General features: G+C 37.2%; 17 protein-coding genes, 1 long non-coding RNA gene and 1 other non-coding gene across 21 annotated transcripts; 7 read left to right on the plus strand and 12 right to left on the minus strand.

Annotated features, from left to right (window-relative positions):
• Positions 1-1,146: 1,146 nt before the first annotated feature.
• Positions 1,147-3,837, minus strand: LOC137733994 (thylakoid lumenal 17.4 kDa protein, chloroplastic-like). The gene is made up of 4 exons (XM_068473221.1): positions 3,688-3,837; positions 2,963-3,090; positions 1,721-1,967; positions 1,147-1,631 (listed from the first exon to the last, which is right to left on the minus strand). The coding sequence occupies exons 1-4, from the start codon at positions 3,797-3,799 to the stop codon at positions 1,408-1,410; spliced, it is 711 nt and encodes a 236-aa protein (XP_068329322.1). The 5' UTR covers positions 3,800-3,837; the 3' UTR covers positions 1,147-1,407.
• Positions 3,838-7,773: 3,936 nt separating this feature from the next.
• Positions 7,774-12,523, minus strand: LOC137733977 (uncharacterized). Its single transcript, XM_068473202.1, has 8 exons — positions 12,237-12,523; positions 10,578-11,854; positions 10,388-10,478; positions 10,146-10,303; positions 9,997-10,048; positions 9,726-9,805; positions 9,486-9,579; positions 7,774-9,315 (listed from the first exon to the last, which is right to left on the minus strand). The coding sequence occupies exons 2-8, from the start codon at positions 11,736-11,738 to the stop codon at positions 8,795-8,797; spliced, it is 2,157 nt and encodes a 718-aa protein (XP_068329303.1). The 5' UTR covers positions 11,739-11,854; positions 12,237-12,523; the 3' UTR covers positions 7,774-8,794.
• Positions 12,524-21,315: 8,792 nt separating this feature from the next.
• On the minus strand, positions 21,316-21,387 carry TRNAW-CCA (transfer RNA tryptophan (anticodon CCA)). Its single transcript has one exon. It is a non-coding gene; the product is annotated as a tRNA-Trp (tRNA).
• A 2,975-nt stretch (positions 21,388-24,362) lies between these two features.
• On the plus strand, positions 24,363-27,638 carry LOC137734730 (uncharacterized). Its single transcript, XM_068474003.1, has 8 exons — positions 24,363-24,814; positions 24,984-25,115; positions 25,282-25,405; positions 25,514-25,956; positions 26,062-26,138; positions 26,243-26,378; positions 26,893-27,096; positions 27,252-27,638. Exons 1-8 carry the CDS (start codon positions 24,383-24,385, stop codon positions 27,309-27,311), a joined length of 1,608 nt encoding a protein of 535 aa, XP_068330104.1. The 5' UTR covers positions 24,363-24,382; the 3' UTR covers positions 27,312-27,638.
• A 4,923-nt stretch (positions 27,639-32,561) lies between these two features.
• On the plus strand, positions 32,562-34,351 carry LOC137733950 (dof zinc finger protein 1-like). The gene is made up of 2 exons (XM_068473169.1): positions 32,562-32,721; positions 33,181-34,351. The coding sequence occupies exons 1-2, from the start codon at positions 32,698-32,700 to the stop codon at positions 34,105-34,107; spliced, it is 951 nt and encodes a 316-aa protein (XP_068329270.1). The 5' UTR covers positions 32,562-32,697; the 3' UTR covers positions 34,108-34,351.
• Positions 34,352-38,588: 4,237 nt separating this feature from the next.
• On the minus strand, positions 38,589-41,109 carry LOC137735300 (uncharacterized). Its single transcript, XR_011068626.1, has 3 exons — positions 41,044-41,109; positions 39,047-40,681; positions 38,589-38,969 (listed from the first exon to the last, which is right to left on the minus strand). It is a non-coding gene; the product is annotated as an uncharacterized lncRNA (long non-coding RNA).
• Positions 41,110-41,725: 616 nt separating this feature from the next.
• On the minus strand, positions 41,726-44,005 carry LOC137735298 (protein yippee-like At4g27745). Of its 2 annotated transcripts, none has more exons than XM_068474712.1 (4): positions 43,862-44,005; positions 43,398-43,427; positions 43,151-43,277; positions 41,726-42,222 (listed from the first exon to the last, which is right to left on the minus strand). In XM_068474712.1, exons 3-4 carry the CDS (start codon positions 43,241-43,243, stop codon positions 41,995-41,997), a joined length of 321 nt encoding a protein of 106 aa, XP_068330813.1. In that variant the 5' UTR covers positions 43,244-43,277; positions 43,398-43,427; positions 43,862-44,005; the 3' UTR covers positions 41,726-41,994. The 2 variants fall into 2 exon arrangements, with proteins under 2 accessions (XP_068330813.1, XP_068330814.1); XM_068474713.1 differs by lacking the exon at positions 43,862-44,005 and adding an exon at positions 43,688-43,840.
• Positions 44,006-44,530: 525 nt separating this feature from the next.
• LOC137735557 (protein yippee-like At4g27740) lies at positions 44,531-45,349 on the minus strand. Its single transcript, XM_068474982.1, has 2 exons — positions 45,159-45,349; positions 44,531-44,942 (listed from the first exon to the last, which is right to left on the minus strand). Exons 1-2 carry the CDS (start codon positions 45,249-45,251, stop codon positions 44,718-44,720), a joined length of 318 nt encoding a protein of 105 aa, XP_068331083.1. The 5' UTR covers positions 45,252-45,349; the 3' UTR covers positions 44,531-44,717.
• Positions 45,350-47,512: 2,163 nt separating this feature from the next.
• Positions 47,513-51,391, plus strand: LOC137735551 (RNA-binding protein 2-like). Its single transcript, XM_068474976.1, has 7 exons — positions 47,513-47,758; positions 48,784-48,905; positions 48,992-49,229; positions 49,327-49,388; positions 49,464-49,545; positions 50,719-50,839; positions 50,950-51,391. The coding sequence occupies exons 1-6, from the start codon at positions 47,665-47,667 to the stop codon at positions 50,820-50,822; spliced, it is 702 nt and encodes a 233-aa protein (XP_068331077.1). The 5' UTR covers positions 47,513-47,664; the 3' UTR covers positions 50,823-50,839; positions 50,950-51,391.
• A 2,678-nt stretch (positions 51,392-54,069) lies between these two features.
• Positions 54,070-57,469, plus strand: LOC137735550 (oligopeptide transporter 6-like). The gene is made up of 6 exons (XM_068474975.1): positions 54,070-54,935; positions 55,219-55,316; positions 55,411-55,980; positions 56,089-56,335; positions 56,461-56,643; positions 56,727-57,469. Exons 1-6 carry the CDS (start codon positions 54,450-54,452, stop codon positions 57,339-57,341), a joined length of 2,199 nt encoding a protein of 732 aa, XP_068331076.1. The 5' UTR covers positions 54,070-54,449; the 3' UTR covers positions 57,342-57,469.
• Positions 57,470-57,580: 111 nt separating this feature from the next.
• LOC137735549 (U-box domain-containing protein 43-like) lies at positions 57,581-62,029 on the minus strand. Of its 2 annotated transcripts, XM_068474974.1 has the most exons (5): positions 61,879-62,029; positions 59,795-61,118; positions 59,373-59,676; positions 58,802-59,292; positions 57,581-58,709 (listed from the first exon to the last, which is right to left on the minus strand). In XM_068474974.1, exons 2-5 carry the CDS (start codon positions 61,007-61,009, stop codon positions 57,714-57,716), a joined length of 3,006 nt encoding a protein of 1,001 aa, XP_068331075.1. In that variant the 5' UTR covers positions 61,010-61,118; positions 61,879-62,029; the 3' UTR covers positions 57,581-57,713. The 2 variants fall into 2 exon arrangements, with proteins under 2 accessions (XP_068331075.1, XP_068331074.1); XM_068474973.1 differs by having other exon boundaries at positions 59,795-62,029.
• A 1,165-nt stretch (positions 62,030-63,194) lies between these two features.
• LOC137733523 (MAG2-interacting protein 2) lies at positions 63,195-72,859 on the plus strand. Its single transcript, XM_068472668.1, has 12 exons — positions 63,195-63,413; positions 63,533-63,581; positions 63,720-63,893; positions 64,542-64,743; positions 64,892-65,085; positions 65,593-66,580; positions 66,658-67,616; positions 67,716-67,804; positions 67,891-68,250; positions 68,386-69,625; positions 69,815-70,080; positions 70,171-72,859. Exons 1-12 carry the CDS (start codon positions 63,330-63,332, stop codon positions 72,739-72,741), a joined length of 7,176 nt encoding a protein of 2,391 aa, XP_068328769.1. The 5' UTR covers positions 63,195-63,329; the 3' UTR covers positions 72,742-72,859.
• A 19,459-nt stretch (positions 72,860-92,318) lies between these two features.
• Positions 92,319-95,885, minus strand: LOC137734074 (uncharacterized). Its single transcript, XM_068473344.1, has 8 exons — positions 95,662-95,885; positions 95,090-95,234; positions 94,843-95,011; positions 93,870-94,140; positions 93,425-93,690; positions 93,131-93,346; positions 92,852-92,954; positions 92,319-92,769 (listed from the first exon to the last, which is right to left on the minus strand). The coding sequence occupies exons 1-8, from the start codon at positions 95,810-95,812 to the stop codon at positions 92,708-92,710; spliced, it is 1,383 nt and encodes a 460-aa protein (XP_068329445.1). The 5' UTR covers positions 95,813-95,885; the 3' UTR covers positions 92,319-92,707.
• Positions 95,886-97,833: 1,948 nt separating this feature from the next.
• On the plus strand, positions 97,834-99,648 carry LOC137734777 (rhodanese-like domain-containing protein 14, chloroplastic). Its single transcript, XM_068474063.1, has 6 exons — positions 97,834-98,384; positions 98,521-98,567; positions 98,729-98,821; positions 98,942-99,080; positions 99,168-99,270; positions 99,346-99,648. The coding sequence occupies exons 1-6, from the start codon at positions 98,174-98,176 to the stop codon at positions 99,464-99,466; spliced, it is 714 nt and encodes a 237-aa protein (XP_068330164.1). The 5' UTR covers positions 97,834-98,173; the 3' UTR covers positions 99,467-99,648.
• Positions 99,569-103,569, minus strand: LOC137734776 (vacuolar protein sorting-associated protein 26A). Its single transcript, XM_068474062.1, has 12 exons — positions 103,308-103,569; positions 102,721-102,770; positions 102,537-102,611; positions 102,237-102,311; positions 102,024-102,096; positions 101,813-101,857; positions 101,458-101,569; positions 101,223-101,289; positions 100,986-101,030; positions 100,775-100,830; positions 100,358-100,533; positions 99,569-100,127 (listed from the first exon to the last, which is right to left on the minus strand). Exons 2-12 carry the CDS (start codon positions 102,721-102,723, stop codon positions 99,949-99,951), a joined length of 906 nt encoding a protein of 301 aa, XP_068330163.1. The 5' UTR covers positions 102,724-102,770; positions 103,308-103,569; the 3' UTR covers positions 99,569-99,948.
• Positions 103,570-104,483: 914 nt separating this feature from the next.
• Positions 104,484-106,494, minus strand: LOC137734887 (AAA-ATPase At2g46620-like). Its single transcript, XM_068474202.1, has one exon. The coding sequence runs from the start codon at positions 106,079-106,081 to the stop codon at positions 104,609-104,611; it is 1,473 nt and encodes a 490-aa protein (XP_068330303.1). The 5' UTR covers positions 106,082-106,494; the 3' UTR covers positions 104,484-104,608.
• A 2,983-nt stretch (positions 106,495-109,477) lies between these two features.
• On the minus strand, positions 109,478-112,647 carry LOC137733841 (uncharacterized). Its single transcript, XM_068473034.1, has 5 exons — positions 112,298-112,647; positions 111,582-111,882; positions 110,660-110,818; positions 110,267-110,562; positions 109,478-110,158 (listed from the first exon to the last, which is right to left on the minus strand). Exons 1-5 carry the CDS (start codon positions 112,499-112,501, stop codon positions 109,934-109,936), a joined length of 1,185 nt encoding a protein of 394 aa, XP_068329135.1. The 5' UTR covers positions 112,502-112,647; the 3' UTR covers positions 109,478-109,933.
• Positions 112,648-123,365: 10,718 nt separating this feature from the next.
• Positions 123,366-124,326, plus strand: LOC137734575 (metal-nicotianamine transporter YSL3-like). The gene is made up of 3 exons (XM_068473812.1): positions 123,366-123,749; positions 123,856-124,028; positions 124,225-124,326. The coding sequence occupies exons 1-3, from the start codon at positions 123,374-123,376 to the stop codon at positions 124,324-124,326; spliced, it is 651 nt and encodes a 216-aa protein (XP_068329913.1). The 5' UTR covers positions 123,366-123,373.
• Positions 124,327-130,112: 5,786 nt separating this feature from the next.
• LOC137733742 (uncharacterized) lies at positions 130,113-135,278 on the minus strand. Its single transcript, XM_068472913.1, has 9 exons — positions 134,990-135,278; positions 134,274-134,574; positions 133,352-133,510; positions 132,959-133,254; positions 132,638-132,850; positions 131,922-132,222; positions 130,999-131,157; positions 130,610-130,902; positions 130,113-130,501 (listed from the first exon to the last, which is right to left on the minus strand). Exons 1-9 carry the CDS (start codon positions 135,125-135,127, stop codon positions 130,277-130,279), a joined length of 2,085 nt encoding a protein of 694 aa, XP_068329014.1. The 5' UTR covers positions 135,128-135,278; the 3' UTR covers positions 130,113-130,276.
• Between the last annotated feature and the right edge of the window lie 4,067 nt (positions 135,279-139,345).

Raw genomic sequence — 139,345 nt, forward strand, 5'->3', positions numbered from 1 at the left:
TTGCCCTCCTCTAACTTGACCTAATTCTTGCTGGGTCACTGTCACATTTTATTAAGTACTAGACGATCTGGCCGAGCAGCGAGTAGAGTCATTCTGCTTGATCCAAATCTTGCAGAGCTCAACGAAACCCGGCGGGCCTAAACTCAAAAGATTTTAGGCAATGATCAGGAAAAACAAAGGAATAATTGAGTTTGGGCTAAGTGGTGAGATATTAGGAAAAGGTTCCGAACACTCGTTTTTTAATTCTGCACTCTTATGTTTGTTTTCTTCCGTCTCTTAATTTGTCATTAATTTATTCAACCCAACAGTTAAAGAGACGAGCTTAAAAGAAGAAAAATATGCAGACCGAGAAAAATGGAGTGCAGACATCATAATTAGTAATTAGTACCTTTTTAATGAATGTCAAGCCTTCAAAGTCAAGGGGGAAGAAATGTAAAAGGAGTGCCGGCGGGAGCTGGGAAGTGAGGAGCACGATCCCCGGGTTTGATTAATATTTTAAAAAGCTGGTTGGTGAGTTGTGAATTTCAACTGAAGTACTGAGCAAGTGAGTAGCATCTGACTTTGGTATGTTGCACACGTGCATTGCGATCTAACTACCCATATCATAATCTGGTAGGAATATTTTTGCTCACATACCACCCTATATATCATCATTGTATGAGTTTAAATTTCGAGATCTGTGTAATTGATGGACACAAATATCAAAATTTGAACTTATCCAATAGTAATAAGGAAGATAGTGAGCACCACCACTCAAGTGTGTTGAGCGAAAAATGCACCCTAATACGCCTCTTCCTCACATTTTTCTTTTGAAAAATGATATCTGCACTCATTTTCTTCTTCTGCCTACCTTGCTTATTTATGTCCTTGATTTTCCTTTAATTTATGCAAACCTAAACAGTGTGTACATAAGAACAAAAAGAGTGTGCGGATATCATTTTTCATTGTTTTCTATCTTTGTTTTTTGTTTACTTAAATTGCAATATCATTTTTCATTGTTTTCTATCTTTGTTTTTTGTTTTCATTGTTTTCTATCTTTGTTTTTTGTTTACTTAAATTGCAATATCATTTTCCATTGTTTTCTATCTTTGTTTTTTGTTTACGTAAATTGCATAGGCCATCTGATGAGTAGTGTTTTTCACGTCATTTGACAGAAGAAAAGATGAATATTTCAAACTGAAAGCCATAACAAAGAAGCAAAGGAGAAAATCTCCCGTCTCCACCAAACAAATACCACAACAAAACTGTCTTCTGTTGATCGGTACTCATACACAGATGCAGGATACCATATATAGGGGCTATACAGTTAAAAGTGCCTAGAAATGAACTCGAAATACAGAAGGAAACCGCAGTTAGCACCGTGTGTGTGTGTGGCTGCTTCTTACATTGAAACAGACGAACCTTGAATTATCGACACCCTAGGGTAGCTCTTCCTTCCTCATTGATAGTTGTATTTCTACAAATTTTCTGAAGATCAATGTACCCTATAATGGTGTCCTCGAAAAACACACCGTCAAGGTTTGCTTCGTTGAAGGTGGAACCTGATAAGACAGTGTTAATAAACAAAGCTCCTTGCAGATTCGCTTTCTCAAAGTTAACCCGGTCTAGAACTGCGTTCGAGAAGTTTGTACCTGAAAAAGAGAGAAAATTTGATAATCACCTCTTTCATTCCATATTACGATCTTGCGCATTTGATAGCAAGGATGATACACAAGCTTACCCTTGAAGCTGGCTCCTGCAGCATAAGCTTTTGACATCACAACTTCTGTCATGTCTGCGCCATCAAATTTGGCTCCGGACATGAGTGCTGCTGCAAGACTCTTTCCCTTAAGATTGGACTTCTCATTTGTGTAATCACAGAAGCGGAGATCTATTGCCTTGTCGTAAACTCCATTTGCCTGGCCTATCGTATTTCCAACAAATGCAACCTCACATCGCTTTGGATCAGTAGACAATGGAGGCAACCTCTATTGGATACAGAAGAAGTCAGTTTAGCAACTTTTCACAGTCACAGCTATAAGAAGTTAGAACTAGTAACTTATAGTTTGGATGGTGACATTTTGGCTCCTGCTTATTTAATGGACATGGCGGCGTTTCACAAGAGTTGAAAGAAAACATAATAAGGGAAAACGGGGCATTCAGAAAGGATTCGGTAATAAGAGATCGATACTAGAAGTGGCAAAGTAACAAAAAAATCTTATAAAGTATCCTGAGACTCTGCTCATGCCATAAATGGATTTTCTTAAATTTTCTGATACTTAGAATGCTATTGGAGGCAAGCATTGTGCAAGCGGATTGGTACAGACTTGTCTGGTTCTCTACGGCGATTCTAAAACAGGGTTTATTTCTTGGCAGCTTATTCGTTCCAACTAAGGCTAGACAAATTTCCTGAGCCTAGACAGCCACCTCTCAACACAATCTTTGTCGTGACGAGTTTAACTGGATAAAATCGCTGTAAAGGAAAGAGTTTAAGATTTTCGATTACCACATTTGGTGTAAAGGAATCTCCCGATTCATGAATAAAGCTTTGTGTTCTGAAGCTATGTTTAGGACCTCAAGGATTATTAACAGAGAAATTCGTAACTTGTGGAATTTTGGCGTGAGTTTGTTACCGGTTAGCTAGTTGTATGTACTAGTTTTGCTTGGTTCTTGATTGTCCTTCAAGCTGATGTTGTGTTCCTCACTTTGTATAGATGATCTTGTTTTACAATACAAAACACTAGAAGGCATTCGGAAGTAAGAAAAGCGCGAGCACAGAATGAGATTGAGTTCAAGATGGGGAATTCAAATCTTCCATGAACATTCCATTAGTCCATTGTGTATAACATCTCAACTACTTATTTTGCATGATATCTATATGCTTCCATTTTAAACAGATGATGAAGATTACAATATCGTAAGGCAACGGCACCAAAAGCAAGCCAAGTGAAGAATAAATATACGGAATGAGAGGGTTTCAAACCTGACCAGCAGCAATTACAGGTGAGGCAGCGGTAGTCACTGCCCAAACAGCAAGAATCCCACAAGCTGCATTCTTAACTTGCTTCCACTGATTCAATTCCTCCTTTGTCTCATGACCATCCCTAGAAGCTGCACCCGCCCAATGAAACCAAAACATAAATCCACATCTTCCAATTTTGCAGTATAATGCAGGATACAAAACTAGGCAGAAAAGGGCGACCTCAAACCAATAAGGCACCCCGGAGGGTCGGAGGCAACGTCTATAGTACGCAGCCTTACAAAGAGGTTGTTTTTCCGACTCGAGTCCCAAAACTAGGCAGAAATTGCTTATAAATCTACTAAAATAGAAGTTTTCCAACTTTTTTACAAGACGATGTTCTAGAGAAGGGTATTCGAACTTTGGTGTAACCTTCCAAGGGGGCAACATTGGGCCTAGCCAACCTTCCTAACCTATATATGCAAAGTTTCTAAAGGCCATTTGAGACTGCATCTTTAAAAACACTTTTATTTATTAGAACTTTTACTACAATTGATTTTATTAGAAACGCGTTGAAATTTTTATTAAAAAGAACTTCCTAAGAAGCATTTAGAAGGCGTTTCTCCAAGTGCTTCTACGAAAGTACTTGTAAGTGAAGCAGAACATGAAATTGTTTTTCGTAACAAAAAAGTCAATCTTTATAAACATTCACCAAAACAACTGAGAAAAAATCAACGAGGAAGGCTTACCGGAGCAAAATACGCGCGGCGGCGAGTGGAGCTGCGGGCGTTTCGTCTGGGAGAATTGGAGAGAAACGCCGTTTCGAGACGGAAGAATCGATGAAGAAAGTGAAGCAGCCATTTTTCAGAAGAAAATGGCAGAACTGAGACGATGGTCTTCTCTTTCTCTTATCCTTGTTCTCCGTTACAGTTAGTTTTCCATGGATCAAGATGACGTGGCTTGACACGTGGGATCGTGTCTGACGCCAGTAAAAATCTTTTGCTCTTAGCCTTATCCCCGCGGGTCACCGCGGAATTGTCAATCTACGGTCACGGTTGCACCACCCACCGATGGAAGCGACATGTCGTAGGAGTTCAAAGTCGAACTTAGGAATGAATGAAGAGATATTTGTTAATGTGTTCGAAGAACAAAGCGGTATGACATGTATATAAGGTTTTTTTAGTTAAAATATTTTTTGGAATTTACATAATTTTTTATTTTGGTTTTTGAGATTTGAAGTCAATAGAAATGATCATTGAGTTTATCCATCATTGATCATTTTGATCATTCCTTGAAAAATCTTCATTAAATAAAGATAAAATTACAAAAACAACCTTAATTTTTGTTGAATCATTTTGGCCTATTGTTTATTAAATTGAGAGTATATTTTTATCATTTGGTCAGTAATTCTTCAAGGAATAACTAAAATAATTGATGATGGACAAATTCGAAGATTATTTCTATTGATTTCAAATCTCTGATACCAAAATGATGAGTTATGCAAATTTTAAAAACTATGTTGAGTAAAAAGCGTACGTATAGCGTCTCTCCACGACGAGACAATGTTAACTTAACTTGAGTCTAGTTAGTTGCCTACACGTACATAGTAAATTTTGGTAAAAGCGAGTTCCTAAGGTTAAGGAACAACAAACAACAAAAGGAAAAGGGCGGAAAAACGGTCGGAGGAATCGGCGTTTGACTTTCTTGGGATATTTGAGGAATCTGCCTCCTCTGTTTCTCTTTCTCTGACTGCGCACTGCCAAAAAACAAAGAATCTGTTCCGACAATGGAGAGCCAGAGCCAGAGCTCGTGCCTGTCGTACGAGAAGATCAACGGCGTCGCCAGTTGGCTTGGGACCCACGTGGCATCCGCCTTCTTCGCCTCCCTTGAGCGCTGCTCCTGCATCAACCTCTCCACCTCCGACGACCACGAAACCAACCCCGAGGAGGCCCACGACCGCCCCCTCATGCTCTTCGCCTCCCGCTCCGTCAACCTCAGCGACCACCGCCCTCACTACGTTTCTTCCACTTCCTCCGCCTCCTCCTCCTCCGCCCCTCCACCGAACGACGTCGTCAACCTCCCCGTCTGAATGGGTGAATCGGATAGGTTGGGGTCGTTTTGTTTCTTCTCTCTATGGGTTGTTCTCTGCATCTTGAATATTTGTGGGTTTCAATGTGTCCTTTTCAGGTTGTGAAGTTTGAGGTTGGATCGGGAAAATTGGGGTTGGATTTGTTGTTTGTGTGATTAAAAATTAAAATGCTTTTTTTTTTCTTTTCTTTTTTCTTTTTTTTTTTAATCTCTGTGTGTTGTTTGTTGCTTCTCTTCCAAGTGATATGCAATTGGTATCGATGTGAAGGAAAATAGAAAGTCTTTCTGAAATTTTATGGGTTTGATTTGATTTCTTATTGTGATCGTTCTATAAAGAATAATTTGTGTTTTGGAATGTGAAATTGTGAATGGATTACTGAAGAATATCTAGCAATTTGGTCAGTTGGTCATGACGTAATAGTGTGATCTCTTTTTTGTAGTCAAATTTCAATCTCTTATCTCAGAGAATAACAAAAGATGTGACGCGGTACGAAGCTAAAAGGATTACAAGCATAATTCCTCGAAGAACAAAACTGAAAGGTTGTCTGATGATTTTTAAATTTTATTGAAAGATGATTACAATGGAAACAGCCAATGGCTTAAATAATCGGATTACAATTCTTAGGACAACTCAAAGGTGTTAAGTAATTAAACGATATTAATCAAACAAGAATTGAAAGATCTGATTTTTATTACATAATTAAAATGGCAATTTTGGAAGCCTAAACAATCGTTTTTGGTATTAAAGACGGGCACATGGTACTATGATTTTTGTTCAACTCGCGGTTTTTTATAAAAACGATATATTATACACCTGATTCTGACACCAAAATATTTATTATCGTTCTTTATGTCACCGTATCGAATTAATTCAACATTTTTCAACTTTAATTCTTCTTTTTCAGAATTTGAAACATTTTATTTTATTTTATGTTTTTTGTTGGGCATGTCTCATATGTGTCCTACATCAAGATGACATATGTGGATAGATAGGCAAGTTGGTCATGGCATAGTAGTTTGTTGGCCTCTTTTTCTCCAGGGTTTGAATCCCTATCTCGTAAAATGACGAAAGATGATATGTGGTGTGTTAAGCTAATTAGCCACGGCATGGTAGTGTACCTGCCCCTCATCTCTTTTTTTCTAGGGTTTGAATCCCTATCTCGTAGACTGACGAAAGATGATATGTGGTGAGTTAAGTCAATTAGCCACGACATGGTAGTGAACCCGCCCCTCACAACTCTAGTTCGAATCTCCCATATCGTAAAATATCAAAAAATTACATGTTTAGAACAGTTTGCTAGGGCATTGTTGATGTAGCTCTTTGATAAGTTCGAATCTTCCATATCCAAGGATGAGGAATGTTCTAGATTTAGCAATTGGATCACTCATTTTGGGCCTACGGATAGGCCTTGTTGCGGGCTTAGGGCAACTCTAACCCTAAAAGTCTATTGGGTTATAAACAACTTAATTCCCTTTAGTGAACAGTAACTACCTTTAGTGAACAATAACTGTCCTATTGCATTTTCATCCCTAAATTGAATAGCTCAGGCTATTGGTATTATTTTTTTTTAATTTTTTATAAAATAAAAGATAATTTTATTTTTGAATTCAGATAATAATAAAAGATTGGTTCAAAGTATTGAAATGTGGTGTAAGGTGGAAGAACATGATTAAGTATTTATAGAAAAAGAAATTTTTTATTTTTTATTGTAACTGACGCCACCATAACATCAACCTAATGTCACACCTCTCAAGCATTGAGCCAAGCGATTTGGGCCTGGTGAGGATGTCGGGCTCCCCCGAACCCCAATGGATTGCCTATCCCTTAGGATATTTGAATGGGCTGGAGTTGCTCTTATGTTTCATGGGTTGGATACATGGGCTACTTATCTCCCAATATTTGCAACAAAAGAACAAACATCCATGAACATGCTAATCCGGCTTCCCCTTTTCTTAAAAAGGTTGTTTTCCTTTCTTAAACTCCAAACAAAATAAACTTTAGAGGTTACAAAACCAATTAATCTAACTTCTAATCTTAATTATAATGTTCTGTCATACCCAAAAGAAGATGGAGGAGTGACAATTATCGTATGTCGGTTTGTCGGAGATTCGGATTTAGACCCGATAAAGTAAGTTTTGTCAAGCTAATCACGCTCATAATTCATCATGTGACCTCCCAACTTTTCTCAATTTTTTTTTATGGGTTCGTTGAATGTTGTCACCTTGTACAATTGTCCTTGAATAATGCAAGCTTGTTGGCCAAAAGTAGAAGATAAACAGTTCAATAATTGATGTTAATTTGTTTTGTGCTCCTTCCTTTTCACTTTATAATTCCCACTAATACATGTCTCATGTCCCCCTCTTCATAATTAGTCATATGCTTTTTTCTCCTTGTCTCCTAATTGAATCTTTGATACTTTGATTATCTCCACTAAACTGAAAATCACTTTAACGACATAAACTTACCTATAGCATGTCACTGTGAAGGTATTCCAGACTAATAATGCACTTGGACGATAGTTGGAGTCGACGGCTCTCCTAGGATTCCCTCATCTAAGAGGATCAATTTCGCCCTTGCGACATCATAGGTGAGTCATGTCAAAAGTTAAAACACTTGACAATACATTTTAGGTTTGGGAAACAGAAGAGCGATAAAATGACGTCCCGATGCAAACAAGTAATGTTGAGTCCATTTTACTTTTAGGAAGACACATCAGTTGTGTAATTGTATACTTTTTCTACTGTGGTATTGCCATTTCATTTAGAGCAAGAACATGCAGGAAAAAACTACATGAATATTTCATTTACATATCAGAAAGAAAAATTGCATTTGACATTACAAAAAAATCTCAAAAGGACTTCCTGTTAAGTTAACAAAATCGCTAACGATGCGAGGCTAGACTAAGCTGATGTTAGACTAAATTGACAGTGTAAATATACAAAGGTCTACGTCGACGAAAACCCGGTTAGGAGTGCTCATCCTTGGACACATGAGCTCCCGCAAATCATATTCCCGTTAGACATGTCTTCTCCGAAAGACTGGATGGTCTTTGAGTTTCCAGCCCCTGGCTGAGGCAGTGAGCAACTTCGGACGAAATGGATTCCTGCACATTCCCACTGCCAACCAAAGCTCGCCGACCCTACCATGAGATGGACCAGACATGGCAGACAACAATTCAATCATTCTAACCGGCGAGCACGATGGAATGGTGGAGTTCCCCACCATCTTTTCCCCAAACGAATTCCAGCCACCCCCTTGAATCCCTATCCATTATCTTGGAGAACAAAGATGTTCTACAAGGCCCACAGGCACCTGAATTATATAGATATAATATCTCATTGGCTCTCTCTTAACAAATGACTTCACATCTAAAATTTGAGAACCGGCAGACCAAAAACATCCCACATTGGCTATAATTATACCATCTGGACAAGCTAACCTCGGCCACTGGCTGATTCCGAATTGGATTACATCACAACCATGGAATTTCAGCCACCTGTCAAGACATAAAATGGTCACCGTCACCTCTGAAATCTGACAAGGGGCCCATCGGAGAACCAAATTCTCAAGGTCATCGATCGTGCACATGCCTGCTAGAGTTGTCAACCTGACCCTGCTGTGGCCATTGATGCTGCCAAAGGTAATGTCACTCATCAATCCATTAGATTTGCATCTGGTAATGAACCAAAGCAGGCACTACGCGATAAGTTTACTGCAGAGGGGATAGCTACAACTCTACGAAAACCATGCCAAAGACCACAAAAGTATCAAACGGTTACTGGTAAACCATAATTGTGGAATGATCTGATCCGTCCATCCCATCCTGCAGTAACAATAACCATACCCCATGCATGTGAACTGGATGTGTTCTGGCAAGAAGTTTTAAGAAACTTGTACTCGGATTTGTGCATAGTAGATTGCTTTGCCAGTGGGCTCGAAGTTGGAAGCTTCTCCTCTGGCCAAGTCGCAGATCCCTTGGGAATAGACTGAAGGAAAGAATCTTGGCTGAGAGAAAAACATGCAGGTGAGGAAAAAGGCAATCTCTCTGGTAAATTCTCATCGACAGCCTGAAATTGCCTCTCATTTTCTACGGTCCCACATTTAAATCCAGACCAAGGTATTGCCACAGAAACATTCGTGGAAAAGCGCTCACAAGATCTTATCTTTTTTGCTTGAGAGAGCACTCGTTCTTCATGATTATTGCAGTTCCATACATATACACTAGAATCCTCATTAACCGAGACTATATGTTTCCCATCTGAAGTGAAAGTAGCAGATGTCTGGTTTCCTGCATTTCGTTGACGAGAGACGAGGTTTAGAAAAGAGAAACGTATAAAATTCATAAGCCAGATGCTAAAACAGTGATATGCACAATGAACTGCCTCTAGAAAATCAGAGTGGTGGAAACCAATAAAATAAGAAACAATTACAACTAAAAGTACCAAGTTATGCAACTACCTGCATACTTGCCGACCACAGATAGACCATGAAGAATTCTGACCTTTGAATCGGCACAAGTGACCATCACTTTGCTAGAGTCTTGTGGGAAAAACTGTATAAAATAACAAAAATTACTGAACTTCAGATCCCCTATTGAATAGGTAAAGTGATGTGTAAAAGAAAACAAAACAGAAAACACAGCAGTCAGGAAGTTAAAAGAAAACAAAACAGAAAACACAGCAGTCAGGAAGTAACTACCTGGAAGCCTGTAATCTTTCTGCACGGGGACTTCTTTTTACTTTGCAAGCATAATTGAGCATCCAATTGCAAATGATTATCTGTTCCAAGATACAAATAACTACTTCATCAGTACAAACTCAAAATTGAAACGTCGCATTAGTTATGATAGAATTAATAAACCAGCATCATAAACTCCAAGTGAGCAGGGGCATCTACTCAGTTTCTAGGCAAAGGACGTGAATAATTCGGAGGAGGGTGAGGAATGCAGGTCTAGAATGTCGAAGCATACCTGATATATTATAAAAGCGGCAACTGCCTGTCATTGAGCCAACAATTCCTCCCTGCACAAGAAATCAACGGTGTTTGAATAAGCATTACTTAATATGTGAGGATACATATACATTTCTACATAATTGAAGGGCAAGAAAATCACCAAACCTGCCCATCAGGGCGATAGCACACCGCAGTAACTATATCTCTTATATCACTCCAATCAACAACTTGGCAGCAAGAAATTCCCCAAATACGTACTTTGCCATCTATTGAACCACTGATGAAGTAATTCTCATCCACTGGATTAAATTGAACACTGGTCACTGCATGATCAATAATAAACGAAAAATGGTAAGAGGTCAAGCCAAGCCAATATATATAATCATAGACAATAGACAGCAGCTCACCATAATTACTATGGGAAAAGACTTTGAGGCAACTACCGCATCCCACTTGCCAAAGACGAACAGTTTTGTCAACCGAAGATGACAGAAGATACTGCATTCAGAACAAATTAAACATTCTGCCATGTATCAGTAAATGATAAAAAAATTCCAGATTACTAGAAACTTAACTGCAATAAAAATAATCACTTACATTACTCCTTGACCAAGAGAGATCCAAGATATCACCACCATGCCCGTGAAATTCATGCAACGGTTTCTCCAATATCCGGAAGACTTTTGGGGGAAAAATAACACAAGCTGAATCTGATGTTTTCCTAAGGCTACTTGATTTGCCTATTGTATCCTTTTCCGAAAATAGTGGATTTAGTTCAGAGAGATGATTCACTGTGAAGTAAATGCAGGATGGATCTATTTCCGGAATGTCATGTTCATTAGATCTCTCATCCTCCACCACTTGCCAGACACGCAGAATCCCATCTTCACCAGCACTTGCCAAGTATTGTCCATCGGGACTGAATTTCATTGCCAAAATTGCGCCCTCATGTGCCTGGATATCTTGTCCCATGTAAAGTGCTGAAAGTTCCTTCAACCGCTTCCCGCACTGGCGAACCTTAACTCTTTGTGCCCTGAACCCCATGATTGCAGCATTGTCATCGTGTGCCAATTCATCATCCTCCCCTTGCCTATCAACAAGGCATGCGATGGACCGCAACCTACTCAACCACCCCTTCTTAGCTCTCTTCAGTATCCCAGCTCTATTGTTCGCCTCCTCCATTCGATTCTCCGTCAATTGTAGAGACAATGAAGATGAAGAACAAGAAGTGCGCTCGGACTCTTTGGTCACTTCTTGACCTTCACGTACCTTCCCATCCAGCCTCACTTCCTCTGCATTACACTCCAATGGCTTCCCTAAATTCCCATCTCTACATGCAGAATCATCCTTCCAATCCAACTCAATTGAGGAATAAATGGAGTAGTCATTACGCCGACATGACACAAATGACCGACTCAAACAATACTCATCCTCAACACATGAGGTGGTTCTCAACACAGCCCCGCTACTCTCTCTAACTCTCTCAACCTCCCCTGCTACATCACTTGCTATTTCCACTGAAGTCTCTCGATCCGCGCTCAGTCCCATCCACTCCCGAAACTTAACCCGCCGCTCCTTCACACTTCTCGGGGTTCTATTCCACACATCATACGGAAAACCAGCTGGAACCCAATTGGTGAAGGAAGAATTGGAATCAAATATCTCAATGGTTTCAGACCCTGCATCGGATGTTGATGCAATTTCCTCTTGTGCATCAAAGAATCCACAATCTTCTTCCTCTTCACTAAAGCTACCCATTATTCTTTGAGTTCAACCCATCAGATTCCACATCAAGAAACCAGCATTATAAACCCCAGGCAAAGTGCCAAAATCCAATCCCCCTCCACACAAGCAACCCAATGGAGTAAGGGTAACTACACAAAATTCAAATAAAAAAACACAATTAACACAGAAACCAAGAGCAGTTCAACACAAAATACTTGTTAAATTAAACAAAAATGGTAATTAAAGCAATAAAACAAAAACCAAGAGATCCAACATGGATCCCAATCCACACCCATTGAACCTGGTCTTCCACTACAATATATAAAAAAATCACAATAAAATATGCACAAAAACCCCAAATAAAAAATTAAAAACAACCCAAATTCTAAAAAAAAAAAAAGCACTTTTGAGCACAGAGAAAACCCATTTGCAGAATTTGATGTTCATATGATTACAAATTTACAATCCAATAAACGAGCCAGAAAAAGGAAATTAAATACTGGATTAAGCAAAAGCGTGAAATTTGATTACATGGGTTTGGTTCTATGAGATTGGTATGCAACTGGGGAGGGCATAGATCGAAGCAGCCATGTGTAAATTTTGGAGCTTCCGGGGACTCTCGCTCGCTCGCTCGCTCGCTCGCTCGCTCTCTCGAGGAAGCAAGGAAGCACTCTCTCTGCACAAAAATGAAACAAAAAATAATAAGGAAATAAAGTATTTATTTTAGCAAATTAAAAAGAAAAAAAAAAGGTAGAGAAATAGGCAGGGGCAAAACAGGAAAACGGAGGATTATTCTTGATTTTCGCGATCGATGTCCCGAGAAGCGAGATTTCGAGAGTGCTTCTGCCTTCTGCTTGTGTTTTGTCTCTCTCTCTCTCTCTCTCTCTCTCTAGACTCTGTTGTCTCTCTAGAAAATAAATGGTAATTTCACCTTTTTCCCTTTTTTTTTTCACTCCAATCAAATTAATGTTTCAATTACTTTTTTCTTTGTGTGTTAAACTGCCAAAAAGAGAACCAACAAACTTGGTATGAAAAATAATTATAACCAAAATAAGAGTGGAGCTTTTGCGATGCTTCTAGGCTTCTAGCTAGGGAGAGCAAAACAAAATGGATTAAGTATAAATAGTTTGTTTACGTAAGTAAATATATCAGCTAATCAAATCAGCATGCTTGTAACAATATGTCACGTTACCAAAACTTTAATAAAACTTTTTCTTGATTAAATCAAAAAGTAGTGTGATCGCGACATTATAAGTTTTAATTTGAATTTCTTTTGTTGATAAGAATATAACGTCATGCTATCAAAACTCAAACAAATTTTTATTTCTTAATTAAACAAATGAAATATGAAACATGACATTTTTCGTAGAAAAATAAATGCTCTTGCTATTAATATTACAATCATACGCTGACACTACATGGCTCGAACACCAGGTTAAAATAGTCCATCAAACCCCCTTATGGCAATGAAATATATATTTTTTAATTTATTAACATGCGCAACCTTAACATTTATTTTTTATTTGCACCTATATGATCTTTTTATATGTTGAATTTTAAACGTTGAAACTCAAATACAAATGAACAAATATTTATTATAATTATTCGGATATGTGCATTTGTGATTAATTTTTCAACATAACTTGTTTCTTTTCTTTTTTTTCGCAGCAAAGCATGATTCTTTTAAGCCTGCCTTTTTATTTTCTATGGTTTAATTTAATCTTACAAAATATTTGCCGAATAATCAAACGACTCTCAACCCTTTTTATGAGCATTGATATTGATACGATTTTATATAGAACTTTTGCCATAAATCGTGGAGGAACCAAATATTGTCGCCTTCAACCCTCTTTACCCCGAAATATTTTTCTTTTGATTCTCTTTTATAAAATAAAAATCCGATTAGATTGACTTGATTTTAATGGGTTTTTTTGTTGGGGAAAAGAAAGGGGGGGGGGGGGGGGACGAGTGGTTTTTTTAGTAATTATATAATTGTAGCATACATAATAATATTAGGTAGTGGCATGAATTTGGTAGGTCACTTTCCACTCCAAGTGGTGGTCAATGCCAAAATTTGTTGACTTGGAATTCCAATTTAGAATAATTGGATGACTTTACTTTATAAAAAAGCAAAATATATAAAAATGTGAAATATTAAATATCAAATTGGGAAAATTTGACCATCTAATGAAAGATTGCATGTTATGTTATAGTTTTTAGTAAAATCATTCCTAAATAGAGCCATATATAAAATTTTGGGTTAGGGTTTAGACCTAAATCGAGATTATATACTAATGCTAGATTTTTGTTTTGTTTTAAAATGCTAGTTGAAAGTCAAATCATGTTTAACAACAAAAGCATGGGAAAAAATGTAAATCTAAATCTAAATTGTAAATTATACATATACTAGAACTTAGTTCAAAAGAACTATTCATTAACAGTAAAATGGCTAAAATGCCCTTGGTTTCTTCCATGTTCTTGTTCTCTCGCCTCGTTTTCCCTAATTGTTAGGTTAGATGGTAAGGTAATGAATATGCCCTCTTTGTAAGAAACTGGCTACAATACTTAATTTAACTAATTCATGTGAATATAAATATTTAATACATGCAAGTGTAGTAACTAAATCTATCTTTGTAATGAAATCCGTCAATAAAAATTAGAGTACAGGATACCACCTTGTCAAAAGAAAAAACAATCAAGCTTTCCCATAGAGCCATATATAATTTAGTGGCAGATCAATGTCACACAACATTGATATTTGTTACCCACTCATTTGCTAACTCAAATTTACTTTATTTTTTAGCCTATATTTCAAGGTGAAATTACCATTTCACCATAGCAGGGCATGGGCAATGCTTATGATGCCCTCCAGCCATATAGCCAAACCCGCCCAGGCCGACAGTTCAAACTGGGATATCCTGGAGGATGTCACCTGCGAGAATAGGGCATGGGTTATGCATGGGTTCCATGCAATGCGTCCAACGAATTCAATGATTTTGTCTCTGCGGATTTTCATCGATTTCATGTGATTACAACAGTAATTATTCGGATTTAATCACGAAGTAGGATTCTCTCGTCTCCAAATAGAAAAAGGCAAATAAACAAGTAAGCAAGAGAAGAGAGAGAAGGGGAAGAGATTTGGAGATAAGGGAATTCTCCAATAATTACTGCATAAAAAAATTAATTGAAAACATGCACATTTAGGAAAATGATTTATTCTTTATTGCATGCACGTTCTGAGATTATGTAAATTGGTTCCAATTGATTACTGCAGATTTGCAGTGTGCAGCATGATCATTTAAAAAGAAAGAAATAGGATTAGTACTAATTAGGTGGCTTTGCGTTAGGTTTATGTCACCATTAAGGCCAAACAAACTCTTAAAAGTCAAAAAAGTAAAAGTCGGTTTGTTTCCGCTAAACCGGGCAGTTTACTTAAAAAACGATTTCGTGTGTTTCAGTTTCTGGTTAAACAAACCCTGGTAGTAGTCGGCAGGTAGCACAGCTTTTTGTTTTCTTTCTTAAACTCCTTGATCATGTCCTAATTAATGTGCAAGAGAAGAGGCTTGTTTTATAAATTAACCTGCAAAGTAAACGAGTAGAATTGACGGATTGAGATTCACTCTGGTTCTCTGTATTTAGAGCAGCGAGTGGAAAATTTCAGATCATTTATTTTCAATTTTACGGCTCTTATTAGCTTATTTTATTAGCCTACTTGACAAAATAAAAAAACTTGAATAATCCCGAATCTTTTTTTCTTTCTTTTGAACAGTTCAGATCTCTCTAACAGCGAGCTCCAAATAAATAGAAACATACGGGACTAAATTAGTTGTTCTTAATCATATGTAACCATTAATAAAATAAAGAATACTTGAGCCTTGACTAGTTATAAATTAACAAAACCTGAGGTCTCAATTTCAATTTTTTCGAAAGACGAATTTAAATTAAATTATTATAACTACTTCATTGTGAAATTGACACTTCCTCACTTTTTAGTATAGATAAAATTGAATGTATTAAAAATATATATATAAATGTTCATTCTTGTGTTTTTCTTTGATGGTGATTTGTAAAAGTCACACTAGACACTCTTGTTTTTATGCATAATAAAGTGAAACATTTACACTTATGATTTACCTTTAGCTTCCACGACTTTAATTGGTGCCAATTGAGCAACATCCCCTTTCATCTTTTTGGATTAAAGTTTAGGGTATAAAATTTCCATTGTATCATACTGGTGATTTGTATTGGGAAATAATTTTCACACATCATTTTTAACGTCTCACACACTCATCATTCTTTTTATTTATTAAATAAAATGAAATTTACAACCGCAATTAAACAAAGATATGTAAGAGGCTAAAAACGACATGTGTTTGCATTTATATATAGACACACACATCTTATCAACATTGATCATGCAATTGGGGACTTGTTAATTATATAGTTTAATCTTTCTTGATGCGAGGATCAAGAAAAGGGTACTTAAACTATCATGAATTAGAGTTGATCATACCAAGCAATATGCATCATGCATGAGCAAATACTTGCCTCGACATGACGCTATACATCAAATTCACCAAATCAATCAATCCGGGCTTTTGAAATTTAATCTAATAGTTACAAATAAGAGGCCCTTTAAAAGTTATAACAATTTTAGCCGTTAAATCAAATTTGAAGGACGTAGATTAGGTGATTAGATGGATTTGGTGGAAAAGATCTGGCGAGGATCCCTTTACATATATAATATGTATTATCCTAAACTATGATTGAGAATAAGCATAAATTCATCAAATAAAAGTGTTTAATTTATATTCCAAAACATTCCTCCTCGCATATATGCAGGGCATATGCATACGGCAAATTTGCTGTTCATGCCTTGGTATGTGACAATATGTGTCTGTCCTCACATGCATGGAACCAAACAAAGTGTCATGTGGCATGCAATGCACGTATCAAAAGTTGGTGCACCAACAAATAATACACACAATCGAAATACTTAGGGTTTGATTATTGGGTAGCCAACATTACAACTCCAATTGGTTAGCTAGCCTGCAATTTTATGAGTTGTAACGTGTAAACTTGTAAATGCAAGAGCCATAGAAGAGGTACATTACTTGTACGGAGCCAATCGATACACTCTACTCTTTAGGGAGCGGGACACATATATAGCGTAGCATTATCGTAGTGTTCGTATACTGACCAAGTATGGACCACGTTATCAATAGTTTCATGTTTTTGCCCCTTTTTTGGCTCTATATGATATAAGGGCTGCATGGCGGTTTGTTCTTATGATTCTCTTAACGGTTGACCCATACCTTGATTTTTTTATTTTATTTTGGTAAACTGTGTTTAATTACAACTCTAGCATTGCATGCATGGATCAATATTTGGACGCAACTTGTCAATCTCTCCTGATGGGTGCGTGGCGAGGTGCGTGTACGTACTTAACAAGAGATTTTTCAATGTGCCGATAACACAGTTTGGTACACGAAATATAAAAATACACTTAATTAAAAACTTAAGATTTTTTTTTTCCAATTTATTGTAAACTTCGACGTATTAATCGTGTTTCTGACACATTAAAAATTTTCGTAGTTATCAATGGAAAGTCCTCCTCTTTCCTCTTCTAGCTAGCTAGCCTAGCTTGCCACGTGCATGGTGCCTTGCATTACTCCCGGAATTGGCTGCCGACATTGATCTAAATATAATATAATTGTGTATTTGGTTTGTTGGTAGAGAAAATTAGGTATGTAATGATTATCTGTACAAGTGTACATGTATAGTTTTATGTTTCTTCTCTCCTTGCATCGATGCGTCCGGGGCGACAATTGATAAACTAACCTTTAAGTAATGGCTTCATACTACGTACAATCACCATTAAAATTATAGATGAGGCGGTTGGGTATGTTAGCCATGACGACATATTTTTTTAACACTCAAGTTTGAATCAGTCATTTTATAAAATTGTAGAATAATGCATGTAAAATGGTATAATGATGTACATATTTAGTTTTAGCTAAATTAGTTAGAATAGCGTGCTTCGTCCTTTGAGTTTGTATCTTTATTCCTATAATTTAAATAATATTAGTATTATCAGATCATTTGTTTGAAAAATGGTATAATAAGATAAATTAAGATCAATTAAAGGTTTAGTCTCCTCTAATGTAATAAAATAAAGAAGCGCTAATGTGGGAACTTAAAGTATTTTGACTAATAGACGTCACATGTATAACTTATCAAATATGACTACTCTGACTTTGACTAAATGCACATTTCGTTTAGTCAAATCCTAATGAGCTGAAGGACCACATTCTCTACGAAGGCCTTAGAAGCACACAACTAATAACTCTCGCCACACTCTTATTACTTCCTACAATCTTTCTGAATTAGGCATCGAAGGCCTTTGGCTAACACCACACCGGTGTTAGTCTAACCCCATAGCTAAAATTATGTATTATATCTACAAACTTAAGTTTCTATTGATTAATCTACCTAGATCTAGAGAGATACGTCAACAATCCCCTACTAAATCCATCAATTTTATCTTCAACTAACCACATGCTCAATTTAAGAGGTGTGATATTTTATCACAAAAGCTCGTATAATAAGGTTATAAATTAGGGGTTTTTTTTGTTTTTCTGGACATGAATCCTCTTCGGATTCAATGGCCCTAATCCACCAAGTCCAATCACCCGGGCCGTTGAAATGTAATCAAAGAGCTAAAGTTATTATAACTTTTAAAATGGATCTCTGTTTGTAGCCGTTAGATCAAATTTCAACGGTCCGGATGATTGGACTTGGTGGATTAGGACCACTGGATCCGGAGAGGATCCATGTCCTTTTCTTTTTTTTTACTATCAAGGTTAATGCTTCATGCATCATGGATGACCTACACATGCACTAACAAAGGCAGATGCATGGATTACAACTGAACGTGATGAAAAAAGGTTGGCATTGGTACAGTGTTAGATCAAACAGTTGACTTTTTGACATAAAGACACAAAAAATCTAACAATATCTATATCGAGAGAAGTATCTCGTAAAACCCTAGTAATCTATGATTAAACACTTTAGCACGAGAGGCAAATTAGAGATGCACGAACCAAATTATAAGCCTTTCAAATCTTATGACTCTTATCTTTCAAGAAATGAGAAAAAGCACGGGAAAAGTGAAGTGAAAACTACAAGTCCTGCAACAAGTCACAAGTGGGATATTGTAAGATTATGATGATAAGGTATTTGATATGTTTGGAGTTGGGGGTGATGACCCTGACCAGCTGTCATATAGTTCCATGGCTATTGGTCCTTCCTTTGATATATTTGAGTAGCTAAAACTTGAGAGTTCCGAGGTTTGGCAACGGATCGTGCTCAGGTTTAATTCGTAAATCAAATTTGATCAACTCGCAAAATAAGAGAAAAGTTGTTAGTGTTAGATATGTTTTTTTGTAAAACAATATTCTACAATAGTCAAATTTACGAAGATAACTCAAATTCGGAAATTCAGATATATGAGAGAGAGAGAGAGAGAGAGAGAGAGAGAGAGAGAGAGAGAGAGCAATTTAGTATTATTAACAAAAGGTTAAGAGTTCGATATTAGTATAATCAATTAAGAGATTGAGAATTTTGAATTTGAGTCGCATGAGAACACTATGCTCACTAAAATATTAGACCACATGTGTACTAATCGTTTACACATCGAGTGTTATGTTTAAGAACTTTTTGAATCGAGTAGTGTCCGAAGTTGTAACCCTTATCTTTGTAGACAGAAGAAGAAGCATGGTCGTGGCCTGTGGTGGGGATTAAGTGTTAGACAGTTTCCACCAAACAGGCTGATTGGATTGTACGATTGGGTCCATTTCTTTGCGATATTGTATTGTATTGTTAATTTAGTAGAATGGATACCCCACTGCCCATTTTGTCTTTAGGCAAGGAAATTCTCAACGGAATTGATGTTTTATTGTAAAATTGATTGACATTAACAGTAATTTAACTCTTTGTAAGCACGCGTAATGTTTCTTGATTTTTCAATTCGAGTTTATACTCTCAACTTTCATATTGTTAGTAAAGTAATCCAATAATAGACTTACTTGAAAATGCTTTTCTATAAACATTAGAAGCACTTCGCGAAATTTAAAAACCGTTTTTGACAATTTTGACATGAATAATTTAAAGTGTTTCTATATTAGAAAACTATTTTTGTAGTGCTTTATGGAAAAAAAAAAAACATATGTAATAAATTACTTTCAAGTTTTTTTTTTAAGAAAACACAAATTTTTGTTCATTAATATTTTGAAGTATAAAAGGTTTAAACCCTTTATTTTAGACGAGCGTTCTAATTGTGTTATCATAATGGACTATTGCTCTATATTGTGATGCGTTTAAGGACCAATACTCACTGAATTTTCTAAACCCGTACGTAATACTGTTGTAACTTCCATCTAATACAAAAGGGTTTAAATAGGTAAATACGTGGTGCAAATTTTAACAAAGTTACCCAAAATGAGACTTGATCCACACTGGGGGCAAACGACATTTATTCCATTAATCAAGCCTTCATTGGGATTGGAGATCTGGTGAAAAATCTGTGGTAACAGATATTACCTGTTGGCTTTAGCTTCCAAGCACCAAATACAAGTACACAAAATCCAGTTCATATTTTCTGAAACAGGACCACAGTTACATGCAGTCACAACTAATTATTTGGGTAGCAAGAATTTAGTGTGGTTGTTGGGACCACAATTGTGGGGGAGCGTCTGATCAAGATCTGACGGCAACAGATGCTTTTGCCAGCTGATCAGCTACTACTGCGGTTATGGTAGCTTCTGGTTTTGGACCACTCTGAGCTTAGGTATGGCTACAACTGTTTTTTCCTGGACACATAAAGACTAAAGTGGTCCTGAACTTGATGATAATTTACAAGTACGCCAGAGAAGTGTGCTGGATATTTGAACTGAGTTAGATCTTGAATTTCTTCACTCTCAAACTCAACCACCGTAATCATGAGTACATTGGTGGTGCCAAAAAGCCATTTCGACTTTTCAGATCTCGTACGAATTGACCGTTATGACGAGATAGCATCGCTCAGTCCTTTTTAACATACAATAATAATGTACGACTTATAATTTATAACAACGATATAATTTAGCTTGATGATGACATGTCAAGAAACTCTTATTGAAGAACTTTTTCAGGCATTTCGATCAATTATGTTACCCCTTATTTTAAACAAGGCTTAAATATTAGCGTTGAAAAAATGTATGATAATTCAAGCTTACTGAAATATATTACAAGTTATTGAGGTTTTCCGATTACAATGACCTCATTGTGGTCTCGCCACTTTATGTATCATTCTATATCTTAGGAGATAAAACTCAAATGGTTCAAATCTTTTGATTAATGTATAGCCAAGTTTTTGTAAATGTGCTTTCGAGATTTGTATTATAAAAAAAGTTTCGCTAATCGACAAGCGCATTTCATTCCCCGCAAGCAAGCACGTCTTATTGTATCGGATCAAAACCTCGCGAATTGATCTATATCTAGAGATGCACATTGATGGAATCTTCACAAAATAAAGAAAAGAAGGAAAAAAAATCCAAATGTTGGTAAAAAGTGAACCTGACGTGAATCGAACACGCAACCTTCTGATCTGGAGTCAGACGCGCTACCATTGCGCCACAGATCCGTTGATAGGATTGTCAAGGGACAGTAATATAGGTCTACGAAATGGATTTTATGGTATTTCAAACAACTAGTGGGCTTGCGCTCGGCTTTTAGATATGGGCTGCAGTTGTACATCAGGAGGGGCCTAGGCCTAAACTACCCAAGCCCAAACTCCAGCTTTTCCCAAGTTCATTTTCGTAGAGAAGTCGTCGAAAATAAAATCTCAAATACAAAAGTAAATGCTCTTAATCACACAAACTACAACTTTGACCATTTTAAATGGAGAAACTCAAATTTTCATTCCCAGTTTCTTCAATTCACAACTCTGAATTGAAACAATCAAATCATTGTGGTTGAATGCAATTAAGGATTCGGCTAGTTGGCCAAGACGGTGTTTCTGTCTTTTTTTAGCCGAGTTTGAGCCTCACCCCCGTAGAATAGTTTAGAATACAAGATCATATTGTTAAAAAAAAAATTGTGGTCTAACAGAAACAGTCATGAGTATACAATTAGCCTGTTAGGGCATATTAGCTTCATTGAGCTCCATTTAGCTCTTGATCAGTGACATAAACAAAGGCTACACAAAATGCTCAGTTGGGTATTCATTCTCATATCCATTGTAATCATAATACAATCTCTCCCCCTTTGTTATATCTCGATTCGAAATCCATAAAACCCGAGACTCGCCATTGTATCGAATCTTACACACTTCAACTTCTGCTTCTTCCTCCCGTCCCTGCACCAATTCACAGTAACTTCGGTCGTCGCATAGGCATCATCCAATTAGTAAAAAACTAATCAAATCGTTATGCAGGCAACTAATTTACACATGAAGGCAGAATCCAGTTTTGGAGCGGGGGATAGCTTACGGTGTATGATTATCGATTCCGTTGATGCAGCGCGCAATGTTATCATGCTTGTAGGGACAAATGACGAGGCTTTTTGAAGGTGTACCTGCTGAAAGCAATGTCATTGTGCTGTCTCCATCGTCATTTTCGCGGTTCTTCAGATAATCGACATCTCCAGCATATTCTGTGATTAATGTCAAATCCCTTGTGTGTTTATCAGCCTCAACGGTGAACCTGTGAAATCAATCGTTAATACTGAATCAGGGAGTCCAGGTACAACAACTACAAGAGAGAATGTTTTGTTGTTTCCAGGATCGAAAACAACACGAGGGGAGGACATTCTCCTCTCTCCATCATGCTTTTGCATAAATTCTAGCTCGTTTGGTGTGCTTTTAAAATGATTAAAAACGTTTTTGATGAAATGTTTTTAGAACCAATCCTTGGTAAAAATGTAAATAAATTATGAAAAAAAACAATTAAAGTGCTTCCTGGAGGAAGCATGTAACTGATGTTTGTTGTAGAAAACACTTCAATGCTTTTGGAATCTAATTTTTTTTTTCTTCTAAAAACGTTTTCAGTCATTTTAAAAGCATATCCAAACAAGCTCGTTTCAATATCTTCTTTCGACATAACCTAGAAGGCAACAATATCAGAGATGTACAGTTTGGAAAATCGAATACGACATGCTAGAATTTCTCTACAAGAATAACGAGAACACATCTAGGAATTTAACATCATATGTGACAATGAGAGACAACAATCGAACATGCTTTTTTCGAGTGTCATACATTTGCAGAAACTCATAGACAAATGCTGCTAATGTACATTGTCCTCGACGATTTGAACGGGAGAGGGAGGCTTCGGGGCTTGCGTTCTTCTCCTCAACACAACCATTTTTATTCCCGGTTCGGGCGAGCGAGGGTGTTTGCGTTGTGCTATTTAACCAATGGGGAGATTTCGCGCGCTAATTTGGATTCGTTTGGAGCGAGCATGGGCTCGTTTCTTTATTATTCGGCGCCACTGTTTCCTATTGGACTGGGCTTGGGCTAAAATATTTGAGCCCATAAAGTTGCGTTTTGACCTTATTCCACCGTACCTCCTAATTTGGTCTTGAGCCTCTTTAAATTTTTAATTCAAGATAATATTTCTGATTATCAATTCTGTCACAATTTTCTGCTAATTATATCACGTGATTTTTATGACACATACGTTAATAAAATGCTAGATTCACAATGAAAATGAGCAACTATTTTGAATTTTGCTGAACAATTGATTGAATAAAAAATAAAGGAGTCATAACAAATTTGATAGTTTATTTTCGATGTAAAGTTTGTTTTTTTCCTCTAAATTTTCAACAAACCGTAAATGTTACAATGTCTATAACTTTCGGTTTTTAATTCTAAGTGCAAATCGACATAGTTAAGCTATTTGTATTACATTTACTCATCACTCTTCTAAGCTCATTTCTAGCCAAGGGCTGTAAGTCACATATAACCCTAAAATTGACAAAATGAATCTCTAACTAAAGGGCCGAAGGGAATCAGACTAAATGATTTAGGATAAGTTGGCCCTAGGGTATGCTAAGTTGGGTGATGTATTAAATACATATATATATATATACATGAATTATATCTAACTGCCTGCTGATGATTGTATCAAATACTTATTAATATTGTAGTCAGTACTAAAGGTGATAACTGGATCATTTAGGATATTAACATTAGTAAATTGTCGTTTGACCCCCTAAATTATAACCCCAATTGAATTGACGCTCTGAATTATTTTTTTCGTTAAATTAACCTTGTGAAATATTTAACCTTTGCTAATTAACCTCTCACTGTCTAATTAGATAAAATTTCATTGACTTTGGGTCAAATACTGGCACGTGACCAAAACATACTTCACTCTTGAGGGTAAAGTTTTGTCGTGACTAGTACGTGATTCACTCTTAAGAACAAAGCTGTGTCAGTATTTGACAGCATAGTGGATGAAATTTCATCCAATATGATAGTGAAAGGTTAACTGTTAAGTTTCAAATAGTTCAGGTTTTAATTTTTCAAAAGAATATTTTAGGAGACTTTCAATTGGGCTAATGATGAAAGGGTCAAACGCAATTTACCCTATTCAACATATTCGACCCATGAAAAAACCCAAAACCCTCATCGAATTATGAGGAATGAAACTAGTGTCACTTTTTCCATGGATCCACAACGGCCCCTCAATATCCAACTAGTTTCATCCACCGACTCGCCCGAGTTCACTAACTTAACTCGGTCTCTGACTCGCTGCAGAATCATTGCGCTCGATGCCGAGTGGAAGCCCATCCGCACCCGCACCCCACAGTCGTCTTTCCCGACCGTCCTCCTCCTCCAACTCGCCTGTCAACTAGGTTCCCGACTCGGCGGAGACTCGGACGAGTCGGACGACTCAGTCGTCTTCCTGCTCGACCTGTCAACCATTCATCTGCCGTCGGTCTGGGAGTTGTTGAGGGACGCATTCGTTTCCCCCGATATTCTGAAACTGGGTTTTCGATTTAAGCAGGATTTGATATACTTGTCCTCCACCTTCAGCTCCAATGGCTGCGAACCTGGGTTCGACAGGGTAAGAAAATTTCATGTTTTGCAGAAACTGTAGCGAAAGTTTAGATTTTGGGACTTGGGCTGTCTTAAATTTTGCAATCTAATCCAACCCTTTAGCGAAAAATCAAGAAACTTTTTTTTATCATCTTCCTCTGTTTTGATCATTGCTCGGTTGATATTTTGGTGAACAGGTGGAGCCGTTTATGGATATTACGAGCATGTACAATCACCTGCAGCACAAGCAACATGGAAGGAAGGCCTCCAAGCAAATCAAGAGTTTAGCAAGTATTTGCAAAGAAGTCCTTGGAATTTCTCTTACAAAGGTTTGGTTTTGGAAAGGTTTTCGATTTTCCGTAATTCAAAGTTTCTGTGTTACTCTGCATCGAAAGTTTTAGACTTTTAACCACATGATGGAATGTTGATGGAAAAAAGGGATGGGAATTTTTAGTTCCTATAAAAATGTGTTAATGTATAATATGTCTTGTTTAGGAACTCCAATGTAGTGATTGGTCATGTCGTCCTCTTACAGAAGAGCAGAAAACATATGCAGCAATGGATGCACACTGCTTGATTGAGATATTCAATGTCTTCCAAGCCAAAGTCATCAAGGAAGGTCAGTCATGCTAGATATATATTTTTATACTCGTGTTTATGCGTTCGTTGCACATTTTCTTACATTATATTGTGTTGATAAAGGAAAATGATTGGTTTCTCATTGCAGGGAAACTAGTTCGCCATCCCACTGAACCTCATCCCCCAACTGTGACTCTTGGGTTGAAAGTGGTTTTTGAGAAGCTTGATATATGTAGTAAAATTGTAAGGATGAAAGTTCATGAAGCTATAGATATAGCCCGAGCTACTGCTTCTTATGTATCTCCTAATATAGTTACGGAAGAGGGAATGACATTGAGGTTAGGGCATAGGAATACCCTTCCCATGGATGAATACCTCTTGAAGGTTGTAAACGAATATGGGGAGAAAATTTTGTTGAAAGAATCAGACAAAACGGCCAAAACTTCTAAAAGAAAAGCAAAAGGACGGTCATCCGAGGGTTTGATTTGTAATGAAAAGCAAGGACAGAGTTTTGAAGATTGGCAAGGTCCCCCACCATGGGATTTGGCCTTGGGGGGTGATGGACAACCGAAGTTTCTATGTGACGTGATGGTAACTTTTTATATCCACTTTCCTTGAAGATTGGCAAGGTCCCCTAACAAAGGGTTTCCGTGGCTGAAATGTACATGCTACTTGTTTGCTCATGCTTATTTTCAGGTCGAAGGCTTAGCTAAACATTTAAGATGTGTAGGGATCAATGCTGCAATCTCGTATTCAAAAAAGCCTGAACCCAGGTATTCTCATGATCATGCTCTTGTATGTTAAATGCATGTAGATTTTGAATATGTTTTAAACATTTTTTTTTAATGAATTATTAATTTGGTTTCAATTTGTGCAGGCAGCTAATAGATCAAGCAAATAAAGAGAAGAGAGTGCTGTTGACGCGGGATGCCAAGCTGCTGAGACATGATTATCTAATAAACAATCAGATCTATAGGGTGAAGAGTCTTCTCAAGAACGAACAGCTACTTGAGGTATGCCCGTCTTCATTTTGAAACTTCTGCGCCTTCAGTGAAAATCAGATGTGCATTTGTACATGCATTCTGCTTGGACAATTTTGCTGTATATATATATTGCAAGTGGTTCATGGTCTTTTAGGTTAGCTTATATAAAGTCTCACCACCTTGAGTCAGGCTTTGGATTTAATGCGGCTTTATTTGAAAAAAGAAAATAATAATAATCATGTCAACTTATTACAATCAATGTAAATTTGTTTATAATAGTTGAAATTTGTATTTGGTGCTTGAGATTTTTTCTTAAAAAGTTTAAATTATAAATGATAAAGAAACTTAAGAATTTTTGGATCACTTGGGTATTTGACGAAGTTGGGAAGGATATGTTGAGTCTACCAACCGAGACACTTGGTTCTCGTATAATTTTTGAAGTGCGTTGCTAATACAATGTTCCTAGATAATAACCTTCAAAGAAGCTCTTTGAAGGATTGAAGCGTTGTTACAGGATAAATCTGATTCTGAAGTATTCTTGCAGATAATCGAAACTTTCCAACTGAAAATTAGTGAGGATCAGCTAATGTCAAGATGCACCAAATGCAATGGTAGGTTTATTCAAAAGCCTTTGACAACTGAAGAGGCTGTTGAAGCTGCGAAAGGTTTCCAAAGAATTCCTAACTGCTTGTTTAACAAGAATCTAGAGTTTTGGCAGTGCATGGACTGCAACCAACTTTACTGGGAGGTATGTTTATCAAATCGTATGCTAAGCAACTTATACATGATTAAAGATGTCGTCGTGTATTATTGATACTACGAGGATTTTTGGTATAATATGATAATCCATCATCCGATATTGATGCTAAGCTGTCATTAATCCAACGTGCGTGGTGGTTACAGGGAACTCAATACCACAATGCAGTCCAGAAGTTCATTGATGTCTGCAAGTTGAATGAGTAAATTGAAGGTGATAAACGTTGTGCACTAGGGTTTCATTGGCCCCATATGTTGCCGCTCATACTATTTTTATGCCTTCTTTTAATATTTGTTTTATTTTTCGCTATAAAATATTCATGCTGAACTGTTTCAAGTAATGTATTTTGCCATCCACATCCCACTCTGTTTTGGTGATTGATGGTGATGCACACCCATAAGTTGTACCTTTGATTTTGTGGCCGAAACCCGTTCTGCCAAAAATGGAGAATATTCTGTCTACAACGATCATCACATGCAATGACATTATGGTGTCACCGGGGGTCCGGGGTACATGACCTCTTGTCTTTATGTCACTTATCGCGTGCCTTTCACGTTCAAATATGTTTGATTTTCGGAGCATATTCACTTTGTTGTTTTTGGCCTTCTCTTCCCTCGCTGTAGTATCAAGTTTTCACTTCCTGCCATGTATTTCCTGATGTCCCACAATACATAGAAGTCAGCTTGATCAAGAAATGTAGCTTTAATTTATGGTTTTGTTGGATGCTTAAGTGAAATTAGGGGACAAATTATGCGGAGTTAACGGCTTTTAACGCGCGAAATTCTGTTTCAATTTTCAAAAAGGGAATGTTACAAGCTTAACAAAATTTTCTAATTTCTTGTGATGTGTTATAAAATAGGTGTAATGTGAAAGAAACATTGGCCTTATAACTTATTAAGGTATGATATGTTAATTAATTATCTTGTTTAGGTCCTCAAGTAATCCTTTAAATAAGGATGAATGTAACTTTTGGGTTGGGCAAACCAAGGAAACAAGAGTTGTTATAAAAACAATAATGCTTTTCTTACCATATTTTTGTACCACAATTGTATACCATCTTATGTGACATCTGATGTGAACAGGCACATCATCTAAATTTAATTTCAAAATGTTAATCAATAATTAATAAAAAGATTGTTAATTAAATGATGATTGTGATATACGAGGAGTTTCTTTCTTCCACCTAAGATTATTTAAGTGTTTTAATTAATAAAAAGATTGAAATTAAATGATATAACTTGTCCAACTCATTTGCCACCTAAGATGGTAAAGAAATGTGGTATAAAATTATGGTAAGAATAACATTACTCTTATAAAAAACATAGGGGATTTTTTAGTGATCTAAAAACACTTTTAAACGCGTGCTTATTTTTTTATTAATATATCTCTAAAGAGAAATGTTAAGTAGGACTCTTTTAAAAGTGTACCCTCTCTTGCTTCTGGGATAGTATTTTATAATGTTGACGCGAGAGTTGACATTAAAATGTGAGGAAGCGGATAGTCCATGGAGAGTTTCACTTTTGAGTGAGTCCTTTTAGCATTTATGAGCTCCAAAATGAAATGTATAAATTACGTTTCTCACTTATATCATAACACGTGAAATAATACATTACGAAACAAGTATTCTAGAGACATAAAAATTCTTTAAAAGTAGGTGTTAGGAAGCAATCCAAAAGTAGGTGTTAGAAAGCAAAAGCATGATTTAGATGAACATGTGGAAAAATCTTACAAGAAGAAAAATAATGATTTTGGTCAAGAATCCAAAGGTGGGGAGGAAGCTTCATTTGCTCTTCATAGCTTAATGTATAGGCTCGTGGTTTGAATTTTTGAATGTTTATTGGGCCCCACGCGTTTGTTTTGGTTTTGTAAGTGGGTCCACCTAAGTTGGACCAGTCCAGAGAGAGTAAGGTTATTTCTTGTAAAGAGGGTTAGGTCCAAAAATGGAATGCTCTGTTTGGCATTTGGCTTCCACATTTTCTCTTCATTAGGAATGCCTTTTCTTTGATTGTCGCATGTGTAAGTAACCGTAGCCAATGTTGTTCACATACTTTTTTTTCATATATTTTTGATAATTTTTGTTTTTCAATTCTTTTGAATTCATACGATCGAAAATTGAGAAGTTATTTCTGAAGATACAAACAAGTGTGTGCATAGCACAACCATTGTTAAACTTGAAAGTTTTTAGTGTTCTGCTATTAAGATTATAAACAATTTTTGTTAATCCAAAACCACATAGAATCCGACCAGAAAAAGAACAATATCCAGTTCGAATTTGTGTTTTTATTTTATAAAAAAGGTGATATTAGGAGAGGTTGAAATCGAAAATAAGACTTCGAATGCAAAGCTTTTAACCACATGCACATGATCATATGGTTTGAGACATCGGTCTCTATTTAGTTTTGAGGAGATTTAAAGTTCGATTCATGATGATGCAAAAATGATATATATTTATAGTCATTAGTATTGTTCAACACTAATTTGTAACTGCATGTAGTTTAATATTCTAGTAAATTGGGTATTGAATTACTACCATGCGTCTAACAGGACGGTGCTCGAGAAATCGTTGTTTTATACTATATTTTATAGATTACAAAGATGTGAGAGGTTATGATTGTTTTTCTTTTTAAAATTAATTAAAAAAAATAGAACAATTACATCATTTTCCTTAATATTTTTTAAAAATAAACCATCATTTCGTGACTAACGAGACATGAAGGGAGAATGCCACAATGGAGGTATTAATATTGGACAAGGATTGTTTGCTCTTCCATTTTCGATGCCCTCCCGTGCCCTTCTATTTGTGTGGTCATGGTTAAGTCACATTAATATTTTATATTATTATTCATTTTTATCTTATTATCTCTATAAAAAATAATATAAAATGTTGACGTGATTTAACCGTGATCACATAAAATAAGAGAATACAGAAAGGCACCGAAAATAGAAAAGCAGACAATCCTTGTCCATTAATATTATGGTGAGATTAAAACACATGTTATGAAGAGAGGATTAATAATTAATTTGTACTCAAAAAGTTAAAATGCATGTCGATGTCTGTATTCGGTTTGATTAGGTACCGCTAGCTGCAGTAGAAACCCTAAATTTCTCTATTGACGTACGAAAGTTTGACTGAAGTCTTGTGCTGGTCAGATAATGGTACGACGGAAAGCAGAAGGAAAGACACCGCCACATGCGCGCGCGCCTTCCCCATTTGCTTTTCAGTTGCTGATTGTGTTTTTACTTATTCATTATTTAATTCAGTTAATTGATTCGATGGGATGGAGGTTTGGATAAAGTTGGAAGCATCAGCGCAAAACCCTAGATATTCTCTCTCCTTCTTCATCGTCGCCGAAACGTTTCGCCACCGTATGAGCTCTCCTCTGGTGGGATCGTCGGAGCTCGTACCGCGTGTCCACTGCCCCCACTCTCTTCTGCAGTCGCCTTGCCGCCGTTACCATATTTCAGAATCCCAGCGTCAGCTACCGCACCAGTTTCCTTGACATGTTTGGATTAGTATGCGATATGATTTCTAGCCTTAATTGACTAAATCATGTCGTGTCGGTAAGGGGCAAATTACATGCAACTAGAACGTAAAGTTGTGGTGTTCTAAGCTTATTTTCTAAGTGTTAAATTTTATCTAAGTTTTTCTCGTTGGTATTTTAGTTGGCATCTTTGATTTCATCAATTCTCACTATAGAAACACACTTACAAACATCTAATAGAATATAACGCTCTAAACTTATCACGTAATGTTATGTATGTTGGAATTCCAATTGTACGTAAATTTTTTGAGATTATCCTTTTTATTCTTTTTGTTTCATATTTTTTAAGCTTTATAATTTGCTAAACCTACTGGATCTTAATAGTACTAGCCATATTTATGTAACTAGAGTAGTATCAAAACTTAATATATGGCTTTGGAGTGAAACATTCGTGATTTCTTTAGTCACTATCTGCTTTGGATTTTTCTCCCAAATAGGACACAGGAATTAGACTAAAAATCTGTCCAAAATCAATATTCATCTTAGCAATGATTTTAGGAGTTCATAATCAGAGAATAAATAAATAATATATATATATATATATATATGAATCCAGATTCTCTTTTTGAGGATCTCGAAAATCTGTAAATCATATTTGCTCATCGTATATTATGCAGTCAGAAATCATTTTAAATATTTTTATTTAAAATTAAATACAAATAGAATCTGATAAAAATTGACTGAACAATATACGATAACGGACACGATTTACGAATTCTCATGATCCTCACCAAATGAATCCAAAGAGGATCTTGTTGGAATATATATATATATATATATATATATGGGGAAATGTTATTGACATTCTAAAAATCTCATTGTACACTCCTCACAAGTGTATTTTTCTTTCATAACATAGAAAGTTTGGAGTGTAGAATGAGATTTTTGGAGTGCTAATAACAATTCCTTATATATATATATATATATATATATATGTATATGATAAAACATGTACCAAGTTTACAAGATAAAACATGTACCAAGTTTACAAATATCTCCAATGTTGTTGTCCGTGTTAGCGTTGTCACTTTCCTTTGACAGGCAGTCTTGCAAAAAGTTATAAGTAGTTGCCTAGTTCATTTAGGCAAATAGAACCGATGCATCCTTCACGTTCAAGAAAGAGAAATGGAAAAGTGAAGAGAAGAAATGAATTTGGTAAACAGAGAGAGGTAATTATGCAGTGGAGGAAAATTCATCCCAGCAAAGTCTATAGTCAGGAAGAATCCACCAAAGTCTATAGTGCATACGCACATAGACGCCCACGAAGAATGAATGATGACATTGACCAAGGGAAAGAATTTATATATATTCTACTAAACATATGTGCATCAGTGCATGTACACCTTATTCCCAAATGCATGTGCATGAATAGTAATCTAAAAAATGATTTGTGTATGCTTTGTTTTTTTTCATACATGTTTATTTACTTTTGAGTAATCCTACTAAATATGTAGATAAAATTTTGTAAGCAAAATGACATAAAAATTAATGATTTGATTATTACCTAAATGTTAATTAACATGTTTATTTTTTTATTTGTGACATGTCATTAAATTTTCAAATTTATATAGTTTACCCTAGCCTTACTCTTTACTTTTGAATCTCGATTTTCTTTTGCTTTATGCAGTTAAAAATAATAAAAATTGTGTATGAGGGGAAATTTCTTCATGTGCTCAAAATACTGTTTGATAAATTACATGTCATAATACAAACGGTGAGAAAATATTATTTTATTTTTATTATAATGTGTGACATGCTAGCCATGATTCGAGTAGACAAATATTTCTTGTGCATGAAAAGCAAATGGGTGTGTGAATACCATGTGCATATAATACCATGATAGTGAAAGTTATAAAGACGAAACTACCCTTCTCTCTCTCACATATAGTTGGCCAACACATGGAACCACACCACATATACCATCATCTCTTTCAGCATAGTGCTTCATCTTTTGCCTTTAAGACCATCTGCGCTTGAAAAGTGGGTGGTTTTCCTCTCTCAAAAGACTCCACATTTCCTTTTCTCTCTTCCCTTTTCTCCTCGCTAATCCATGGACACAGCTCACTGGCCACAGGTAAAGCAAAACCCTTTTCTCTTTTTCCTTCATGAAATCATGAAATTATCTTCTAGGGTTGAGTTTTTCAAAGCAAATATTTAGAAGAAATATCTTAGCTTTGGGTTTAAAAAATTATCTTCCTTGATATGTTAGTTAGTTTTAAAGTTGTAATAATTTACTTTTCTTCTTTCCACTAATATTATCTGAATTTATATAGTTGCATCTCCCAAAGGTCTACCATTTTTTGTCATGAAAGTTAAAAAGTACTGCACTTTTCTTTTCTTTTTCTTCTTCCCATCATCTGATAAAGTAGCTTGTTTTCTTCCTTTTACTTTCTTGTTTCTTCTCTCCATCTTTGTCTCTTAAATTTTTTTGGAGTGACAACATATACTTCTGTTGGTTTTCGATCACCAAAGTTATGGCCTTTTCTTGTCGCTTTTTTTATTTTTTGGGTGTATTTTTATATTTTACTTTCAGGGTATTGGAGTGGTTAAATCCATGGAAGATTTTTCTTCTACAAGGCCAAACACAGAGAAAAGGGCAAGGCCACAAAAGGATCAAGCTTTGAATTGTCCAAGGTGTAATTCCACCACCACAAAATTCTGTTATTACAACAATTACAGCCTCTCTCAGCCAAGATACTTTTGCAAGACTTGTAAAAGGTATTGGACTGAAGGTGGATCTCTCAGAAATGTTCCTGTGGGTGGAGGCTCGCGGAAGAACAACAAGAGATCAAATAATTCCGATTCATCGTCACCGTCCACGTCTTCAGCGAAGAAGGTTGCTTATGATCGTGATCACCATCTGACCCCACATGGTAATTTTCCTCCTCAGTCTGCTTCTCAAAACCCTAATAAGATCCACTTCCAAGGCCAAGATCTCAACCTTGCATACCCAACAGCTGATCAGGACTATGATAACAACAATATTACCAAACTATCCTTTAGTATTGACAACAAAACCTACCACCCAAACCCTAGCTCTTCGGGCACTACTACTACATCTCATCATTTCTCATCGGCTATGGAACTGCTCACAAGTACCGGGATTGCATCAAGGGGGCTGACTTCTTTCGTACCGATGGCAGCAGCGGCCGTGCCGGACCATTCGAATAATATCACAATGTTTTCTGCTGGGTTTCCTATGCAAGAGTTCAAGCCAAGTGGGCTTAGTTTTTCTCTAGATGGGTTTGGGAGTGCTGGTTATGGTGGGTGCCTACAAGGTGTGCAAGAGAATACTACTAGTCATGCCAGGCTTTTGTTTCCTACTGATCAGGATTTTAAGCAGCAGATTCCGAGCTCCACTACTACTGCTGCCGAATTTGATCAGCACAATAATAAAGGAGGGGAAGGAGATTCTGGTGGTGGGTATTGGAATGGAATGTTAGGTGGAGGATCATGGTAATTCAATTCCCAGAAAAGAAAAGAAAGAAAAAAAGTAGTGATCTAGAAGAAGGATTGGTATTTTGGTTTTGTTTTGCTTCATGTGTCTTGGATGGCTTGTTTCGAATTGGAGTTGATAACAAGAACAAAGTAATAGGGTACATGAGCTTTTCTTCCTTCTTTTTTTCAACATCAGTGTTAATTGTACTTAATCTTCCTTGTTCTTTCTCTCTCTAAGTTTTCTAGTATACTTCGGAGTATCTGTACACCGGAGGAGCATAGTAAAATTTCTCATCACTCTCACCTTCTTTCTAATTAATTTTGCCTCTATGCATGTTTGAAATTTGTTTTTGGTTTTGCTTCAAAAGGGTATCTCATGACTCACGAGTAATTTTATACAAAGTTGCATGAAAAGGAGGTCAGGGAAGTCCCCTATTTTCCTATTAGGGTTTCATAAGATTACTCACATAGACTACCTCTTGATCATCTACACAGCAATGTATACGATGCCAGTTCCTTGGAATTTCCTGCTGGAATTCAATGTTTTATTTTCGTTATGTTTTCGGTTACCTTGGCTAGCTAGCAAGTGTCGGTGATTAATTTGTTAATTAGCTGTTCATACAGATTAATGACATATTCTGTGTGTTTACTTTAGTAGTTAAGTTGGATTTGTGCGTTGATTGTGTACGTATTTAGCAGTTGAGTTTGGATTATTTATTGGTTTGAAGTAATATTGAAGGTCGGTTGGAATGATGGCTGTCAATCCTTTAATAGCCAAAGTTTCTTTCTTTTTGCTTGGCAACAGGTCAGAAATGTCAGGTCATTTCAGCACCATCCGTGTCTTTGAGATTCTTCCACCCATTAACTCCACCATCCCCACCACCCGTTTTTGTTTTTCGATTATATATGATGTGTTTAAATTTGAAATTTATAACTTTTTTTTTTTTTTTTTTAATTTTAAATTTAAACTCATCAAAAAATAATAAATAGAATAATGAACAAGATGAGGTGAGAAAAAAATATTCGCTCATCATCCTCTTGCCCTTCATGAATCTTCATCATCACCAACACAAGTACTCTACAAATAGTAGATGATTTTTCAAGAACAATGAGTGGGTACGCATGACCCAAACAATATTCTGAATTAAATTATACAATGCCTAAGTTAATCTTGGTCTGCCGTCAACAATATAATTTAGAAAACTGTGTTAATTACATTCCCACCACAAAAACACACACATATATACGAACTCTGTTTAGCAGGAATTTTGAAAGAAAGCTCTCTCTCTCTAACTTGCACTGCATTTGTGAGTTTAAATATTTTACACTTATTTTGTATGATTTTTTATGACATTTATTATTGATTGATACATATTCATAAATTTTATCGTTTTAACTATGTTATCATAAACTTAATACATATTGATTAATAATAAATATCACAAATAAACTATATAAAAAAGATGATGAAGATTTGAACGCGAAGGTGGGGACATCACAAACATTCCCCTCGATATCCAAGCTAGGGAATAATCTTCACTCTACAAAATCTTCCAGATGTAGACCCTCCATTAATTAATATAATATGTAACTAGATTCATGCATAGAGATAGATATAAACTTTCTAACTTCCATATAGTTGTGCCATCTTTTTGTCTATGGTAAATTGATGAGCTCTAGCTAGGGTTATGGCTTCTGTTGCTTGCTAGTTACAGTGGTATATGTAGGTGGAGGTGCACCACCCACCATGAACATCTCTTTCTTGCCAAAACTTGGGAATGTACAATCTACTCCACCAATCTCTCTTGGCTTTTCACTTTATTCGTCCCTTTTTGCTCACAAAACTTGTTCAGATCATCCTTATGCCAGTAATTCATCACATGTTAATCATCTGTTGAACGGATAGTGCATTTTTAAACACATGAAAAATATTTAAATATGAGTTAGCAAGATAGCTAATTATACATCATATAAATTTATTTTAGTTTTTTATTCCTTTTACAACTCACGAGATCATCATAAATTCAATTATGTGTGATTATGTGTGTGACATGTGTGAAAGTAAGGGTTGGTTTGGTATTGATGTGCTTTGAAAAAAAGCTGCTTCTGTTGTGCTGTGAGAATAAGTAACCGTGAAATAAAGCAGTAGAGTGTTTGGTAAATTTTTTTGTAAAAGTGCGAAAAAAAAAACAGTATTATAGTGTTTGGTAAACTTTTATGTAAAACAGATGTGAAAAAAAGCCGGTTTTTCAAAGCTGGGTTTTGCAGCTTCTTGTTTTTGGTTTTTTTTCACCCAAAACTATGAAAAAAAGCTGAAGCAAAATGTTTACCAAACACAAAAACAGCTCACAGCTTTTTTTGATACCAGCTTTTTTCAGAATCACCTCAGTACCACACCAGGCCTAAATTAGTTTCTTGAGAGGGGTAAAATTACCACTCACATGACTCTCAGTTGCTAAATTCGTGAAAAAGTTGATGGAATCAAGTTGCAAATACATCCATTCCATAACAACAAATTAGGAGATTGATTTGTTACTAACAATAATTGGTTACCGCTTGAGCGCTATATCTAGCCAAAAAAAAAAAAAAATATCGTGAAGTTATATGTGTTGATCAAACTGCAAAAATACTGGTCTGGAGATTTAGACCAAAAGAACTGCTAAAATGAAAAGGAGCAAATATTAATCCAATGGGATCAAAATATTTCTGATTCTCTGTACGTTTTGATCAAAAGGTTACCCAATTGAAATTCTTTAGAGAGACAAGCCTTTGATTTCGTACACCCCACCAAAAACAGAGCAAGAACTGTTGTGGAAAATCTATTGAGCCCGTCATACCAGATTGTATGGCGTCGATAAATATACCAAAATCAAAGAGTTGCATTTGGGGGATTTATAGGGCATAGAGAATGAAGTGTGATATTTCTGAATTTGTTATTGTCTTAACAATCCGAAGTACCAAGTTCACACCCATTTTTCACTTCGACAAGTACATTACTAGCAATCTCTCTCTCTTTGAAAGAAAAAAAAAAGTACCAAAGAGCTTCAAATAGCTAAACATCCAACAAATTAATTAACTTAAATTAAATGAAACTCATGGAATGGAATACTAAAAAAGAACTTCACTAAAACTAAGTTTGAAACTTACGCGACTAGCAAAGATGAATAAAAAGAATACAAAAACACATTTATCCCATTGTCCTAACTTCTTAGAAAACTATCTTAATGAGAGGTCCTTTAATAAACTTCGCACATGAGCTCTGAAATCTCAAAGACGGCCCTGTGTCCTTGGCAAGCCCTCGATGTTCTTCCGCAGTTGGTGAATACGAAGAAGCCGTGGCACAAATTGGAGCACAAGAAGAAAGTTCAGAACATCCGCAGGGGCCTGGTTCCCCTCATTTCTGCAAAGATTATGAGAAAGACAACTGCACACTTACGATGCTTACAACCAGCAATTAATCTAATCATCGTGTGACAAATATTGAATCAGTTCGAATATAATTAACCTATCTTAATTTATGATTAATGTGTTGGAAAAATTGAGGTCTAATTGCTATATTAAATTACATAGAAAATCAAGAAATAATTCATGCAATTATATATCAAATTAATGCATGACATAGTAACCGATGTTAAATGAACATGACATAATGGATTAGAAAAACCTAAAAATTCGGTCGAGGCAAGTGTTAGACACTCTGTCATTAAGACAAGTTTAGACCCCACTATGGTGCTCATGGTTGATCATCGCTTGTCTCCCAAGACACAACGACCACGTCCTTGTAATAGTAACACTCCAAATCACAAGGCTTCATGAACCACGATTGTGTTGAAAAATCTCTCATATGGACTCGATGAGACTCTCTAATATTTAGTGCACTCTGTATGATTATGTAAAGAATGAGAGTGATCTTATGTTTATAGGGGGCTTTCCTATTTATAGAATTTGAGATACTTTTTTGGAAAGTATATGACAATTCATGAAGAGTCAAAAGTTGCAACTCTTCATTAGAATCGACACATATCTCCACCAAAAGGCATTACTTATAATTTCCATTCAATTAATAAATTTAATATAATAATATTATTATTAAATTTTCCAACATAATGTATACTTATTTAAAGCAACATCTTGGTTAAATGATATGCTCAGGAGTTAGGAATAACCTCCAAAGAGAGAGAGAGAGGCTTATCTTGTAGAACAGGAACAACTGCTAAAACATCAGTTGGTATGTATGACCGCCAAATCATCTCAGCAGTTTGTTTTAACTGATATATCTCTCCTTTCCCAAAGACCGAAGGGGGCCTCAACTTTCAGGTCCCACTGCGTAGTTTAAGAACTTGAAGAAGAATATAAAAGAGATGCATGATCGCTCTCAATCTAAGAGCTACTTTCATAAACATTTTGTACAATCTGATGCACTTCGTGACGCAGCACGAAGCCAACAAGGATTACAAGCGTAATTTCTTGAAGAACAAAGTTTTAGAGTCAACCAGTTTAGAGAGAAATCCCAAAGGTTGTATTTGATTAAAGATTGAGTTGATGATTACAACTCTCTGAGACAACGCGAAGCGCTAAACGAAAGCAAACGTTATTAATTAGACGACAAACGAAAAATCCAATTTCTATTACTGAACTTAAAACGTTGTTTTGGAAGCCTAAACGACCTCAAATGTCTAAAATCTATCATATATCACGACAAAGCAGTGTGTTTGAACCACGGTGCCGATCCTTTGACTTAAGTCTGTCCATGTCCTCTTCAATCCACTCGCCCATTTGTTCTACATCACTTCATATCCTCGTTGATCATGGCCTTGTTGCTAGCCACTCTTTACTTGGTTGGCAGAATTATCCTCCGTAGCCGCTGGATTCAAATCTGGACCGCTGGCTCGACAAAACACACAAGAACATAAATTTCCACTAATCAAAAGAAAAAAATATCAATGGATACACAGACATACATATAAATATTAAGATTAGGAAGATATCTCTTCCGCGTGGGACTTCATACTCGCTGAACTATTGACAGACCCGGAGGAGCTTGTTGAAGTATAAACTTAATGTTCCGATTGATATGGTTGTCTCCTTCAAGATGTTGAAGCTTACAAACATCAGTGATACCTCAATCCCTCGGATTCGGAAGCTTTCGAAGAGTGGAAATTTGCAACCAAGAATCCGCTTTTGAACAAAACAAGAGATGGAAGTTCATATGAAGTATTAAGTTGTTTCGGGGAAGTTGACGTTCATAAGTTGTTTAGGAAATATTAAGGATGCACAATTCATAAATTTGCATTGCTCATTGACATTGTACAGCTGAACATACTCGACAATCTCAAGGTCAAACCTTTTGGTTGTTTTTTTTGCACCTTGTTTGGTTGTGTTTGTTTTCATTCCCTGAGGCAAGAGCCAATAACTTGAACGGTTTTATCAACAAACTCCAACAAGAACATAATCTTTCGACACAAATGAAGCATTATGACCTCGAAAAAAATGACGCAAATGACGCCTTGTGCAAAAGATGAGAAGCAACTGGACTCATCCTTTCTCGGGGAGACAGTGAGAACATCTGAGCATACGGCAAGAAACAATGATAGATTGTCAAGGAATGCCAAGTTTCTGTACAAACACGAACACAACATATATAGGAACTGCATAATCACACCCGAATACGAAATGAAACAAAACATTCAGATTTTTAAGCAGATGCAATACATTCATCCTACAAGATCTGGCACAAAGAGAAAACTAAGTGTCCTATTCATGTAAAGATGGAAAGCTATCTTCTTATGTTCATTCGGTTCATATATTGATTACAGCCAAGAACCCTCATGATGAGCGAAAAAGAAATACAAAGAACAAAAAGCATAAGAACTTACAGAGACAGTTGACACCAAATTCAATTATTCTATGAAATGTACCCTCTTTGTGCAAAGGATAGCGATTTTCACACTCGTTTTCTCCTCCTACACTCTTCTCCCGAATCCTATTGTTGATTCTCCCTTACTTATTGAATCCAACAGCTAGAGGAAAATAAAAGAGGAGGGCGTGCAGAGGGAGAAGAGGGACAGCGGCAATGTGCAGCGTGAAGTTGTAATGTGCAGCATGTTCATAGAGAGCGTAATTTTGCAGCTGACGGGTTAGACAAATTGGGTTTAAATAGCGAGATGGAGTTTCAAGAACCTGTGGAACCTCCTCCCTGTGTAGTTCAAACTTTTCGGATGACTGCTTTGGAGTCACTACAGTTAGATTAGTTGTTTCTTTTTCTTCTTCCATGTTACCCAAAAAAAAAAGAAAGAGGGATTGCGGAAATCACATGAAACCCTACGAAAATCAGTTTAAAGTTCTACAAAAGTCAATGTTCAATTGGGAAGAACTAGTAAAAACCCCAAAGAAGCAAAAATTCAAACCTCATTTTCTCAAAAAATAAAAATCAAATAAAATTAAACAAATACAATTGTGGAAACCTCACATGAAAGTCCTTGGAAATCATATCATCATGAAGTGAAACATGGTTTCTGCAATTACGGCAGCTGTACAATCTAGGCTCTACCAAATCCGCCATTAACAAACAAATTCACAGCTCTAAACACCTCTCCCTGCTCGGCAACCAGAGAAAAAAAAAAAAGCAAAAGAGAGAAAATTTACACACAGGAGAGTAAATTTAATTACCTGCAATAAAATATAAGATTACCAACCGAGTTAGCGTGCGAGATTCCAAAAGTAAAACATTAAATTTTGAAAAATTGGGTTTTGAAAGAGACAGGATTTGCATTTAAGGGTAAGCAACAAGAACACTGAGAGGATAAAGATTAACAAACCCAGATTAAAAAATGATTAAATAGGTGATTAGGAAGGGGGAAGTTGGAGTCTTTGAAGTGAAATTCATGGGATATAATAAAATAAGATAAAAACCCATTAATTAATTGGGTATGAATATGGGAAGGGATAAGGATCTGACCTGTTTAACCAGTCACTAATTGTGATTAAAAAATGGTGAGAGAGTTGGGAAATTGCTTTGTTCTTTACATGTAGAATTGAATCAATTGATTAGTAGCTGCGCTGTAGGAATTTACGTTTTTAAGCAATCAATAACATGTAGTGTGCTGTCCCGTATTTCAAACACATTAAAAAGTTTCTTTTGGTACTTTGTTAGTGTAAACAAAGTAGCCCCTAGTTTCTCCCAAGTGTCAAGTGCTATACCAATAACATGTAGTGTATTGTTCCGTGTTTCAGACACAGTGAAAAATTTCTTCAGTGCTTTGCTAGTGTAAACAAAGTAGCGCCTAGTTTACTCCAAGTGTCAGCTGCCATATCAAGGGAGGGAGTACTAATATAAAACATAGATGTCAAGACGAGGATGTCTCAAATTACAAAAATTCTAAAGTGCTTAGAAATTTTTATCGTTAAATTATAGTTATTTGCTTTTGATCGAGGACTTAATGGAAAAAAAAATGGAGGAGTTTTTGATATTCAAAACAATATAATCTTGACATTCATGTTTACGTAATTTTATTTGTGTGTCAATAATTTCAAACAGTGTTTTAACTAGTCAACAGTATTAACAAGGTACATTTTGCTGGAAATGTTGAAAATATATGGAGAACATGACCTCATTGGTACATTTTGATGGTAACAACACATTATTAACGACAAATTGATATAAAGAACGACTGCTGTTTCATAGTCGGACTAATTTAAAGATGTTTCTTTGACCATTATATCTACAGATGAAGCCCCGGGAAGCAAAACACCGATAAGGAAAGTACGAAAGCAAAGAACCTTACCGCAAGAAACAATGATAGATTGTCAAGGAATGCCGAGTTTCTGTACAAACACGAACACTAAATATATAGGAACTGCATATTGGTACACTTAACACAGAAATCGGAACAAATGGCAGGACCCTTTGCTACCAATCTTCCTTCACAATTTTGGACTTCTCAAATATAAACTTCCCTTCTTTGTACTTCTGCAATGCCTCATAAGCTCGTTCGTACTTCCAGCCCAACACCTCACGGCAATCACCACAGTGGATATCAGCAACAGTATGCAGACCGGTTAAGAGACGTCTGTCTTCTTTTGCCCCAACAACAACATTCATTGCGTGGGAGAACAGAAATGCTCGGCCATGTTTTCCCTGTAAACAAATTGTTGGAAAACAACGTTGGACCAAAAATAATATACCCGCATCATATTATCACACCCGAATATGAAATAAAACAAAACATTCAGATTTTATAAGCAGACGCAATACATTCATCTTACAAGATCTGGCACAAAGAGCAAACTAAGTGTCCTGTTCATGTAAAGAATGAAAGTTATCTTCTTATGCTCATTCGGTTCATATATTGATTACAGCCAAGAACCCTCATGATTAGCAACAAAGAAATATGAAGAACAAGAAGCATAAGAACCAACAGAGACAGTTGACATACCAATCTCAATTATTCTATGAAATGTACCCTCTTTGTGCAAAGGATAGTGATTTTCACACTCGTTTTCTCCTCCTACACTCTTCTCCCGGATCCTATTATCGATTCTCCCTTACCTATTCAATCCAACAGCTAGAGGGAAAAAAAAGAGGAGGGTGTGCAGATGGAGAAGAGGTACTGCGGTAATGTGCAGCATGAAGTGAAACATGAAGTTGTAATGTGCGGCATGTTCATAGAGAGCGTAATTTTGCAATATGTTAATAAATAGCGCAATTTTGCAGCTGACGGGTTGGCCAAATTAGGTTCAAATAGCGAGATGAAGTTTCAAGAGCCTGCGGGCCTCTCCTTGTTTAGTTCAAACTTTTCGGATGACTGCTCTGGAGTTGCTAGATTAGTTGTTTCTTAGTGTTTCTTTTTCTTCTTCCATGTTACCCCAAAAAAAAATAAAGGAAAAAGTAGGAGGGATTGTGGAAATCACTTGAAACCCTACGCAATCAGTTTATAGTTCTACAACAGTCAATGATCAGTTGGGAAGAACTAGTAAAAACTCCAAAGAAGCAAAAATTCAAACCTCATTTTCTCAAAAAATAAAAATCAAAGAAAATTAAACAATTAAAATTGTGGAAACCTCACCTGAAAGGCCTTGGAAATGATATCATCATGAAGTGAAACATGGTTTCTGCAATTACAACAGCTGTACAATCTAGGCCCCACCAAATCCGCCATTAACAAACAAATTCACAGCTCTAAACACCTCTCCCTGCTCGGCAACCAGAGAAAAAAAAGCAAAAGAGAGAAAATTTACACACAGGAGAGTAAAAATCTGTAAAAATTAAAAAATGAAAATATGGATTAAGAGAAAGACTATAAATTTAATTACCTGCAACAAGATCAAAATTGACCTAGAAACCTGCAATCAAAGATAAGATTACCAACCGAGTTAGCGTGCAAGATTCCAAAAGTAAAATATATAATTTTAAAAAATTGAAAATTTGAGTTTTGAAAGAGACAGGATTTGCATTAACAAAACCAGATTTAAAAAATGATTAAATAAGTGATTAGGAAGGGGGAAGTTGGAGTCTTTGAAGCGAAATTCATGGGATATAATAAAATAAGATAAAAACCCATTAATTAATTGGGTATTAATTTGGGAAGGGATAAGGATCTGACCTGTTTAACCAGTCACTAATTGTGATTAAAAAATGATGAGAGAGTTGGGAAATTGCTTTGTTCTTGACTTTTAGAATTTAATCAATTGATTACTAGCTGTTTAGCACTACAAGCAAAGTCAGGAAATTGAAAGAGAAATTGCATTAAATTCAAAAGGAAAAGAAAAGCACTAACCTTTTAACGGAGGATGTCTGAGAGACTTGAGGGCTGAGGTTCATGGTTGCGTGCAAAGTCTATGAGAGAGAGAGAGAGAATCTTCTGCAAAATCTACGTTTTTCACATGTAGCGTACTGTTTCGTGTTTCTAAGTATACTGAAAGCTCTTTTGCTGTGCTAATGTAAACAAAATAGCCCCTAGTTTAATCCAAAGTGTCAACTGCTATACCAGGGGAGCCCCTAGTTTATTCCAAGTGTCAACTGCTATACCGGCGAGGGAGGACTGATATAAAATATAGTCGTCATTATGATAATGATGTCTCAAATTACAAAAATTTTACGGTGCTTCGAAATTTGTACCGTTAAATTATAGTTATTTGCTTTTGATCGCGGACTTAATGAAAAAAAAAAATGAAGGAGTTTTTTATGTTCAGAACAATATTATCTTGACATTCTCGTTTATGTAAATTTTATTTGTGTGTCGATAATTTCAACCGGTGTTTTAACTAGTCAACAATATTAACAAGGTACATTTTGCTGGAAATGTTGAAAATCTATGGATAACATGTCATTGGTACATTTTGAGGGTAACAACACAATATTAACGACAAATTGATATACAGAACAACCGTTGTTTCATAATACTTATAAGGAAAGTATGAAAGCAAATAACTTTGCCAATGGGGGATTTCATTAACCTTCAAGTCCATATATTACTAACATTAGTTTCTGCTGAACATATGCAGAAAACCAACAAGAAGAAGCACAAATTATCCCCAAACGATCGTAAACCTTCGAAAATCGAATTATTTTAGCGGAAGTTGTAGAGTAAAGGGATCACGACACCGATTCTTCTCATGCATTATGGGTGATTACTAGTCCTGCTTAGAAATCTTTGCTCTCTCGATTATAAATTTTCCTTGCTTGTACATCTGAGTCTGCTCGTAAGCTCGAATGTACTTCCAACCTAAGACCTCGCCGCAGTTGCTGCAATAGATGTCAGCAACTGAGAAAACACCAGTTATGAGCTTCCTGTCCTCCTTTTGTCCCACAATGACGTTCATTGCATGGGAGAACATGTATGCCGGCCCTGATTTTGCCTAAACAACGGAATCCGAACGATAAATTGTAAGTTCTTCCAGGTCATGAAAGTGTTTTATGTAGAAGCATTTCCAACTGCTTTTTCAAGAAGCACTAGAATTTTTAATAAATATTTTCATGTATTTCTATTAAAATCACCTCTAGCAAAAAGCTCTCAACCTAAATTGGAGTGAAAATAATAGACTAAAATACAATAACCATGTTTCAGTTTTCACCAGAAATTTCTTGGAGATGAGGTCGTCACGAAGAGCAAGAGGATTATGGCAACTTCTGCAGCTGAAGAAGGGACTGCCGCCGGATTCCGCCATTAAACTGAAAGATTTCGACACCACGTTAAAAACAATCAGATCTGATTCAAAACACAGCCTATATATATATATATATACACGGAGGATAAAAGTGGAAGAAAAATAAGGAGGGGGCAGATTTGTAGAGTTTGGAGAGTCGACTGGAAATAGTATTTCAGCTGGAAAAAGTGGATGAGGGGGATGAAAAAGATAAGGCTGGGTGATGAAAAGTACTAAAAATAATAATATAATTTTGTGGAATAATGGAAATAAAATAATCTATGTCGAGATCGAAAATAATATATACTCGACGACAAGTTGGTAAGAATTGTTAAGCGTTTGTTTGGAAGTGTTATTACTATAATTGAAAATGTTTTTTGTGAACAATTATAATCTCAACCAACGTAATGCAAAATTTGATACTTATTTGTAATCTTAACCGGTGTTTAAACTAGTCAACAATATTAATAAGTTATGTTTTGTAGGACGTGTTGAAAATGTATCAATGACATATCAAAACATTTTGGATTTGGATTGGAACAATTATATTATGGATGTAAATTTCCGCCTTCTTCTTAGACGAAAATGCACCTGCAAAACAATCAACATCTAAGATCAAGGTCAAGAGCCTTACGCACCCACGATGAATGGGGGGAGCTTTGGGCGAAGAATCTTTGATGCCAAAATTAGAATTTGAGGGAAAAATGTTTAGAGAATTTTTAGAAGATAATTGAACTTAGGTTTTGGAAGAGATGAGAGACTATATATAGGGGTGTAGCCGGTCCTATTAGGAGATTTAGGACCGGCCACATATGGTTGATTTGTGGGATTGATAGCAAGATATTATGTGAAACAATATCTTGCAATTGATTTGGTAATTAATCAATTAATCCCAATTTGAAAAAAATAATAATTGAGAGTTACCTTGTGGGTGAAGATTTGATGATGAGTGATTAGAGGATTTTAAGAGAATACAATTTTGATCACCTTTGACCTTGATTTGGCTGTTATTGCCCGTTGCATGTGCATGAGAATTCCTGTGTGCCTTAAGGATAATTTTGTTTTTTTTTTACTCAAAAATTCACGTGTCGCCTTTATATTTTTTTGATTATTTTTTGCTACACATATATGAGTGGGTGAAGCAAAACATCGATCAAAAAAGTAGAAAAGCAAAGAACTTTACCAATGAGTTTTCAGTTTTGTCAACACATATTGATACTGTAAGTATTGTATCAATTTACTATAAGGTTGATGCTATTAATAATTGTGTATCAATGTACTATTAACTTTAAAATGTATCAATATTTTGTCGATAGTGTATCGATATTCTGCCAATATAATTGATATTGTCTATATATAGAAGTCCATCTTATTTTCCAATACAATGTGTACAATCTACACATTGCTGCCCACACGTTTCCAAATTGATAGCTCCACCATTTTGAGCCATATCCCTTTCACTCTAATTAATTTAAAGAGAAAAGTGAGTAATACTTTTTTAACTTTAATATTATTAGAGCAATGATCTTTCAACTAAAAATTTGTGACTATTGGTCTCTTAACTTGTTAAAACATGTAGTTATTGTCATTTTGTTAATTTCGTCAAAATGAGTCACTTGCACGACATATGAGGCTGAATAAAGAGATAAATAAGGAAAACGAAATTATTTCATGAGGGAACGGGTGGCTTTGCATCAAAATGCAGCTTTGTGCGTCTGATGGTATATTTCCACTATGAAAGAGGATCTTGGGATCCTCCAATCACATCTGTTATCGTACATTGTGTGGCCAATTTTTGTCAAGTATTGTTTATATTTAATTTTAAATAAAAAAATTACAATAATTTTTAACCGCACGATGTTCGATGATTGAGAGTTTTCAAAATCCTCACAAAGAGGATCTAACGAGGATCCTCACTCTTCTAGTATGTTTAATAGCCTCCGGGCCTCCTTGTTGCATTTGATCCCATTCCCTCGTGAAATAATATTTTGTTTTCTTTATTTGCCTCCACATTTAACTTCACGTGTTATACAAGTGATTTATTTTGACGGAAAATTTGACGTAATTGCACGTTTTGATAAGTTAAAAGATTAATAATTATAAATTTTTAGTTCAGATATCAATACTCCAATTAAATTAAAATTGATGAACTATTACTACGACTTCCTTTGAATTTAAGTGACAAAAAACGCAATTTGACAATACAATTGGTTATTACAATTTTTAGGAATAAAAAAAAAAAAACCAAAATGACAAGTAAAGGGGAATCCAGGAGTAGAAGTAACTCCAACAGGTTTGCCAGCTCCTATTCTTCCTATCTCTCTTCTCTACTGGAAAAACCAGAATCTTTCAACTTCCTTTCTCTCCACTCTCCGTATCTCTCGCTGTGGAGCCCACAAAACAAGCTGGTAGTGACGGTTGGCAAGCCTCAAACATGGCGGACGCGTACTGGAGGTACAGCGACGGTCGACAACCGCCGCCCTCGGCGATGAATTCAGTCGTTGGAAAGCGTCCTCGCTCCGATTACGGTATGTTAAATTCCTCAAATTTCCCCTTTTTGGGGTTTCCTCTCTCCTTTTTGAGTGCGTTTGGGGGTTTATTAAATTAGGGTTCTTGGGGATTTTAGTATCTTCCTGGTTGCCCTGAGAGCAGAATTGTTGAAGTACAAATACAAAATGCAAAAGATGCGCTAATAAATGTGAACAAAAAAATGGAGATTTCAGCTGACTTTTAAGTAGTCGAACTAGGTTTTCAATGGGGAATTGAAATTTGGGATCTTTTGATCAATGTTGTATGTGGTTTAATCACTATTTGATGTTTATGTGGATAAGCTTATTAAGCCATCATATTCGGCTTTCAGATGGGGCTTCCATGGTTATTTTTAAGATATAATTGCTTAGATTACATGATAAATTTGCATTCTTGTTAGTTTTCTGTGCTCTATTTAGTGTTATCTACACACATTTTAGTATAAACATTGTTCATAGCATGCATATGAGAGATAAAATGAGTATTCCTAATCTCATTATGCACATTCGTGAAGATGTTTCGGTCTGTTGTACTGCATCCATGAGGAGGGTAGTCTATATATTTTGGACACCCATTTGTTGGTAATATGACCAGTGTCATATTTGAGCAAGCTGCGTGCTGGCTGGTCCCGGCTCCTAGATCATCTTCGTTATTAGTTTATTTTAAGTGTCAATATCCCTGGAGGCTGTTAATAATTATTCATCTTTAATAAATGCCAGGTTTGATTCAAGGATCAGCCTATGCAATATATTGAGATGAAAGGAAAATTCAAGTGGTTGTGTTAGCATATGCAATATATTGAGATGTTTGGGTACCTCATGGGCATGTAACAACTTAATTACCTGATTATGACTGATGCAGTAGTTAGTGATTATAGCAATTTGATTTTGTTAGGTCATCAGCAGTTTAACTTAATATTCTCTTGTTTATAGCTTTATGCCACCTTCTGCGTTTATAATTATTTCAAATATTGTTTTTTTTTCTTTCTCTTTTGGTATCCTGAAGTACATCCTTCATCTTTTAGATACCCAGGGTGGTCAAGACCTCCCTAACTATTATCCCCATGAAGATGATAGAGGTTCTATGCGAGGAATTAGAGATACCGACTCCATAAATGCGTCGTATGATCGCTACCTGCGCAATGCGGTACTTACTTTTCTTTTTCTAGAACTGTCACATTTTTCATCATATGTTTGAAGTTTCGGGGGCTAATGTTACAAGTTATGCTTCAGCAAATGTCATCATATAGCGGGGGACAATCTGCTAGAAACATGAGTGGAGGACCACCTGGTCGTGCTGTTGAGGATCCACACATGATGGGAATTGGGGGTGTTGACCCTGGGGCACCTGCAAAAGATAGGGTCTTAGGAATGGGAAGTGGACGGCCTGATGCTCCCCTTCCTCCTGGTGCTACCAGTACGCTATTTGTGGAGGGATTGCCTCCCAACTGTACAAGACGTGAAGTAGCTCGTATCCTTAAAATTTTCTGGGGGTTGCAGTTTTATAACCCTTTGTGTCATTACTTGCACTTTACCTTTGTCGAGTTTACCTTCACTTGGTTTTGAAGATATCTTTCGCCCTTTCGTTGGCTACAAGGAAGTGAGACTCGTGAGCAAGGAATCCAGACATGTAAGTTTTTCTTTCCCAAGGGATAAAATTGAATAGTTATTGACTGTTGGATTCTCAAATAATTTATCTGTGCAGCCTGGAGGAGATCCACTGGTACTTTGTTTTGTTGATTTTGTGAGTCCGGCCCATGCAGCAACTGCTATGGATGCATTGCAAGGTAAGTTTACATTTTTGTTAAATTTGTTGAAATCATAGCACCATAGTTTCTTTGACATTTCTTATGCCATTGTTGGAGAAGTTACATAAAAAAATTTCTTCACTTCGCAAGAAGATGGACTGCCAAAGGATTCATGAAAAAGGAAAGAAAAAAAAAACATTTGCATCAATAGTTTGGATTGTTGTTTGGCAGTTCTGTGTAATTAACCAAAAGAAAATAAAGGAAAGGCCACTACGTTATCAAATTTTACAATGCAGATAAGATTGTGTTGCTTCAATTCATATGGAAATTTTGTACACAGGATATGTGAATTTAAACCCCTTTTAACTTCCAAAGCTACCTGACATTTTCAACCACTTAAAAGATTGCCAAACCCATAGTTTTGTGGCTTTTTTTTTTTTTTTTTTTCCATTTAAAGTGAGATAACTTACTATTCAAGGCATGTGACTTCGTTTTTTAAGGAGGTGATTCATGGGGCCACTTTCTATTGGCTTTACGAGATGAACAGAGATTACCGCTGCCCATAGGTCTTGGTTTCACCCCTTACTTTAAACTAGAAGTTGCATGGTCAGCAAAGTCATCCAGTACCAGTATACCACAAACCAAACTTTGTAAATTGTTCCAAACAATGGAAGGGATTGCCTTCATGGTTCATTTTTTATCCTCCAAGATTCTGCGAATGCCTTGAAACTGGTTGGTTTCCTTGGGACTTGATTTTTCCCTTAATTAGTCAAGTAGGACAGCGAGACTGGTTAGAGAAGCCATATAATTTCAGTTTGGCCGTACTTGTAATTCAGTCTAAGAATGCTGCTTGGGACAATGGTGCTCTCGGGATAGTTGTCTCATGTTTTAGCCTACACTTCGTCTTTTGTTCCTGGAAGATGAAATCTCATTATGAGGAGGTTTATCTAGTGAAACTGTGTACTTTATGTCAACAGAGGAAGTGCGTGAACTTCATTTTTGGAATGAGGGAGACCCTTTTTACCCTTTCTGTCAATCTAGGACGTGTGGCGAACTCAGGTTTGCTACTTAGGTGTGTTGAAAAATGATAGGTGTTAAATATTTAAGATAAACGGTTTAACGTCTTTATATCATCTATCTGCTGATACCCTCATTCGGCGTTGAAAACGTACCCAGTTGTTACAGCGTAAATGGTCGAGCTCGATTTTGCAGGTTATAAATTCGATGAGCATGACCGTGACTCAGTCAATTTAAGGTTGCAATTCGCTCGCTATCCTGGTGCGAGGTCAGGTGGTGGGCACCGAGGGAAGCGTTGAATTATGCGGTTTTTCAGGTGATTAACACAATTTTCGATCCGTACAACCGTTTACATTCATGGCCATTAGGTGCCGAGTTGAAACTAAACAAAATCACGCTAAAACGTCAAACGACTCTTCTCTGTAGGACTTGCTTGATTTGGGAGGTTGTGATAATGAGGGGCGATACAACAAACTTGCAGTTTCGAGAATTAATGGTGCATAGTTAGGACCAACTCGCTTGGGTGGTTCCCGATAATTTTAGACTGCTTTTCTGTGTGTAGACAACATCAGACTTTATTTCCTTTATTTTGATTCGAACTGTTCGGTCTGGTTACCAGTACGATTACATACAGACTATTTCGCCATATGCGATTGCTAGAAAATGTAAACTTATTTGAAGTTAAACATGTTGAAGTCTCCTTGCATTTGCATATGCTCTGGGATTAGGGTCTAGATTTGATATTATACCTTGATGAAGTGTGGTAACTGTTGTAGGTTTCATTTTACTGTACTGAAAGTAACTGCCTTTTGTGGTAACTGTTGTAGGTCTCATTTTATATGGAAAATAACTGGCCTTTTCTGTGTCATTGCTCATTTCCTCTCAAAGATGTCATGAATTTTGTTCGTCATAGATACTAGTATGTGAACTAAAGTATTACTGTGTGGACGCATTCTTGCGTTTGATTTTCGAGTCTTCTGACTGGGTTTGTGTTGAGTTGTAGATGCATCTAATCCTAACATGATTTGATTGTGATCCACTAGAGTCTACCGTAGAATCGAAGAATTAACATGATATCGGAAGATCTGGCTTTGGATTTCACTGACTCTTGGGGAAACTGGCAGCTACTGTAAAGGGGCTGGCTAAGGTTCTTTACCTGTACTGAATTAGGAGCATATCGGGGCTTGGTTCTTTTACTAACTTCATACCCTCTTTTCACGGGGCGAGGTTCTAATCTAGGGGAGATGTTCTACGGCAGGGGGGGGTCGAAGTTGGGTGCATGTCGGTAGCACGCATTCATTTTAGACTAGGCGCACCATGCGGTTGGAAATTAATGGTTTCATATTCTCTGAGAGGTCACATTTTCCTGCATTTGGTCATTCACGTGAACCATAAATGTCATCGCCCTGCCCCCGCAAGGTCCTACCTTCTCGTTAGCTATGAATGTCGAAGACAAAGAAAAGAGCAACAACGGTGAACTTTTTCCACGGGTTGTTCAGCCAGCTTAACAAAACATTGAATGGGATGGTAGCCAGCTTAACAGAACATTGAATGGGATGGTTGCGGTGATGGTTATCTTTTTCTGCAGGAAGTGGACTGCGGCGACTGTTCAGGGGGGACTGTCGTGGTAATGGTGTCTTCATCAAGCTTGTCCGCCATGGATACTTTGATATTTTTCCCCACACCAACGTTACAAGTGATGGATTTTGTCCCGAAATCTGTGGGTTTCACACACCTACGAGAGTCCTCGGTCACTCAATATAAGTTGTTAGATCGGATCTAACGGTTAAACGTGTTAAGACAAACGTCCGTGGGCACTAGAGAAAAATTGCGTACTTAGTTGGGTCGCTGTCTTCTAGAAGTGGAACTGTGGAAGTGGGTCTTCAGTCAAACTTAATAGCCGGATGGCACCTTTTGAAGTTTGACTTCTTTGTTTGTTTCCAACTTTTGTTTTCCAATAAACCAATAATTGTTAATTGAAATGGAAGCAAGATGGTGACTTTTGAAGTTACGCAACTTTTGTAAAAACACACTTACAAAATATTACTTTGTTTGAACGTGTTTTATAATAAATCGAAAATTCCTTGAATTTTCAAAGTACTTTGTGATTTTTTTAGGAAGCACTGAAATGTTTTTTTAGAATTTATTTGCGTTTCTACTAAGATTGATCTCATAAAAATTTTCATAAAAAATGTTTTCAGTCATTTAAAAAAAAAAAGAATTTTCAAACGAGCTTTACGGGACTAATTAAAAGGGTAAAGTACTGTGTGGTTAATTTAAAAAATAAAATAAAAGTTTTATCTTCCCAGGCTTATACAGGGTTGATAAATTTTTTTATCAATTGGTAACAAATATTTAAAAACATTGAACGAAAGACTAAAAAGTTGACGCATAAGTGCTCGTGATGATTTATGATTAGATTATTACTTTATTTTTTATTAACATCTTTATATTTTTATTCGTGACCTATCTTGTTGCTTGCAATTTTAAAAAAAATTGGTCTTGATTTCCAATTTCCTACGAAAAGATGTGTGGGGTTGGTTAACTACTTGGCTTATTAGTTGACTTTGCTTTACGCAGATAAGTGTGCCGTTTTATTGACCATGCCAGTTGTACATAGTCCAAATGGAATATGAAATTAATAACCAATCAATTAATCTCATTCTATTAAAATTGAACTAAATTTAAATTAAAAAAATAATAATCCACAGAAAACTATTGCTTGTGAGATCAAATATAATTTAATCAAATTGTAATGTTTGTTTGTAGTTCAGTTGGTTGAAAATATTTTTCCTTACTGTCGAAACCGAAATTTGAATTACCCATCTTTGTATAAGAAAAAAAAGGAAGTGAATTAAAATAAATATCCTTGTCTCCATCTTACTATGTTCTTAAAGCCAACAGGATCCTCTTTGGATCTTTTGGTGAGGATCTATGAATCATGTCCGTTCATCGTACATCATGTAGTCAGTTTTTGTCAAGTACTGTTTGTGTTTAATTTTAAATAATTTTTGACCGCACGATGTACGATGAACGGATATGATTGACGGATCTCCGGAATTCTCACAAAGAGGATCCGGATTCTACTTAAAGCTAACGGGAGACTCGGTGCAAAATCGAGGAACAGCGATATTCTAGAATTTATACAATTGATCTTACTTAATAAGATAAAGTTTAATGTGTTTATATTTCTCAATCTCTTCTTTATCTTTGCATTTAGAATCAGAAGGTGACTTCTATTCCCAATTAACCAATAATTATTAAGCCATACCGGCAGTGATATGATGGAAACCCATAAAATTAAATTTTCTGAAAACAAATATTTCTTTTCTTTCTTGTTTTTCTTGTTTTTCCAAAATTCCTTTTACTTTGGCGGACTTAGGACTCTCACATGCAATTCGAATCTTTCTCTCTCTTAAACTCCTATGCCTACGAAAATTCCTCTTGTACCGTTGTATCTTATCCACCAGAATCTTTTTTTTATCGTTAGATTTTGATCATTTGACTTTTTGTAAAAGATTTAACGGTCATAATGCACCGTGTTTACAATATCCCGGGACTGCTAGAAGATCCTGTGGTATACAGAAAGGGTGCAATATACAGTGTAGTAATTGAATATGAATACTTGAAAGACTAGGATATCCTCCTCCGTTAGGATTCTAAGCATCCAAACCAACCCTAGCTACTCTCCTAGTCCTACTCAGCACTCTCTCTTCTTATATTATATATATATACACACACATCATAATATTCAATACTCCATATTCAACCTAGCCCTCTCTTCCTCTCTGCGTTGTGTGATTTTACACGCACTTCACGGAGCCGACTGTACAACTATCTATATCTATATACACATATATATATATTGAATATATATTTCACACATTTGCTTGTTTTTCCACTAGGAACGGCTGCAAGTTGTGTTCATGGCTGAGATCGACGCTGCAAAAGTTAATGCCTCTGCGGCGGAGGAGGAGGAAGTTAACGACTGCTCCATCAAGCAGGTTGACTTGACGGTGCCAAAAACCGATGACCCCACCATTCCGGTGCTCACATTCAGAATGTGGGTTCTTGGTTTGTCTTCATGCATCTTGCTCTCCTTTGTCAACCAGTTCTTCTGGTACAGGAAAAACCCTTTGTCCATCAGTTCGATTTGTGCCCAGATTGCTGTCGTGCCCATCGGGCATCTCATGGCAAGGACGCTGCCTACGTCCCCTTTTTTCAAGGGGACGTGGTTCGAGTTCACCATGAATCCGGGGCCTTTTAATATCAAGGAACATGTTTTGATCACCATATTTGCAAACTCGGGCGCTGGAAGCGTTTACGCTACTCATATCTTGTCTGCTGTGAAGCTCTTGTATAAGAGGAAGCTCACTTTTATTCCTGCCCTGCTTGTTATGTTCACCACTCAGGTTTTCTTATTTCTCCTTCTTCTTTGGATTTCGATTGCTTTTGTGTTAATGGAATTGCATTTGGTTTTATAGCAGATTATGACTATTTCGTAGCAATATTTGCATATGCTTTTCGTTTCTCTGACAAATATGTTTATAATGTTCAGTATTGTTTATATATCAAAACCTATCAAATCTGCCGAATTTTTGTAACAATAATAACACAATGAACTGTTTGTTTCATACCGAAATTACTAATCTGGTGTCTGACCCTGTAGTTTCTGTTGATCTTGTTTGAATTTAGGTGTTAGGGTTTGGCTGGGCTGGAATTTTCCGAAGAATTCTGGTTGATCCGGAACAAATGTGGTGGCCTTCTAATCTGGTTCAGGTTTCACTCTTCAGGTAAACATATCTTTGGTTCAGTAATAATCACTCGGTCATTGATTTCATAGCCTGTTTAGCAAGTACTCATAGTAGTAAGTCTTTACTGCTGCAGAGCTCTGCATGAGAAGGACAAAAGGCCGAAAGGTGGAATGACTCGTTCCCAATTCTTCCTCATAGTGATGATCTGCAGTTTCTGTTACTATGTCTTTCCTGGCTATCTGGTTTACATCATAACATCTTTCTCTTGGGTATGTTGGCTTGCTCCTAAGTCTATTCTTGTCCAACAACTGGGTTCTGGCTTGTCTGGCCTCGGTATTGGTTCTTTTGCGATTGACTGGGCAGCTATTTCATCATATCTTGGTACTCCGCTAGCTAGCCCATGGTTTGCCACTGCCAATATTGCCATTGGGTTTTTTCTTGTCATGTATGTGATGACACCCATCACGTACTTTTTTGATGTCTACAATGCCAAGAAGTTCCCAATATATTCTAGTGACCTTTTCACGTCTAATGGTACCACGTATGATGTTCTGAGCATCATTGATTCCAAGTTTGAACTTGACCGTCCTACGTATGCAAAGTCCGGACCTGTAAATTTGAGCACTTTCTTCGCTATGACTTATGGTCTCGGGTTTGCCACGCTTCCTGCTACGCTTGTGCATGTTCTGCTCTTTAATGCAAGGTAATTTACGTTTGAATCGTTGAACGTTTTCACAAAATATAAGCATAAGTTAAACAGAGATCTGCTGTTTGTGAATTGAAGCTGAATTTCATCATACCTTCATTGCAGGGACATTGGAAATGCATTTCGACGACAAAAGAAGTTGGATATCCATGCAAGGCTTATGAAAAAGTACAAATCAGTGCCAACATGGTGGTTTCTCGGCATCCTTGTGGTAAACATTGCTCTTATCCTCTTTGCTTGCCAGTATTACAATGAGTCTCTTCAATTGCCTTGGTGGGGTGTTCTGCTTGCTTGTGCCATTGCCATTTTGTACACAGTTCCAATTGGTATCATCACAGCCACAACAAACCAGGTAACGAAATTATAACTTTTGTTTATAAGCTAATGCTGTTTGCTGTAAGTTTACAACCACTTGTTCAAGTTCATGATAGATAAAGGTTTCTGAAACATTTTTCCGTTCTTTTTTCGTGGTAACAGCAACCGGGTTTGAATATTATCACGGAATATGTGATCGGGTACTTGTACCCGGAGCACCCTGTAGCGAATATGTGCTTCAAAGTGTATGGCTACATCAGTATGACTCAAGCTTTAACTTTCCTGGCTGATTTTAAGCTTGGTCACTACATGAAGATTCCACCAAGATCAATGTTCATAGCACAGGTCAGTTTCGTTTTTTCGGATTTATCAATCTGCATTACATTTTTGGTTTGAGATAGTCAGAAGCTAACCTCGTGGAATTACAGGTGGTAGGAACGACTGTAGCAGTGATTGTATACCTGGTAACAGCATGGTGGCTGATGGGTGACATTCCAAACCTTTGTGATACCTCCAAGCTGCCAAAGGATAGCCAGTGGACTTGTCCAATGGACCGCGTGTTCTTTGATGCATCAGTTATCTGGGGGCTCGTTGGCCCTCGAAGAATCTTTGGAAACCTCGGTGAATACATGAACGTCAATTGGTTTTTCTTTGGTGGGGCCATTGCCCCTGTGCTTGTCAAGCTTGCACACATGGCTTTCCCCCAACATAATTGGATTCGTCTCATCAACATGCCAGTCTTGCTGGGTGCCACATCCATGATGCCCCCGGCTAGTGCTGTAAACTTTATTAGTTGGATCATTGTTGCATTTCTTTTCGGGTATGTTGTCTACAGGTACAGGCCAGACGTGTGGTCGCGCTATAACTATGTCCTTTCTGGTGGTCTTGATGCCGGAACTGCCTTTGTTACCATATTGATGTTCATTACGCTGCAGAACCGGGGAATTGAACTTAAATGGTGGGGGAACAATGGTGAGGGCTGCCCGTTGGCTACTTGCCCTACTGCTAAAGGGATTGTAGTTGATGGCTGCCCAGTTCACTGACGTTAAACTTCATATTTTCAGAAGTAGCATCTTTATTTCTTTCGATGATCTGTAAATATTTTATCAGGGATTCGTTTCTAGTTTTTTTCGTTTTATTTCGATATGATATCCATGTTGAAGAACATTTCCATTCTGATTTCAATAGTTCAGATAACTATTTCTCTAGCGTTTGCAGATGACCTCTGTTTTGATTCCCTTTTATTTCTAACATAAGAATTGAAAACCGAAAACTAAAAACGAATAGTTAGCAAATGGGTCATAGATTTTGAGAAAAAAAAAAAAAAAAAAACACGAACAGACTTCCATATCCAATCTAAAAAATCAGAATCCGACGTTCTGCAGAATTCAATAAATATATGATACACAAATCAATCAAAAATAAGAAGATTGTTTGCCAAGCACACCCAATTGAGCAAGAACCTTGGCAGCCAGAGATTTCATCTCACTATTTTTATTCTGAGTAATATCCACTAATGCCATATGTGCTGAAGTTCCATACTTTAGATTCAACTCGTTCACCCGAAAGATCATTTCCAAAGCCTTGAGAGACTTTCCTTGCAAACTGGGCACTTGCGAACTCAGTAATTTTATAATCGGAGCGATGGCTTTCACTTCATCGAGCACTTTGCCACCATGCTCTATTCCTTGGTCATCAAGCAATGTCAAAAGTGCATCGAGAGAAGCTTCACAAGCTCCGAAATCTTCCTCACCAAGCAATTTCACAAGGGGTTCCACAGCATTGGCCTTTACTATGCAGAATGAAGATTCCACTGTACAGATACCTTGGTGTGCAGGGCAGCCAAGTGCCGGTGCAGAGAAGCAGCACAGGAAAACCGCGCGCTTCTTGATCGGCTTGCTCAAGCCTTTGGAGCTTTCTGATAGCTGTTTAAGTGAAATGGCGGCGTATTGTTTTGTCAAAGAAGTTCCAGAAGTTAGTAGCTGCACCAGCTCTGGTATAATACCAGCTTCAGCTATTTTTCTCTGCCATTCCTGATTTGTCGAAACTGTGAAATGACAAAGAGCTCCAACAGCACTCTCTGTCACCCGCCTTCTATACAAGGCATCTCTGTTCCCATCAATTAGACAATTGCAGATAATTTCAACTGCCTCAGCATCTACAAGCCACTGCGCCATCTGAGCGTCCTTAGGAAGATTAGCAATGATCCCCATTGCAGCAGCTATCTCCTCCACATCATTAGAAATTTTTATAATCCTTAGCAAGGTCTCGACACACCTTTGATTTACATGCTCCAAGAATGTGCTGTCATCACCGTCTTCTGTCAAGGAAAAGAACAGATTCAAGGCATTTGCCCTCACGGTAGGGCTATCAGCTTCGCATAATTGAACCAATACTTGGACAGCAGAGAGCTGTGAATCACATGAAACATCATAGTGGCTATTAGCATGTACAGAATCACATGCCAAAAGAACAAAAAATGCGCGAGAAGTAATTGTGTTACCTGTCTCAACTTTAGTCTGATGTCAAAACCAGAAGAAGATTGGCACAGTGCATGGAAGGTTTTGAGAATGTTTATTTGTATGTCAGGTCCGGTTAAAGATATTAGCGAAAAGAGCTTGAAGATTTCTTCTTCAGAGCCTAACAATGATACCTGCTCCTGTGCAGCTTCATGTGAGGTGGTCGATGTGGCAAGGTGCATAATTGTCTCGGCTACCTGCTCGCGCAAGGTTGGCGATAATAAGATGTGAGAATACAATAGTTCAAATAGCGGTCCAGCTGCACCTTCTCTAATCATCTGCAGGCCATTTTGTGGTAAGTTGGAGAGGTGAAGAAGAGCCTTGACGCCAAATTTCCTCTTTTCAATATCACCTTGCGAAAGCAGTTCAAGAAGCTGTCCTAGTGCCCCGTCTTTTACAATGGACAGTTTGTTGTGGTCTGTCAGTTCAATTTCCGACAAAGTTCTAGCCATAAGCATTTTAACATCTTCCACTCCTGCATCAAATTTAAGTCGTCACATTACCCAACTTTGTAACATTCTCCAAACCATCAGAAAACCCCACTCTTAAGCATACCTGAAGAAAGAAGCTTCAACAAAGGTTTAAAATAGTTTGCTTTCGCCATCTGTATAATGTTCTGATCAACGAAAGACAGATTTTCTAGGAGCTCGTTTACATCTCGGATGACTTGACTATCTTCACTGCTTAACATTGTTACTAGGAGAAGTATGCAGCCCTGAACATTTCCCATTAAATCGCGTGCAGCCCTAGTTGTAGATAGTACCAGTAACAACTGCAATGCCAACTTGCTTTCTTCATTTCGACGTGCAAGCGAGTGGACAATAGATTCGAGTGCATTATCCACTTTTATGATTCTCCCCTGTTAAAAACATAATGAACTGGATCATATATACGAAATTCGGGAATGCCAATTATTGCCTCTACCAAAAAACTATTACGCATGTATCATCAAATACAACATGACAATTAGAAGGTACCTTATTTTCTTCACCATCTTTTGCAAGGATCAATACGATGGCAAGAGCACGCTTTCTTATTTCTCGACTTTTCGAACCAAGAAGTCTAATGAGGACAGGAATATAGCCCTCAATTGTCACCCATTCACGGTGCAATTCCCTTTCCATGTATATGTTCTGCAGGTTGTCTAAGGATTGAAGCACTTCTTGCTCCTGCTCTTCATTTGACTGGAGTTTCTGTTTGATAGAGACGATTGTAAAGATGGTATTCCTTTCCTTCCATTCTTCAATTGATCGTTTTAGTGCTTTGTTGGGCTGTAGAACTGAAGTGTCCAAGGGAATATCGGTCACAGGACAGTTGGTGTTACCTTCTGCAAACCACTTCTCTATCTCGCTTCTCTCAAACGTGTGACGAGAGGAGGTTTCCACAGGATCCTCCATGATATCATGACTCAATGGACATTCAAATTTCTGAAGAGGTTCCAATGGTTGCTTACCTAAAGAATTTCTCTTTTCAAAATACTCCTTCTCTTTGTCACCAGCAGATGTAGTAGCATTAACCTTCTCAAGCAAAGCAATCATCTGTTCCATCGGCAAATCTTCTTCCAGGTCTTTTCTATTCGTATCATCCAATTCACGTTTGAACTCCCCGAGTTCATTTTCCAATGCAGACTGATCATCGGAGATCCCAAGAGCCTCAGCAATTTGAACAAGCAAGTTCTTCGCGCAGGACGGATCAGCATTCTGTTCTTGTATTCCTAGCTCAAGTTTGCCCACAATCTCTTCCTCAGCCACAGCCGCTCGATACTCAGCATCCAGCATATTCTTGCACAGCTTGCTAATCTGACTACTTATACCGGATGAAACATCCAACGACGCCAACGGGATTAGACCAAGCGCTCTACCAATCTCTTTTGTGCTTCTCTCTAGGGCCTTGACAATATTCCGGCAATTGATTAAGAGATACACCTTGTTTCTTTTGCTGCAATCTAGAGCTAGCTGCTTCGCAACTTCACCCTCTCGATTCAGAATCTTCAAAGCATTAGCCAAGCTTTCGGAACACTCAATGTTTTGCTTTGACAACTCTTTCAGAATAGAAGAGGCCAGCTCCAAGTACATTGACAATACTTTGAAATTTTCTTTCTGAACGAGGACCTCCTTTGCTACATGTACAGTATCAAAGAGTAATTCAGACACCTGAAAGAATGAGGCACTGATAACACTACCATTCGCCATTTCTTAGTGCTCGAAAAATCTTTGGATATAGACCCTCAGCTCTGTCTGAACCAAATTTCAACCGCGAAAGATAAGAAGCCGCCCTTTGCTGGAAAATGCAAGCCTGCAGCTGAAAAACAACATCGGGAAAATATCGGTTCTCTTTCCAACTGCAAATTGCATAGAGTTGACCGAAAGGAGCACTAGTGCAAAGCGAGTCCAATTTTGGAATTCAAGGACGAAAGCAGAAAGCTAAAAACTAAAAACGAAAGCTAAAAGTTAAAATAACCCTACCAAGAAAAGCAAAAGCTAAAAGTTAAAAACTAAAAACGAAATGGTAATCAACGGAAACAGATTCTCGTATTTTAGTTTCATCAATTTATCATCCTAAGTTGTTTCATGGAAAACATCTTATGAACTCCAATTAATCACATAATCACATTCAAGTTCAACAAACAAGTGAAATAAATATATAATGAATTTAAACTAAGTTAATTGATCATGCATGCTATATATTATGCTCTAATAATTACAAGGGAAAAATCCTACGCTTTATGCAGAATTCCATTTCTTTTCTGTTTCCCTCACTTTCTCAGCAACCAAACAGAAATATATAAAATTGGGTTCTTAATCAGAGAGAGAGAGAGAGAGAGAGAGAGAGAGAGAGTAGTTGACCCGACATTAGAAGTCAACAAATATCTTCACCAAGCATGCAAGTTTCAGCGAAAACCCAAAAACCACAATGCTTTCGAACTTGAGCTTCTTCTGTTCAGAAGCACTCTCTTTCACTTTCATGGAGTCATTTCTGTTTCCCTCACTTTCTCAGCAACCAAACAGAAATATATAACAATACGGGTTCTCAATCAGAGAGAGAGAGAGAGAGAGTTGACCTGACATTGGAAGTCAACAAATATCTTCACCAAGCATGCAAGCTCCAGTAAAAACCCAAAAACCACAAAGCTTTGAAACTAGAGCTTTTTCTCTTCAGAAGCACTCTCTTTCACTTTCATGGAGTCTTTCTCCGAGTCCAGAAAACGAAAGAATAACTTGTTTAATCGGGTAGCATTCTTTTATTTTTGTGTTTTTTCCAAGCAGCCTACGTCGAGCGGGACATGGTAACTGACGACCGAGTCAACGCTGTTCGCTGTTCATATGCTCTGCGGGGGACCATGCTGCGAGATAGCCATGCAGATTTTGCCACGTCATCGTAACTTCACCTTCCTGCCTACGTTGCGGATTTGGGTCTCGCTGGTGTAAGCAAACGCGGTTGGCTTGTAGTCCATTGGATTGCGCGTCTATACTATACTATCTTTTTTTGCCGGCTAGGCAAGTTTAAAAGCTATTTTTTAATGTTCAAATGCTTACGAGTTGATCGGAGTTGTGGCCAGCTGTTTTAGAGCTTAAGCGGAGCGGCATTAGACGGAAATTTTTAGAACTGGATGTGAAGACATGAGTGTATCTTGTGTTTGTTTTAAGTAAACTAAGGACGTGACATGAAAACCTACTAAAAAAATCTCTCATAAGAATCTAAGAATGGGTTAATCAGCAATACTATAACAATTTAGTGACATTTTTATTTTATTTATGAGTGAGATTTCTTGAGTTCGAAAATTTCTGAGTTCAATACTAAATTTATGAACAGCTCATAGTATGACTCACAAATGTCCACCCTAATATCTTTTTATCAAGAAAGAAAAAAAATGGGTCGATCCGATGTGTTCAAAACGGATCGAAGTAACGGCTCGATAAGTCTTGTACCCATCGAGGATGCCCAACCGGTCCAAAAATCCAAGCCCCATGGAATTGGGCTAGTTTAAAGTCTTTGCAGTAAGCCCAATTATATTTGGGCAGCCTTATATTGTAGCCCAGACCCGACATATTTGAGTCCGTAGCCGTTTCACAACCCAAAAACAAAAAAAAACAAAAATTTTGAATAATTTATTTTGTAAGTTTTGATTCATAAATTATTTTTACAAAATTCAATTTAATCTGAAACTATTTACCATTTTAATTATCAAGATAAAATTCTATTATTTTTTATATAACAAAGTATTCATTAATTTTTTTGAACTCAATTAAATATTTTAAATATTTTTAATTTAATTAATATTTTATAAAATTAACTTATAAAATACAACTTAAAAAATAAATTATTCGAATTTTAAAATTCGATGGACCTAGGACTAATCTCCATTTTTATATAAATAAAAAATGAGATCCCCTTCTTTAAAGATTTCCTCTCCTCCCTCTGTAAAAAGTGGATTTGAGATGTGGGTGTGGTTTTTGAGGTCTAGGGTTTGAGATCTTGGAGGGTGGAAAAGCGACACTGAATCATTAGGCCATGGAAGACGCAAGTCCCACGGTGTTTTACGAGACACGGCGTCACATTACGAGGCCCTACACTCCCAATTACCCGCCTCAACAGGTTCTTAATTCTCTTTTAATTTTCTTCAATTTCAGGTTAATCGACTCCATGGTTGCTTAATTACTCAATTAATCAAGTTCTTGATTTGTTTCCGTTTCCGATTGATTCACGGAGTTTAGGGAAATAATGGTAGCGGAGGGAGCTTTCGATCATTGCTTTCCCTTCCAGGTTCACTCTTTTAATTTTTATTTTTTTAATCTCAATATTTAATTTTTATTTGTTTTTTGGATGAATTATGGTGTTTGAAAGGTTGATTAATTTGCCGGAACGCGAATTGATTTTTGTGTTTCCTCTTGATCCATGAAGGTGTGAACCAGCTCAGAGAGAAATGGAGCGAATACAAGCAGCCAAGAAATTTGAGAAAACTGGCATCTTTGTTTATTTCTCCGAGAGGCGAGCGCGTGGCTGTGGCTTCTGGAAATCGGATAACTATTTTACAGAAGGAGGACGAATACTCGAAGCCTTGCGGCACTTTTACATGTAATATAAGTTGTATTTTGCTGATTTTGTTGACCTTACATTTTCGGAATCATCAGCTTATCAGTATTAGGCGGGCATTGAATTTTTAATATGATATGCTGTTTTTTGTTTTCAAAGAATATGATAGGCGGGCATTATAAATTTGATTCCCTGCAAAGTTGAGGACTTTACTCATAAACTTGATTCCCTGCATTATATTTGGTTGCTGTGCCCTTTTTCCAATGTACCCTGTAATGGTCAGCTGATATGTACGTTCATTGTGAATTAGCCATGTCGGTCACAGTGTAATTTCATTGTAGACCATGGGACCTCTAACCATAGTAGTCCACTGTATACAGTGATTCCGAATTAGGGCCAAAGACAATTAATTAGGAAACAGGTCTTTTCAGAAAATTGTGACAAGAGTTTGTAGAATCACCCATCTTAATAAGGGCCAATGAGATTTGAAGTTGGTATAATTTTGTGGATGCACATAATGTGTGGATTCCTATTGGTTCTTCATTGTGACGTATTGGATATGTATGCTTTAGAAATTTGGATTTTCCCTTTGGATTTTTTCTTTGTTAGATCCACGTTTGTATGTTACACTAGTTCTGTTTTTTTGTTAAGATAGTCTCTAATGAATCTAATCTCTGCTCTATCCATCAGGTGGAAGCCTTACTTCATTTACAATAGGAACTTGGTCTGAAAGTCATGATGTTATTGGTGTTGTTGACGACAATGATACACTATATTTTATCAAAGCAAATGGTGACGAGATAACAAGGATTGCAAGGAGGAATTTGAAAGTATCTTTACCAGTAATTAGCCTGATTGTGCGGGACGATTGTGATGTACAGAAATCTTGTCTGTGAGTACCTTTTTTTTCCTGCCCATAGCCCGTGCAAAAATGACGCATACAAGAACATGTCTTGATTTTCTGGTTTGAGGTTCACTTTTTTTGTTTTTTTTTGGAAAAGTTTGATGTTCACTTGTTGAAGTTAATGACATGTTTTCAGGTGTAGCTTTATCGTGGTTACATCTGATGGTTCTCTTCAGCATATTGAGATTAGTCAGGATCCAAGTTCCTCAATATATTCTGCCCGCACCTCACATAATGGGTTAACTGCAAAGGGGCGGCTCTCTTGCAATGTTATCTGTGTTGACTACCACCCGGAGCTTTCTTTGCTTGCCGGTGTCATACTAAACTCAGGTTGCAACTCTGTCATGATTCCTACTTCTACTTGCCATTTAGCATATACATGGTTATACATGAAGTATTCATTTATGCAGGCCCTTATGTGGTTAATATCATTCTTGCATATGTAGATGGGACGTTTTAGATTAGAATCTTAAACAAATATACTGCATTAGTTTTGCATGAATCTGGATGATCGGGTAACTTTTGTTGATGGCCTTATTGTTGATGGTAACTCTTTTGTTTTTTGAAGAATGGAAGAACATTTTAGATGTTGTTGGTTGAATATTTGCATATCATGCTTCTTCTTTCTTTTGCTATGACTTTCAGAGTTGGTTGCTAGCCACTGTGTTCATTGGCTATAAAGAACTTTTTTTGTTGCTTTGGGACTTCAATCTAAGTTTATTTCATATGCAAAAAAGATATTGACATTATGTTATCAATTAGTTTATAGAAAACAATCGAAAATGATGTAATATATGAGCTAGATTACTTATTAATTAAATATTTATGTTCTTCCAGGATCTTGTTATCTTTCTCTTTGGCGTAGAAGTAGGACGATTGATCTGGAGCAGCTTGTTACCATTCAATTTGAGGGTTTTTATTCGAAACCAAAAGGAAGTCAGCTAGTATATCCAAAGGTGCTAATCTCTCCACAAGCCAAATTTGTTGCTACTTTAGATGTCACAGGATGCTTGCACATATTTAAGCTGGATAAAGAATCCTTTTCACTTTCCAATTTTACATGCAGAGAGAGATGCGAGTCACAAGTGACTAATAATTTGTCAAGTGGAGAGGGGGAATATTTAAGTGACATTGTGGATTTTACTTGGTGGTCTGACCACATCCTTACTTTTGCAAAAAGGTGTGGCGTTGTTACCATGCTTGACATCCTTGGTGGCTTGAAAGTTCAGGAAAATGAAACTGTATATTCTAAGCCGGTTATAGACAGAATAAATCTGTTTCAAGGAAACCTGTTTCTTTTGGAGACGGTGTCATCTGAAGAGAGATCTGACTCTAAGGAACGTAATGATTCACATAGTATGGAGCATATTGTAGTGGACAGCCTTGACCATATTGACATTTCTTCGTTGAACTGGAGCCTTGTATCATTTTCTGAAAGATCTATCATGGAGATGTATACTATTTTGATTAGAAATGAAAAGTATCAAGCTGCCTTGGAATTTGCTGATTGTCATGGGTTGGATAAAGATGAAGTTGTAAAGTCACAGTGGTTGCAGTCAAGCCAAGGACCAAAGGAAATAAGTACCTATTTATCAAAAATTAAGGACAAAACTTTTGTACTCTTCGAATGTGTTGACAAAGTTGGACCTACAGAAGATGCTGTGAGGGCCTTACTTGCATATGGGCTGAACCTAACTAACCAGTATGGGTTTTCTGAATCAGAAAAGGATGAATGTAGCCAAATTTGGGATTTTCGTATGGCTAGACTTCAGTTATTACAATTCAGAGACCGGTTGGAGACCTTTCTTGGGATAAACATGGGCAGGTATCATAATCTTCCAAAGCTATATTTTCATGCTAGGAAAATATTAACTTACAGTTGAATGACATAGTTTTACGCAGGTTTTCAGTGCAGGAATATAGCAAATTTCGAGCTATGCCTATAAGTGAAGCTGCTGTTACGCTTGCTGAAAGTGGGAAGATTGGGGCCTTAAATCTCATGTTCAAGCTTCATCCTTATTCACTGGCTTCTTGCGTTTTAGAGATTTTAGCTGCTATCCCTGAAACGGTTCCTGTACAAACATATGGGCAGCTTCTTCCAGGGAGGTCTCCTCCGACAAATGTAGCTGTGAGGGAAGAAGATTGGGTTGAATGTGAGAAAATGATAAGTTTTATTAACAGATCACCCAAGGACCATGAGATTGGTATCCAAATCCAGACCGAACCTCTACTGAAGCAGTGCCTAGGATCAGTTTGGCCATCAACTAATGAACTTTCAATGTGGTACAAGAAGAGAGCTAGAGATATTGATAGTTGTAGTGGACAGCTAGATAATTGCGTTTGCTTGCTTGATTTTGCTAATCGCAAAGGTGTATACGAGTTGCAGAGGTTCCATGAGGATGTCTCATACTTGCACCAACTTATTTATTCTGATGACAGTAGTCCGGAAATAAATTCCAGCTTGAGACTTGTCACGTGGGAACAGTTCTCTGACTATGAGAAGTTCAGATTGATGCTTAAAGGAGTTAAAGAAGAAAATATGATTGCAAGACTACATAATATGGCAATTCCATTTATGCAAGATAGATCACAGGATCAGGTGGCAGATAACCATCAGACAACAGAGCATAACAAGGCTGAATCATTTCTGGTTAGATGGCTGAAGGAAACTGCTTCTGAGAATAAATTGGATATCTGCTTGCAGGTAATAGAGGAAGGGTGCAGTGATTTTCAGAGTAACAGCCTATTCAAGGATGAGGTTGAAGTCATAGACTGCGCTCTGCAGTGCATTTATTTGTGCACATCTACTGATAGGTGGAGTACAATGGCAGCCATTTTATCAAAGCTTCCACAAATGCAAGGTGTTTGCTTCTTTAGAATTATGGTTTGTGTGATAATCAATCAGATATGATTTTGTTTTTGCTTAAGAATGTTTACCGTTTATCTTTCTGACTGAACAGGTAGTGAAATATATATTGATGGACTTGACAGAAGATTGAAATTGGCAGAAGGCCACATTGAAGTAGGGAGGCTCCTGGCATTTTATCATGTCTGTATTCTTTCTTGAAAGGGAGTGTTTTTCTTGGTATTAGGGTATTGATGTTTTGCATTTAATCAATTTTCATGTGTTTTCAGGTGCCAAAGCCCCTGAACTTTTTTCTAGAGTCTCATGAAGATGGAAAAGGTGTAAAGCAAATTCTTCGTCTTATCCTTTCAAAGTTTATACGTCGACAGCCTGGTCGATCAGATACTGATTGGGCAAGCATGTGGCGTGATATGCAATGCATTAAGGAAAAGGCATTTCCTTTTCTGGATCTGGAGTATATGTTGATGGAATTTTGCCGAGGACTGCTGAAAGCGGGGAAGTTTTCTCTTGCTAGGAATAATCTAAAGGGTACAAGTTCAGTTGCTTTAGCAACAGAGAAGGCTGAAAATCTTGTCATACAATCAGCAAGGGAGTATTTCTTCTCAGCTTCAAGTCTTTCTTGTCCTGAAGTAAGTATAAAGATGCTAACGTTTGCTGATGATTTATGATATTCAAGCACGAAATGATACATTTTAAACATTTTGATGTGGTAGCACATCAATACTTACTATTGTAGTAATTAATCAGTGTTCAACTTTTTTCAGATCTGGAAGGCTAAGGAATGCCTCAATTTATTTCCAAGCAGTAGAAATGTCAGAGTAGAATCTGATATTATCGATGCACTTACAGTTAGACTTCCCAGTCTTGGAGTGACTCTCTTACCCATGCAATTCAGGCAAATAAAAGATCCAATGGAGATAATCAAAATGGCAATCACATGCCAAAGTGGTGCATATTTACATGTTGATGAACTCATTGAGATTGCTAAACTTCTTGGATTGAGCTCTCCAGACCACATATCTTCTGTTCAGGAAGCTATTGCCAGAGAAGCTGCGGTTGCTGGTGATCTCCAATTGGCCCTGGACCTATGTCTTGTTTTGGCTAAGAAAGGGCATGGTCACATTTGGGACTTATGTGCTGCAATAGCAAGGGGTCCTGCGCTTGAAAACATGGATATGAATTCTCGAAAGCAACTACTGGGTTTTGCTTTGAGCAATTGTGATGAGGAATCCGTGAGCGAGTTGCTCCATGCATGGAAGGACCTTGATTTGCAAGGTCAATGTGAGACATTAATGATGTTGTCAGGGACAAAATGTCCAGATTTCTCAATTCAAGGCTCCTCGGTTATTACAGGTCCAGTCCATGGTATTCAAGATATAATGAACCTAAAAGGTTGCTTAGAAATGGTTGAGGGAGCTAGTTGTGATGATCAAGAAGTTCATCTTGGTAACATAAAAAGTGTACTTTCTACTGTTGCTAAAAACTTGCCTGTTGGGAATGGAACCAATTGGGAATCTGTTTTGAGAGAAAATGGAAAAATTTTGACTTTTGCTGCTCTGCAACTTCCATGGCTGCTTGAACTAAGTAGGAATAGAGAACACAGTAAGAAGTCAATTGGTAACTTGATTCCTGGAAAGCAATATGTCAACGTAAGAACACAGGCTCTAGTGACAATTCTGTCCTGGTTGGCGAGAAATGGTTTTGCTCCTACAGACAATGTGGTTGCGTCTCTGGCAAAATCAATTATTGAGCCACCTGTTACCGAAGAGGAAGACATAGTGGGTTGCTCCTTTCTGTTGAATCTGTGGGATGCCGTTAATGGGGTTGAAGTGATAGAAGAGCAGCTTAGAACAAGGAAGGATTACCAAGAAATTTCTAGCATCATGAATGTGGGGATGACATATAGCTTGTTGTATAGTTCAGCAATTGAGTGTGAAGATCCTAAACAAAGGAGGGAGCTGCTACTAAGGAAATTTAAAGAAAAACACACTCCACCTACTACTGGTAATCTGCTATACTTATTTACAATTTGCAACGCAATCATCTTGAAGCTCCATAAATCACCAAAAGAAGGCCTAAATACATTTTTTTAATCATGTCTTTCACCTATGTCTTTCACCTTTTTGGTCAACATTTTTCCAATAATGAGGGGTTCATGGTTCATGGTTTCTTATGTTGTTTTATTTCTTTCAGAGGAAATAGACAAATTTGACAAGGTACAGTCAGCCTTTTGGAGAGAATGGAAATTGAAATTAGAAGACCAAAAGCGTGTTGCAGATCGTTGTAGAGCATTAGAGAAAATAATCCCTGGCGTTGACACAGCATGCTTTTTGTCTCGGGACTTCAATTATATTGAGAGTGTTGTTCTTCCCTTGATTGATTCTGTCAAGTTAGAGAAGAAGCACATTTTGAAGGATGTTTTGACATTAGCTGATGAATATGGCTTGAACCGTGCACAGGTAGGCAGCTTTATAGGCGTCTCTGAATACTTTAACATAGAGACAACTGTTTTTCCCATTGAGTGATAGCGATCTATTGTTTCCTTGCAGGTCTTTGTACGTTATCTAAGTTCTGTCCTTGTTTCTGAGATTTGGACCAATGATGATATTACTTCTGAAATTTCAGAATTTAAAGGAGAAATAGTTGGCTATGCTGTTGAAACCATCAAAGCTGTGTCATCTATTGTATACCCTGCAATTGATGGATGCCACAAGATGCGGCTTGCTTACATCTTTAGCCTGCTTTCTGACTGCTACTTGCAACTGGAAGAAACCGGAAAAGAGTTACCAATTATACACCCTGATCAAGTGCATTTATCTGGTTTTGGATTATCTCGTTTTTACAAGTTAATGGAACAAGGGTGCAGAAGAGTCTCCTTTGTTGCGAACCTTAACTTCAAAAATATTGCTGGTTTAGGTGGTTTAAACTTTAAGTGCTTGAGCCATGAAGTGTACATGCACGTAGATGATAATAGCTTGGAAGCCTTGGCAAAGATGGTAGAGACACTTGCCAGTATATATTCCAACCCATTGTCGGAGGGGCTGATAACATGGCAGGATGTCTACAAACATTATATTTTGAGTTTGTTGGCAACTTTGGAAACCAAAGCTGGAACTGATACGGTCGCCAAAAGCACTGAAAACCTTCAAATCTTAGTATGTCAACTTGAGCAGAGCTATGAATATTGCAGAAAGTATATTAGACTCTTGGCACGTCTAGATTCTTTGAACATTATGAAGCGGTATTTCACAATAATCATACCTCTTTTGGGTTCTTCTGGGACTCTACCAGACAACTCAGCATGGCAAGAATGTCTAATAATTCTCTTGAACTTTTGGATAAGATTGATTGAGGAGATGAAGGAAATTGCATCCCATGAGGACATTGGAGAAAATCTCAGGCTCAATCTAGATTGCTTAGCATGTTGTCTTAAGGCTTTCATGAGGTTGGTAATAGAAGACACTGTCTCACCGAGTCAAGGCTGGGCTACAATTGTCAGCTTTGTCAATCATGGTTTAATTGGCGACTCTGCTTCTGAACCTTACATGTTCTGTAGAGCCGTGATTTTTTCTGGTTGTGGGTTTGGAGCTGTGGCTGAAGTATTTTCCCAAGCAGTATTAGGGGGTCCAACTGGTTCCACTTTGGCCGGAGACACTGAAATCCAGGAACTTCCCCTTCTCTACTTAAATATTTTGGAACGCATTTTGCAGGATGTGGTTGCCCATGGATCCCAGGAATATGAGAATTTATATCAGCTGTTATCTTCCTTGAGTAAATTAGAAGGTGATTTAGAAGAATTAGATAGGGTCAGGCATTTAGTTTGGAAAAGAATGGCTAAGTTCTCTGAAAACCTGCAGCTGCCGGGGTCAGTTCGAGTTTATACTCTAGAGCTTATGCAATACCTCACAGGTAAAAGTATCAAGGGTTTGTCTGCTAGTATACAATCTAATGTTACGCCGTGGGAAGGATGGGACGACGTGCACTTTGCAAGTAAAAATAGTGAGACTGCTAATCAGGCGTCGGCAGACCATAATGATACATCTAACAGGTTTACAAGTACATTAGTTGCCCTCAAATCAACACAGATTGTGGCAACCATATCACCCACCATGGAAGTTACCCCTGACGATCTCTCGAATCAAGAAACAGCTGTTTCTTGCTTCCTGAAGCTGTGTGATGCTGCTCAAACATATTCCCATGTTGATTCTTTGCTAGCTATGTTGGGAGAGTGGGAAGAGTTTTTCTCGGTGAGGGAAGATAAGAAAGCCTCTGTTGAAGCTCCTGAGGCCGGAAACGACTGGGATGACAACTGGGACGAAGGCTGGGAAAGTTTCCAGGAAGAAGAACCGCCTGCTAAAGAAAAGGAGACTTCCCTGTCCATTCACCCTTTGCATGTATGTTGGTTGGAGATTTTCAAAAAGCTTGTAAACCTTTCCCAATTTAAAGATGTTCTAAGGCTGATTGATCAGTCCGTAACAAAATCTAATGGGATATTGCTCGATGAAGATGGCGCAAGGAGCTTGAGCCAGATTGTTCTTGAAAGAGATTGTTTCATGGCTTTAAAGCTGGTGCTGTTGCTGCCTTTTGAATCACTACAGTTACACTGTTTGGGGGTTGTTGACGACAAGTTGAAGCAAGAAGGCATCTCTGAATCGATTGGCGGTGACCATGAGTTATTAACGCTGGTACTATTCTCCGGGGTTTTGCACACTATCATCTCCAACTCATCGTACGGAAACATCTTCTCTTATATCTGCTATTTGGTCGGGAACATATCCCACAAGTTTCAAGCAGCCGAAGTGCAAAACGAGAGATGGCCGTTGCTTTTCAGAAGAGTACTCTTCCCCTGTTTCATATCAGAGCTTGTGAAGGCGGATCAGCAACTTCTAGCCGGACTTGTCGTCATGAAATTTATGCACACAAATGCATCGCTCGGTCTTGTTAATGTTGCGGACGCGAGTCTCAGTCGGTTTTTGGAGGTGGCGCTCCGTGTGCTACATGACCCGCTTGATGAGACGCATTCACCGGAAGCATTGAACAATACTGTTTATAGTTTGAGAGGGAAGTTGGAAAATCTGATCCGGAGTGCCATCTCATTGCTTCCAACTAAAGTCAGATGAAAAGGCATGAACTTTATGAGACAGTTGCAAGTGGTTTTACTATTTATTGAGTCACACGTATTTTAAATGGATATTTAAGCCGAAAATTGAAATACAAATGGACACAAATTGTACTTCGCTGAAACGTGACTTCATTTACAAGAATATTAACAAAAACTCTTACATGAATTTTCAAAACCTCACGGTATGGTAAAGGTGAAAGCAAATAGATTTTATTAAGATTTTTATGTGAATTTGCAAAATAGCTAGAATTTGATGGTTACACTGCATTTTTAAATTTTTTTTTATTTTTACGAAAGATTTTTCGTCATAGTTAAGAGTAATTTTATAAGTCACTTTAACATTTGTTGAGGCACAAATTTTTTTAATAGAATATTTAAGTTGAAAATTTAAAAATAAATGGATAAAAATTGTAGTGGGCCAAAAAAAAAAACATTGGTTAAACGGGACTCCTTTTATTTAGAATATAAACAAAAAGTTTTGCATGAATTTTCAAAACTTCACGTGCCACGAAAGTGAAAGTAAATAAATTTTATAATTATTTTTGTACAAATTTGGAATAATGTTGAGAAACCGTAACGCCTAGGTTGTTTTTTTGTTTTGTTTTTTTTTTTTTTTTTGAGGAAAATGCAATTTTTTTGTCTTTGTGAAATATTTTCTGTCATAATTAAGGGTAACTTTATAAGGCAATTGAATCAGTTTTACCATTTATTGAGCTACCTATTTTAATAGAATATTAAGCCCAAAACTAAAAAATAAATGGACAAAAGTTGTAGTCGGGCACAATACATCGTCGAAACGGGACATTATCTACAAGAATTTCAACAAAAGTCTTACATGAAATTTCAAAGCCTCCTAGTGCGATGAAGGTGAAGACAAATAAATTTGTGTACAAATTTGCAAAATCGATTAGAAATCGTGATGGATAGCCAATGTTTTTGTTGAGAAAATGAATTTTTTTTAATTTTTGCGAAATATTTTTTGCCATAATTAAGTAACTTTATAAGGCAATTAAAAATGGTTTTACCATTTATTTAGCCACAAATATTTTTTTAAAGAATATTTAAGCCAAAAACTTAAAAATAAATAGACAAAATTGTAATGTGGCTCAAAACATACCAAAAAGGGACTATCTACAAGAATATTAACAAAAGTCTTACATGAATTTCAAAACCTCATGGTGCGGAGAAGGTGAAAGCAAATAAACTTTATGCCGATTGCCGTACGAATTTGCAAAATGGTCTAGAAACCGTGATAGTTAGCCTGCATTCTATGAGCCACAAATGTATTTTTAATAGAATATTTAAGCTGAAACCTAAAAAATAAATGGACAAAAATTGTAGTGTAGCCCAAAACATTATTGAAATGGGACTCCGCCCTCAATAATACCAACGGAAAGTCTTATATTAAATTTCAAAACTTCACGGTGAGTAGAATTTGCAAAACCGATTAAAAACTGTGAGTTACCCATGTTTAAGTTTTGTCAAAAATGATTTTTTTTTTTATTTTCCTGGGCATTAAGTTAAACTTTTTAAGGAATGTATATTTAGTAGAATATTTAAGCCGAAAACTAAAAAAATAAGCGAAAAATATAATGGTGACGCACATAACATTGTCAAATAGGGTTCTACACTCAAGAATCTCAACGGAAAGTCTCACCTTAATTTTCAAAACTTCACAATGAGGCGAAGGCAAAAATAAATAGATTGAACGGTGATTTATGTACGAATTTGCAAAACCAACTAAAAACCATGATTGTTAATCCACGTTTTTTTGGTAAAAAAAATGCAAATTTTTTATTTTCAACGATGATTAAGGAAATCTTTACAATGTATTCAGAAGCTGATAGAAGCATATTTATGCGCCTTAGTTAGCTAGTTCTTATGCATTTATGTTGTGTTTTCTTACTTAATTTAGTGTTTAAAGTCATTTTCGTGTGTTTATAGGTTCATATGGCTAAGGATGCAAAAGGATGCCTTTCGGAGCCTTTTGGAGCAAATTAGAGATTGGAATGGATTGCATATGCTTAAAGCCAAGTAGATGGACGAAATTGAAGACCAAAGGAATGAAAATGAAGAACAAAGAGTTCACATTCATCACCAACACAACCATGCATCCACACATTCTTTCTCCATCATTGCCGTGCAAAACACCATCATTGCAGCCACATGCACATTCCACTTCATCATTTCAGATTTCCACCATCAACAAAGAACCATTCATTAATCACATGCACTTTAATCATTCAATCACACCAACACACATTCAATCTCCAACCTTTCACATGCATTCCATCTTTTAATTTAATCACATGCACATTCACCTTGCCTTTGCAGAAAATCCACTTCATAACACATGCATCTTGGCAGATTTCACATGCACTCATGCACATTCACCTTAATCATTCACATAGCTTTAATCCACATGCATTTCCACCTAGATTTCCACCTCACAACCACCAGAAATCAACCAAAACCGTGCATTCCCTTTCATTTCTGTCAAAGCACATGCATTTCCACCCTTTAATCACATGCACAAACAGCCACATGCATCTCCCATCACCATTTCAGCTTTCCACCTAATTCCTAGTCATCATGTTCCCCCCATTTCACCTATAAATAAGCATGCATTGCAGCCACAAACAACACACTCTTCCATTTCAGAAAACCATCTCTCATACACATTCATTCACGCCAGAAATTCCTCCCCTCTCTCTAGCACTACCATACTTCACCATTCTTCATATTTTCTGCCCAAAAACACTCCTTACCTTCCCCTACATCCATCCCTACCCTAAACACATCCTTCTACATCATCCATAACCCCCAAAACTCACCAAAACCCCTTGTGCCGCAGCAACTAGAGGAGAAGAGGCCTAAACGTTCATACAATTCAAGATTGAGTTGTTGGAATTTTTAGGTGTACTTCGATTCTTGTTTTCAATGTTTACTTTGTTATTACTCTCTAAGTTTGTTGTAATCATGAGTGGCTAAACCCCTAATTAGTTAGGGGAAAGTTTGAAGCCATGAACATGTTTGAAATATGAATTGATTTCTTCCAATTGTGATTTGTTAATTTGTGATTGCAATTCAATTATCATGTTTATTAAAGACTTGTTTTTGTATGTTGATTAGGGATGCATACTTAGTCTTCATGCATAAACTCGATGCTAGTTTATAAACGAGTTTCACCTAATCGTCACAAGTTTATAAACATGAGTAGTGAAGGTTGCTAGTCACAACCGCGTTAATTGAATTCTTGGCAAAAGTATCATGCATTCATAGTTACAATTGCCTCGTCAATACTTATAATTTTCATAGAGCATAATGATCTCTCATTGTATCTCTTCTATGCATTCATGTTGAGAACCATTGGAGAATGATTTGAATTGTCGCATGCATCATCCAATTCAATAACTTAAGGAAAATTTGAGAGTTAATTAGTGCATCACGGTTAACTTGGGGTGTTGAGCATCATAGTTAATGAAAAACAATTGGAGAATCGATTCATATATATAAATGTGTCATGTGTGGAGAATGGACGTCTAACTAATCCATCCATCATCTTGTTTCTCAAATCCGTTTATACAATCTGCCTAGTTTATTAACTTGTTTTATTTAATTTAATTTCGTCAAAACCTTAATCCCCCTTTACTTTAGTGTCCAACTTAGTTAGAAAGTGTCTTAGTTTGTGTTTTTAAGTGTTTTGATTCAATTTGTTACACAAATTCGTCCAAATTCACCAAAGTGCTCAAAACTGCCCAGAAAGTGTTTTTAAGGCAGTTTTGAGTGTTTTGGGTGATGTTTGAGTCTTTTGGTTTGTTTTAGTGTTTTAAAGTTTAGTTTTGCATTCTTTGAGTCTAGTAAGTGTTTTATATTGTGTTCTTACGTTTTTGAGTCAATTTCACATTGATTAGCATCCCTAGTTAATCCCCGGTCTAGAACGATCCCTATTTGCTCATTTACTACAATTGTCATCCATAGGGTTTAATTTGTGCGCGTATAAATCCCGCATCAAATTTTGGCGCCGTTGCCGGGGATTAGCAAAATTGCTAATCCCTTGTGTTTTTGCCGTATGTTTTTAGTGTAATTTACCTAGTTTTCTCATTTTGTTTTGTTTTCTTGGTTTAGGTACTAGTGCATGACGCGGAGTTCTCAAACTGTGCATGCACATATCTTAGACTTTAACGACGATTTTGAACGTGATTTGAGAAGAAAGAGGAGGCATCCCGAACCTAGTGAACCTAGTTCAAGTTCAGAGGCCGAATCTGAGTTTGAAAGTGTGGAAGAAGAAGTTATGGCAGCAGACAATCGGACCATTAAAGAGCTTTCGGCCTCGGGGTTGGCCAATGCCGCACCATTATGCATTCAATACCCCGCGGCTGCCCAAGGCAAGACCGATGAATTCGAGTTGAAGTCAAGCTTGTTGCACCACATTCCGAAATACCATGGGCTTTCCATGGAAGATCCCAACAAGCATCTCAAGGAGTTCGAGGTTGTTTGTTCGAGCATGACACCCATAAATGTCGATGGGAACATTCTAATGATGAAAGCTTTTCCATTCTCTCTTGTGGAAAAGGCTAAGGATTGGCTTTATGAATTGGCACCCGGGACCGTTACTTCTTGGGAGAGCATGAAGAGAGCGTTCTTGGAGAAGTTCTTCCCTACTTCAAGAGTCATTCTCTTGAGGAAGAAAATTAGCGGAATCCAACAAAGTCAAGGAGAAACTTTTCCGGCATACTACGAGCGTTTTAAAGCCCTTGTTGCATCATGTCCTCAACATCAAATGAAGGAGGAGCTTTTCCTTCAATATTTCTATGAGGGCCTTCTTCCCATTGAAAGGCAAATGCTCGATGCTTCGGCGGGAGGTGCATTGGTGGACAAAACTCCTATGGCAGCCAAGACCCTAATCGCAAACCGTGCTCTAAATGCACAACAATATGAAGGACTTGGGCAAAGGGACCCCCCACGGCAACAAGTGAATGAGGTAAGTTCTCAATCCGACCTTCAAACTCAATTAGCTAATCTTACTTCTATTGTGTCTCAGATGGCCGAAGGAATGAAGATACAAGGACCGATTGTATGTGGTGTATGTTCTATCCAAGGACACCCTTCGGAAAAATGCCCACAATTGATTGAGAATGGGGGATGGGAGAGTGCAAATGCTATTGGATTTCCGAGCCACAATCAACCAAGGAATGATCCATATTCCAACACATACAATCCGGGTTGGAGAGACCATCCAAACTTCAAGTGGAGGGAACCTCAACAACCTCAACAACAAGGAGGCTTTAGACAACAACCCCCGGGGTTCTACACCAAGCCATTCGGCCCCAATCCAAACCAAGCACAACCTGCCCAAAACAATCAAGGTACGTCGTTGGGAAATGAAACACTTCTTAAATTACTTACCAATTTCTCTCAGGGGCAAGAGGATCAAACCAAAGCCATGCAAAACCAAGACAAAAGGGTGGATCACTTGGAGAAACAAATTGGGCAGATTGCGGAATGTGTAGGACAATTCCGAGACAAAGGCAAGCTCCCTAGCTCAACCATTGTCAATCCAAGGGGAGGATTCGAATCTGCCAAGGCAATCATGTTGAGAAGTGGTAAGGAGGTCGGAACCACCCCAAGCACGTCCAAAACAAGTCAAGAAGAGGACGTGTTGCTGCAAGAAGAGGAGGAACAAGGAATAAAGGCCACGGCAAGGGTGAAAGAATCTTTGCCGCAGCCCCCTATTGTGCCAAAACCGTCCAACATGCCTAAGGTAAGTCCAAATTCGACCTTGTCAAGTTCTATTCCACTAAACGTGCCCTTTCCTAGCAGGTTTAGGCAATCAAAGAAGGAGGAGAGTGAAAAGGACATTTTGGAAACCTTTAGGAAAGTTCAAGTCAACATTCCGCTCCTTGATGCAATCAAGCAAGTCCCTAAGTATGCCAAGTTCTTAAAAGAGCTTTGCATCACTAGGAAGAGGATTTCGACCAAGGAAGTGGTGAAGGTAGGTGAGAATGTGTCCGCCATCTTGCAACGCAAACTACCTCCCAAATGCAAAGATCCGGGTAGTTTTACCATTCCTTGTGTCATTGGTAACACTAGATTTGAATCTGCCATGCTTGATTTAGGTGCTTCTATAAATGTTATGCCATATTCCATTTATGCATCTATGAACCTAGGAGTGTTGAAAAATGATGGTGTTATCATACAATTGGCCGATAGATCTAATGCTTATCCAAAAGGAGTTTTGGAAGATGTTTTAGTGCAGGTTAATCATTTGATCTTTCCGGCGGATTTCTATGTTCTTGAGATGGATGAATCGGATCATGCACCCTCGCTGCCCATTCTACTTGGAAGGCCATTCATGAAGACGGCCCGGACTAAGATTGACGTGTTTAATGGAACTTTGTCCATGGAATTTGATGGGGAAGTGGTTAATTTCAATCTTTCTGATTCCATTAAGTATCCTAGTGAAGATCATTCATGTTTCTCTATTGATATTGTTGACTCTTTGGCGCAGGGATATCTTGAAGATTTGAATGACGATGCACTTGAAAAGGTCATTACAAGAGGTGTAGAAGTCAAAACCAAGGAGGCAAGCTATATGCAAACCCACGGCACACTTGAACAAACCTATGCCGTGCCTCCTAGTGAGGAATTCCTTGAAGTAGTTGCTGCCCTTGAGTCATTACCTAAACATGAGGGAAAGTTTCCTAACCGTGAGTCCATTCCCATTTCGACTAACAAATTGCTTCCATCCATAATTCAGGGACCTATTCTTGAACTCAAACCTTTACCAAGTCATTTGAAGTACATTTTCTTGGGGGAAAACGAGACACTACCTGCCATCATCTCTTCCTCCCTCACGGCACAAGAGGAGGAGAAATTAGTTCGTGTATTGAAGGAGTACAAATCTGCCCTAGGTTGGACATTGGCCGATATTAAAGGTATAAGCCCTACAACTTGTATGCATCACATATTTCTTGAGGAGGGGGCCAAACCAACTAGAGAGGCTCAACGCCGTCTTAACCCTCCGATGATGGAAGTTGTGAAAAAGGAGATAATTAAACTTCTAGATTGTGGAGTTATTTATCCTATCTCCGATAGTCGTTGGGTTTCACCTATCCAATGTGTGCCTAAGAAATCTGGGGTAACGGTTGTGGAGAATTCCGAGAATGAGCTTGTGCCTATGAGAATTCAAACCGGTTGGCGGGTATGCATTGATTATAGGAAGATAAATTCCACCTCAAGGAAGGACCACTTCCCATTGCCGTTCCTAGATCAAATGTTGGAAAGGTTAGCAGGTCATTCCTTTTATTGTTTTCTTGATGGTTATTCCGGTTATAACCAAATTGTCATTGCTCCGGATGATCAAGAAAAGACCACTTTTACTTGTCCCTTTGGAACGTTTGCATATCGACGCATGCCATTTGGCTTGTGTAATGCTCCTGCCACGTTTCAAAGGTGTATGGTAAGCATATTTTCTGATTATGTTGAGAAGATTATTGAGATATTCATGGATGACTTTAGTGTTTTTGGTGATTCATTTGATCATTGTTTGGATAATCTCACTTTAATCTTGAAACGTTGTGTTGAAACAAATCTTGTTTTAAATTGGGAAAAATGTCACTTTATGGTTAAACAAGGTATTGTTTTGGGTCATATAATCTCTGAAAAAGGAATTGAAGTTGATAAGTCTAAAGTAGATCTTGTACGCTACTTACCCTCTCCTACTTCGGTTAGAGAGGTTCGTTCTTTTCTTGGTCATGCAGGATTCTATAGACGATTTATCAAGGACTTTTCCAAGATTGCACAACCCCTATGCCGCCTCCTCCAAAAAGATGTGTCTTTTGAGTTCAACGAGGCATGCGAGAAGTCATTCAAGCATCTCAAAGAGCTCCTAACCACGGCACCCATCATAACTCCCCCGGATTGGTCCATTCCATTTGAATTGATGTGTGATGCCTCGGATTATGCACTTGGGGCTGTTTTGGGTCAAAGGAAAAATAAACAGTCACATGTTATTTATTATGCTTCCCGCACTTTAAATGATGCTCAATTGAATTATTCTACAACCGAAAAAGAACTCTTGGCGGTTGTATTTGCTTTAGATAAGTTTAGATCATATCTTCTTGGTACTAAAGTAATTGTTTTCACTGACCATGCAGCCTTGAAGTATCTTCTCACCAAAAAGGAGGCTAAGCCAAGACTCATTCGTTGGATGCTCCTACTTCAAGAGTTCGATCTTGAAATCCGAGACAAGAAAGGGTGTGAAAACGTGGTGGCTGACCACCTAAGTAGAATGGTGCGTGAGGAAGAGTCCACCCCTATTTTAGAAACGTTTCCGGATGAGCAACTTCTGTCCATTGAGGTAAGAACCCCTTGGTATGCCGATTTGGTCAATTTCTTGGTGTCTAAGCAAGTTCCTAGTACCCTAAACAAGTTCCAACGTGATAAACTTGTTCATGATGCACGTTTTTATGTTTGGGATGATCCATATTTATGGAAATTCTGCCCAGATCAGATTGTGCGTAGATGTGTGCCCGAATCTGAATTTAATTCCATTCTTACATTCTGCCATACTTATGCATGTGGGGGACATTTTGGCACCCAAAGGACAGCCCTAAAGGTGTTACAATCTGGATTTTATTGGCCTAATCTCTTTAAAGATGCTAAAATGTTTTGTTTAACATGCGATAAGTGTCAAAGAACAGGTAACATAGGGCCTAAGGACCAAATGCCACAACAATCTCTCTCATTTGTGGAAATTTTTGATGTGTGGGGTATTGATTTCATGGGCCCCTTCCCTCCATCTTTTGGTTTCACTTATATCTTGCTAGCTGTCGATTATGTTTCCAAATGGGTGGAAGCCAAAGCCACCCGTACTAACGATTCTAAGGTTGTTGCAGATTTTGTGAAATCTAATATTTTTGCTAGGTTTGGGATGCCACGAGTTTTAATTAGTGATGGGGGTTCTCACTTTCGTAACCGCACCATTGAAGCTTTACTCAAGAAGTACAACGTTACTCATAAGGTTTCCACACCTTATCACCCTCAAACTAATGGGCAAGCGGAGGTTTCAAATAGGGAGATCAAACAAGTCCTAGAGAAAACCGTGGGACCCTCAAGAAGAGATTGGAGTTTGCGCTTGGACGATGCATTGTGGGCCTATCGTACGGCTTACAAAACTCCCCTTGGCATGTCACCTTTTCGGCTTATATATGGTAAGCCATGTCATTTGCCCGTTGAGTTAGAGCACAAGGCACATTGGGCTGTGAAAACCTTCAATTTGGACATAGACGCTGCTGGAGTTCATAGGAAGCTCCAATTAGATGAACTTGAGGAGATTAGGAACGAGGCTTACGAGAATGCTCGCATCTACAAGGACAAGACGAAGGCTTATCATGATAAGATGCTTCGTACCAAAACGTTCTCCAAGGGGCAGAAAGTGTTGCTTTTTGATTCAAGACTTCGGTTATTCCCTGGTAAGTTACGTTCTAAATGGATTGGACCTCTTGTTGTTACTAATGTTTTTCCTCATGGTGCAGTCCAAGTCCAAAGCTTAAAAAGTGGCCACGAGTTCAAGGTGAACGGACATAGATTGAAGCCATACTATGAGAACTTTGTGGAGCATGTCGTGGAGGAGATCCCACTCCATGCCGTGGGTTCCAATGGAGCATGAACGTGTCTTCGTCCGGCTGCAAGACGTTAAAGAAAGCGCTACTTGGGAGGCAACCCATGCAATTCAACAAAGGAAGCTCAAGGAATCACTCCAATTCCAGATTTGCGTTCCTAAACCCTTCACTTTGTTGTTTATTTCGAATCTGCCTATTTAGTTGTTTTACTTGCTGTTTGTGTGTTTCTTTGTGTTTTGTGTGATTTTATGCTTGAAACATTGAGGACAATGTTTGATTTAAGTGTGGGGGGGTAACTAAGTGTTTTTGATGCAAATTCATGGGATTTTATCACCCTTTACTTATAGACTTGTTCCTTGCTGTTTTTAAGTGTTTTTAAGCAGTTTTGGTGTGTTTTAGTGTGTTTTGAAGTAAAAATCCGAAAATCACATAAAAATTTGAAAAATTTGTTTTAAAAACCCAAAAAGAGTTGTTTTCAAAGTGTTTTTGTGTGTTTGTTTTTGTTTTAGGGTACCTTCCAACACAATGATGAGGATTCGGTTTGTAATTACATGGCTGTTAAAGAGAGTGATTAACATGGATGAAAGTTTGATTTACTCTTTGTGTATGCTTGGTTGTGGTTATAACTTATGACTTCACATGCAATCATAAAAAAAAAAATAAATAAATAAAAAATAAAAAATCAGTTTTTGTAACATGCTTGAAGGAAGGAACTCAAATTAACGCTACAACCTTGTGAGACTTGAGCCTAAACGTTTATTTGGAGAGTTAGAATCTGTGCATTTTTGTTTTCTAAGTCGTTGCATGATCTCATTATTCTTTTCTTGGTTACTACTTAGAGGCGTTTCATCATTTAGTTCCAAATGCTAGAACTCATGCCCATTTCATTCAAAGCATGTTATTGATTTGCATAACACAAATTCAAGATGAAGTTGTGTAGTGACCACCACCTTAGCCATATTGCCGTGTATCCCATGTCATTTTATGTTTAAGTTAACCCACATTATCCTCACCTAGCCTAGATTAGGACCATCCACACCCTTGTTCTTAAAGCTTAGTAAAGCATGATTCAAATTGAATTTCTTTCGATTTATGTTGGCAGAAAACAAGTGTGGGGGAAGTGTTCTTGTGTGAGAATTTGTGTGCCATAGGCACGGCATGAAAGAAAAGAAAAAGAAAGAAAAAAAGGCGTGAAAAGTATGAAAAAGAGTTGAAAAGTTGTGAAAAAGAATTCCAAAGTATTGTTTGTTGAAGTAAGGGTCCAAAACAATGAATTCGGCCCTAAGGAGTTGTCTAAGTCTTCCCCTTGTGTTTTAAAGTTAATTTCTGCAATCTAAATGAATTCTAAGTCTTAAGTACACTACTTTGCTTACTATTACTTGAAGAACGCTTGTTCTCCTTATCTTTTCTTTGTTAACCACTACCCCAAGCCCCGTTACAACCCTTGACTTCATTCTTGAGTGTTATGTGTTTCAATTTCAATTTGTGGAGTTTGAATTTGGTATGAGCATATGGTCATTGGTTCTCGCATCTAAGTAGTAGCATTCCATTCATGAGATCATTTCTAAACATGCTTATTAACTCCATAAATTGCGTTCTTTGTTATACGTATATGTGAGCATTCGTTTTCATATTTACATCAATCTTCTCACATATAACTAGTATAGGGTGTGTAGTTAGAAAATCTGAGTGAAAATTGAGTGCATATCTTGTAAGGATTGAGCAAATTCTCTAAGGCATGTTACTACATTCAAAACATTCTTTTAATCGATTAATTGTGAACTAGTAAGCGGTGACTATGATTAAGTATGTTCTCAATTGTAAAGATGACTCAAATCTGTGGGGATGATGATTTTTAACATGTCATGTACCATTGGAAATCCCTGAGGTGAACGTTGGAAGGGTTAGGTTATGTTTTGTTTCTTTGTTTTGCTCGAGGACTAGCAAAAGCTAAGTGTGGGGGAATTTGATAGAAGCATATTTATGCGCCTTAGTTAGCTAGTTCTTATGCATTTATGTTGTGTTTTCTTACTTAATTTAGTGTTTAAAGTCATTTTCGTGTGTTTATAGGTTCATATGGCTAAGGATGCAAAAGGATGCCTTTCGGAGCCTTTTGGAGCAAATTAGAGATTGGAATGGATTGCATATGCTTAAAGCCAAGTAGATGGACGAAATTGAAGACCAAAGGAATGAAAATGAAGAACAAAGAGTTCACATTCATCACCAACACAACCATGCATCCACACATTCTTTCTCCATCATTGCCGTGCAAAACACCATCATTGCAGCCACATGCACATTCCACTTCATCATTTCAGATTTCCACCATCAACAAAGAACCATTCATTAATCACATGCACTTTAATCATTCAATCACACCAACACACATTCAATCTCCAACCTTTCACATGCATTCCATCTTTTAATTTAATCACATGCACATTCACCTTGCCTTTGCAGAAAATCCACTTCATAACACATGCATCTTGGCAGATTTCACATGCACTCATGCACATTCACCTTAATCATTCACATAGCTTTAATCCACATGCATTTCCACCTAGATTTCCACCTCACAACCACCAGAAATCAACCAAAACCGTGCATTCCCTTTCATTTCTGTCAAAGCACATGCATTTCCACCCTTTAATCACATGCACAAACAGCCACATGCATCTCCCATCACCATTTCAGCTTTCCACCTAATTCCTAGTCATCATGTTCCCCCCATTTCACCTATAAATAAGCATGCATTGCAGCCACAAACAACACACTCTTCCATTTCAGAAAACCATCTCTCATACACATTCATTCACGCCAGAAATTCCTCCCCTCTCTCTAGCACTACCATACTTCACCATTCTTCATATTTTCTGCCCAAAAACACTCCTTACCTTCCCCTACATCCATCCCTACCCTAAACACATCCTTCTACATCATCCATAACCCCCAAAACTCACCAAAACCCCTTGTGCCGCAGCAACTAGAGGAGAAGAGGCCTAAACGTTCATACAATTCAAGATTGAGTTGTTGGAATTTTTAGGTGTACTTCGATTCTTGTTTTCAATGTTTACTTTGTTATTACTCTCTAAGTTTGTTGTAATCATGAGTGGCTAAACCCCTAATTAGTTAGGGGAAAGTTTGAAGCCATGAACATGTTTGAAATATGAATTGATTTCTTCCAATTGTGATTTGTTAATTTGTGATTGCAATTCAATTATCATGTTTATTAAAGACTTGTTTTTGTATGTTGATTAGGGATGCATACTTAGTCTTCATGCATAAACTCGATGCTAGTTTATAAACGAGTTTCACCTAATCGTCACAAGTTTATAAACATGAGTAGTGAAGGTTGCTAGTCACAACCGCGTTAATTGAATTCTTGGCAAAAGTATCATGCATTCATAGTTACAATTGCCTCGTCAATACTTATAATTTTCATAGAGCATAATGATCTCTCATTGTATCTCTTCTATGCATTCATGTTGAGAACCATTGGAGAATGATTTGAATTGTCGCATGCATCATCCAATTCAATAACTTAAGGAAAATTTGAGAGTTAATTAGTGCATCACGGTTAACTTGGGGTGTTGAGCATCATAGTTAATGAAAAACAATTGGAGAATCGATTCATATATATAAATGTGTCATGTGTGGAGAATGGACGTCTAACTAATCCATCCATCATCTTGTTTCTCAAATCCGTTTATACAATCTGCCTAGTTTATTAACTTGTTTTATTTAATTTAATTTCGTCAAAACCTTAATCCCCCTTTACTTTAGTGTCCAACTTAGTTAGAAAGTGTCTTAGTTTGTGTTTTTAAGTGTTTTGATTCAATTTGTTACACAAATTCGTCCAAATTCACCAAAGTGCTCAAAACTGCCCAGAAAGTGTTTTTAAGGCAGTTTTGAGTGTTTTGGGTGATGTTTGAGTCTTTTGGTTTGTTTTAGTGTTTTAAAGTTTAGTTTTGCATTCTTTGAGTCTAGTAAGTGTTTTATATTGTGTTCTTACGTTTTTGAGTCAATTTCACATTGATTAGCATCCCTAGTTAATCCCCGGTCTAGAACGATCCCTATTTGCTCATTTACTACAATTGTCATCCATAGGGTTTAATTTGTGTGTTTAACTATTTTCGCATCAGAAGCGGATTTACGATTTATTAAGCAACAGGTGTATATTTAGTAGAATATTTAAGCCAAGAAGTAAAAAAACAAGTGAAGAATATAGAGATGTTAAAATGTATATTTAGTGTATATATTTTAGTTTTTTTTTTTAATTCTAGATGTTAAAATCACCTGTAGGTGAGGTTTAAACAAAAAATAGCAAAATTTTGTTTTGTTAAATAGCATTTCACCCTCTTTTGGTTGACAAAGAGAGTTCTATTATTATGTATAGATAAAAGAAAAACTAACCAAAAAAAAAAAAACCAGGTTCAAATATCTTTAAATTTAGGTTTTAAATCGTTGATTACAAGTGTTTAAATACGAATTATAATAGATTTTGCACAAAAAAATATATTTTGATGAACATGAATGTGATGGTTTGTTGTAGTGCTAAGGGAAATAAAAGAAAAATGTTCCAAATTCTTGCAAGTGGCAGCCGGTACCTCGCTAGCGACAACTCTTGTGGACAATCAGAAGCGAAGTACTGACCATATCATTTTCTATTGAATTTTTTTACCTTCCCACCTTACTTTTTTTTTCCTTTTTTTTTTTTTTTTTTGTCAAACCTAGCTTACTTTGTTTAGATTCAAATACCTTTAGATTTATATCTATATCCTTATTTTGCTGCTCGCCTTTTGCAAGTGATGCGTGATTTACTTGACACTCAAATTAAACCCTCGTTTGACAATTGTAGTAGGATGGATAAGTGAGGGATCGTTCTAGACCGGGGATTAGGAGGGCTTGCTAAAACCTTCTAAATTGACTTAAAAACATAAAAACACAATATAAAACACTATTTAATGCTCGAAGAAAGCAAAACTAAAAATAAGAAAGATTAAGACTAAGACTTCAACGAAATAGGGGGGAATTGGATTTGGACGAATTTAAACTAAAATGAATACTTGGAAACAAAACAAATTGTAAATATGGATTTGACGGAAATGAATGGATGGGAAGCTAGCTAAGGGTTCTTTCTCTACACATGATATTTATGCATATGAATCAATTTCCAGTTATTCCTTCATTGAATTATGAATGACAATGCCCCAAATTAACCGTGACATCACTAGTTAACCCTCAGATTTTCCTTATATTATTGGATTGGATGGCATCATTCGACAACCCAAAACATTCTCAAAAGTTCCCTACATGTCATCATAATAGAGAAACAATCGAAGATCATTAAGAATAATGAAAACCATAAGCATTGACAAAGCATTTGCAACTATGACATCATGTTACTCATGCTAAGAATTAAACTTAACGCGATCATGACAAGCGACCTTCACTACTTTCAAGTATAAGTTAGTAACGATTATGTGAAACCTTCTTAAACTTTAGCCACATATTCATGCATGCTAATTAAGTGTCGACCCTCAATCAACAAACACAAATAAGTTAATCATCAAATAGTTAAGCCAATTGCATTCACGAATCAAGAGTTCATAACCGGAATTCATCAATTCATATCACATAAATAATCATGGTATTGAAATCACCCCTAGCCAAAAAGGGTTTAGTTCCTCATAACTTTGAAATCAAAGAAACACCTAAACATTCCAACAACTCAAACTTGAATTGTATGAACGTTTAGGCACTCTTCTCTTCCATTCCTCATATTACAAAACAAAGAGAATTGAATTTAAACATTGAAATCAAAGAAACGCGTAAACATTCCAACAACTCAAACGTGAATTGTATGAACGTTTAGGCCCTCTTCTCTTCGTCTTCGTTGTAGCACAAGGACTAAGGGATGTTGTTGGTGTGTTGAATGGATTGGGGGATTATGGAAATGGAAGAAATGGAGGAGAAAGGGAAGGGAATGGTGCAGAAAATGGAGAGACTCACGGCTAGGGAGAAGATGGAAGTGTTTTGTGGTGTGTTGTGTATGAAAATGAGATGATTCCTAAATGAATGAATGCAAGGGTATTTATAGGAGGAGTGGAGGTGTAAATGGCTGTTTGTTTAATGTGTTTGTGTGGAGGAATGATGAGAAAACAGCTAGGACACATGTGAAAATCTGGAAAGCAAATGGAGTGCACGGCATTGATGTTGGAATTGCATGTGTGTGCTGAAAATAGTGTGTGTATGCATGTGTTTGGGAAGCTTTCTTGCTCATTTTCTGGATGCAATGATGAAGATATTAATAATTAATGCATGTAGGTGGCTGAAATGATGAAGAATGAGTGATGGAAATGAAAGGGAAAGCTAGAAAAACATGTGAAGATGCTGGAATTTCAAAGGGAACTCACGGCATTGAAGGTTTTGGTGCATGTGTTGGCTGTTTTGTGTTGTGAATTATGATGAATGCATGTGAGTTAAAGAGGAAGAATGTGGTGAAATGATGAAGTAGGAAGGTGGAAATGCATGTGAGATGTTTGGAAAGGAAATGGGAACCCACGGCATTGAAGTTGTTTTGTTGATGTGTGAATGCACGTGACTTGTTTGTGGAATAAAGAATGAATGGTGGAAATGTGAGTGAATGATGTGCATGTGTGAGAATGCATGTGGAATTAAGAGGAGTATGGAAGTGAAATAAATGAATGATATGTTAAGTGATAAGTGAATGATATGTGGTGAGTGATAAGTGAATGGTTTGATAAGTGATAAATGAACTAGTTTAAAGGGCTAGGGTTTAAGTACATAGAATGGGCCTAAAATAGGTTGGTTTGTATGGCATAATGTGTTTGATTGGGCTAGAGGTTTTCCATGGCTCAAAGGATTTGTTTGATTGGGCTAGGCCCTTTGTTTGATGTCCCCAAAGAGCATACAAGGCTTCAATTTCGTCCATCCTCTTTGCTCCATGATTAAGCTATCCAATCCATGCCCAAAAATGCTCCAAATGGCCTCAAAATGCACTTTCTTGCTCCCTAGGCCCTTAGAACCTGAAAACACACAAAAGAAGCATAAAGGACTAAAATAACGAGAGAAACATAACGTAAATGCACGAGAACAAGCCATTTAAGTCGCATGAATATGCTCCTATCAGCAAGCAGAGCCCACCTCGTTTTGCTGGCACAAGGCCTGCCTCATTTTCTATGCACCGGGTGCATCTCGTTATGTATGAGCGGAGTCCGCCTCGTTTTGCCTGCGTTGAGCCCCCTAACGCCCATGTTTTTTTTGTTAGAAATACAATTTTTTTATTTTCACACAATATTTTCCTTGAGTATTAAGGAAAACTTTATAAGGCATTTGGAAGCGAATTTACTACTTATTGAGCAACAAATGTATATTTAGTAGAATATTTAAGCCGAAAACTAAAAAATAAGTAAAAATATGGTAGTGAGGTCCAAATCATTGTAAATTGTTCTGCCCTCAAGAATACCAACGAAAAGTGTTACCTTAATTTTCAAAACTTGACTGAGAGTGAATGTGAAAATAAATAGATTGAAAGATGATTTAGGGCGAGGATTGGTAGCGTAGTACTGATCTTTCCCTATTCTAATTTATTTCCTTTATTTGAGTAACCATTATTAAATTCAAATATCTTTAAATTTAGATTCTAAATCGTTGATTACAAGTGTTTAAATATGAATTATAATAGATTTTATACGAAATAATATATTTTGAAGAACATGAATATGATAGTTTGTTGTTAAGGTAATAGAAATACAAGAAAAATTAACAACAAAAAAAAAAGGAAAAAAAAATAGAAACATTTGAAAAGCCGGGATCGTTATGATACTAGCGACTTATTTGGAGTATCATCGCTACCCAGCTCGCGGCAACTCTACTGTATAATCGGTACCTAACTACCGATCGTAACATTTTCTATTTTATTTATTTATTTATTTTGTACTTTTTTCTATTTCCGTTGAATTATTTTTCTTCCTACCTTACTTTATTTAGATTCAAATTTCTTTAGATATATATCTATATCCTTGTTTTGCTGCCCATCTTTCGTGCGCGCAGCCACCCTCTCATTTTTTGTGCTCGGTGTGCCTCGTTCTGTGTGAGCGAAGTTTGCCTTGTTTTACTTGAGTCGAGCCCGCCTAACAAAAGTTTTTTTTGTTAAAAATGCTAACTTTTTTATTTCACGAAATATTTTTCGTGAGCATTAAGAAAAACTTTATAAGGCATTTGGAAGCAGTTTTATTGTCTATGAAGCAATAAATGTATATTTAGTAGAATATTTAAGTTAAAAATTAAAAACATAGTAGTGTGGCCTAAACATTGTTAAAATGGGGTTCTACCCTCAAGAATATCAATGGAAAGTCTTAATTTTATTTTTTTAAACTTCAAGATGAGGCAAATGTGAAAATAAATATATTGAACGATGATTTATGTACGAATTTGCAAAACCAACTAAAAACCGTGAGTGTAACCCACATTTTTTTATGAAAAATGCAAAATTTTTATTTTCTCGTAATATTTTTTGTCACATCCCGGCCCGGGGGGACCACTTCCTGGGTTCGCTCTACCACCGTAGCACGATATTGTCCGCTTTAAATAGATTGAACGATGATTTATGTACGAATTTGCAAAACCAACTAAAAACCATGAGTGTAACCCACGTTTTTTTTTTTATGAAAAATGCCAAATTTTTATTTTCTCGTAATATTTTTTGTCACATCTCGCCCCGAGGGGGACCACTTCCCGGGTCCGCTCCACCACCATAGCACGATATTGTCCGCTTTAGACCCCGACCACGCCCTCACGATTTTGTTTCTAGGAACTCACACGAGAACTTCCCAATGGGTCACCCATCATGGGAGTGCTCTTGCGCGCTACTTGCTTAACTTCGAAGTTCCAATAGAACCCGAAGCCAATGAGCTCCCAAAAAGCCTCGTGCTAGGTAGGGATGAGAATATACATATAAGGATCACTCCCCTAGGCGATGTGAGATGTCACATTTTTCGTCAGTATTATAGAAACACATTATAAGGCATTTGGAAACAATTTTACGGTTTATTGAGACACAAATGTTTTTTTAGTAGAATATTTAAAACGAAAACTTAAAAATAAATGGACAAAAATTGTAGTGTGACATAAAACATTGTTGAAACGAGGTCTCCATCTATTTAGAATATCAACAAAGTCTTATATGATTTTTCAAACCTCTATGTGCTACGAAGGTGAAAGAAAATAAATTTTACAACGATTTTTGTACAAATTTACAAAATCATTGAGAAACAATGATGATTAGCCCACGTTTTTACTGAAAAAAATGCTAAATTTTTTATTTCTACAAAATATTTCCCGGTATGAATAAAAGTACCTTATAGGGTAATTGAAAGTGGTTTTACCATTTATTGAGCTACAAATATATTTTTAATAGAATATGTAAGCCGAAAACTAAAAAAATAAAATGGACAAAAATTGTAGTCAGGCCCAACACATTGCCAAAACTAGACTTCATCTACAAGAATATCAACAAAAAGTCTTACATGAATTTTCAAAACCTTATGGTGCGATGGAGGTGAAAGCAAATAGATTTTTGTACAAATTTGCAAAATCGACAAAAAACCGTAATGATTAGCCAACGTTTTTTGTTGAGAAAAATGTAAATTTTTTATTTTTGAAAAATATTTTTCATCATGATTAAGAGTTAAATCTGTAAGGCAATTGACAGTGATTTTACTATTTAATTAGGTAAAAATGTATTTTTAATAGAGTATTTAAGCCGAAATTTTTTGTTGTATGCATTAAAGAATTTATTATTAGTGATTTGGAGACAGTCTTACCAAGTATTTTTCATTCAACTTTTAAACCGGAAAATGTGACTTTTGAGTCTGCATAAATCAGAAGCTGCACTCCAATTTTGTTGATGACAAAAACACAAAGATGATAAAACAAAATTGCATTAAGTAATCGTAGGTACACTTCAATGTCAATGAAGAAAAATGTGTGTGTGTGTGTGTGTGAGAGAGAGAGAGAGAGAGAGAGAGAGAGAGGCTATTGGATAATGTAAAAGAATAACGATGGCATTACAAGAAGAGATGATTTTCCTTCCCCGAAAACTTGGCAATAAACTAATTCACTGACGTTCAACCGGATCTTCTTCGGTTCGCATCTTTGCTGGGCAGACCACTGTTTTCCTCCCACATTTTCCATCCATACCGTTTCGAAATTGAACATACCCTTAGTTAACAGGAACTTTACTAGTATGTTGAACGGATGAGCTCGTTGTCTTCGACCTCTCAAAAGTCCGGTGGTCTGTCTGCTCAGCGTCGATTATATGTTTAACGGCTCTGCCTCGCTGTCCCTCTCCTTCATTGATACCCAATCTTCAGTCTCTGTTGACAGAATCAAACAGTTCCAACCATGAGCACCAAAAATATTAAGGATGCCAAAGGATATGGTTGGAGTGAGACTTACTGGGCTTGTCTGAAATCGCCATGAGGCGCCTCTGCAAGAGACATGCTACGAAGAGGAAGATCGAGCACATACCAAACATAACTGTCATTGGAAACGCATCAACCTGCAAAGACATACAAAACCAACTCGCTAGTTACAAAAGAGGTGGACTGAGCACACTTACGTGATAACATCATGTCCGTAAGACAAAACAAGATTGGTCCACCTAAAGGCCAATTTGCCTACTTCACCCACATCTACAGGTCTAATGTAATTGCAAGGTCAAGAACTGTAACATACATTATACAGCACAACGCAGACAAAAATGTTGAGAGGAATGCGGAAGAAGTTCATGATGGTGCTCCTGGCCTCCTCGGGGATGTACTGAGATCTCATCTTCATGATGGACGGCCAGAATAGTCCTACGCAAGCCTCAAAGGCACAGAATCCAAGAAGCTGGATACAACCAGCAAAAGAGATGCTCCCTCCTTTCACAGTGGAAGGTGCTACCAAGAACTGTTTGAAATTAGCAAAGTTAGGGAACGGCACAACATAGAATAATAAAGAAAACAATACACTGGAATCCTAACATACACTGGTCACAATGGGAAGCAGGAGAGAGGCAGCTGAGATGGCAAAGACAATCTGCATATAGCTCTCGACCCTAGGTGATTGTCGAGCCATCAACCGGGATGCAAGGGAGCTTCCAAGCATTGAAGACAACATGAAAGTGGCAAAAATAAAACCATGTGGAATGTCCTCGTCATTGGGGCTCAGAGCAGGAGTCCACAGGAACACAAATGTATACATAGAACCTTCAAACAGAGACTGTATGGCACCCAGTAACGCGATTTTCTCATCTGAACCACATAAAAAAAGGTAATAATAAATGAGGCAGAACATAACAGAAAAATAGACCATGAGGTTGGAAAGGGAATGACAAGAAATTGCAGGACGTATGTAGGCTTAAACACCAAAGCCAACGATTAAACATACACAATTTATCATCCAAAAATATTAGTTTAAGTTTATAGTATACCAGAAGCAATGGCAACAGCAGCACCCCGGAACTGGGTAAACAAGTCCTTGCTCTCCGAAGGATCTCCATAATTCTCTGTCCATGTGCACAAAATCACAAACATTCCAATTGTGAGAAAGCATGAAGCAGCATCGAAGGGTGCCACAGGCCCAAGAGCCAGTGCATCAACCAGCGTATTTCCAAGCAACCCAGCCAAGATAGCAACAACACCATTGCCAAGAAATATTGCCTTTGAGAATGTAATTGACAGCCACTGTTGTTCAAAACCTCTCTGCACAGTCAAGATGAGGATCACATATAAGATTTATTGATACAAAGGGTTAAAATTCCGAAATCAATCAAATTTTTCACAGTTCACGCCCCCAACCAAGCGAAACAGCGCCTAGTTGAACTCATTGCCTATGTGTAACAAATAATGACATCCAAACAATTTACAAAGGCAACAATTTTTGCACGCCCCCAACCAAGCGAAACAGCGCCTAGTTGAACTCATTGCCTATGTGTAACAAATAATGACATCCAAACAATTTACAAAGGCAACAATTTTTGCACGCCCCCAACCAAGCGAAACAGCGCCTAGTTGAACTCATTGCCTATGTGTAACAAATAATGACATCCAAACAATTTACAAAGGCAACAATTTTTGCACCCCAAGCAAGCGATTTTTTTCTGGTATAAGCCAGTGAGCACGATAATAGTACCCTTTGAAGACAAATTCACCCTGTTGAGTGAGGTGACCATCCACTAAAACTATACATCTAGAGTGGATCTGTGAGCAAACGATCTAAAAAAATAGGAACTTTAATGAAAAGCTTTCAGTACTATTCACTTTAACGAAAAATCACATTTTTACATTAAAAAATCAATCCTTGTACTATTCACTTTACCATTTATTTTGTATTTAAAACTCAAAGTTTTCAAGTTATTTTCTTTAGTTTCCTTAAAAAAGAAGGGCAGAGCAACAATCCCTTACCTTGTTGTGTTCTGCAACAAGCCATGATTCAAATGCTGAAAATAGAAGTGATGTGGCAATACCGCCCAAAATACGCCCCAACATCAAAACTTTGTACTGAGGAGAATGCTTGGTGATGCAGCTCAGTATGTAAGTTATACAATAAGTGATGCACGCCCTCTTTCGGCCCCTAAATTCATGACACCATCAGTGAAAAGTTATCGAATAATCATGGAACCATTTAGCATATGACAGCGCGAAAACTCACTGTTTATCTGCCAGAGATCCAACAATTGTTCCAAACAACATGGAGGACCCGAAACCAGCAATGAAAAGCTGTCCGATGTCGCCTTTTCCGTATCCGTACGTACTGTACAGGTAGTAGACATAAGGACCCTGCAACCAGTCCCCAGCTATCGCCATAAAACCATTAGTTTGTCAGTCATTTAAACCAATTCTTCATTCAATCAGAGAAGTTCAAACATAATTAGCAAAATCCCCTCAAATTAAACTGCAGCTCAGATCCAACTTCCTATTCACCAATTAAGAACAAATCAAAAGAAAATAGCTAGAATTAAAGCAATGCCAGCATCATTTTTCAACCAAGAAAACGATTAAAAATCCCAAAAATCTTATCAAAAACATGATAAAAAATATCGGAGACAAGCAGATCTCGCAAATGAGTACTTAAATTTCCACTTAAAACTCCATAAAACTCACTATTAGCATCAGATCGGATCAAAATTCATCAAATCAAGACACATGCATTTATACAAAAACGCAAACAAACACGTACGCATTGAGAGAAACGATAACTTGGGTTAGATCCAGTGGGCTTACCCATCATGAGAGAGTAAACGAAAAGGTAATTGTTCTTGAAGACGTTGAAAGTGGACGGGGTGTTGATTCGGTCTTTGTTGCTCTTGCTGAGCTCCGCCGCGGCCACCACCGCCGCTAGTATCCCGAACACCATGTAGTAGAAAACCTCCATTGTTACTCTCTGCACTCTAGAGAGACAAAGGGAGAGGAGAGAGAGAGAGAGAGAGAGAGAGAGAGAGAGTTTTAAGGTACGTGAAGAAAGAAATGGATTGTGTAAATATAGCACAAAGAGGGAAGACGATGGAGCTGCGATCCTCTGCATCAGCCCCTGTTTCTACAATTTGTAATGATTGGTCCTAAAGTTGTATGTTTGACTAAAGTGTGTTGACTTTGGAAACAGGTGGGGAGAAGAGTGCGAGTGCAGGAGAATCCCATGATAGAGATCGCGGGAGAGACCTACCAGGACGCGGTATGGTAATCTACCTATTTATTATGGCCCCTGTTGGGGTGATGTGACACGTGGCGACATCACGTTGCGTGATGTAGAGATTGTTTCTGTCGGTGGTACTTTTTTTTGTGGGACCAGGGATGTGGGAGTGGGTGATTTAACAGGAACAGATCTCAAATCAAAATCAGACGGTTAAGACTTGAAAGTAATGTCGGATGTTGTACTGCAAGTCTGGGTATGACGTAGACGATTTCCCTAACTTTTCAAATTTTTTTTTTTTTTAACAAAAGATATTATTTACAATAAAAAGAATGATTCAAATTCGTCTTTGGCAATAATCAAACCTTAACTTCTCACTTATTAGTGAAAAATAATATCACTAGACCATAGTATTAAGTGACACTAATTTGATAACTTTGGATTTTTGTTGGTTGGTTTGGGATTTAGTTACACCTTTCCTATTTATCATTTATTGCAAAAATAAAATGTAAAATATAAGTTATCTATTTTTTGTTTAAATGAGAGTCATGACCTAAGTAGGTCTGAGTGCTCTTTCTTATTTTTCAAATGCTTATGGATTAAATTAATCGTAACAGTAGTTAGCCACCTAACTACTAAGCGGCGCTAGATGGAAACTTGTATAACACTAGTTACAAGTGAGTTTCTCGTGTTATTCTTATAGTTTCTATCAAATTCCCTAAGTTGTGAGGTAATTCGCTATGCTTTTGTAAAAGGTGTCAGACGAATAATGTGTTATGTTACCATAACTTTTTCTTCCCTTCATAATATCAAATATTAATTAAGATGTTATGTAACTTATATCCTTATCATGTAATTTTATTTGATTCGTTGGTAGGCCAATTTGAAATTAAAAAAGGCTAGCAACTTAATTACAACAACTTTTTTGGTTTTCAAAATTAAAAGATGGACAATTTTGGATAAATAGGTGTAACAGTTAATGTATTCAAAATCTTAAAATGATCACATCTGAATCAACCATTTAATAATTAACGGTCCAGAATATCTTTGAATACCTTAGATCACAAGTCATGTCCTAATTAATGCCTACCATATTATCAGCAGATGGTTGATGCTGACTTATTACAATTAATAAGAAATGGGATTCCTTTAATTTAATAGCATATTCTCCCTTTACTCTCTATCCTGTGGGGGGATTTTTAAGTGTATCGAAGACACAGTCTAGTATCAAGTGTTATAAATTCATAATACAAATGATTGAATATTTATAAAAAAAATCAATTACTTGTATTACAATACTTAATATACCGAGTCGTATTTTTTACACCGAAAAATTTGTCCGTACCATGAAGCCATGGAGGAATGCTTACTGTGCAAATTATTAATGAATTATGCAGCTTTATGTAATTCAGGACCAACGGCAACGGAATCTCTCTAGTCCTCCACTATGGGGTGATCAGGGTATGTCTCAGCGTCCTTAATGATTGGACCCATTCATTTTTTATTCAATTATCAAATTTGTTTTAAATAAATAAACATGTCAATACGAGCAGAATTGATATGTAAAAGAAGAAAGATAAAGGTAAACGAAAGTCAAGTTGGAAGGGGCGTTAATCTTTTGTGAGTTGAAATTCTTTTCGAATTTTTGTATCTAGAGCAAGCGGATTCAGAAATTCAAACCAATCACTTTAAATCATGCGGTCCTCATTAGCTAGCCCATCCTAATGTCTTACTTCACAAACAAAAAAAAAAAAAAGTCTTTAAACGGTTTGGATTTCCGAGTCCGTCTGCTCCGGACATAGAGATCCTCTCAAGTCGATCCATGTTGGCCAATATGGATGGTCCTACAACAACTGAAACGGCAAAAGACCTCAGAAATATCCACCACAAACTCAGATTCTGGGAAGAGAAAGAGATAAACTCCCATAATATCCATGGCCCCTCATTTACTTCACTCAAAAAATAAGCACCAAAAAACATCCCAAAACACCAATTCCAATTGTTTCTCTATTGAATTATTGAAATTATTGATCCAGATTATTTAGATTATAAAGCTGCTGATTTCTTGGGGTTTTTGGAGGCCATAAATATATATATTAGGAATTAATGGCTTCTCTGACTTCGATCACACTGAACCAATCTTCTTCTTCCCCATTGGGATCATTGGCTTCAAAGCATTGTCACCATAACCAGAATTCCTGCTGGGTTACAGCCGTCGGATCAGTCAGATCATCATCATCAGCATCCACAAGGCAACGGTTTTCGTCACAGGGCCTCAGAATCCGTAGTGCAGCAACAAAACAAGCCAAAACGCCAGGTACAACTGTACAGCCTGTATTTACGTATATCAGAGTAGTTTAGAATATCGCTTTGTCAAAAAAAAAACGATGACAATTTTACTTTTAATCCACCCTCACATGTGTTTCTTGATTATCTTGTTTTGGAGAGGTTAGCTGAAGAGGACTGGAAGACTAAGAGGGAACTTCTCCTACAGAAAAAGGTACACTTGTTTTCATCTGAAACAGATAGAGTTCAATCAAAGAACATAACCCGTGAATATTCCGCTCTGATACCATGTTAGAACGTTAGCATTGAACTAAGAACAGAAGTAGCAGTTGATCTTCAACAATCGCCAACGCCGAAAATTTGAACAATGTGCAGGTGAGGAGTGTGGATGTGAAAGAAGCTCTGAGGCTTCAAAAAGAAAACAACTTTGTGATTCTTGACGTGCGCCCTGAAGCGGAATTCAGAGAGGTTTGGTTAATTTTTCTTCGTCGTGATTGCATTTGTCACCCTTAGCATCATGCCAATCTCTGCAGCAAGTTTGAGTTGGCTAACTAATTACCGGAAAATGAACGTCTGTGGTGAATGTAGGCTCATCCGGCAGGGGCGATCAACGTGCAAATATACAGGCTTATAAAGGAGTGGACAGCATGGGACATTGCCCGCCGTGCTGCTTTTGCATTTTTCGGCATCTTTGCCGGCACAGAAGAGAACCCAGAGTTCATATCAAGTATGTATAAGCTTTGCTTTGTCCGTAGACAACTTTTACAGCTACAGAAACACCAAATAATAACAATGTTGTGGTACATGGTAACAGGTGTGGAATCGCAGCTAGATAAGAAGGCAAAGATAATAGTGGCTTGTGCCGCCGGCGGTACGATGAAACCAACCCAAAATCTCCCAGAAGGTCAACAGTCAAGGTGATTCAGTTTAATTTGTTCCTCCTCGAGACTTCGATTCATAGCAGAGTTGATCATTCACACCGGTCTCTGCAGATCATTGATAGCAGCCTACTTGCTCGTCCTCAACGGTTACACGAATGTCTTCCACTTAGACGGCGGACTTTATGCGTGGTTTAAGGAGGAGCTGCCATCGGTCGCGGAAGAAGAAGAGTGAAGTGCCGGTGGTGGTAGCCGTATGAAAGAAAGATGCTTCAACGGAGCAAAGTTTTGTTCATAAATGAATGACTGCGTGCGTGTGTGCCAATGATTTCTCGGATGCAAATTGAATGTTCTTGTAATGAAAATACCAACAATGCATAGTTCAGACATAGCATGGAGAATTTGCCTCAAACCAAAGGGTTTATTTTCTCCAATGGTAATTCACAAAGGTAATTGGAGAAAACTCACAAAGTTAAGACACAGGATGATTGCTACAAGATGTATCGTCACAGCAACCGGAGATCGTGTCCTTTCCACCGCGCCCCATGTACACAACGCGTGACAAACCCGTATCAAAGTTGCAACTCATCTAGAATAGCAAGTCATTGAAGCACGAAAAGGTCGAATGTTTTTAAGCTTTACAAGGTGCCAAGAGAAAAGTTATCTTCTATTCCACATTAATGGATCAAATGGTGATAGCACGCGAGAGATGAGTGATCATGACGTCTCTTGAAGCCTGTATATAGTGATTTCTTGCTGCTTGAAATACCGTCGGTCCTCTTCATCAACCAGAACAAGATTCAAATAATACTTCACGCTGAATTTGTTATTGATGTTGCGATGTGTTGGTGTGAGTTCATAAGGGCTAAGAAACAATCTAATGGGAATTGATTCACCTGAAAAAGGCAAGCATGTGCATGTAAATCATTCATCTATGGACAGTTGAAGAATTGCAGCAAGCTTTAGACGTAAATCAATATTTCCGAAAAACTTCATTCACGTTTACCAGACCATCCCAGTTGAAAATACAAATGTGCTAAAAAGATATTTCAAATTACACAGCCATCACCCACCTGCATGAGCATAAACCGGATATATAAGAAAGCGGAAGAGTAAATGAAGATACCTCTTACTGGAGCACCATCCATCAACTCAAACTTAGCAAGTGTCTCTGTCTCAACATGGGTATTGGGCCCCGACCCTGTTGACTCTCGACGCCTGATCTCCAGATCCATATTCTTTATTTTGATTCTCACAAGAAGGAAATATATCTTGCCAATAATAACATCTTTTAGATGGTACCTGTATGTCAAGTATCAACACACCAATAATTAATGCCAAATTGTTCTCTTTTGTTTTAATAACAACTCTAGGCACGAAGTTCTTGTACAAGCCCGCTATATACAAATGCAATCAGGCTATGGTTGTAAAGGCAATGAAACGTAACATTTGAAAACAGCCATTGTTTCCGGATTTCATCTCATGCATATAAACCACTAATGATAAACACAAAACCCTGAACATGAAATGCATTTCGACTTACTTGCTCTTGTTGTACTCAAACTCAATGTGCAGACAATCTTCGATTCCGACTTCCATCTGCAAAGGCAATAAAATTAGAAGACGATCCATTGAGGGAGGACTAACAATGGGGTGGCTGTTGCATCACACTAGATAGATGCACCATAAAATGGAATTAGGTAATGGATGAATAGAAGCAAACTTTTTTATTGCATTCCTTATTTGGTACTCACCTTGATGCTATTGTTAATAGATGGAGGTGGGGAATAGTTGCGAACCTGAAGCACAGAATGACATCAATACAAACTATGAGAATGCTACATGACTAGTGAGTGTGAATGGTAGATGATCACTTATATGGAAACACCGTAAGTCGTAAATTGTGAGCAGGTTATGGAAGCATAGATAATAAAAAGTGACAATGCACAATGCTCAAAAGATCCTGGTATTCTGAGAGAGAGAGAGATTACCACAAAATCCTGATATTCCACTATGCTACTACCATAACCACGACTAATTGTGACTTTCAGAACATACCTGGGAAAAGAAAACTTACAATATGTCATAGCATGAGTTAATTATTATGAACATGATGTTTTCCATCTACACTAGTGTAGAAAAACGTAAAAGGTGCCAATAGATATTTACTTCAATAAACAAAATAAGAATGAAAATATAAGTAACTATCAGTGTCTTAAAACTTACCTAAGTCTCACATTCACCCCATTGTAAGTCTCATATGGCATCTCAACTGTAGAAAACTCGAAAGGATATGTTTTCCTTTCATATATCTCTCCAGGAACATCAAGTTCACGAACTGTTAACAATAGTAATGCACTTAGAGCTTTGAAGAATACGGTGGAAGGGATAAGCAACAAATTTAAAGCCAATTAAATGGAACACAGCACCTTTTTTTCTTCAGTAAAAAATTGGAACGCCAAAATTATAATAGGGTTCATTTCTAATGTAAAAGGTTGTAAACAAAGTACCAAAATCAGTAGTTTGAAAAACTGAGTAGAAACCGTACAAAGCTAATGAAATGAAGCATAAGCAAACTCACCAAGAGAAGTAAAGTCATAAAAGTTGCCTCTGTCAAAGTACATCTCTGCAACATAAAATAAAGTCTATTAGAGTGCTAGCAATTCGATTAGCATGCTGTCAACCAAAAACCAAACCTCATGCTATTATTTTCACATCAAACCTCCATCATCCCAATTCATCCAAAATATAACACAGGACACTAGCAAGACAATAAAAGAAAAAAACAATACCAATTTGACCGAGAAGCTCGACCTTAACTCCATTGTGTTCGACCTTCTTCCCTTGAATTGGTTCTATATTAATCTGACAATGACAACAAAGAAAGGAAATATCTTTAAGAGGTGATCTTTATAGTCTAAACTACTCAAAATCAATTTCCTCAAGATTCAACCTTTGTGTACTATAATGCTTATCATTTAAAACAATACAATCAAACAATTTACCTTCCCAGAAATGTTTTCTTGACTTTGAAAAAGTGGGACCAATACTGCTTGGCCACTTTCCTTCTTCAAAGGGACCTACAAAAACAGATCAGAAATGAGGGGAAGAAGTATGCGATTTTCCAATCCCATACAGTTGTATTTTGGATAATAGATTCGCAATTAATAAAGCCATGGATAAATAAACCACTAAATAAAATGATCTATTGGAACTAACAAGGAGCAAGAGCTACCATCTATAATATGTACGATAACAATCTTGAAAGGGAAAATATCTCAATGTACTGTTTGCATCTAGATTACCTGCTTCCGAGTTTTGGCATCAGAAAATGTGATTGAAATGTTGCAGGATGGTTTGAACGCTCCAATTAAGTAATTCTGCGACAAATTTGAAATGAGCCATATTAATACTACAAAGAATTCCTCGCGGTTTATAACCGGACTAAACAATAACTGCAGAAACCATTAGCTGTTCATGAAACTTTACCATGTTGATCAGGATAAAAACCCCAGTTCCTAATAGCTCACTCAAGAGACCTGCAAAATCCAATGTGGACAATTCATGCCTCAACACACATTATAAAGCATGCCTATCTCGCTAATCGTGTATACCAAACACTAAAATCATAGTTTCCCTTAAGACCCGAAAAGTTCACCTAAATAAACTTTAAAACTAATAGTAGTCAACTTAAGACACACATAGCTTGCACTTCCAAAGGTGCAAAATTTACCTGTTTATGCACAAAAAAAAGTTGTTCTAAGCTCGTAAACCACAATTTACTCATTAATCCTACAATTTAAAAAGCTAAAACCCCAATGCATGAATTGTAACCCAAAACAGCTAAAATGCACAATCACCCAGTATTTCCAAGCTCAAAATTTGTGCCCTAATTCTCATAGATAAAAAGGATTTCCCAATTTAACTGCATATATACCTAATTGGCTCTAAATAGGCATAAAATGGGGAACAATTGAGATCAAAATTCAACCGATCATCAGCCTAAATCAGAAGAAAAGTAGTAAATTTAAAGCGAAGATTGAAAACCGAGTTGAAGATTTATGAATTTCACGTACCTTATGACGACGAATAGAGAGATCGGCGAGCGCTGCGAATTGGGGTTTTAGGGCTGACGGAGAAGAAGAGCGAAACCACCCCTTGATTGACGGTTGGGAATGGGACTCAAAGTCTATTGCTTTCTTCTTCAAGCCATGATCGTTCTCACGTGCGAGCACGTGACCGAACCTTTGGTTTTCCCTTTGGTTTTTATTTGATTTAAAAAAATCTTACATTGTTTGTGAAAACTTCCAAGTTGCTTGAAAGATTGCAAATAACAAATGAAAAAAACTTGTCTTATTACCAGTTCCGTAAAATATATGTTTATTTATTTCATCATATTATTAGTTTCGTAATAGAAACTTTCGACACGATGGCGTAACCAATAAATACTCAATATAGTCAACTAACTCTTCTCAGATTAATAGATTACGTATTTGTATATATTCAAAGTATTTTGTATATATTATTTTCAAGGCATGACTCTTCTCACCGACGGAACCTTCTATAAAATAAAAGCTGGCATAAATTTCACAAATATGCAAATTCTGAGTAGTTGACCAGTATGTTTCTAGGACTCATAAGATTATAAAAATAATAATAACAATAATAATAATAAAGGAGAATATGGATGCTAAATATGATAATAGTTGTGGTTATTTATGAAATAAATTTTTATATTACTGAAATTTACTACCCTTGCATGAAGAGGCATTATTATAGCACCTCAGCCCGTAATGGGGTGAATCAATCAACTTGACAAAACTAAAGATTTTGTAGCTATTAGATGATTTTATTTTGTTTTGTTTTATTTTTTGTTGATGTGACGTTTTTAATAGAATTTCTGGCTACATCACAATTTCAACACATACCAAACTTAAGCCTCAACCCTTAAAAGAAAGCCTCACCTAACAAAAATCGATGGGTAATGCTAGGGAGATCGATTTTTTAAAATCAAATTTGCAAATCAAATGAGTAGATGATTGGATTATTAATTAAATGTCAATTAACATGCTTATTTTTTATTGAAAACACATTATTTGGTTTACAAAATTTGGTCTATGTAGCGTTACCCAAAATGAAAACTTTGACTTGTCAAAATAGTTAGGCGCCTCAAAAATATGGGTCATTGGCTTAACCAGGTCAAATCAAATTTTGCACGTATAATTCCTCATTGTCCATAGAAGTCATTTCCATTAAGCTTTTGAATTAACAAAATAACATTCTAGTAAAAAAAAGAAATTAAATCCTTCGTCAAGCGTTATTTTACAATGGGACTAGGTATTTTGAATTTAAAAAATAAAGAGAAATACTTGTAAAATTACGAATTCACCCTTTCATGCCGCGAACCATCCAATATTTCCGCAGAACTCGAATCCAACGGCGGTTCTTCCTTCCTCCGACTTCCCATTCTGAAAAGACCGTACAATTTCTTAAACTCCCTCACCGTGTGAACACTCTCCCGGCAAAAAACGCCGCCGGGTTCGCCCGACTCGTCGACCGACCGACCCGACGAGCTATTCGTCAACGCCTGCGCGGCTTTGTTCGCGTCCTTCTTACTATCCACATGCGTCTGCAACGCCGAGATAACCGACTTCAAAGCTCGACTCGGCGAGCTCCGATTCGAAATCATAATCTCGCCGATCTCCGCCGGGCTCAGACTCGCGCCGCCGTGTAAAATCTCCTCCACCTGCGGGAACAGCTTGTGTTCCTTGAGCCCGAGGTAAGTGCTGGCCAAGCTCTTGAAAGCGGAAAAATCGCAGAGCGGAAAATGGATGTGGACGTCGACCCGCCCCGGCCTCAGAACTAACTGGTCCACCTGATCCTTACAGTTCATTGTGAAAACCAACACGCGCTCCTCGCCGCACGATGATACGATCCCGTCCATGAAATTCAACAGACCGGACAAGCTCACAGCCGTCGATTTCTCCGTCAAGAAACGGTCCAGATCCTCCACCACGATCAGCGACTTCGGCGTCGTTTGGAGGAGAAGCATTTTCAGATCGGAGTCGTCGGCGACTTTGGACATGTCGACGTCGTACACGTCGTAGCTCAAGAACCTCGCCATGGCGGCGATGAAGCTGGTTTTTCCGGTGCCGGAGGGGCCGTAGAGCAAAAAGCTCCGCTTCCAAACGCGGCCTAGTCGGTGATAATACTGCTTCGATTTCGAGAAATTCTCGAGATCGGACCGGATTTTATTCTTCAGCTCAGCGTCCATCACGACGGTGTCGAAGGTGGCGGGGTGCATGAACGGAACCGATCGCCACCGTTCGTTTTCGCTGGAGAGGTTCATGAAGAGCTTGATCTCTCTGTTCCGCTGCTCGATTTCGTCGGCGACGGTGAGGATGTGCTGGAAGTACTGGCGGAACACACGGCGCTTGTCGGACCGGTTGATTTTCAAGACGAAGGAGCGGATTCCGTCGGACTGGGATTTCTGATTGGTCCAGGAGAGCTTGGCGCTGAGGAAGGTGTCGTGGACGGCGGAGTTGGCGGCGTCGTGCTGGAAGAAGATGTCGTTGGATTTGGCGCCGGTGAAGAGGTTGGTGAAGTCGGAGTCCTCGATGGAAGGGAGGGAGTCGAGGTAGACGGAGATCTTCCGGTAGAGCCGGTTCTCTTGGAAGTGCTCGTTGAATTGCGGGATTTTGTAGAATTGGTAGACTCTGAACCGGTCCGCCAAGGATTGCCATAATTTTGTGAATTTGTGAACCAGAGATGTTTTGGACACGAACCGGAGAACCAGAACCAAGGAAATTGCAAAGAGCAAGAAATAGAAAAATACCATGAATCCACCCATGATAAATGAACAGTTAGCCCAGCTAAGCCCACCGCAATAATAATTGTAGGCACAACCTGGTACTGGCCGAAGAACCTCCAACGCTTAAGTTAACTAATTACAAAGTGATTAAGCACATTAACGGAGTTGTATCTAGATTTTGAGCTTCTAAACAAAGGTGAAGGTATTCTGCCTTCACGGGCACTTTCAAGGCGAGGTTGATGATGCGTGGTACTAACCGAAGAGCCTCAGCTACTAAAGTCAGCTGAATTCGAAGCTAAATTTTGGGTTGCTAAAATATGCTCCTCGTGCTATTGGGTTGAACTTAATTTGATGAAATCAAAGGAAGATATGGGGAGAGAGGAGTGGAGGTGATGGGTGAAGATTGAAAATAATATTTGGAGGAGGAATGAGGGTTGGGGGAATAATATATGGAGACGGCTTGAGCCGGCCAATCAATGTTGGGTCAATCCAAAGAGCAACAATGGGCGTGTACGTAGGGAGAAATAGGGAAGAAATGTAGATTGTATTGTCCGTCTTTGGCTGTGAAACGAAGACCAACGACTAAGGACTCATTCTCCCTAATATTTGTATAACTATTTGGACGAGATTATTTAATAATATTGCATTTTAGAAGACTATTCACATGCGCCCCGGTTTTATTCAATTTTATTGACCAACCAAGCCCTTGGTTTAACTGTTACGGGAATGGTGAGTGGTTGGGAATGAATTTTGAACTCGTATTTCACACAATATTGTTTAAGTTTGATTATTAACGTTGGTGACGTAATTGGTTACTACTACATGACAGTACAAATTAGGTATAGGAAGTGACGAAATCTACTAGACTATGGGTTGAGGTGGTGATTTTGCTAATGACCAAAGATATGGTCAAAACACCACGTTTTAAGCATATAACAATGCGTGTTTGGTCTGAAATATATTGTTATATTGACATCCGTTTGTAAGTATACTCTGACACGGTTGTCCATTAGATATAGGAACTGTCTATTAAACTATCGGTCGTTAGCCAAAAACAAACAAAAAAAAACACTATTGATCCGGTTGGTGCTTCGAATAATTAAAATACATAATTTTTACATGATTAATTTGAAATATTGCTCTCCGATTGCAGATTAGGACCGGTGAAGAAATCTAATAAATTATTGGCTTCGTTGGTGGTGGTGGTGCCTAGCTAATAACCCAAGGCGCAGGGAGATCTGCTAGTAATAGTCGTGACTTTATCTTTTTTTTTATTTTTTATAGAGAAAGTTTTCAAAAATGCGTGTTCACGACTATTATAATATTTTAGTTTAAGAATATCTTGTCATTTGTAATAATACAATATCGAACTAAAACATCACAATAACGGTAAACCTGCTTCGTGTTAGTTTTTCTCCCTCTCATGCGTCGGCCGTCTTATATGTCCCACAGTGAGCTTGTAGTCAAAGAGTGGTTTTGCTCACCAACTGCGACCTGGTTTTTGTTTAATCTTCATTAATCTAGCTTCAAACAGGATGGTCATTTTCAACATGCAATATTAATTAATATTTCAGTTGTCAAACATATGGTGCTTGCTTGAGTGAGGGGAAATGACTAATGCAGTTACGCAATAATACAAGGGGTTTATTTGGATTAGTTGTGTCGAGATTTTAGAGTCGGATTAATGGTCTAGTCTTATTTACATTGATATTGTCTCAATTTAACCATTTATCACAAATATATCAGTACAATTAAGTATAAAATTATTTAATATAAATTGTAAGTTTGTTAAATTTCCGACGTGAGATTGCATTCTTCAACAAATTTATTTTGTCAAATTTCTGACGTGAAACTACGTTCTTCAACCAATTGTGCGTTGCAATAATTAAGAGAGCCAAGGGCACGTACTAATGTCCACAAAACTAGTATTACAAGTTAATTGGAATCCAAAGGAAATTAACGAATTGTTGATTCTGATAGATTGATATTGACTTTGGATTTTTTTGCTCGGAGTCCACGCACTCAGAGATTTTAGACCATTCAATTTCAGTCTTACGGTTTCATTTGTTTATCCTATTAGTCCACTTCACAAAAATTCAAAAACTTGAACGGCCTTGATCTTTTTCTCTCTTTTGAACGATCCAAATCTTTTAATTTGCAGGCTTCGACATAGAAATCCAAAGTGAATCTCATCCTAATTCGGACGTCTCACTTTGCTGAAATTTGTGGCCGCAGTAATGTATTTTATATGGGCTTACATTTGGTAGAATAACTTGATGGGAGCTCGATACCACACCAAACGTCCACTCTCGTGTTATACATGGTGCTTTTGTTTTCTGTCAATCAAGTAATATCTATGGTCGGAGTTTTTGTAAAGATAACTACCTTGTAACCGGATGTATTTTCTTTTCGAATGGAGAATCTCTCGTTTTGTTGCGATTTTCCGGGGATAATTTTTTTCAATTGTCACCTGCACTGCACAGGTTGGTTTCAAAATTTCAAGAACAAGTTGAACTTCAGCAGTAACCTTCGTCCATTCCCTGCAATAATTTTTCAGTATTTATAATGGACAGCTGTATAGTGCTGCCAATATTTGTTAACTAACTTGCAAATTGCAATGTTTCGTCTCTTTATGTCTTGTAAAGGGCTCGTTCGAGATTGTTTTTATGAAAAGCACTTCAGTTTATAAGCTCTTGTTACAAGTGCTTTTATTAAAACAATTCAGTTCATAACGCATATAAATACGTAACAATTAAAATTTTAAATGCCTTCGAAAATGTTTTAAATGAAATCAGAAATGCTTTTGGCTGTCAAAAATGACTAAAAGCACTTCCACGAGTTGCAGCTTTCTAGTGGAAAAAATGTGGTCCTGAGACCCTCAGGGTAATGATATGCCCCACTTAACTGAGTGGCCTTGACCCCATCACCTGAAGCTCCCACCCAAAAATGAAAGCAACTGCTCTACTTCCAGCTATGTCCTGGACGATGGTCCTAATCATTGTGCTACCTCATGCAACTTGCTCACCATGTGAATCATACATTGTTAATCACCACACACGCTCACTAACACGAGTTTAGTAGTATATTTAATCATTTGTAATAGGGTTTGTCTGTTATGTTACTTTGCCTATCGCACCGCTTTAGAATAATATATCATTGTCGTGATCATATGTACCCTTCATTTATCCCATAGTGAATAGGATGCCATATTGACCCGAGTAACTTGACATGCTCAAGTGACCCCACACATCAAATGATGTTGGACAAAGTAGTATTTATGAGTCCCATAAGCATGAATTGTCAGGATCCGCATCCGCCCTAGCACACAACTAAACCTAGCATTTCCCAACGATAGTTGGTTTAGGATTGAAGGTACCCTTGCCGAACTGTTTAGTCTTGCACATTTAACTTGAGAGAAATTGCAACAAGAGCAAATAAAAACTTGGAAGGCAAACGTTAAATGTCAAACAAAATCACCCGCTATAAACAAGGTTTACAGAGAAAGGTTTATAACAGCCAATGGTTTGATTCGGAACGACGAAAGTTTGACGATACAAAGCAGCTCCTTCATATCCAACAATCTGTCACTTGCTAAATCACAAAATGATCTTAGGCACCATTCAAAACGATGGAACTACGTGAATACTTCGAATATATGTATTGTAAACCTAATACAAGATAATTGTACTACTGCCACGAGTCTAAAGGTGTGGAGTTCAACATATCACCGATAGGAGAAACACAAGGGTTTCGCCGGAGGAATACCCCATGTGAATATATCACTCATCCCGTGATGTATAAGAGTTCCATATACACACGGGGATATACACCTTGGACACCCAAGAATCCCCTCACCTGTGGAGGCTTGTGGCTGGATTGGAGGTTGCGATTTCAAGGGTCCTGTGCATCAGGTTGAATATTCAAGATTTGGACCACGTGCCTCGTAAGCTCATTAATTGCAGCTTGAACTGGATAATCACCCGTCTCTCTGTTCCTGGACCACCCTGGTGATGATTGTGATGAGATCAAGCCAGTATAGTCATTTGCAGCAACCTTTGTATGTTTGGACGTTGCGAGAACATTTTCCAAATCTAACTGGGTAAATGGCCTTGTTGCCTGAAGAAAGAAGCATAGACCAACATTCTCAGTACAAACAAAACCTGCAAGCCTATTATTAGAGCTTAAACTACCAAGATAAACAATGAAAATGCCATATCTACTTACGGAAGATTTCTTCCCGTTCTTTTCTTCATTTAGTAGGTCTCTGATAGGACAATAGGCTGCTTTCTTGCAAAGCTCAAGAAGATCCGAACCTGTGTAACCCTCAGACAAGACGGCTAAACGGTCATAATCAATATTGTCTTCAACTCTCTCGCCCTTCAAAATCACCTTTAGTATGTCAGCCCTCTCTCTTTGATTGGGTATCCCAATCTCAAAGGCCTGAGGAAGACGACGAAGTATTGCTTCATCAAGTTCTGACGGACGATTAGTAGCAGCAAGAACCATAACTCGAGCATTCTCTGCATGAACAATATAAAATATCAAACCAAATGCCCTATCCAAGGAAAGAAAAAGAAAATTCCTATTTCGACAGAAGGGGAACAAAAAAAAACTTACGATCTGTAGTAAAGCCATCCCATAATGCCATGAACTCAGTTTTCATGTTTGTTAATGCCTCATGATCTGTATTTCGGCGCTGACCCAAGAAACTATCAACCTCATCAATAAATATGATAGCAGGCTGGAGTTTATAAGCCAAGCTAAATACAGCAGCAACTGCAGAAGAAAATATAAACATGGTAAGCACAGTAGATATGAAAACTACAAAAACTTCACAATCCTTGTAGAAACAAGCATAATTTGAACTCTTGAGGTAAAAGCAACAAATATGCATGAACTTTTCCTTGAAAGAAATAGGGTCTAAGAAAGGATGGCTTCAAAGTAAGAGGTCAGTCGTCCCAATTAACAAGTTAGATCACAAAATAATTTCTTTTATACAGCCCATTTTGATTCCCAGTTGCATAAGTATCGAATTAGTTGGCTTACTTGACTTATTAGTTGAGATGGTAGGAAAAAGCGCTATAAAAGTCCTAATGACATGGTTATAGTTGTTCCATGGGTTTAGCTAGTTGAGTAAGTTGTGAGAAGCACATAAAAGTATGGACGCTACCAAATCAAAGCTCATACGAAGTTATCTTTCTTATTAAAAAAGGCCCATATTTCATCCAGCACACTCCGTTTCTGTACTTCACAACCATACAATACTAACAATGATATTCCGATAATAGAGAAGTAAAAGATATTGTCTGAGAACCAAAGAAAATCTAAATGGTTCTACGCATAAAATTGCTATGGTAAGGACCAAGGACAACTTCTCAGTACATGAAGCTAATAAGATTGACCAGAATTAACAAATTAAAACACTGCACTGAATCTGAGATAAAGATACAGGTTATGAAACATGCAGAATCTAATTGAGAAGAGACAGTAGAAAATCATATACTCGAAAAGAGTCCGTTTTAACATGATCATCACTCACCGAGCTTTTGTGCATCACCAAACCATTTGCTCATCAGATTTGATATCCTGACATTGATGAAAACAGCTCCAGACTCCTTTGCAATAGCTTTGGCAAGCATAGTCTTTCCAGTACCTGGTGGTCCATACAGCAAGACACCTTTTTGTGGACCAAGAAGCTTCCCATGGGAAAACAAATTAGGCCTCTGTAGCGGAAGGATCACTAGTTCATACAAGGCTTCCTTTATAGCTTCCAGTCCTCCAATAGATTCAAATTCTACTTTAATGTGGTCGGGGTTTATTACATCGCAGGCTATAACATCCTGATAACGAATACTATATCAGCATTAATAAACTGAAAAGTTCAAATCGACAGGTCAAGAAATCTAACGGTATCATTCCGATTTTATCGGATGTCCCGAAGTCATTCAAAATAATTTCACACTCACATACCAAGTATTAACAAAAAAAACAAATTGATTGCACCATAATGCATAAAGGAAAACAGCAAAAACGCCTGCATTTCAAGAAAACAGCACGAAAAACCCTCTAAAACCCAAACAAAAACTGCATAAAGAATTCATCATATCTCAAAGTACCACCTCAAAATTCACATATTACAAAAACCCATATCACTATTATCCAAAATTTATTATTATTTCCAAAAATAAATTAAAAATCCACGAAATAGCAAGTTAAGAACAACCCAGAGGCCAGAAAAAAAAAAGGCCTCTTTACCTCATAAGAATTGGTGTTAATAAGGGGGCGGCCGAGTCGCTTGGAGATTTCCTTCTTGTGCTCCATCGCCTTCTTTGACGCCTCCCGGTTCGGGTCGAGATGCCGGAGCCCCGCGAACAAAACCAAGCAACTCAACGCCGCGCTCGCCGCGTACAGTAACAGTTCCTGCAGAAACTTGGTCTCCCTCTCCCCTGAACCTCCCATTTGAAAATTGCACACGAACTTGACTTAATTCCCAATTCTAGTGCCCCTCTGCAATTATAGCAAATTAGGGCTTGGAGTTAAGACGCAGGGGTTTGGATTGGAAGCAGACGCAGGGTTTGCAAGGGATAAGAGAGAGGAGGACGAAAAAGTGCCCTGCTTGGCAAACCAGTTGAGAATTTCGTTTGGGGCCGTCGGCTTTTCGAGGGAGTTTGAAGTCGGCCCGTTACAGTTTGGACTTGCCTTTTGGTGGTGTTGAATATGGTCTAGGCCTAGGTTTAATGTTTAGGCCGTGGGCTACCTCTATGAGTGCTTTGGTTGCACCAGATTACATTTAGAAGATTAACCTGGACTTGTTTATAATAGATTAATTGAACTGATTTAATGAAACGTTGAATGCAACGTCAGATTAAAAACCAAAATAATAACAAACTATAATAATATAATACTTAATACAAATCTATTAATATTTTATTGTTATGCAACATTTTTCTTTTTTCTAAAATACTCTCCACCCACCCTCCCTAAAAACTTATCTGCTTTTCTCCCTCTTTGACCTCGTCCCATTCTCTCCGTTTCTCCTTCTTTTTTTTCGCAAAATCTCAGATCTTTCAAGAGATTTTTTCAATCACTGTCCTAATTTTGCAGGGTGAGATCGTCGTCCCTCTTTGCCATATCGAATTTTGCAATGGGAGAATGTCGTCTTGATGGCGGTGCTGGTCTTGCGCTTGCACGCTCATCTTTTGGGGATTTTTGTAGGTGGTTTCTATCAATTTTGGTTTTGACGAAGACCGTCGGTGGGGATGTAGGTTCGTTGTAAACTTGTTGGACGACTACGAAGATGATGTGAAGCAGATTCGACGAGTCCTAGGCGAAGCAAAGAAGGTGTTGGAGACGGGACTATCAATCCCCTCCTTTTTGGCAGGTCTCGCTAAGGCCACTTAGCGACGCTTCTAATCCACATGAGTCCGACTTAGACCTGGTTTGGTACTGAGGTGATTCTGAAAAAAAACTGTTATCAAAAAAAGCTGGGAGCTGTTTTTGTGTTTGGTAAACACTCAGCTTCAGCTTTTTTTCATAGTTTTGGATGAAAAAAGCCAAAAACAAGAAGCTGCAAAACCTAGCTTTGAAAAACCGGCTTTTTTTCACATCTGTTTTACATAAAAGTTTACCAAACACTCTAATACTGTTTTTTTTTTTTCAAAAGCACTTTTACAAAAAAGTTTACCAAACACTCTGCTACTTTATTTCACAGCTGCTTATTCTCACAGCACAGCAGAAGTAGCTTTTTTTCAAAGCACAGTAATACCAAACCAGCCCTTAGTCTCATTAAAGTCAGTTCATGCTCATGTCAAACACAGACTAGGAATCCTTGTTAAGCTAATCTAGTCCAGTGAAACCTACCGAAGCCAAAAACTCTCCTAAACCCTAAATTGTATTAATGTAGGATAAAGTGAATGTGAATTTGGGTGCACTGACTTGACTAACGAATATAAGCAATATTTCCGAATTCTCCTTACTAAGTCAAATAAAACTGAGAAGATACTTAACATACAATAAGGCGTGTATAAAACTACAGTTTTGTATCTATTCGATTTGTAAATGACATGTAACTTAATTTGTTAAGAGCATTCACTCTTGCACCTTAGTCCCAAGTTCGATTCACACCTTTCCCCTAATGTTGCTTACACATATAAAGATATCTTTTCAATTTTAGTATTGATTAAGAATTTGTTTGTGTATTTTTAGATATTTATGTGCGATCTGTAAGTTCATAAGTAAAACTCATACGTAAATCAATATATATGGCAGCTAGCATTTAGATGCCACGCATGAATCCTTTTGGCTCGAGGTTGTGACCATAATTTGGCATTGATGGTAACAGTAGTCAAACTCCTCCTAAACTTTTCCGCACCCAGAATAGTGTGAGAATGAATGTACATTATTATTTTGACATATACATGCATAAATAACTAGAACATGAAGATTCCTACTTTCACATAAATAAATAACTTAACAAGATGATTCCTACTTTCTAAAATTCCCAGTAGAATTCAAGTGGCAGAGAAACAAACAGAATTTCATATATACAATTAAAAATATTATAAAATGTTGTGCAAAGAATACGGAGTGGTATGTCATATGTTATTATATAATTAGAAAAATTTATTTTTAGTATCCTTCTATTTATGTAATACCATGTGATCTTCTGTCACATATTCCGAGCGCAATGAAAATTCTCTTCTTATGGACTATTTTTTTGCTAGGGTGTAGTACTACATTCATCTTCTTTTCCCAAAGTAGTACTACATTCTTAAATTATCTATTAGTTGACTACTGACATCACGTACTACAATTAGCTGTCCTAATCACATTAACATACTAGTGGACAACGCAATATATTTGTGGTATTTAATTTAAGGAGAAACTTGATATAATTCTAATTTTTTGAGCCGATAAAAGGAATAGTTCAGTTTATTAAAATAAGTCTAATTTGTTATATTTAATTATTTAATTATTAATAGGTATCTGTTCAATGATAAGATTTATTATAAAAATCAAATTGCTTCCCAATTATCTCTTTGCTTATTTCTTTTTATTTATCTTTTTGTTATTTCTCGTTCTTCCTCCTGCTTTAAACCTCATTTATAGATTTTATTTTTTAATTTTTATAATCAACCTATATCACAAGTTAATTATATTTATCTACCTATATAACAGATTCTTTTTTTATAATCAACCTGTCACAGATTAATGTGTCTTGCTTGTAGGTATGTTATTTTTTTTCTACCTTTTAATTAGATTTCATATCTCACGTATAGGTATTATATACATTCATATATTTGTTACTTGAGTTAGGGTAGAATGTTTGCAGATAAATTCATGTTAGTATATTAGTTTTTTTGTTATAAGATATTAAATATATTTTTTTGGAGTTGGAAAATGCATAATATTAGAAGATTTTAATTGATTTTTAATATTTTTAGAAAATATAAAATGAGTATAAAAGAAATAAAAACATATAATTAGATAACTGGATTCATTTATAAAAACACTCTACGTTTTTGGACCTGGATCTAAAAGCCCCTTAATTTAATTACATAAAGTGATGGGTGGTACTATATAAACAAAATTCGTGCATTAAACTTGTGTATCATAAATGTGATATATTTTATATCTATAATTTTTTATTATAATTAGTGGCTAAATTATAACTTGAATTAAAATACAAATTTGATTGGTGCCACAACAAATATATTCAAATTCCTCTCATCACTCCTCATTAAATCCTTATTCAAAAGGTAACTCCTAAATTTCCTATTTAATTTAGGATTAATTGCCATGTTAATTGCAATATATTATTCCACATAATATCTTGCAATTATTCACCCAATTACAGCATATATGGCCAGCCACTATTCTCCAAATAGGGTTGGACACTCCTTTATAAATAGCCACATTATCTCACTAAAAAGTTAAGTCATTTGTTACCCACAAACTCCTAAACACATTCTTTTCAGAACTATAACTTTGGCATTGGAGATTTTTCAACCAAAGCCCCCTCATTCATCGTGGGGGGGCTTTTGGCCTTAATATTAGGTGTTATTATTTTGCAGGTGCATTTTTGTCAAAGGAAAAGACGGCGGAATTTGCATCCACAAAATGCATTAGAGTTATGATCATAATTTTACTCCAAAATTAGCATGAAAATATTCCCATTCTAACCATCCCCGTCCAATGAGAGATTTTTAGTATATATAAAACATGGGATAGTACACCACATGTTATTATATAAGTGGTGTAATTTACCAATTAGTATTATGGTCTAGTAGTATTTCTTTTCATCCTGTGGTTACCTTCACAAAATTATTGCTATCTCATTAGTCATTGTGAGGTTTAACCCACTTCCTCACCCCTTAGTGTAGATAATATTGTTTGTTAAAAAAAAAATAGTGTAAAGTTTTTTTTTTTTTTTTGTAAGTGTCCCTCCCATTGTATAATTACAGTTGGTGCACCGCCCTGTGTTTTAGGCACACTGAAAAATCTCTCTCGTCCAAGAAGTTATACATCTTTGTGATTGGGTTTAGCAGTCCTCTACATCCTGTGGTTACCTTCATAAAATGAGTCAGTCATAACTTGATATTAAATTTGTTATATCGAATTAAGATTTCTCACTGACAACTAAGAATGAATAATATTAGACAAATAACTGTACAGCCAAGTGCAATGTCTACAGATTAAACTGTTTATAATTATGGATGTGATACTTCAGTTCGACTCATATAAATAATAAGCTTTGATACTTAATTGTGGCCGAATGATTATAAAAAGACCCATTTAATTTATCTTTTTATTTAGGCTAAATTTTTTTCATGATCATTGTGGTGATACCCTATTTTTAAATAGATCCCTATGGTGAAAAAGCTATTAATTGTAATCATGTGGTGAAATTCGTTATCAATCATAGTCCAAATTCGATTTTTCCTTATTATTCTGTCATTGGTAGGGGCAAAATTTTTATTTTTGTTTTTATTGATTCCATCAACCAATCATAAAGCGCCATATGGACATAATTTTTTTTATTTTTTTAAATATAGAGCTACAGTAAAAGAATAAATAAACAATAAAATGACAAGGTTAATATTATCAGACTTTCTCATTTCAAGAGAGCTAAGAGTCAAAATTCAAGATTTAAAAAATCACAAAGTACTTCGCCGCGTTTATGTTAGAATATAAGTTATTATGCAAATATTGAATTTAGTTTCATTTTAAGAAGAACAGTGGTGGACGGGATGGCTAGGGTTATGTGAGAGCGAGGGAGAAGGTGGTGGCTGTGGCTGTGGCTGACAAGGGTAGGGATTCCCTTTTTCTTTTCTTTTTTCTTCTATTTTTGTTGATTATAAAAAAGTGGAATTACCAAAAAGAAAATAAAAAAGAATGGAATGACCTTTTTAACCATGCATGTGGATGAGATTTTGACAGAAATTTCAATTTGAACTACTATTGATAATAAATTTCATCACAGGGTTAAGATTAACACTTTTTTCATCATAAGAATCGATTTAAAAGTAATACCTCAGGAATCAAGAAAAAAATTTAGCCTTTTATTTATTTATTATTACTTTTTTATGGTCAAATTTTTTACTCAAAAGATTTATTAATTTGTAGGGACTATAAGAAAAGCTCAGTCTTTTCGGAACCCAGTGCGCCATGTTTAACCCTCACGTCGAAAGTACTCTCACTTTGAAGGGAATGAAATGAGTCAGTACAATATCTCTCTCCCCTTTCTCTCTTCTCGCTCTCTCTCTCTCCTCATTGTCCTCATACAGATAACATCACCATACATTAGAAAAAGATATAATCATTCCATTTGAGAAAAATGAACTAATTTGGATTTGCTCTTACAAGGTGGGTGCCTTCAGCATAAACAACGTGTGGAAATCAAATGCATTTCCATCTCTCTCTGTCTCTCTCTCTTTGTCTCTCTCCCCTCTTCCTGTTTGAGTGGGGTGGATCGAAAGTTGATATCATGTACTACAAACGCCAGTTTTGTACTTCAGTGTAGTACATGCAGAGACGACGGCTTTCCCTCGCAGTTTCTGCTTCTGCGTTTTCGTATCGAATTATAAATATGTCTGCCATGTGTGATAAAGTTGTTAGGATTTCTAGCCGTTAACTGATAAGGTTTACTGCTAGGGCTTCCTAGCTTTTAGGGTTGTTAAGCACGTAAGAGTCCAATAATCCCTATTCTTGAGGGACAAGTTGTATTTTCCTTGTTTGACGTAGTCTTTACCACGATTATAGGACATGTAAAATCGTGGGCAGTTGATTTCCTTTCTGTTCGAATGTAAGGCTCTTTAATAGCCATGATTGTTGTTTTCATTTAATAAGAATTCTCCCTGACTTTTCATGCAAGCTTTCGAACTTGGCTTTACTGTGATTCATTGCTAGGTTCTAGGTTCTAACATCTGGTATCAGAGCCCCACTACGGGGCCTGATCGAAAGCTTACAACCCAGGTGCGTGAGTGAAGAAGCAACAACATGGCGTCTGAGAACAGTTTTGTGCAACCAGCCATTCCAAGGTTTGATGGACACTACGACCATTGGAGTATGCTTATGGAGAACTTTCTTCGTTCCAAAGAATATTGGAACTTGGTGGAGATTGGGATCACTGCTGCAGCAGGAAGATCAGATTCCAGTGAAGCACAGAAGAAGACATTGGATGAACTGAAGTTGAAAGATTTGAAGGCCAAGAACTATTTGTTCCAAGCCATAGATCGGTCAATATTGGAGACCATTCTGAAGAAGGACACTGCCAAGGACATATGGGACTCCTTGAAACAAAAATATCAAGGAACTGCACGTGTAAAACGTGCTCAGTTGCAGGCTCTTCGCAGGGAGTTCGAAGTGCTGCACATGAAGAGTGGAGAGACAATCAATGCCTATTTTGGGAGAACACTGGCTATAGCCAACAAGATGAGAACTCACGGAGAGAAGATGGATGACGTGGTGATTATCGAAAAAATCTTGAGGTCCATGACTTCGAAATACGACTACGTTGTTTGTTTGATTGAAGAATCAAATGACCTAGACGTTATATCTATCGATGAACTTCAGAGTAGTCTGTTGGTGCACGAACAAAGGATAAGTCGACATGTGGAGGATGAGCAGGCACTCCAAGTTACACATGGAGTCCAGCAAGGAGGACGAGGTCGAGGGACTTATCGAGGAAGAGGAAGAGGACGGGGAAGGCAAGGGTTCGACAAGTCAACCCTAGAATGCTACAACTGCCATGAATTAGGGCATTTTCAGTGGGAGTGCCCTAAGAAATCTAAGGAAGAGAATGCACACTATGCAGAGACAACGGAAGAGATGTTGTTGATGGCACTTGTGGAATTCAATGAGTCACCGAGAGAGTACACTTGGTTTCTCGACTCGGGGTGCAGCAATCATATGTGTGGTAAGAAAGACCTGTTCAGTGAATTTGACAGCAGTTTCAAAGAGTCTGTGAAGCTTGGAAATAATTCAAGCTTAACTGTGAAAGCCAAGGGAAATGTACGAATGGAGGTGCATGGCGTTGTACATGTAATTACGGGCGTGTTCTACGTGCCAGATTTGAAGAATAATTTGTTAAGTATTGGTCAGTTGCAAGAGAAGGGGCTCACGGTACTCATCCAACATGGAAAGTGCAAGATTTTTCATTACGAGAGAGGTCTAATCATGGAGACCAAAATGAGTTCTAATAGAATGTTTGCAGTGACGGCTCGATGCCCACCAAAGGAACAGAAATGTCTTTCCTCTCAAACAACTGATCAAGCACAACTTTGGCATCGTCGCTATGGGCATCTTAGTTGGAATGGGCTTAAAGTTCTTCAACAGAAGCAGATGGTGGAGGGCTTGCCTCAGTTCGTCGCATCTCAAAGTGTGTGTGAAGATTGCTTGGTCGGCAGGCAACATCGTGAGCCATTTCCTCAAGAAAGTCTGTGGAGAGCCTCTAAGACCCTTCAACTGGTGCATACCGACATATGTGGACCGATCAACCCCATCTCAAACAGCAATAAGAGGTATCTTATTACCTTTATAGATGATTTCAGTAGGAAAACATGGGTGTACTTCTTGGTAGAGAAATCAGAAGCATTTAGTACGTTCAAATCCTACAAAGCACGGGTAGAGAAAGAAATTGGAGCTTTCATACAAAGTCTAAGGACGGATCGAGGTGGAGAGTTTACCTCACATGAGTTTGCAAATTTCTGTCATGAGAATGGGATTCATAGGCAATTAACTGCAGCCTACACTCCTCAACAGAACGGTGTGGCTGAAAGGAAGAATTGCACCATCATGAACATGGTGCAAAGCATGTTGTTGGCCAAACAAATTCCCAAAACCTTTTGGCCTGAAGCAGTAAATTGGGCAGTGCATGTGTTAAATCGATGTCCTACTCGTGCCGTGAAGAACAAGACACCTGAGGAGGCATGGAATGGACGAAAACCCTATGTGGACCATTTTAGAATCTTTGGTTGCATTGCTCATGCTCATGTACCTGACAGCAAAAGGGTGAAGCTCGATGCCAGGAGCTGTAAATGCATATTTCTTGGGGTAAGTGAGGAATCCAAAGCCTTTCGATTGTTTGATCCTGTTTTACAGAAAATAATAGTTAGCCGAGATGTTGTGTTTCAAGAGGATCAACAATGGAGTTGGGGCAACGGTCACAAGGAAGTTATAGCGGCCGATCTTGAATGGGATATTGATGAAGAAAATATCAATATCACTCCCGAGTCTGGAAGTAATGAAGCAGCAGAAGAAACTGAGCCCGAGTCTGATCATGGTGGCGTGCTGATTGAAGAAGACAGCCAAAGTGACATACTCTCACCTCACTTGGGACGAACTCGAAGACCACCAATTTGGATGAGGGACTATGAAACAGGTCAGGGCCTATCCGATGAAGAGAATGATGATATGGCTCACTTAGCCTTATACATTGATCAGGACCCCACGACCTTCGAAGATGCAGTGAAATCAGAGAAATGGAGACAAGCTATGGATCAGGAGATACAAGCTATTGAAAAGAACAACACGTGGGAATTAATGGAGTTGCCACCAGGAGGAAAAACTATTGGAGTAAAGTGGGTGTTTAAGACGAAGCTCAAGGAGAACGGGGAAGTGGATAAGTATAAGGCACGACTAGTAGCTAAAGGTTACTGTCAACAATATGGGATTGACTATGCAGAGGTGTTTGCACCGGTGGCTCGTCTAGACACCATTAGAATGGTGATTTCTCTTGCTGCGCAGAAGAACTGGGAAATCTATCAGCTTGATGTCAAGTCCGCATTTCTGCATGGGGAGATAGATGAAGAAGTGTTTGTTGATCAGCCACCTGGATATGAACAGAATGGGCAGGAGTCAAGGGTGTATCGACTCAAAAAGGCTTTATATGGACTTAAGCAGGCTCCCCGAGCCTGGTATAGTCGTATAGAGTCATATTTTATCAAGGAAGGATTCACCAAAAGTCCTTATGAATACACTTTGTTCATCAAAACAAAGGGAGAAGGTAAGATTTTGATAGCATGTCTTTATGTCGATGACCTTATTTTCACTGGAAATGATGAAATGATGTTTGAACAATTTAAGAAGACTATGATGCTTGAGTTTGACATGACTGACCTAGGGAAAATGAGATATTTCCTTGGGATTGAAGTGATACAAGGTTCTGATGGGATCTTCATTGGCCAAAGGAAGTATGCTCAAGAAATCCTGAAGAGATTCAACATGGATCAAAGCAACCCAGTACAAAATCCTGTGGTTCCGGGTTTCAAACTCACAAAGGACGAAGGAGGAGTAGAAGTTGATAGCACGGCTTACAAGCAGATGGTGGGAAGTCTCATGTATCTAACAGCCACGTGTCTTGATTTAATGTTTATTGTAAGTTTGATAAGTCGATACATGGAGCGACCAACTGAGATTCACTTACAGGCTGTAAAAAGAGTTCTAAGGTATGTTAAAGGGACTGTGGACTTGGGGATATTCTACAAGAAGGGAGGAACTAAGGAACTTATTGGGTACACAGATAGTGACTATGCGGGTGATCAAGACGATAGGAAGAGCACCTCAGGTTATGTATTCATGATGAGTTCAGGTGCTGTTTCTTGGTCCTCAAAGAAGCAGCCAGTTGTTACCTTATCCACGACTGAAGCAGAGTTCATAGCAGCAGCATCGAGTGCATGCCAAGTTGTTTGGTTAAGAAGGATCATGAAGAGTCTTAATCAGGAGCAATATAGCCCAACTTTGGTGCATTGTGATAATGTTTCGACTATCAAACTTTCAAAGAATCCAGTGATGCATGGTCGAAGCAAGCATATTGATGTAAGGTTTCATTTCCTTCGGGATCTGGTTAAGGATGAAGTTTTAGAGCTGGTACAATGTTCATCTCAGGAACAAGTCGCAGATGTTCTAACTAAACCACTCAAGGTTGATGTGTTTCTGAAGATGCGAGAATTGATGGGAGTCTGCAAGCTTCCAGGAGTAAACTGAATATCTGTAGTATTTAGTTTAAGGGAGGATGATAAAGTTGTTAGGATTTCTAGCCGTTAACTGATAAGGTTTACTGCTAGGGCTTCCTAGCTTTTAGGGTTGTTAAGCACGTAAGAGTCCAATAATCCCTATTCTTGAGGGACAAGCTGTATTTTCCTTGTTTGACGTAGTCTTTACCACGATTATAGGACCTGTAAAATCGTGGGCAGTTGATTTCCTTTCTGTTCGAATGTAAGGCTCTTTAATAGCCATGATTGTTGTTTTCATTTAATAAGAATTCTCCCTGACTTTTCATGCAAGCTTTCGAACTTGGCTTTACTGTGATTCATTGCTAGGTTCTAGGTTCTAACAATGTGGTCGCCACCCCTCAAGCACTCGGCGCAAGCAGCAGCGTGACAGCGGAGTCGTGGGGCTTTTTCTTTCAGGCTTTTAGTTTTCTCTGTAGCGGCATTTAATTCCCATTAAATTCAAGACTGCATTGGGGCTTGCAAGGTTTGATCTTTTTGGTGGGTTCTTGCGATCTCAATGCAATAAGCAATCTGGAGGATTTCAGATTGCGGATTCAGAAAAGGGTTCGTCTGCGGATACCCCATTTGTAAATTTCTGAAATTTCCGTGTCGCGATCGAAGAACAAGAAGAGAAAGTTGAGGTGATAATATCATTGATGGGTTTTGTGTTCGTTTCATTTCAGTTATCGGATTAGTTCTTTGATGTTTTTGACTAAAAGGTCTTGAGAAAACATGTTCATATCATTAAATTCTGTAAATTTACTCTCTCTCTCTCTCTCTCTCTCTCTCTCTCTCTCATTTGACTCGATCTGATCAGGGAAGGAGGTTTCTAGACCAAATGGGGAACGCAAATGGCGAAAACGGAGAGATTGAGACGTTTGAGGCAGAGAATGGACATGGGAATGAAGAGAATCGAGGTGAGCCACATGAGGATTTGAACAGAATAGTCCCATGGACAAGGCAGATTACAGTCCGGGGACTCGTAACCAGCATAGTTATTGGCGTAATTTACAGTGTTATAGTGACAAAGTTGAACCTCACCACTGGTTTGGTTCCTAATCTCAATGTTTCGGCTGCACTTCTCGCCTTCGTGTTCATCCGGTCATGGACTAAGCTGCTTCAGAAAGCTGGAGTTGCATCGACTCCCTTCACCAGGCAGGAGAATACAATAATTCAAACTTGTGCGGTTGCATGTTATAGCATTGCTTATGGAGGTCAGAAAAATTTTGCTTTTGCTATTTTTTTCGTGTTGATGATTCGATTCCATAATATTTTTGAAATTTTGAATATGGGGTTTTGCTGAAATATATGGCACTGCAGGTGGTTTTGGTTCGTATCTGTTGGGTCTAAGCCGGTATATTTACGAGCAAGTTGGGGTTGATACTGTGGGGAACACTCCCGGGAGCACCAAGGAACCAGAGCTTGGTTGGATGACTGGTTTTCTATTTGTTACTAGTTTTGTTGGGCTGCTGGCTTTGGTTCCTCTCAGAAAGGTATGTTCTTTCGTCCTATCTAACTTTCGATAACAGAACAAGGTTTGTATGAAGGAGTGAAAGAGTAAATTGGGTCTGAACTGCGAAATTATTGAGAAATCGATTGAGATTGCTTGTGTGTTTGAATTGACAAAGTTATTGATTCCGCACGGGGTTAGATTATTGTTTGTTCATGCAGTTTGGGTTGTGTTTGCAGATCATGATCATAGACTATAAATTACCATACCCGAGTGGAACTGCTACTGCTGTCCTTATTAATGGGTTCCATACTTCAAAGGGTGACAAGATGGCTAAGTAGGCATCCGTTTCTATGACTTAATCTTCGGTTTAATCTTCGGCTAAGTAGGCATCCGTTGTTAGCCACAACCAAACAAAAAAAAAACACTATTGATCCGGTTGGTGCTTCGAATAATTAAAACACATAATTTTTATGTGATTAATTTGAAATATTGCTCTCCGATTGCAGATTAGGACCGGTGAAGAAATCTAATAAATTATTGGTTTCGTTGGTAGTGGTGGTGCATAGCTAATAACCCAGGGCGCAGGGAGATCTGCTAGTAATAGTTGTGACTTTTTCTTTTCTTTTTTTATAGAGAAAGTTTCGAAAAATGCGTGTTCACGACTATTATAATATTTTAGTTTAAGAATATCTTGTCATTTGTAATAATACGATATCGAACTAAAACATCACAATAACGGTAAACCTGCTTCGTGTTAGTTTTTCTCCCTCTCATGCGTCGGCCGTCTTATATGTCCCACAGTGAGCTTGTAGTCAAAGAGTGGTTTTGCTCACCAACTGCGACCTGGTTTTTGTTTAATCTTCATTAATCTAGCTTCAAACAGGTCGCTCATTTTCAACATGCAATATTAATTAATATTTCAGTTGTCAAACATATGGTGCTTGCTTGAGTGAGGGGAAATGACTAATGCAGTTACGCAATAATACAAGGGGTTTATTTGGATTAGTTGTGTCGAGATTTTAGAGTCGGATTAACGGTCTAGTCTTATTTACATTGATATTGTCTCAATTTAACCATTTATCACAAATATATCAGTACAATTAAGTATAAAATTATTTAATATAAATTGTAAGTTTGTTAAATTTCCGACGTGAGATTGCATTCTTCAACAAATTTATTTTGTCAAATTTCTGACGTGAAACTACGTTCTTCAACCAATTGTGCGTTGCAATAATTAAGAGAGCCAAGGGCACGTACTAATGTCCACAAAACTAGTATTACAAGTTAATTGGAATCCAAAGGAAATTAACGAATTGTTGATTCTGATAGATTGATATTGACTTTGGATTTTTTTGCTCGGAGTCCACGCACTCAGAGATTTTAGACCATTCAATTTCAATCTTACGGTTTCATTTGTTTATCCTACTAGTCCACTTCACAAAAATTCAAAAACTTGAACGGTCTTGATCTTTTTCTCTCTTTTGAACGATCCAAATCTTTTAATTTGCGGGCTTCGACATAGAAATCCGAAGTGAATCTCATCCTAATTCGGACGTCTCACTTTGCTGAAATTTGTGGCCGCAGTAATGTATTTTATATGGCTTACGTTTGGTGGAATAACTTGATGGGAGCTCGATACCACACCAAACGCCCACTCTCGTGTTATACATGGTGCTTTTGTTTTCTGTCAATCAAGTAATATCTATGGTCGGAGTTTTTGTAAAGATAACTACCTTGTAACCGGATGTATTTTCTTTTTGAATGGAGAATCTCTCGTTTTGTTGCGATTTTCCGGGGATAATTTTTTTCAATTGTCACCTGCACCGCACAGGTTGGTTTCAAAATTTCAAGAACAAGTTGAACTTCAGCAGTAACCTTCGTCCATTCCCTGCAATAATTTTTCAGTATTTATAATGGACAGCTGTATAGTGCTGCCAATATTTGTTAACTAACTTGCAAATTGCAATGTTTCGTCTCTTGATGTCTTGTAAAGGGCTCGTTCGAGATTGCTTTTATGAAAAACACTTCAGTTTATAAGCACTTGTTACAAGTGCTTTTATTAAAACAATTCAGTTCATAACGCATATAAATACGTAACAATTAAAATTTTAAATGCCTTCAAAAATGTTTTAAATGAAATCAGAGGTGCTTTTGGCTGTCAAAAACGACTAAAAGCACTTCCACGAGTTGCAGCTTTCTAGTGGAAAAAATGTGGTCCTGAGACTAGACCTGACATTCGTGTCGTGTTTCTCGTGTTCATGTCGTTTTCGTGTCATACCCGATAGCTTAACGGGTCGTGTCGTGTAATACCTGTTAAAGTAAACGGGTAATATGACCCGACCCGAAAATCAACCCGTTAATATTATCAGGTAATATGACCCGACCTGTTACCCGTTAAGAAAATTATATTTTAAATCAATAAAAATGAAAAGAAAAACATAATTTGACCCAAAAAAATGTAAAACATAATACTAAATTAGTATATACATACTAAATTTCGGAATTGACCCCTTAATGAAAGTTGTAAAGCTTTTCATTATGAGTGATTACATTTTTCACACTTATTATTATTAATTTTTCACTCAAATAAATAACATTGTTCATGAGATTTGGAGGGTTTTAAAAATCTACACTTATTTATACTTTCATCAAGTATAACATAAGATTTTATGGTATCCACTAGTGTAAATATTTTAAATTGAAGATCGAATTCATTCATTGTATTCATATAGGATCAATGAGTGTAGCTGTAAAAAATCATCAAAATCGGAGTTAAAATAACCGTTAAATAGTAATTTTTCGTTTATAACTGTCGAAAAGTTTTGTCTCATTACTTGATCTCTGAATGTTTGTTTTTTTGCAATTTTTGGTGTATGCGATCTCGAAGCATATATAAACAAGTTTGACGGTTGGATCGTTGAAATTAGTTTCGTAGGATGTGTATCCCATCAAAACGATAGATTCACTAACACTTAAGAGTTTATTTATACTTTCATCAAGTATAACATAAGATTTTGTGGTATCCACTAGTGTAAATATTTTAAATTGAAGATCGAATTCATTCATTGTATTCATTTAGGGTCAAGGAGTGTAGCTGTAAAAATTCATCAAAATCGGAGTTAAAATAACCGTTAAATCGTAATTTTTCGTTTATAACTGTCGAAAAGTTTTGTCTCATTACTTGATCTCTGAATGTTTTTTTTTTTGCAATTTTTGGCGTATGCGATCTCGAAGCATATATAAACAAGTTTGACGGTTGGATCGTTGAAATTAGTTTCGTAGGATGCGTATCCCATCAAAACGATAGATTCACTGACACTTAATAGTTTATTTATACTTTCATCAAATATAACATAAAATTTTGTGGTATCCACTAGTGTAAATATTTTAAATTGAAGATTGAATTCATTCATTGTATTCATTTAGGGTCAAGGAGTGTAGCTGTAAAAAATCATCACAATCGAAGTTATAATAACCGTTAAATCGTGATTTTTCGTTTATAACCGTCGAAAAGTTTTGTCTCATTACTTGATCTCTGAATGTTTTGTTTTTTGCAATTTTTGGCGTATGTGATCTCGAAGCATATATAAACAAGTTTGACGGTTGGATCGTTGAAATTAGTTTCGTAGGATGCGTATCACATCAAAATGATAGATTCACTAACACTTAAAAGTTTATTTATACTTTCATCAAGTATAACATAAGATTTTGTGGTATCCACTAGTATAAATATTTTAAATAGAAGATCGAATTCATTCATTGTATTTGTTTAGGGTCAAGGAGTGTAGTTGTAAAAAATCATCAAAATCGGAGTTAAAATAACCGTTAAATCGTGATTTTTCGTTTATAACCGTCGAAAAGTTTTGTCTTATTACTTAATCTCTGAATGTTTTTTTTTGCAATTTTTGGCGTATGCGATCTTGAAGCATATATAAACAAGTTTGATGGTTGGATCGTTAAAATTAGTTTCTAAGATGCGTATCTCATCAAAACGATAGATTCACCAACACTTAAGAGTTTATTTATACTTTCATCAAATATAATATAAGATTTTGTGGTATCCACTAGTGTAAATATTTTAAATTGAAGATCGAATTCATTCATTGTATTTATATAAGGTCAAGGAGTGTAGCTGTAAAAAATCATCAAAATCAAAGTTAAAATAACCGTTAAATCGTGATTTTTCATTTATAACCGTCGAAAAGTTTTGTCTCGTTACTTGATCTCTGAATGTTTGTTTTTTGCAATTTTTGGTGTATGCAATCTCGAAACATGTATAAACAAGTTTGACGGTTGGATTGTTGAAATTAGTTTTGTAGGATACGTATCCCATCAAAACGATAAATTCATTAACACTTAAGAGTTTATTCATACTTTCATCATTTTGATGGGATACGCATTGAAGCATACATAAACAATTTTTGGCGTATGCGATCTTGAAGCATATATAAACAAGTTTGATGGTTGGATCGTTAAAATTAGTTTCTAGGATGCGTATCCCATCAAAACGATACATTAACTAACACTTAAGAGTTTATTTATATTTTCATTAAGTATAACATAAGATTTGTGGTATCCACTAGTGTAAATATTTTAACTTGAAGATCGAATTCATTCATTGTATTCATATAAGGTCAAGGAGTGTAGCTGTAAAAAATCATCAAAATCGGAGTTAAAATAACCGTTAAATCGTGATTTTTCATTTATAACCGTTGAAAAGTTTTGTCTCATTACTTCGTCTCTGAATGTTTGTTTTTTTCAATTTTTGGAGTATGCGATCTCCAAGCATGTATAAACAAGTTTGACGGTTGGATTGTTGAAATTAGTTTTGTAGGATACGTATCCCATCAAAACGATAAATTCATTAACACTTAAGAGTTTATTCATACTTTCATCATTTTGATGGGATACGCATTGATGTTATACTTAATGAAAGTATAAATAAACTTTAAGCGTTAGTGAATCTTATCGTTTTGATGACTTGGAATAAATATATTAATTATTTATATATTTTAAGTGTTAATTAGACTATGTTTCAATTAGTATGTGATGATATTTAATAATAAAATTACATTTATGTTTTTTATTTTTATTCAAGTTAAAATGTTATAAGAGATAAAAAAAAATAAAAAAAAGCTGGTTATTTTTTTTTCTTTGGGTTAAACATTAGGCGGGAAATGGATGGATATAGGTTGCAAAATTTCCCAAACATTAGGTGGGAAACGGATGAAACTCTTAAAATATTAGGCGGGAAATTAATTACTATAATTTTTTTATGTTTTTGGTATTTTTAAATTACTTGATATTTTTATTTTTAATGTGTTTTATGATTTTTAATCTCAATCTTTGCCTATAATATACTATAAAAATAAATAAATAAATAAAATTTAAAATTTATATAGAATAATAATTAATAAACAATATATACATATTCATTATATCTATTGCATTTTATAGTAAGTTTTTTTTAGTAGTTTAAAAAATTAAAATCATCAAAATAGCATTTTTCTTATCGTGTCGAAACAGATTACCCGCGTGTCACTCTCGTGTAAACCTGTTAAGGACCCGTTATTAATGGGTTATTATCGTGTGACCCGATAATGACCCGATTAGTTATCGTGTTGATCCGAAACCCGTTATTTTCGTGTCGTTTACGTGTCGTGTTAACGGGTCGTGTAATAAATTGCCAGGTCTACTTGAGACCCTCAGGGTAATGATATGCCCCACTTAACTGAGTGGCCTTGACCCCATCACCTGAAGCTCCCACCCAAAAATGAAAGCAACTGCTCTACTTCCAGCTATGTCCTGGACGATGGTCCTAATCATTGTGCTACCTCATGCAACTTGCTCACCATGTGAATCATACATTGTTAATCACCACACACGCTCACTAACACGAGTTTAGTAGTATATTTAATCATTTGTAATAAGGTTTGTCTATTATGTTACTTTGTCTAAATCGCACCGCTTTAGAATAATATATCATTGTCGTGATCATATGTACCCTTCATTTATCTCATAGTGAATAGGATGCCATATTGACCCGAGTAACTAGACATGCTCAAGTGACCCTACACATCAAATGATAGGAGAAACACAAGGGTTTCTCCTATAGTTTATGTCACCGATAGGAGAAACACAAGGGTTTCGCCGGAGGAATACCCCATGTGAATATATCACTCATCCCGTGATGTATAAGAGTTCCATATACACACGGGGATATACACATTGGACACCCAAGAATCCCCTCACCTGTGGAGGCTTGTGGCTGGATTGGAGGTTGCGATTTCAAGGGTCCTGCGCATCAGGTTGAATATTCAAGATTTGGACCACGTGCCTCCAAAGCTCATTAATTGCAGCTTGAACTGGATAATCACCCGTCTCTCTGTTCCTTGACCACCTTGGTGATGATTGTGATGAGATCAAGCCAGTATAGTCATTTGCAGCAACCTTTGTATGTTTGGACGTTGCGAGTACATTTTCCAAATCTAACTGGGTTAATGGCCTTGGTGCCTGAAGAAAGAAGCGTAGACCAACATTCTCAGTACAAATAAAACCTGCAAGCCTATTACTAGAGCTTAAACTACCAAGATAAACAATGAAAATACCATATCTACTTACAGAAGATTTCTTTCCATTTTCTTCATTTAGTAGGTCTCTGATAGGAAAATAGGCTGCTTTCTTGCAAAGCTCAAGTAGATCCGAACCTGTGTAACCCTCAGACAAGACGGCTAAACGGTCATAATCAATATTGTCTTCAACTCTCTCGCCCTTCAAAATCACCTTTAGTATATCAGCCCTCTCTCTTTGATTGGGTATCCCAATCTCAAAGGCCTGAGGAAGACGACGAAGTATTGCTTCATCAAGTTCTGATGGACGATTAGTAGCAGCAAGAACCATAACTCGAGCGTTTTCTGCATGAACAATATAAAATATCAAACCAAATGCCCTATCCAAGGAAAGAAAAAGAAAATTCCTATTTCAAGAGAAGGGGAACAAAAAAAACTTACGATCTGTAGTAAAGCCATCCCATAATGCCATGAACTCAGTTTTCATGTTTGTTAATGCCTCATGATCTGTATTTCGGCGCTGACCCAAGAAACTATCAACCTCATCAATAAATATGATAGCAGGCTGAAGTTTATAAGCCAAGCTAAATACAGCAGCAACTGCAGAAGAAAGTATAAAGATGGTAAGCACAGTAGATATGAAGACTACAAAAACTTCACAATCCTTGTAGAAACAAGCATAATTTGAACTCTTGAGGTAAAAGCAACAAATATGCATGAACCTTTCCTTAAAAGAAATAGGGTCTAAGAAAGGATGGCTTCAAAGTAAGAGGTCAGTCGTCCCAATTAACAAGTTAGATCACAATATAATTTCTTTTATACGGCCCATTTTGATTCCCAGTTGCATAAGTATCAAATTATTTGGCTTACTTGACTTATTAGTTGAGATGGTAGGAAAGAGCACTATAAAAGTCCTAACGACATGGTTATAGTTGTTCCATGGGTTTAGCTAGTTGAGTAAGTTGTGAGAAGCACATAAAAGTATGGAAGCTACCAAATCAAAGCTCATACGAAGTTATCTTTCTTATTAAAAAAAGGCCCATATTTCATCCAGCACACTCCGTTTCTGTACTTCACAACCATACAATGCTAACAATGATATTCCGATAATAGAGAAGTAAAAGATATTGTCTGAGAACCAAAGAAAATCTAAATGGTTCTACGCATAAAATTGCTATGGTAAGGACCAAGGACAACTTCTCAGTACATGAAGCTAATAAGATTGACCAGAATTAACAAATTAAAACACTGCACTGAATCTGAGATAAAGATACAGGTTATGAAACATGCAGAATCTAATTGAGAAGAGACAGTAGAAAATCATATACTCGAAAAGAGTCCGTTTTAACATGATCATCACTCACCGAGCTTTTGTGCATCACCAAACCATTTGCTCATCAGATTTGATATCCTGACATTGATGAAAACAGCTCCAGACTCCTTTGCAATAGCTTTGGCAAGCATAGTCTTTCCAGTACCTGGTGGTCCATACAGCAAGACACCTTTTTGTGGACCAAGAAGCTTCCCATGGGAAGACAAATTAGGCCTCTGTAGCGGAAGGATCACTAGTTCATACAAGGCTTCCTTTATAGCTTCCAGTCCTCCAATAGATTCAAATTCTACTTCAATGTGGTCGGGGTTTATTACATCGCAGGCTATAACATCCTGATAATGAATACTATATCAGCATTAATAAACTGAAAAGTTCAAATCGACAGGTCAAGAAATCTAACGGTATCATTCCAATTTTATCGGATGTCCCGAAGTCATTCAAAATAATTTCACACTCACATACCAAGTATTAACAAAAAAAACAAATTGATTGCACCATAATGCATAAAGGAAAACAGCAAAAACGCCTGCATTTCAAGAAAACAGCACGAAAAACCCTCTAAAACCCAAACAAAAACTGCATAAAGAATTCATCATATCTCAAAGTACCACCTCAAAATTCACATATTACAAAAACCCATATCACTATTATCCAAAATTTATTATTATTTCCAAAAATAAATTAAAAATCCACGAAATAGCAAGTTAAGAACAACCCAGAGGCCAGAAAAAAAAAAGGCCTCTTTACCTCATAAGAATTGGTGTTAATAAGGGGGCGGCCGAGTCGCTTGGAGATTTCCTTCTTGTTCTCCATCGCCTTCTTTGACGCCTCCCGGTTCCTGGACCACCCTGGTGATGATTGTGATGAGATCAAGCCAGTATAGTCATTTGCAGCAACCTTTGTATGTTTGGACGTTGCGAGAACATTTTCCAAATCTAACTGGGTAAATGGCCTTGTTGCCTGAAGAAAGAAGCATAGACCAACATTCTCAGTACAAACAAAACCTGCAAGCCTATTATTAGAGCTTAAACTACCAAGATAAACAATGAAAATGCCATATCTACTTACGGAAGATTTCTTCCCGTTCTTTTCTTCATTTAGTAGGTCTCTGATAGGACAATAGGCTGCTTTCTTGCAAAGCTCAAGAAGATCCGAACCTGTGTAACCCTCAGACAAGACGGCTAAACGGTCATAATCAATATTGTCTTCAACTCTCTCGCCCTTCAAAATCACCTTTAGTATGTCAGCCCTCTCTCTTTGATTGGGTATCCCAATCTCAAAGGCCTGAGGAAGACGACGAAGTATTGCTTCATCAAGTTCTGACGGACGATTAGTAGCAGCTAGAACCATAACTCGAGCATTCTCTGCATGAACAATATAAAATATCAAACCAAATGCCCTATCCAAGGAAAGAAAAAGAAAATTCCTATTTCGACAGAAGGGGAACAAAAAAAAACTTACGATCTGTAGTAAAGCCATCCCATAATGCCATGAACTCAGTTTTCATGTTTGTTAATGCCTCATGATCTGTATTTCGGCACTGACCCAAGAAACTATCAACCTCATCAATAAATATGATAGCAGGCTGGAGTTTATAAGCCAAGCTAAATACAGCAGCAACTGCAGAAGAAAATATAAACATGGTAAGCACAGTAGATATGAAAACTACAAAAACTTCACAATCCTTGTAGAAACAAGCATAATTTGAACTCTTGAGGTAAAAGCAACAAATATGCATGAACTTTTCCTTGAAAGAAATAGGGTCTAAGAAAGGATGGCTTCAAAGTAAGAGGTCAGTCGTCCCAATTAACAAGTTAGATCACAAAATAATTTCTTTTATACAGCCCATTTTGATTCCCAGTTGCATAAGTATCGAATTAGTTGGCTTACTTGACTTATTAGTTGAGATGGTAGGAAAAAGCGCTATAAAAGTCCTAATGACATGGTTATAGTTGTTCCATGGGTTTAGCTAGTTGAGTAAGTTGTGAGAAGCACATAAAAGTATGGACGCTACCAAATCAAAGCTCATACGAAGTTATCTTTCTTATTAAAAAAGGCCCATATTTCATCCAGCACACTCCGTTTCTGTACTTCACAACCATACAATACTAACAATGATATTCCGATAATAGAGAAGTAAAAGATATTGTCTGAGAACCAAAGAAAATCTAAATGGTTCTACGCATAAAATTGCTATGGTAAGGACCAAGGACAACTTCTCAGTACATGAAGCTAATAAGATTGACCAGAATTAACAAATTAAAACACTGCACTGAATCTGAGATAAAGATACAGGTTATGAAACATGCAGAATCTAATTGAGAAGAGACAGTAGAAAATCATATACTCGAAAAGAGTCCGTTTTAACATGATCATCACTCACCGAGCTTTTGTGCATCACCAAACCATTTGCTCATCAGATTTGATATCCTGACATTGATGAAAACAGCTCCAGACTCCTTTGCAATAGCTTTGGCAAGCATAGTCTTTCCAGTACCTGGTGGTCCATACAGCAAGACACCTTTTTGTGGACCAAGAAGCTTCCCATGGGAAAACAAATTAGGCCTCTGTAGCGGAAGGATCACTAGTTCATACAAGGCTTCCTTTATAGCTTCCAGTCCTCCAATAGATTCAAATTCTACTTTAATGTGGTCGGGGTTTATTACATCGCAGGCTATAACATCCTGATAACGAATACTATATCAGCATTAATAAACTGAAAAGTTCAAATCGACAGGTCAAGAAATCTAACGGTATCATTCCGATTTTATCGGATGTCCCGAAGTCATTCAAAATAATTTCACACTCACATACCAAGTATTAACAAAAAAAACAAATTGATTGCACCATAATGCATAAAGGAAAACAGCAAAAACGCCTGCATTTCAAGAAAACAGCACGAAAAACCCTCTAAAACCCAAACAAAAACTGCATAAAGAATTCATCATATCTCAAAGTACCACCTCAAAATTCACATATTACAAAAACCCATATCACTATTATCCAAAATTTATTATTATTTCCAAAAATAAATTAAAAATCCACGAAATAGCAAGTTAAGAACAACCCAGAGGCCAGAAAAAAAAAAGGCCTCTTTACCTCATAAGAATTGGTGTTAATAAGGGGGCGGCCGAGTCGCTTGGAGATTTCCTTCTTGTGCTCCATCGCCTTCTTTGACGCCTCCCGGTTCGGGTCGAGATGCAGAAACTTGGTCTCCCTCTCCCCTGAACCTCCCATTTGAAAATTGCACACGAACTTGACTTAATTCCCAATTCTAGTGCCCCTCTGCAATTATAGCAAATTAGGGCTTGGAGTTAAGAAGCAGGGGTTTGGATTGGAAGCAGACGCAGGGTTTGCAAGGGATAAGAGAGAGGAGGACGAAAAAGTGCCCTGCTTGGCAGACAAGTTGAGAATTTCGTTTGGGGCCGTCGGCTTTTCGAGGGAGTTTCAAGTCGGCCCGTTACAGTTTGGGCTTTGCCTTTTGGTGGTGTTGAATATGGTCTAGGCCTAGGTTTAATGTTTAGGCCATGGGCTACCTCTATGAGTGCGTTGGTTGCACCGGACTACATTTAAGAGATTAAGTTGAACTTGCCTATAAGGGGGCGTTTGTTGCGCTGGACTATCTCGGACTGGATTAGCTTCAAGGACTAAGCTGGACTGGCTTAGACTAGACTAAACTGGACTAACTTAGTGAAACGTTTGGTGCAGTATTGGACTAAGAAGCTGGATAATAACAAATTATAATATTATATTATTTAATATATAAATTATTAATATTTTATTATGATCTTATCTTTTTCTTCATTTTTTCCTACCATTTCCTCGTTAAATTGGATGAAGTTAGTACCGCCAAAAAATTCATCACCATCCCTGAACCGAGATCTTAGCTTTGAATGCTCGAATCTATCATGGATTTGAAGAAGCCCAAACAGGCCGAGACTTCCAAGCCATTTTCCAGCCACATTCGACCACATTTTGGCCTCGATTCAAGTAAAATCGTAATCTTGTCACTCCCAGCTTCAATTTGGTATATTTTGTATGAAAGTTGGTTGTGAAATGGATCTGAAAGAGAGTCGGAAAGTTAATGATTGATCTAGGTGACCGGAGATGACGAGGAGTCTGTCGAGAGTGGTCGTTGAGCATGACGAGGACGAGAAAGAGAAGATAGTCTTAGCTAGTCCCATGGTTATTGGGGGGTCTCGCTAAGACCTCTTAGTGAAGGGTTTTGTCCATGCTAGTCCCCTTTAGTCTCATTAATATTAGTCCCAGCATGGAACAAACACAGTATTGGACTAATAGCTAATCCAGTCCAGTCCAGTCCAACTTAGTGAGGGCAAACAAACGTCCAGACTAAACTGGACTGATTTAGTGAAACGTTAAGTGCAACATCAGATTAAAAACCAAAATAATAACAAACTATAATAATATAATACTTAATACAAATCTATTAATATTTTATTGTTATGCAACATTTTTCTTTTTTCTAAAATACTCTCCACCCTCCCAAAAAACTTATCTGATTTTCTCCCTCTTTGACCTCGTCCCATTCTCTCCGTTTCTCCTCCTTTTTTTTCGCAAAATTTCAGATCTTTCAAAATATTTTTACTACAAGACGCAGATTTTTCAAGAGATTTTTTTCAATCACTGTCCTAATTTTGCAGGGTGAGATCGTCGTCCCTCTTTGCCATATCGAATTTTGCAATGGGAGAATGTCGTCTTGATGGCGGTGCTGGTCTTGCGCTTGCACGCTCATCTTTTGGGGATTTTTGTAGGTGGTTTCTATCAATTTTGGTTTTGACGAAGACCGTCGGTGGGGATGTAGGTTCGTTGTAAACTTGTTGGACGACTACGAAGATGATGTGAAGCAGATTCGACAAGTCCTAGGCGAAGCAAAGAAGGTGTTGGTGACGGGACTATCAATCCCCTCCTTTTTGGAAGGTCTCGCTAAGGCCACTTAGCGACGCTTCTAATCCACATGAGTTCGACTTAGACCTGGTTTGGTACTGAGGTGATTCTGAAAAAAGCTGCTATCAAAAAAAGCAGGGAGCTGTTTTTGTGTTTGGTAAACACTCAGCTTCAGCTTTTTTTCACAGTTTTGGATGAAAAAAGCCAAAAACAAGAAGCTGCAGAACCTAGCTTTGAAAAACCGACTTTTTTTCACATCTGTTTTACATAAAAGTTTACCAAACATTCTAATACTGCTTTTTTTTTTCAAAAGCACTTTTACAAAAAAGTTTACCAAACACTCTGCTGCTTTATTTCACAGCTGCTTATTCTCACAGCACAGCAGAAGTAGCTTTTTTTCAAAGCACAGCAATATCAAACCAGCCCTTAGTCTCATTAAAGTCAGTTCATGCTCATGTCAAACACAGACTAGGAATCCTTGTTAAGCTAATCTAGTCCAGTGAAACCTACCGAAGCCAAAAACTCTCCTAAACCCTAAACTGTATTAATGTAGGATGAAGTGAATGTGAATTTGGGTGCACTGACTTGACTAACGAATATAAGCAATATTTCCGAATTCTCCTTACTAAGTCAAATAAAACTGAGAAGATACTTAACATACAATAAGGCGTGTATAAAACTACAGTTTTGTATCTATTCGATTTGTAAATGACATGTAACTTAATTTGTTAAGAGCATTCACTCTTGCACCTTAGTCCCAAGTTCGATTCACACCTTTCCCCTAATGTTGCTTACACATATAAAGATATCTTTTCAATTTTAGTATTGATTAAGAATTTGTTTGTGTGTATTTTTAGATATTTATGTGCGATCTGTAAGTTCATAAGTAAAACTCATACGTAAATCAATATAAGTGGCAGCTAGCATTTAGATGCCACGCATAAATCCTTTTGACTTGAGGTTGTGACCATAATTTGGCATTGATGGTAACAGTAGTCAAACTCCTCCTAAACTTTTCCGCACCCAGAATAGTGTGAGAATGAATGTACATTATTATTTTGACATATACATACATAAATAACTAGAACATGAAGATTCCTACTTTCACATAAATAAATAACTTGAACACGATGATTCCTACTTTCTAAAATTCCCAGTAGAATTCAAGTGGCAGAGAAACAAACAGAATTTCATATATACAATTAAAAATATTATAAAGTGTTGTGCAAAAAATACGGAGTGGTATGTCACGTGTTATTATATAATTAGAGAAATTTATTTTTAGTATCCTTCTATTTATGTAATACCATGTGATGTTCTGTCACATATTCCGAGCGCAATGAAAATTCTCTTCTTATGGATTTTTTTTTTTTTTTTGCTAGAGTGTAGTACTACATTCATCTTCTTTTCCCAAAGTAGTACTACATTCTTAAATTATCTATTAGTTGACTAATGACATCACGTACTACAATTAGCTGTCCTAATCACATTAACATATTAGTGGACAGCGCAATATATTTGTGGTATTTAATTTAATTACATAAAGTGATGGGTGGTACTATATAAATAAAATTCGTGCATTAAACTTGTGTATCATAAATGTGATATATTTTATATCTATAAGTTTTTATTATAATTAGTAGCTAAATTATAACTTGAATTAAAATACAAATTTGATTGGTGTCACAACGAATTTATTCAAATTCCTCTCATCATTCCTCATCAAATCCTTATTCAAAAGGTAACTCCTAAATTTCCTATTTAATTTAGGATTAATTGTCATGTTAATTACAAGATATTATGTCACATCCCAACCCGGGCGGGACCACTTCCTAGGCCCGACTCCACTGTAGTACGATATTGTCCGCTTTGGGCCCCAACCACACCCTCACGATTTTGTTTTTGGGAACTCATACGAGAACTTCCCGATGGGTCACCCATCCTGGGAATGCTCTCGCAAGCTATTCGCTTAACTTCGGAGTTCCCATGGAACCCGAAGCCAGTGAGCTCCCAAAAGGCCTCGTGCTAGGCAGGGATAAGAATATACATATAAAGATCACTCCCCTAGACGATGTGGGATGTCACATATTATTCCACATAATATCTTGCAATTATTCACCCAATTACACCATGTATGGCCAACCACTATTCTCCAAATAAGGCCGGCCACTCCCTTATAAATAGCCTCATTATCTCACTAAAAAACTAAGTCATTTGCTACCCACAAACTCCTAAATACATTATTTTCAGAATTATAACTTTGGCATCAGAGATTCTTCGGCTAAAGCCCCCTCATTCATCATGGGCGGGTTTTTGGCCTTAATCTTAGGTGTTATTATTTTGCAGATGTATTTTCATCAAATGAGAAGATGGCAGAATTTGCATCCACAAAATGCATTAGAGTTATGATCATAATTTTACTCCAAAATTAGCATGAAAATATTCCCATTCTAACCATCCCCGTCCAATGAGAGATTTTTAGTATATCTAAAACATGAGACAGTACACCACATGTTATTATATAAGTGGTGTAAGTTACCAATTAGTATT

This window comes from Pyrus communis, chromosome 5 (genome assembly GCF_963583255.1).
Source record: "Pyrus communis chromosome 5, drPyrComm1.1, whole genome shotgun sequence".
Taxonomy (NCBI): domain Eukaryota; kingdom Viridiplantae; phylum Streptophyta; class Magnoliopsida; order Rosales; family Rosaceae; genus Pyrus; species Pyrus communis.

Bases quoted from the DNA above. Each gene is read 5' to 3' on its own strand.
- LOC137733523 (XM_068472668.1), top strand. From the start codon at position 63,330: ATGGAAGACGCAAGTCCCACGGTGTTTTACGAGACACGGCGTCACATT. The intron at 63,894-64,541 runs GTAATATAAGTT...TCTATCCATCAG, and splicing joins GCCTTGCGGCACTTTTACAT to GTGGAAGCCTTACTTCATTT. The intron at 65,086-65,592 runs GTTGCAACTCTG...ATGTTCTTCCAG, and splicing joins CGGTGTCATACTAAACTCAG to GATCTTGTTATCTTTCTCTT.
- LOC137733950 (XM_068473169.1), top strand. From the start codon at position 32,698: ATGGACACAGCTCACTGGCCACAG. The intron at 32,722-33,180 runs GTAAAGCAAAAC...TTTTACTTTCAG, and splicing joins ACACAGCTCACTGGCCACAG to GGTATTGGAGTGGTTAAATC.
- LOC137735549 (XM_068474974.1), bottom strand. From the start codon at position 61,009: ATGGCGAATGGTAGTGTTATCAGTGCCTCATTCTTTCAGGTGTCTGAA. The intron at 59,293-59,372 runs GTATGCTTAAGA...AATTTGATGCAG, and splicing joins GTTGAAGCTTCTTTCTTCAG to GAGTGGAAGATGTTAAAATG. The intron at 58,710-58,801 runs GTAACACAATTA...TGTGATTCACAG, and splicing joins TCAGACTAAAGTTGAGACAG to CTCTCTGCTGTCCAAGTATT.
- LOC137734887 (XM_068474202.1), bottom strand. From the start codon at position 106,081: ATGGGTGGATTCATGGTATTTTTCTATTTCTTGCTCTTTGCAATTTCC.
- LOC137733742 (XM_068472913.1), bottom strand. From the start codon at position 135,127: ATGGGAGGTTCAGGGGAGAGGGAGACCAAGTTTCTGCATCTCGACCCG. The intron at 132,223-132,637 runs GTAAAGAGGCCT...ATTCATTATCAG, and splicing joins TTAACACCAATTCTTATGAG to GATGTTATAGCCTGCGATGT. The intron at 130,903-130,998 runs GTAAGTTTTTTT...TTGTTCATGCAG, and splicing joins GGATGGCTTTACTACAGATC to AAAACGCTCGAGTTATGGTT.
- LOC137734776 (XM_068474062.1), bottom strand. The intron at 101,858-102,023 runs GTATTGTTTTTT...TTTATGTTGCAG, and splicing joins CGAGCTTCTCGGTCAAATTG to AGATGTACTTTGACAGAGGC. The intron at 101,031-101,222 runs GTAATCTCTCTC...TCTGTGCTTCAG, and splicing joins TGGAATATCAGGATTTTGTG to GTTCGCAACTATTCCCCACC.
- LOC137735298 (XM_068474712.1), bottom strand. From the start codon at position 43,243: ATGGCGGATTTGGTGGGGCCTAGATTGTACAGCTGTTGTAATTGCAGA. The intron at 42,223-43,150 runs GTGAGGTTTCCA...ATTTGTTTACAG, and splicing joins TCATTTCCAAGGCCTTTCAG to GGAAAACATGGCCGAGCATT.
- LOC137735557 (XM_068474982.1), bottom strand. From the start codon at position 45,251: ATGGCGGAATCCGGCGGCAGTCCCTTCTTCAGCTGCAGAAGTTGCCAT. The intron at 44,943-45,158 runs GTGAAAACTGAA...TCCGTTGTTTAG, and splicing joins TCATCTCCAAGAAATTTCTG to GCAAAATCAGGGCCGGCATA.
- LOC137734730 (XM_068474003.1), top strand. From the start codon at position 24,383: ATGAGGAATGAAACTAGTGTCACTTTTTCCATGGATCCACAACGGCCC. The intron at 24,815-24,983 runs GTAAGAAAATTT...TTTGGTGAACAG, and splicing joins GCGAACCTGGGTTCGACAGG to GTGGAGCCGTTTATGGATAT. The intron at 25,957-26,061 runs GTAACTTTTTAT...GCTTATTTTCAG, and splicing joins AGTTTCTATGTGACGTGATG to GTCGAAGGCTTAGCTAAACA.
- LOC137734575 (XM_068473812.1), top strand. From the start codon at position 123,374: ATGGGGAACGCAAATGGCGAAAACGGAGAGATTGAGACGTTTGAGGCA. The intron at 123,750-123,855 runs GTCAGAAAAATT...ATGGCACTGCAG, and splicing joins TTATAGCATTGCTTATGGAG to GTGGTTTTGGTTCGTATCTG. The intron at 124,029-124,224 runs GTATGTTCTTTC...TTGTGTTTGCAG, and splicing joins CTTTGGTTCCTCTCAGAAAG to ATCATGATCATAGACTATAA.
- LOC137733841 (XM_068473034.1), bottom strand. From the start codon at position 112,501: ATGGGAGGTTCAGGGGAGAGGGAGACCAAGTTTCTGCAGGAACTGTTA. The intron at 110,563-110,659 runs GTAAGTTTTTTT...TTGTTCATGCAG, and splicing joins GGATGGCTTTACTACAGATC to AGAATGCTCGAGTTATGGTT. The intron at 110,159-110,266 runs GTAAGTAGATAT...TTCTTTCTTCAG, and splicing joins AGAACGGGAAGAAATCTTCC to GCAACAAGGCCATTTACCCA.
- LOC137733977 (XM_068473202.1), bottom strand. From the start codon at position 11,738: ATGGGTAGCTTTAGTGAAGAGGAAGAAGATTGTGGATTCTTTGATGCA. The intron at 9,580-9,725 runs GTAGTTACTTCC...TATTTTATACAG, and splicing joins GAAAGATTACAGGCTTCCAG to TTTTTCCCACAAGACTCTAG. The intron at 9,316-9,485 runs GTAGTTGCATAA...AACGAAATGCAG, and splicing joins TGTGGTCGGCAAGTATGCAG to GAAACCAGACATCTGCTACT.
- LOC137733994 (XM_068473221.1), bottom strand. From the start codon at position 3,799: ATGGCTGCTTCACTTTCTTCATCGATTCTTCCGTCTCGAAACGGCGTT. The intron at 3,091-3,687 runs GTAAGCCTTCCT...GGGCGGGTGCAG, and splicing joins GCCGCGCGTATTTTGCTCCG to CTTCTAGGGATGGTCATGAG. The intron at 1,632-1,720 runs GTAAGCTTGTGT...TCTCTTTTTCAG, and splicing joins TGCAGGAGCCAGCTTCAAGG to GTACAAACTTCTCGAACGCA.
- LOC137735550 (XM_068474975.1), top strand. From the start codon at position 54,450: ATGGCTGAGATCGACGCTGCAAAAGTTAATGCCTCTGCGGCGGAGGAG. The intron at 54,936-55,218 runs GTTTTCTTATTT...GTTTGAATTTAG, and splicing joins TTGTTATGTTCACCACTCAG to GTGTTAGGGTTTGGCTGGGC. The intron at 56,644-56,726 runs GTCAGTTTCGTT...GTGGAATTACAG, and splicing joins GATCAATGTTCATAGCACAG to GTGGTAGGAACGACTGTAGC.
- LOC137734777 (XM_068474063.1), top strand. From the start codon at position 98,174: ATGGCTTCTCTGACTTCGATCACACTGAACCAATCTTCTTCTTCCCCA. The intron at 98,568-98,728 runs GTACACTTGTTT...AACAATGTGCAG, and splicing joins AACTTCTCCTACAGAAAAAG to GTGAGGAGTGTGGATGTGAA. The intron at 98,822-98,941 runs GTTTGGTTAATT...TGGTGAATGTAG, and splicing joins CTGAAGCGGAATTCAGAGAG to GCTCATCCGGCAGGGGCGAT.
- LOC137735551 (XM_068474976.1), top strand. From the start codon at position 47,665: ATGGCGGACGCGTACTGGAGGTACAGCGACGGTCGACAACCGCCGCCC. The intron at 47,759-48,783 runs GTATGTTAAATT...TTCATCTTTTAG, and splicing joins GCGTCCTCGCTCCGATTACG to ATACCCAGGGTGGTCAAGAC. The intron at 49,389-49,463 runs GTAAGTTTTTCT...TTATCTGTGCAG, and splicing joins TGAGCAAGGAATCCAGACAT to CCTGGAGGAGATCCACTGGT.
- LOC137734074 (XM_068473344.1), bottom strand. From the start codon at position 95,812: ATGGAGGTTTTCTACTACATGGTGTTCGGGATACTAGCGGCGGTGGTG. The intron at 95,012-95,089 runs GTGAGTTTTCGC...TCATGAATTTAG, and splicing joins GGATCTCTGGCAGATAAACA to GGGCCGAAAGAGGGCGTGCA. The intron at 93,347-93,424 runs GTATGTTAGGAT...AATTTCAAACAG, and splicing joins TGCTTCCCATTGTGACCAGT to TTCTTGGTAGCACCTTCCAC.